Below are 144,179 nucleotides of genomic sequence, written 5' to 3'. Positions count from 1 at the left end.
GGGGATGGGCACCTTGGCACTGGAGGCTCCCAGTCGGAGCCGCTATCACTGTGAAAGAAAACATAAAACAATTATTTGTATTGTATGAGCCTTTTATCATCACATGAAATAAACAGATATGTATTGTATAGAATACTTCACTATGGTGAAGTGCTGTTCCATTCAACTGCGGCCATTGTTTTGGGCCTGCCCTCCTCCCAACAGCACCCAATTGCTATTTCATATGGAAATGGAGAGGAGTAGCAGTGGCCATATGTTTTCTGTTTTATTCCATTCCATATATATATATATATATACATACATATATACATACATACATACACACATACACATATATATACACACCCACCCAAACAAACACACACACATATGGCTTATGTGCCCATGTGTGTCTCTTTTATTCCAGTTGAATAAAAAATGGAAAATATATATATCTGACATGGAATATATATATATATGCATACACTATGTATAGCCAATGTGTACTTCACACATTTCATTGCAAATTGCAAAAAATAACGAAATAATAATATTTATATTTCAAACAACGGCATTAGCACTTACCGGTAGAGAATTGCGTCCTGTCCTTGCAGAAAAAGCTCCTCGATGTTGGAATCAACTGTTCACTCACCGATTCTTCAAATAAAAATTCCGTCTCACTTTCTCTATCAATCTCGTCAAGAATCTGGTGCAAAATGTAGCCTTTCCAGATTTGTTCGCCATGATGCCTACAATGAAATCTTACAAATAACACTTTACAAAAACTACTTTCAAAACTTTCCAAACAATTCCGTGCGTAATGAGCTGTGGTGCAACTAGGATGATGGTTGATGGCGAAAGTACGCGTGTTGCGCATGCCTTCACTAACAAAGGATGGTGGTCCAACCCAAAACATCACATACTGGCATTTATCTTTACTCATTGGCTATCGATCCAGCTAGATTTCAAGAAGATCTGTGGTCATTGGGCAGAAATACAGTCAATCAACGACGCTTCGCCAGTATTACTGGTGCGCAAACATGTCATTGCTTGTTGTCGTCAAATCAGCTCACTTCGGTCAATACTCACCGCAAAAAAAACAGTTATGTCTGACTGGGTTGCAAACATCCAGAGGATTACAATGAAACCAACCATGACTAGATAAACGATTGTTTACTGTATGTAATTGCGTCGAATGCGCCGTAAAAAGTTGATAGAGATGGAAATCGCGAGGCAAACGTTATCCTAAATGTTTCGTTTTAGGCTACAAAAATTGATTTTATCAAAGAAAACGGCACTTTGTTTGATCACTGGGACCCTCGGGAAGAGAAATAAGAGCAAGATATCAGAATGTAAGTTATAATTTTACCTTCAGAAGTGAATTTGTCAAACGTGTCATGGCGGAAAATGTTTGTTGTTGTTGATCGCTCTTCTCAAACAAAAGCATGGCATTTGTTTTCTGTAATAGCTATTTTAAATCGGAAAACGTAGTTTGATTACCAAGATTCTAATCTTTTGAAGCATGTAAGACACTTGCATTTTCAAGAATGTTTCATGTTACGACGTTGTATATAAGTTAGTCATTATGAAATTTCCCCGGATAATGTACCGGCATCGGGCTTGCAGCCCTAAGAAGTTATTAAGGAGAGGCATGCTTAGCCGAGTGATCATAAGGGTCCAGTGAGTAGTGAGGTTGGTTGGGGTCACGGCGATTCAGACAGCATGGGTAGCAAGCTAGCAGAAGATGGAGGTCTGTTTTTAGCCACCCTGTGCGTTTCCGTCGGTAGATTAGTGGGTTCCGTGTGGTAGAGGGGACCAATCCAATTGTCGTTATAGTGGCCCAAGAAGATTGTTCGATAGACCTGTTCAGATAGCAGCCAATATGCTCAAGACAGCTAACGATTAGCGGGCCGCAGTTAGCAGATGGGCGTTCAGGTTACGTCGCGATGGAGGGGCCAGTTGAATAACTCCCTCGGGCAGATACCGTCGGTACTCCAGTCGTGAAGGCCTGGTGGATCCGCATCGGCAGTAAAACGGGTCCGGATAGGTGATTGTAGCCCAGGAGTGGCTGATGGAACTCTTCAGCTGGCTAGCTGCGGAATAATTGGTGTTTGCTCCGTTAGCCAATAGTCACTCGGATAGCAGCTAGTTAGCTGCAATCCGGGGACATGGAGAGAAAATAGGTACGATGTGCTCTGGTCTGAGTCGCGTTCTAGAAAACTGGCGATAGCTTTCCGAGCTAAAGGATAGCTGATGACCACTAGCCATGGTTAGCTGAATACTAACTTTAGTTAGTGAGCTGGTTAAATTCGGGCTAGCTTCTGTTGTAGATTTCGGATACGAGGTGAATAATACTTTTGAAGAAAAAAAACAGATCCGCACCACATTTGGTGAGGCGGATTGCAGGTGTTTTGAAGTCGAGTTTTTAGAAAAAAATATGTGAAGAAAAAGACGAAACGTATACACAGGACAAGACGAGGACGTCTGACTGCTACGCCATCTTGGAAACCTTGAAGAAGTTATATAAATAGAATATAAACGCAATAGAAGCGTTGTTTCTTGTACTATTGTCTCTTGTGTCTTTAGAGGACTGTTTCACTTTGATGTCCTTTTTCTTCTGTCCTTATTTTGTCTTTCTTTTCTTCTGTTAACTAGATATTCTTTGTTAGCTAGCTAGCTTCTTCCAGGAGAGTCCCTAGCAACTGCTTAGCAACTGGTAAACAATTCAGCTCGCTAAGATAACTGTACAACTTTATGAAAAATTGTTACTTTTTCCAAAGCCTATCTTCTTTGTTTGTTGCTTGTTTTGTCTCCAATTCAATCTTGCAGTTCTCTTTTGCTTTTTTCCAATGTACTTCACTCTAAAAACCATGTAAATTTCAATATTTGTAGGAGCTCATTTTTTCAGCAGCTGCTGCTCAATTTGGAATCCGGAAACCCTTTGTGTGTGTGTAACTAGACACTCACTTTGAACTGCAGGCTGAGAAGCCATGAGCTTCTTCATCTTCGCCTGATGTTCACCTGGGACGAGAGAGTGCCTTGACAGGAACGCCGAGATCACAAGACCAAGAGGCCTTTGACAACAAAACATGTGATCATTTCCAACTGTGTGGAACAAGTAGAATTCTATTTTCCTGTAAAATGATACGTAACACTTACCTTGCCGCACTCTTGGGCCGGGTGTTACTGGCGAGGGTGGTGCTGTGCTGGCTGCCGCGGGGCTGGCCACAGCAGCAGCTCCCTCCTGGTCTCTGCGCTGAATGTACTGGTCCAGGACAACGGCTGGTCCAGGACAACGGGGTGTCTGCGTCCTCATGCTCCTGACATAGCTGTGTGACACAGCAGAGGAAAGATTTCAGATTTAAAATGTTGTATAAAACACACTGACATGAACATAGAAGACACGCCGCCCCTTATTAATCCTGTCCGCATCCTTAGTCTCCTATAGGTCCTGCAGCGTGTCCCACTTGCACTTCCCGATGCCAACAAGGGCCTTGCCCTCCTGGCCTGAAATCAGCATGGGAACCAATTAACTCTCAAGAGTCAAAGAGTTACATCGTACATACAATGAGGAGAATTAAACAAACTCACCTGGCTGGGTGGACAGGACTCTAGCTTCCTCGTGCGCCCGGTTTAACCTTTTGCCAATAGGTGGCGCAATTAGCATTTTTTATTTCTGGGTGTCGCCAAATTAAACTGCCTCGTGCTCAATTCTTGATCGTACAATATGCATATTATTAATTCTATTGGATAGAAAACACTTTCTAGTTTCTATAGCCGTTGGAATTTTGTCTGTGGGTGACCCAGAACTCTTTCTACAGCGAAATCCATGACAGGTACTGCGATGGTCTGAGAGCGAAGCTCTGATTTCAGATCAGTTTTGAAAGTCTCTGTATATCCTATGGAACGACATGAACTGCACCCGCCTTCCCCTGGATGTCAGTAACCAATGAGAAGTGGAATGGGCTTGCTGCGTAGCTCTCAGAGGTTATAAATGGCCAAGGAGCGAGAGGAGCCTTCCTTTCCACGCTGAGCATTGCGCAGAGAGGGACCTCAGGATGCCATTTTCAAACGCTCAATTTTAAACGTTAGATGTATCCATCTGTAATTTAATTAGACATAGGTGTTAGAACAGGGGTGTCAAAGTCAAATGGACGGAGGGCCAAATAAAAAATTTAGCTACAAGCCGAGGGCCGGACTGTTCGAATGTTCATTGAAAAAATTTTAAATGACGCATATAGTCTAGTGAACCTAATTGAACCTACTGAAAACCTAACAAATATATTCCAATATGATCAGATAAATAAAGCAATATTTTCTTATGGCTCTGTCAGTAATCTTTAATTTTCAACAGACACAAAAGACAAATTTCCTTTATATAAAAATCCCCATAACATGAACATTAAATGAAAGAAACCGGTATTCAAGGCACCATCAGTAGCCTATATTTTCTATTTTAGCAAAAGTGGGCTAAATTTACTTCAAAGAAAAAAACAATAATAGCAATTTTCTATCATCCACTCAACTGAAATATTTTTAAAATATAATTGGATTGAAATACAATAAAATAAAGTGCAAAAATCTATTAATCAAAAACAACACTTTGTTTAAGGAGAAGTAACATGCAGTGAAAACAAATATTAAACTTTAACTTTTAAACTTGAACTGAGTAAAAACTCTAAATATGTGATTGCACAGTAATGTTCACTTGTTTGAGGTTGAGGGTGATACTTGGTGGTGTCCCATCTTTTCCACAAGTTCATCAATGTTCGGGGTAAGGCTCTGAGCTGAGGAAATCCTCAGAATTGAGTGGAGGTGTTCAGCAGTAAGTCGACTTCTGTGTGATGTTTTGTTCAGGTTCATCAAAGAAAACAGTTGTTCACACAGGTATGTGCTGCCAAACATAGACAACGTTTGAGCAGCCTGGATGCGCAGCTGGGGCATTGTGTCGGGGAGGAAACGGGCGAACTCCGCAGCACCCACTGCCGCATATTTTGCCCTCAGTGCATCATTGCATTGGAGGTCAATCAACTCCATTTGGAGGTTTGGTGGTGAGCTTTCCACGTCAACAGCAAATGGGTTACCGAGCAGTTCCAACCTGCTTTTTTGTGCTTCAAAGTCAGCAAATCGGCGTCGAAAGTCAGCGGCAAGCATACCTATTTTATCAGCCAACTGTGCGCTCGGGAACGCACTGGTAGAGAGCTTCTCTTTCATGGTCTGGCAGCTGGGAAAGTGGCTCAAATTTTCTTTCCGCATCTGCGTCTCCCACAGAGTCAGTTTGGTTTTAAATGCCTTCACTGTACTGTACATATCAGAGATGACATGATCCCGACCCTGCAGCTGCAAGTTCATTGCATTCAGATGACTCGTAATGTCACACAGAAAAGCCATTTCACACAGAAACATTTCGTCTCGGAGTTGTGTTGTGTCTTTCCCTTTGCTGTCCAAGAACAGACAAATCTCCTCACGAAGCTCGAAACATCTTTGAAGCACCTTTCCCTGGCTTAGCCATCGCACCTCTGTGTGATAAGGCAAATCACCATGCTCCGTTTCTAACTCCGTCAGAAATGCCTTGAACTGGCGGTGATTCAAACCTTTGGCTCTGATAAAGTTAACTGTGCGCGTGATGATGCTCATTACATGCTCCATTTTCAAGGCTTTACCGCACAACGCTTCCTGGTGTATGATACAATGATAAGCTGTCAGCTCACCTGTCGCGTTTTCCTCTTGCATCTTTTCCCGTATCTTCGCCACCAGTCCGCTCCTGTGTCCACACATCGCAGGTGCTCCGTCGGTTGTCAAACCCACGAGTTTTTCCCAAGGCAGCTCCATCTCATTTACACATCTTGACACCTCTTCATACAAATCATGCCCCGTAGTTGTGCCATGCATAGGACGTAAAGCCAAAAACTCCTCTGTCACGCTTAGGCTGGAGTCCACTCCGCGGAAGAAAATTGACAACTGGGCAATGTCAGAAATGTCGGTGCTCTCATCCACAGCCAAGGAATATGCAATGAAATCTTTTCCCTTTTTCACAAGCTGCTCTTTTAGATTGATGGACAACTGGTCTACTCTCTCGGCAATGGTGTTTCTGCTCAGACTCACATTTAAAAAGAGTTGCCTTTTTTCTGGGCAAACTTCGTCACAAACTTTAATCATGCAGTTTTTGATGAAATCCCCCTCCGTAAATGGCCGGGCTGATTTAGCGATCTCTTCTGCCAAAATAAAACTGGCCTTGACAGCAGCCTGGCCTTGTGATTTGGCTTTTTGAACAGAGCCTGTCGAGATTTGAGGCCTCGGTTTTAATTCCTCTGCCTTTTGTAGCCTTTGTTCCATGTCCATATTCTTGTTTTTGTCCGCGTGTTTCGTTTCATAATGTCGTCTCAGATTATACTCTTTCAGTACCGCCACACTTTCTCCACACAGAAGACACACAGGTTTTCCAGCTACCTCCGTGAACATATACTCCGACTCCCACCTTGTTTGAAACCCCCGGTTCTCAGTGTCCACCTTCCGTTTTGCCATTTTTGATGGGTATCTGAAAGTTAATTTTACTGTGATGCTGACGACTGCTGTGCCAATAAATATTGAAATGAAGCAGCCTACTGCTCGGTGCGTCACCGTTGCATTGTGGGAAATGTAGTATTGGTGCGTGTAAAAGATCTGCGGGCTGCCGGCTTGCTGCGGTCTGCGGGCCGGTTCTAATAATAAATCAAGATCATCCCAGGGGCCGTAAAAAACCTTCTCGCGGGCCGGATGTGGCCCGCGGGCCTTGACTCTGACATATGTGTGTTAGAAGCATCATAACGAAGCTATTTTAAACCGAGTTATATCAGATTATACGAGTATATTGCTATTTTTCGGAATTTCCTCAGTATTGCGCCTTAAGAATTTGGACACGTTATGGCAAAATAGCTATGGCTAGCTAGTGTTAGCTGCTATATCAGAAGTTGAATGCAACGTTTTACAACCAAGCAACGATTCTTTTGGACAAAGAACCACCATGGCAAGATTCTGATGGAAGCTCGTCGAAAAGTAAGAGCTATTTATGATGTTATTCCGTTTTTATGTGGAAAAATGTAAACTCAATAATGGTGATTAGTGACGCCGTTATTGCGTCACTAGTCTGGCTGTAACGCACACTGTATGTCTAGTAACGTTAATTTTAAAAATCTAACTCTGCGGTTGCATTAATAACTAATACATCTTTCATTTCATGTCCAACCTGTATTTTTTTAGTCAAGTTTATGAATAGTTTTTGATAAAAATATTTGTATTTTCAAAATGGCGCCGGCCAGATTGCTTGAGTAGTTGAACACTATTTCCATTCATCTTTCATTTCATGTCCAACCTGTATTTTTTTTGTCAAGTTTATGAATAGTTTTTGATAAAAATATTTGTATTTTCAAAATGGCGCCGGCCAGATTGCTTGAGTAGTTGAACACTATTTCCATTGTGTAAGCACGATTTGTGCCGCTAAATATGCACATTTTCGATCAAACTCTATATGGATTGTGTAATATGATGTTACAGGAGTGTCATCTGAAGAATTCTGAGAAGGTTAGTGAAAAAATTTATATATTTTGGCGATGTTGAGTTATCGCTCTCTTTGGCTAGAATCAATGCTCTGGTAACGTTTGCATATGTGGTATGCTAATATAACGATTCATTGTGTTTTCGCCGTAAAACACTTAGAAAATCTGAAATGTCTGAATTCACAAGATCTGTGTCTTTCCATTGCTATGTGCTGTGCATTTTTAAGAAATGTTTTATGATGAGTAAATTGGTAATACACGTTGCTGTCTGTAGTAATTCTAGGAGCTTTGGTGAGATTTGTGATGCTGGCTGCAATGGCAAACTATGATTTATACCTGAAATATGCACATTTTTCTAACAAAACCTATCCTATACCATAAATATGTTATCAGACTGTCATCTGATGAGCTTTTTTCTTGGTTAGTGGCTATCAATATCTTAGTTTAGCCGAATTGGTGATAGCTACTGGTGTTGAGAAAAAATGGTGGACAAAGAAAAAGGGTGTCTTTTGCTAACATGGTTAGCTAATAGATTTACATATTTTGTCTTCCCTGTAAAACATTTAAAAAATCTGAAATGGTGACTTGATTCACAAGATCTGTATCTTTCATTAGGTGTCTTGGACTTGTGATTTAATGATATTTAGATGTTACTATTTAAATGTGACGCTATGCTAGCGATGCTAATCAGTGTGGGGGGGGATCCCGGATCCGGGTTTCAGAGGCAGTAAAAGTTAACCTGACCATCTCCGCGAAGGCCGGATAGGCGCACAAGTAGCGAGTCAAGGCGTCCTTGTTGGCCATCAGTGGATGCTGGGAACAGCTGCGCTCTCGCTCCCTCTGATGCACCGTTACCAGGTTCACCATGTAACCCACGTTGTTCTCCATAAACCATTTGAAGATCTGACCCCGGTACTTGCCAAACTGAACCGTGCACCGGCTCAGGACGACCATCTCCGTTGGAGATGACGCGAGCTCGAGCCTCTGCCTCCCAATTCTTAGCCCTCACAGGTGGGCCCTGAGCACCGAGGCAGGGGGTTGGCAGCGGCCACTTTCACTGCCTGAGGATCAACTCATGTTAGGGCGTAAAACGGACCCTAGGCTTTTCCATCTTTGGAGGCAAGTAAAAACTATTAACATGACTGAGGAGTGCAATGACAAGTGACAGCATAACCGTAATATATACATTGAAGGAACTTACATTTGCTTGATAAGTCTGTTAGAAGGACATCAGTGGGGGGACAATGATTATCATCAAAGTCTCAATGTCAACAGTGAAAAGGCAACTCCGGGATGCTGGCCTTCTAGGCAGAGCTGCAAAGAAAAAGCCATATCTCAGACTGGCCAATAAAAATAAAAGATTTAGATGGGCAAAAGAACACATACACTGGACAGAGAAACTGCCTAGAAGGCCAGCATTCCGGAGTCTCCTCTTCACTGTTGATGTTGAGACTGGTGATTTGCGGGTACTATTATTTAATGGAGGTACCAGTTGAGGACTTGTGAGGCATCGGTTTTTCAAACTAGAAACTTTAATACACTTGTCCTCTTGCTCAGTTGTGCACCGGTGACTCCAACTCTTTCTATTCTGGTTAGAGCCAGTTTGCGCTGTTCTGTAAAGGGGTAGTGCACAGCCTTGTACCAGATCTTCAGTTTCTTAGCAATTTCTCACATGGAATAGCCTTCATTTCTCAGAACAAGAGTAGACTGACGAGTTTCAGAAGAAAGTTATTTGTTTCTGGACATTTTGAGCCTGTAACCGAACCCACAAATGCTGATGCTCCAGATACTCAACTAGTCTAAAGAAGGCCAGTTTATTGCTTCTTTAATCAGCACCACATTTTTTATCTGTGCTAACATAATTACAAAAGGGTTTTCTAATGATCAATTAGCCTTTTAAAATTATAAACTTGGATTAGCTAACACAACGTGCCATTGGAACACAGGAGTGATGATTGCTGATAATGGGCCTCTGTACGCCTATGGAGATATATATTTTTTTTAATCTGCCGTTTCCAGCTACAATAGTCATTTACAACATTAACAATGTCTACACTGTATTTCTGATCAATTTGTTATTTTAAATTGACCAAAATGTTTTCTTTTCTTTCAACAACAAGGGCATTTAAGTGACCCCCAAACTTTTGAACGATAGTGTACGTAGTGCCTGTTGAGGGAGAACACCCACACAGTCAATTGCATCTATTTAAATAAAAGTTTTAAAATTAGACAATGTCATTGAAAACATGGAAAATGGAACATGGAAAACCATTTACTAATGGGGAATATATCAAGAAAGCTTTCCTCAGTAGTTTGCAGGCTTTATTTGATGGATTGCCTAACAAAGACACAATCATCTCAAAGATAAAAGACATGCATGTGTCTGACAGAACTGCTGAAAGGCACGTTAGCGAGATGGTTGAAAATGTAAAGGAACAGAAAAGTGTAACTTTAGGTTAAATCAGAATTTTAAATATTGGAACACAGATTCTCTTGGCGAATTATAATGAAATTTAACCACGGAGTGGCCAATCTTCAATCAGCTTTGCAAATCTTTTATGCTTCCCCAGCATAGTCAGTTGTAATAGCGAATACGTTTTTAATAGTCACCTCTTTCCTCAAAATGATCCGTGAAGGCTTTTGCTACATCTTCCTCTTTAGTAGGACTAATGCATGGGTTTTAGACCAAGCAGTTCCTCACAAATCGCCCAAACTTCTCAGTCCAAGGAGGAGGGGAAAAGGGGGTTTTGCTGGGTGACAGAAGGCTGAGCAGCGGTTTGTCAACAATGCATATCAAGTAGCCATGTGCTTTGAGAGGCTTTGTTGTGGTCAGCTGGGCCCTTTTGTTTGGTGAAGGATGCATAAGTGTACCAACTATTGAGAAAAGAGACACATTGTCACAAACGAGAAATTGCTATACAATAATTTTATTTAACAAGCTGAGGGGAACAGGGAACTATTTACAAAAAAAATGTCCAACCAGCCAGTGGCTCAGTGTCCGTCACCTCGCCCCTAAGCGTCCTTAATTTCTGCCACCACTGGGCCACAGTCTTACCAACCCGCAGCAACAGAGCAGAATTGCCACTACGCCGAAGCGGCTCCAAGCCATTATGCTTGGCACCAGAGGAGGTAAAGAGGAGGCCGTGGGTGGTCCTTGGGCTGGCAGGGCTTGGGAGGGGCCGGGAAATGCGGGGTGTCATTGCTGGGCGGTGGGCTGGCAGAATGGGTGCGTGGGTGGGCCGTCCTTGGGGGGGGGGGGGGGGGGGGAGGGGCGTAGGAAAGGGTGCCTGGAACCCCTCCCGCTAGTAGTGGAGGGGCTTGGCTGCAGGGAGGAGCTGGGCGGTGACACTGGGGCAGGAGCGAGCCCCAACCCCTGCTGCAGCGCCTCTCCTTCTGATGCCGGGAGTACCTGAAATAGGGAGAGAAAAACAAACACAAGCTGTCACTCAGATTGGCATTAGGCATTAGTCACATGGCTTTATGTAACAAGTCTTCCATAAGTATGTCTTACCACTGACTGTTGGTCCTTTGATTAACCTCAAAGAGCTATCAACCTCAGGCTGTTCAGCACTGCCTCCCTGGTGGCCACGTGGTCTGCCAGAATGAGCGCCCGCATCTGCTCTTCTTGACGCCGGCAGACTGCATGACGCTGAGATGGATTTGACCGAGCTGAGTTCAAATGGCCTCCACCAATACATTTCATTAATTGTGGTTGTCACCCATTTAGCGAGTTTCCCCCTCACTCCTGGCTCTCTCTTTTCCTGTTGCTCCAAGACATAGCGATTGTTCTCCTCTAATATGTCTCTAACCAGCTCCTCTGTCAAACACAGCTTGAAGCACTCTGCCTCAGATGGAAATGGCAAGGGGTGTTGCACTCCAGACTGGGACTCATCAAAGCAAACAGCAGGGCCAGAAGGGGTGAAATTACTGGTGGCCTTCCAGCTACCACAGAACTCCTGTACTTCATCCACTGTCGGTCTGCCTCCATCACCACCAGCATCTTCAAAGGGATCTGGGACTTCGTCAGTCGACAAGGAGTCCTCAGATTCAGGGTTCTTAATGGCTACAAGGTTGGGGGGCAGCTCCTCACTGTCAGAATCGGATTCCTGACTTTAAAACACATTTTTTAAATAAAAAAAAATCACCAGAATTTACTCATTTGTGAGTTGTCTCCTTTTGAAGACATTGCTAATGCTACAGCTATCTCACTAAACAACAACGATGTTTGTGCTACCTGGGATGCAACTTGGAAGTAGCCCCAAAAAAATCTGCATCCCACGACCAATACATTTTCACCTACGACGTCGTTTTCAAAGTAGCCCATTCACGGGAAAACCGCAGACATTACAACCCTGACTACTAGTTGGCTCCTTGTGGAGCCTTCTCCCCCAGGCAATGATTGCATTTGTATTTATAGTATTTGATGTATTAGCTACTCATTTTGTTAACATCAGCATTTGGTTAAATAAAACATTTGTACCTAACTACTGGTTAGCTAGTAGCTAATGTCTTGTGTCTCTTAGTAATTAATGTTAATTTCCAACCTACAATTTTCCCAAGGACAAATTCACTGAACCACAACATTAGCCAACTTCACTGTCCTCCATATTGAGCAAGTTACACCATTGAATCTTAAGTCGTTTAACGTTACTTTTATACCCAGGCATTATTAAAGATAATGTAATCACTAACATTAGCTAGACAGCTCTAGCTAGCTAGCAGTAACTGTATAAGGCACTCACCACATGGACAGTTGGGTAGCTAGCAAGCAAGCAACCTAACCCAAGCTAATGTTATCAATGTAAGTTCCCATTTAGCTAATGATAGCCAGTCACCAGTTATTGTTATTAAAATGCTGGCTAGCTAATGTATCAACAACAAAAAATGTTGTGTCTTGAGGCTTACTAGCTAGTAAATGAACGTCCTCTCACTGTCAACTGCATTTATTTTCATGTATGAACATAACAAGATTCAACAACTGAGACATAAACTGAACAAGTTCCACAGAAATTGAATAATGTGTCCCTGAACAAATGGGGGGATGAAAATCAAAAGTAACAGTCAGTATCTGGTGTGGTCACCAGCTGCATTATGTACTGTAGTGCATCTCCTCCTCATGGACTGGACTGTACCAGATATGCCAGTTCTTGCTGTGAGATGTTACCCCACTCTTCAACCGTTAGCCCACTCTTCCACCAAGGCACTTTCAGGGGGGAATGGACCTAGCCCTCACCCTCCGAACCAACAGGTCCCAGACGTGCTCAATAGGACAGAGATTCCGCACATATCGAGCAGTATGGCTTGTGGCATTGTCATGCTGGAGAGTCAAATCAGGATGAGTCTGCAGGAAGAGTACCACATGAGGGAGGAGGATGTCCTCCCTGTAACGCACAGCGTTGAGATTGCCTGCAATGACAACAAGCTCAGTCTGATGATGCTGTTACACACCGCCCCAGACCATGACGGACCCTCCACCTCCAAATCGATCCCGCTCCAGAGTACAGGCCTCGAATCCGAACATCACCCCTGGTGAGACAAAACTGCGACTCGTCAGTGAAGAGCACTTTTTGCCAGTCCTGTCTGGTCCAGTGACGGTGGGTTTGTGCCCATAGGCAATGTTGTTGCCGGTGACGTCTGGTGAGGACCTGCCTTACAACAGGCCTACAAGCCCTCTGTCCAGCTTCTCTCCGCCTATTGCGGACAGTCTGAGCACTGATGGAGAAATTGTGCGTTCGGGCAGTTGTTGCCACCCTGTCCCGCAGATGTGATGTTCGCATGTACCGATCCTGTGCAGGTGTTGTTACATGTGGTCTGCCACTGCGAGGATGATCAGCTGTCCTTGCTGTCTCCCTGTAGCTCTGTCTTAGGCATCTCACAGTACGGACATTGCAATTTGTTGCCCTAGCCACATCTGCAGCCCTCATGCCTCCCTGCAGCATGCCTAAGTTACGTTCACACAGATGAGCAGGGACCCTGGGCATCTTTCTTTGGTGTTTTGCCAAAGTCTGTAGAAAGGTCTCTTTAGTGTCCTAAGTTTTCATAACTGTGACCTTAATTGCCTACTGTCTGTAAGCTGTTAGTGTCTTACCGACAGTTCCACAGGTGCATGTTAATTGTTTATGGTTCATTGAACAAGCATGGGAAACAGTGTTTAAATCCTTTACAATGAAGATCTGTGAAGTTATTTGGATTTTTATGAATTATCTTTGAAAGACAGGGTCCTGAAAAAGCAACATTTTTACTTTGCTGAGTGTACTTGGATGAGGGAGCTTCCTACTGCCTGAGCTATGTTGATGTAACTTGAGAAGAGCGTGGGGCCTAGGATTGAGCCTTGAGGTACTCCCTTGGTGACAGGCAGTGGCTGAGACAGCATATTTTCTGATTTATTTGATGTGTATGTTTTTAGCAGTAGCCTTGGTGTTTCTCCCTCCCTCCTATTGAACAGCGTTATAATCTATGAGCAGGCTGTGATTCAACCTTACCCACGCTTTAGGATTTATATATTTTGTCACTGTTGTATTGCACAATCTTTCACACCCCTCAAGTTCTAGTTCTTTATCGTTCCAATTAGTTTTTTTTTTGTGCAGTCAGGGTTCATCAATAATAAAAAATAAACATTTAAAAACAGTGAAAACCGATGTCCACATAACATGAAACAATGAGATCGATAAAAAGGAGAAATCATTGTGCAGAAGTGCAGCAAAAAAATGGACATTTCATGTGCAGATTCAGAAAGTTTATGTCCTGTGGGATAAAATAGTTATTGTATCTGTTGCTATTGAGTTTGGAAAGGCTCTAAAACGACAAACTGAGGGGTGAAGTGCAAAAATCGACAAGGAGAGGGTGATCAGGACAGTCTAGAATACTTATAGCTCTCCTTACCACATGGATGTTCTGAATGTCACTGAGAGCTGTGCCTGTTGCACCCCGATTACCTAGCTGGCCACCTTAACCACCCAACATTAAGTTTGCTAAACCAGGCCACAATCGAGAACATCAATACGGAGTCAATAAAACTCCTGTAAAACTGTGTCATCATTGATCTTTTTGAAATCTTTCTCAGGAAAGAAAATCCTCTGCTGTCCATTTTTCTTACAGATGGCATCTGTTGTTCTCTCCTCAAACGTCAACTTGTTGTCCAGCACTGTTCCCCAGGTACTAACCAGCTCAATGTCATTTCCTATGACCACAGTGCCTGCCTTCTAAAGTTAATGGCCATATCTTTTAGTTTTGGAGACATTCAATCGGAGGAAAGCTGTTCTCACTCCATGACATAAAGTAATCTACCACAGGCCCAATGCTCAAACTCTCCATCCTGTAGTAGACTGACGATGACAGTCATCAGCAAATTTGATGATGTGCCTGTTTTCCTATTCACTACGATAGTCATTAGTGTATAGTATGTACAGGAGAGGAGAGAACATACAGCCCTGTGGGGGATCCGGTGGAAGAGGCAGAGGTGGGGTCTGAATACATTCTGAATGTACTTTACGTATTACACCTTGTGTCCAGTAACTATATCACGTAGACAGGCGCAGGAATACATCTGGGTTTTTATACACCCAAAACAAACACTGGGATGTATCCAAACAAAAGAGCGAGGGTAAACCTTGTAGAATGACACAGGACGAGACCCGTTGTCACGCCCTGGCCTTAGTATTCTTTGTTTCATTAATTATTTTAGTTAGGTCAGGGTGTGACATGGGGAAGGTATGTGTTTTTTGTATTGTCTAGGGTGGTTGTATGGTTTAGGGCACAGGTGTCAAACTCATTCCACGGGGGGCCGAGTGTCTGCGGGTTTTCGCTCCTCCCTTGTACTTGATTGATGAATTAACATCACTAATTAGTTAGGAACTCCCCACACCTGGTTGTCTAGGGCTTTATTGAAAGGAAAAACCAAAAACCTGCAGACACTAGGCCCTCCGTGGAATGAGTTTGACACCCCTGGTTTAGGGGGTTAAGTAGAGTAGATGGGTTAGTGTAGGTATCTAGCTGTGTCTATGGTTGCCTGAATGGTTCTCAATCAGAGACAGATGTCATTAATTGTCTCTGATTGGGAGCCATATTTAAGATAGCCATAGGCACTAGGTTTATGTGGGTAATTGTCTATGTTGTACGTTTGTAGCTTGTGTGTGCACTTACGTCTATAGCTTCACGATCGTTTGTTGTTTTGTTTTGTAAAAGTGTTTGTTTCGTGTTTCTCTCTCTTCTAAATAAAATATGTATTTCTCACACGCTGCGCCTTGGTCCTCTCTCTCACCCTTAGACGGTCGTGACACCCGTATTAAACAATACGCAGAACAGGCTGAGAAACGCATTGGTACTCACACGACCAACGGACATGGGAACAATAATCGACAGCCCAATGGGGGAACAAAGAGCACATTTATACAAACACAAATCAGTGAGCAATTGGAACCAGGTGTGCGTAATAACACAGTTCAGTTAAGCCTAGAAGGCCGATGACGTCGACCTCCGGACCTGGTGAACAGAATGAGCAGCAGTACCGGGGGGATACGTGACAGTACTCCTGCAGCATCGACATTTGGAAAGGCCAGAGTACTCCTGCAGCTGTTTTAAGGGAATATCCTACTTTGCATGTCAAGGAAGGTTTGTATTCGCTTTGTTTACTAAAGTACCCAACCACATTCCTGGTCACTGACACTGCCAACTTGAAGTTGGTTGGTACAAGGACTTTGAAGAGTCTGCATATTTGGATTTAACTCTGTCACATCAAGCAGGAATCTGCCAAGTTCTTGCATCTTCTTCTACAGTACCCTCTTGAATTATTGGCACCCTAGGTATATATGAACAATAAAGTCCGAAAAAATGTCATTGTTGTTTATCAGCTTGATCTTCCTTTCAAAATATATGCATCTAACCTTTAATTTAGTTAATTGTTCCAACAACAACAAAAAAATCGTCATCAATAAATAATTATATTGTGCATGTCACAATTATTGGTACCCTTAGAAATTCTCATGAACAAAATCGAATTGATGCATATTCCGATTTAAGATGTGACTTTTTAAAGTTCATCTGAGTCTTTGGGAACTCTTAAGTGGTCATCCATGACTTCCTGTTTTTACTGGGGTATAAATATGAGGTGACACACAGGCTAAATGCCCTTGGTCATCCATCGACATGGGAAAGGCCAGAGAACACAGAAATTAAATGAGACAAAAGATGGTTGACCTTCACTAATCAGGCAATGACTATAAAAAGATAGCTACACGCCTGAAAATACCCATCTCCACTATTAGGGCAGTAATTAAGAAATGTAAAACAACTGGAGTTGTGATAAACCTGCCTGGAAGAGGACACAAGTGTATTTTTCCCCCCACGCACAGTGAGAAGGATGGTTCAAGTGGCAAAAATATCTCCCAAGTATTACAGTTGGAAAATTGCAGAAGTTGCCGGAAGTCTTGGGGTCTCCAAAACTACAATTGGATGCCAACTCCATGCCAACAAGTTATTTGGAAGGGTTGCCAGGAAAGGCCTCTGCTGTCACCAAACCACAAACGTAAGCACCTGGAGTTGGCTAAATGTCATTGGAACCAGATTCTATGGTCTGATGAGACTAAAATAGAGCTTTTTTGGCAACAAACACCAGAGGTGGGTTTGGTATAAAAAGAGTCATGGTCATGCAGAAAATAACCTATTCCCCACCGTTAAGTGTGTTTGTGATGTTGTGGGCTGTTTTACTTTCAAAGGCCCTGGGAACCTTGGTTGGATACATGGCATCATGGACTCCATCAAGTACTTTTTATTTGCAAAAATTATTTCACCTTTATTTAACTTCTCTGGGATATGTGGGATGGTAGCGTCCCACTTGGCCAAATGCCAGAAAAAAATGTAGCGCGCCAAATTAAAATATATTATTATAAAAATCTATCTTTCATGAAATCACACATGAAAGAAACCAAATTAAAGCTACACATGTTGTGAAGCCAGCCAACATGTGTCACGATCTTCCTTGGGAGAAAGAGAGGACCAAAATGCAGCGTGATGTGAATCCATTCTTCTATTTATTAAACGAAGAACACTTAAACTAACTAAACAAAATAACAAACGACCGTGACGCTAATGAAACCGAGTGAAGACATGCAACATCAACTAACATAGACAATCACCCACAAAACACAACAGAAAACAGGCTACCTAAATATGGTTCCCAATCAGAGACAACGACTAACACCTGCCTCTGATTGAGAACCATATCGTTCCCAACGACTAACACCTGCCTCTGATTGAGAACCATATCAGGCCAAACACAGAAACAGAAAAACTAGACACACAACATAGAATGCCCACTCAGATCACACCCTGACCAAACAAAACATAGAAACATACAAAGCAAACTATGGTCAGGGTGTGACGTCTATGAAAATTCACTCTGTCTCTATACTGTGACCATGAGGAGAAAATCTCCTCCGGGAATTTACAACCTCTCTCTGACCACAGCAGCCTGTGTGTAGGAGACAGAGAGAGGGGGATGGGGCTTGCTGTACCCAAAGAGGGCAACGTCATGACAGGGTGTATCGTTCAGCGTGCGAAGCCCTGGCCTGCCTTCTTCCTTGGCAATTATGTATGAAACACATCTCACTGTTCTAGAAATGCCTCAGACATGATGAAAACAAGCCCAGATTCCTCCAGGGTGAAATTCCCTTTTAACCGGTACCAGACAAGGTGGTTTCTTGCGAGTGAGTTCTGGACAACCCTCGCTGGCTTCAGATCCCGCATCCGAGTCTTCATGGGCCGCTTTGTGGTTTTTCTGTCCTTTCTGGTGCCTGCCTGAAAAACAAAAAAGATAGGGCACATACAGAAGATTAAAAACAAATCTACATCTAATATTATTCTAATTCAGTGGTCACCAAACGGTCAATCGCGATCGACTTATTGATCTCCAAGGCATTCCAATTAGATGGCCAAACTTTAATATAAAAAAAAACCGCACTTACTGCAATGTTGGCAGTAGGTGCGTTTGTTTCTGCTACCTTGACTAGAGAGAGACTGCCAACAAGTACAGCAAAGAGTACAGCACTTGTTTACATTTTTATTGGTTACCATCAACACATTTTATCAGACACTTTTGTAAGCCATGAAATGCACTTCTACCTGCACTCACCCTACAACCATCATTGCAGTTTCAAGGAATGAGTAGAAATGAATGTAAGTTGCTCACACACAGTCAAATTATAAAAACGGTCGGCTGTGAATGCCCTCACACGCTAGTACAATTATGCCGACTGATTTGGTTTCTGACCCTCCACAGGATGTCCAATAACAATGCTGATGCTTCTCTTTTCAGGGTTTTATTTCATTTTCCTCCTCACCAACACACATTAAGACACTTTTGGTCATACCATGAATCTTGACTGGGAGTGAATTGTGGTTGAATAGTACTTAGAATTAATTGTGGTTCTATAAGGCAAAAACATGCATAACAGCATCAGTAAAGTGTCATAATTATGTGTAACAGATGTATATGTACTCTCCATGCGTTGTGTTTTCTCAAAATAAATCACTTCGGCCAGTGGTCCCAGTCGAGCATCATTTATTTCTGTTGTTAAATGGGAAACAGCACGTTAGTTGTGTAGGGCTTAACGGTATTGATGGCTGTCGATGGCAAAATCCCTTGCATCACATTTTCCTACTGGGCGAACAAAATACAAAAATACAATACAAAATATAACATGTGTAAATACCTGTTGTTAAATGGGAAACAGCACGTTAGTTGTGCAGGGCTTAACAGTGTTGATGGCTGTCGATGACAAAATCTGTAGCATGAAGAAAACTGTGTTAGCAGTGGCTTATGTGACCATGACATCGGTGTGTGCTAACTAACACACTTATTTACAGCAATCATATGCCAAAGCACATCCCAGAAAGCCCTTCAATCCCTAACAGGTACCATATACCCACACATGTATAAATCAATAACGTACAGCAAACTTGTACACATTGTAAAATAGAAAATAGTATTCAGAATGTGACCTACCCCTTGCATCACATTTTCATACTGGGAAGACCTGACGTTCGCGATCTCCCCCTATCTGCAAGCGGGGCCAATCACAACACACCTTATTGTCATCAGAGTTGAACTAACCAATAAGAATGCTTGAACATTAAATACACATTTCTTTAGAGGCAAGTGGAAACATAACCAACCCTGTTACATATGCAATATAGAGGAATGAATAAGCATAATTACACTATTATAACACAGCTATAAACAGGGCTATAAACTTAGCAGTATAAATATTAACCTAAAGAATAACCTCTTGTAAGAGAGAGACACATAATATTATTTTGGAACTTTTGTAAGTGTAATGTTTTACTGTTAACTTTTTATTGTTTTTATTTCAATTTTGTTTATTATCTATTTCATATGTTTCCCATGCCAATAAAGCCTTTAAATTGAAAATGAATTTAAACCAATTACTGAGAGACTGTCAAAATAAAGATTTATGGCACCTTCTCTCTCACGCCCTTCGGTGCTGATCTGCCCCAGCGACACAGGTTCATAAATTACACGTCCGGGAGGGTTCTAGGAGCTCGCCCATGGCAGCTCAACCACCACTTTAACAAAGGCCACTATAGAAAACACTGCAGTATCATGCTTATATGAAAACTATGTTTACCAATAAACAATGACACCGATGGCAACGTGTCATTGGGCACTACATACTATACAACAATACTGCCCTCCCAAGCAAAAAGGCTGTAACTACTCATAGAGTGGAACTGAGAAAAATGGCTTCAAAGTTTTTTAATTGTAAAAAGCCAAATGAATTATAGGGAGATCATTGGAGATTTAATGATCTGTTGCCTTACTATGAGTACATTTTTTTATTCATGTTGACCATGACCTCGGACATGACCTTTGACCCTTAAACGGCAGTTACTGCCTTCTTCCTTGGCATGATATGTTATAAATTGCAGGGTAATACCAAAGCAAAGAGCAGTATCTGCCATTTTCATTTGTTAGTTTACTGTACTTCTCAGTTATGCTATTAATACAAGAGCAGTGTAATTACTGACAGTATAACAGAGTTGAAGCTGCATCCTTTGTGTGTCTTCCCCTCTCCAGTGCTGTTACGTAAAATGAAGTAATCTCCTCTGCCTTCCGACCAGCTGTTCCTTCATGCCATACCACTGAGATTGTGTTTTCTTCTTCTTTTGAGACTTCTTTCCAATGGTGGCGAATGTCTCGTGATAGGCAACGATTCATCTTGTGAACAATGCTGTTTTCACACCTGGCATGCGAGGGAACATGATGACTTTTTTTGCATATCAACGCTCCAAACAGGCCGGGCCTCTGGGCAAACTTTCTGTGCATCGGCCTGGTAATGGCTTCTGCTCTGCCCTGCAGACTTCTTATGTTCCTCATATTTTCTACATTGCATGCATTCGGGGTTGGGGATGGTGAATTCAGATGCTGCATTGGCTGTTGTCTTGGCAGGCTTCGGTTTCCAAGGCCTCATTCTCCCTGTGCTCCATCTTCAGATGATGACCCTGCACCAAACAGAGCTCTCACTCCTTCTCTCCAAGCTTCACAACGCTGATGTTCCTTCCCTTTACTGCCTTGCGATAGGTTTCGTAACCGCAGTTGGCATCTTTGTTCTTCTCCTTGTAGTCACTATGCATGAACCGAATATTGACGTCACTGTCACGCCCTGACCATAGTTTGCTTTGTATATTTTGTTTGGTCAGGGTGTGATATGAGTGGGCATTCTATGTTGTATGTCTAGTTTGTCTATTTCTATGTGTTTGGCCTGATATGGTTCTCAATCAGAGACAGGTGTCAGTCGTTGTCTCTGATTGGAGCCATATTTAGGTAGCCTGTTTTGTCATTGTGGGTTGTGGGTGATTGTTCCTGTTTCCTGTGTTGTTGTGTATGTCGCCATACGGGACTGTTTCGTCTTCGTTCGTTTGTCGGTTTATTGTTTTCGTTCTTTGTTTAAGTATTCTTATTAAAATGAATACTCACTACGCTGCATCTTGGTCCTCCTCTCTTTCGCCCGACGAAGAACATTACAGTCCGTAGGGAGGTAGAGGCGATGTGGGGCATGCTCTCGTCTATAGTGGCTGACTCAATGTGTTGCAGGATTGGATTCATGTTCAATTTGCTCACTGAAGCTTTCTTTCCCCTCTTGGTGGAATCAGTTTGGTGGTGATTGACTTGCCCATCATCGTGACAATCAGCCTGTCGTTTTTGGGGTGGTAGCCCAATGTTGTCAGAAAAAACACTTTGCACACCTGTTGTGCAGAACCACTCTGGTTTGGAAGATGGTACAGAAACGACCTGCTGCGACGACTGTCAGCGCCAACAGTGATATTTTTCTTAGATTGCTGTGCCACCATGTGGAAGATCCATGTCCTCTTCTCCTTATACTTCATCTCCCAATACTTTTCCCACATTTCTTTTTGCCTACCCTCTGAAATATTCTGAGTACATTGCATCTGGAACCACATGGCCTACCCATTGGTGGAATCTTGGATTTCTTGTTTGATAAGTTGTCTGGAGTTGTGTCCACGGGCTCAGCTGCCACTTGTGCTGGAACATTCAACTCTGAAGCTGGATGATAATCTTCATCATCATCATCATTTCCGCAATTGATTTCTCATCTGATAGACTGATGTCTAAGGAGTCAGAGACCACCCACTGGTTTTCTATTTCTTCAAATAGTGTTGACACTGTGACTTCAGTTAAAGGGGGTAGATCAGGAATCTTTGTTGGAATGTGGCCCTCAAACTCAACTGAAATTAAATAGAGCAAATAGTCAAGGACATGCATCCTAATGATTCTATTCTGTCATGGATGATAATAATTAATTCTGACATTTTCTGGTGTGCAAACATATGATCATAATCATTTTCAGTTATTCTATAATATAGGATATAATCAATGTTGATTTTATTTTGTGAAAACATGATCTTAAATCATTTTCACTGTCAACTCAGTTCATCTATCTACCTGCTCCCAAAAAGGTTCTTTAAATGTTCATCTTTATTTAAAAATACAAAACAATTGCATGGATGCACATCGACAGGAATAAAACCTAGTATTGACGTGGTTGTGCTGTCCTAATACACCCTCACATGGCAACTTTGATCCGCATAGATACTACTCATCTAGACCACAGGGATTGGTGGAAGTCATGCAAAACTGTCTTTTCTGCATTCATGTAATGATGGCACTGAAGCCGACACATTGAGCACACGTTTGGCATGTCAAAACAAGTGTGCGTGGCTTTTGACAATTCAGTATGGGGTCCAGGTCCAACTGACCGTCAGCTGGCTAGACATCGTGTGTGTGGTGTAACGTTACGGATTCAAATGACCCATGGAATGTCAGAATACAACTATAGGGATTATATTATTTCTAGGTATAATAGATTGAGCCTAGTTTAAACTGCTGATTGTCTCTTATGGGAGTGTGTCTCTTATGGGAGTATGTAGCACAATTCTATTGCTTCATGCTAATGCTAGCTAGGTAGGTCTTGACGTTTTGGTAGGTGCTTGTCGGTTTTAGCTAGGTTGCTGTCACTGGCTAGAAATAGTGTGTATGGTGTACTGATTCAAAGAAACCATCAGATGAAATTTCAGAATATAATTAATTATATGGGATTGAAGAGATTGAAGTTAGTATGACTTGCAGATCTCTTCTTATGAGAGCAGGTGGCATTGTTATAGTCTATGCTCGCTAGCTAATATAGCTAGCTTAGCTTGCTAGCTAGCTAATTTTGATCTCAGATCTACTTAGCTAGCTAGTGTCTGGATGTTGGCGTTTCAGAGCAAGTTCAACCATCATTTTCCCCCGGGAATGCTGTGCCATGATGTTGTATCCCTAGATTAGCAATGTATGTGTGTGTAGCTGTCAGTCAGTGTCATACAGGTTCGATTACATCACTATCAGAATAAAATGATATGAAACCAAGGTAAAACGCAGTAACTGAGGCCAAGGGCAGGTTGAAACCAAGCTAAAACGCAGTAAGTGTCACGTTCCTGACCTATTTCTGTTAGTTTGTTGTATGTCTAAGTTGGTCAGGACGTGAGTTTGGGTGAGCATTCTATGTTGTCTGTTTCTATGTTGGTTTAAGGGTTGCCTGGTATGGCTCTCAATTAGAGGCAGGTGTTTGGCGTTCCTCTAATTGAGAGTCATATTTAGGTAGGTTGTTTCACAGTGTTCGTTGTGGGTGGTTGTCTCCTGTGTCAGTGTTTGTATGTTACGCTACATGGGACTGTTCTCGGTTTGTTTGTACGTTCGGCCTTTTGTGTAGTCATTTTCCTGTTTGTGAGTTCTGCGTTGTATGTGAGTTCGCATGTCCAGGTTTGTCTACTCCGTTTTGTTGTTTTGTTAGGTTATAGTGAAGTTCGTGTTTTCGTCTTTTCTGTAAATAAATATGTCAACTTCAGAAGCTGCGTTTTGGTTCAATCCATGCTCCTCCTCTTCGGATAAAGAGGAGGAGGACTACCATTACAGAACCACCCACCAATCCAGAACCAAGCAGCATAAGTTCGAGCAGTGGAACACGCAACAGGAGAGGCTTAATTATTTGGAGAAATGGACATGGGAGGAAGACCTAGAAGGCAAAGGACCCTGGGCGCAGCCAGGAGAATATCGCCGCCCCAAAGCTGAGCTGGAGGCAGCGAAAGCAGAGAGGCAGCGATATGAGGAGGCAGCAAGGAAGCAAGGCTGGAGACCGGAGAATCAAGCCCAAAACCGGCATTATGATGGGACGCGTCTAGCACGGAAGCCCGAAAAGCCTGTGCGTACTACTCAAAAATTTCTTGGGGAGGGTGGGCTAAGAGGTAGTGGGTCAAGGGCAGGTAGGAGAGCTGCGCCCACTTCCCAGGCTAACCGTGGAGAGCGGGAGTACGGGCAGACACCGTGTTACGCAGTAGAGCGCACGGTGTCTCCTGTACGTGTGCCTAGCCCGGTGCGGGTTATTCCACCTCCCCGCACTGGTAGAGCTAGATTGAGCATTGAGCCAAGTGCCATGAAGCCGGCTCTACATATCTGGCCACCAGTACGTCTCCTTGGGCCGGCATACATGGCACCAGCCTTACGCATGGTGTCCCCGGTTCGCCTACATAGCCCGGTGCGGGTTATTCCACCTCCCCGCACTGGTCGGGCGACGGGGAGCATTCAGCCAGGTAAGGTTGGGCAGGCTCAGTGTTCAAGGCAGCCAATACGCCTGCACGGTCCGGTATTTCCGGCGCTACCTCCCCGCCCCAGCCCAGTACCACCAGTGCCTACACCACGCACCAGGCTTCCAGTGCGTTTTCAGAGCACTGTTCCTCCTCCACGCACTCTTCCTATGGTGCATGTCTCCAGCCCAATGCCTCCAGTTCCGGCACCACGCACTAAGTCACCTGTGGGTCTCCAGAGCCCTGTACGCACTGTTCCTTCTCTCCGCACTCGCCCTGATGTGCGTGCCCTCAGCCCGATACCTCCAGTTCCGGTACCACGCACCAGGCCTATAGTACGCATTGAGAGTCCAGTTTGCCCTGTTGTTGTTCCCCGCACTAGCCTGAAGGTGTGTGTCCTTTGCCCGGTACCTCCAGTTCCGGTACCACGCACCAGGCCTACAGTGCGTCTCATCCGGCCAGAGCCATCCGTCTCACCAGCGCCGTCTGAGCCATCCGTCTCCTCAGCGCCATCTGAGCCATCCGTCTCCCCAGCGCCGTCTGAGCCATCCGTCTCCCCAGCGCCGTCTGAGCCATCCGTCTGCCCAGTGCCGTCTGAGCCATCCGTCTGCCCAGTGCCATTAGAGCCGCCCGTCTGTCCAGAGCCGTTAGTCAGTCAGGAGCCGCTAGAGCCATTCGTCAGTCAGGATCTGCCAGAGCCACCAACCAGTCAGGATCTGCCAGAGCCGCCAACCAGACAGGATCTGCCAGAGCCGCCAACCAGACTGGATCTGCCAGAGCCGCCAACCAGACTGGATCTGCCAGAGCCGCCAGCCAGCCATGAGCGTCCAGAGCCGTCAGCCAGCCATGAGGGTCCAGAGCCGTCAGCCAGCCATGAGCGTCCAGAGCCGTCAGCCAGCCAGGATCTGCCAGAGCCGTCCAGCCAGGACCTGCCAGAGCCGTCCAGCCAGGACCTGCCAGAGCCGTCCAGCCAGGTCCAGCCAGGACCTGCCAGAGTCCCTCAGCCAGGACCTGCCAGAGTCCCTCAGCCAGGACCTGCCAGAGTCCCTCAGCCAGGACCTGCCAGAGTCCCTCAGCCAGGACCTGCCAGAGTCCCTCAGCCAGGACCTGCCAGAATTCCTCAGCCCGGAGCTGCCGTCCCTTATCGCGGTGCTGCCCCTTATCCCGGTGCTGCTCCTTATCCCGATTCTGCCCCTTCATTTAGGTGGGTTTAGTTGGAGGGTGGTCATTGGAAGGGGGATACAGAAGCGCGGAGTGACTATGGTGGTGTGGGGACAGCGTCCGGAGCCTGAGCCACCACCGTGGTCAGATGCCCACCCATACCCTCCCCTAGACTTTGTGCTGGTGCGCCCGGAGTTCGCACCTTAAGGGGGGGGTTATGTCACGTTCCTGACCTATTTCTGTTAGTTTGTTGTATGTGTTAGTTGGTCAGGACGTGAGTTTGGGTGGGCATTCTATGTTGTCTGTTTCTATGTTGGTTTAAGGGTTGCCTGGTATGGCTCTCAATTAGAGGCAGGTGTTTGGCGTTCCTCTAATTGAGAGTCATATTTAGGTAGGTTGTTTCACAGTGTTCGTTGTGGGTGGTTGTCTCCTGTGTCAGTGTTTGTATGTTACGCCACATGGGACTGTTCTCGGTTTGTTTGTACGTTCGGTCTTTTGTGTAGTCATTTTCCTGTTTGTGAGTTCTGCGTTGTATGTGAGTTCGCATGTCCAGGTTTGTCTACTCCGTTTTGTTGTTTTGTTAGGTTATAGTGAAGTTCGTGTTTTCGTCTTTTCTGTAAATAAATATGTCAACTTCAGAAGCTGCGTTTTGGTTCAATCCATGCTCCTCCTCTTCGGATAAAGAGGAGGAGGACTACCATTACAGAACCACCCACCAATCCAGAACCAAGCAGCATAAGTTCGAGCAGTAGAACACGCAACAGGAGAGGCTTAATTATTTGGAGAAATGGACATGGGAGGAAGACCTAGAAGGCAAAGGACCCTGGGCGCAGCCAGGAGAATATCGCCGCCCCAAAGCTGAGCTGGAGGCAGCGAAAGCAGAGAGGCAGCGATATGAGGAGGCAGCAAGGAAGCAAGGCTGGAGACCGGAGAATCAAGCCCAAAACCGGCATTATGATGGGACGCGTCTAGCACGGAAGCCCGAAAAGCCTGTGCGTACTACTCAAAAATTTCTTGGGGAGGGTGGGCTAAGAGGTAGTGGGTCAAGGGCAGGTAGGAGAGCTGCGCCCACTTCCCAGGCTAACCGTGGAGAGCGGGAGTACGGGCAGACACCGTGTTACGCAGTAGAGCGCACGGTGTCTCCTGTACGTGTGCATAGCCCGGTGCGGGTTATTCCACCTCCCCGCACTGGTAGAGCTAGATTGAGCATTGAGCCAAGTGCCATGAAGCCGGCTCTACATATCTGGCCACCAGTACGTCTCCTTGGGCCGGCATACATGGCACCAGCCTTACGCATGGTGTCCCCGGTTCGCCTACATAGCCCGGTGCGGGTTATTCCACCTCCCCGCACTGGTCGGGCGACGGGGAGCATTCAGCCAGGTAAGGTTGGGCAGGCTCAGTGTTCAAGGCAGCCAATACGCCTGCACGGTCCGGTATTTCCGGCGCTACCTCCCCGCCCCAGCCCAGTACCACCAGTGCCTACACCACGCACCAGGCTTCCAGTGCGTTTTCAGAGCACTGTTCCTCCTCCACGCACTCTTCCTATGGTGCATGTCTCCAGCCCAATGCCTCCAGTTCCGGCACCACGCACTAAGTCACCTGTGGGTCTCCAGAGCCCTGTACGCACTGTTCCTTCTCTCCGCACTCGCCCTGATGTGCGTGCCCTCAGCCCGATACCTCCAGTTCCGGTACCACGCACCAGGCCTATAGTACGCATTGAGAGTCCAGTGTGCCCTGTTGTTGTTCCCCGCACTAGCCTGAAGGTGTGTGTCCTTTGCCCGGTACCTCCAGTTCCGGTACCACGCACCAGGCCTACAGTGCGTCTCATCCGGCCAGAGCCATCCGTCTCACCAGCGCCGTCTGAGCCATCCGTCTCCTCAGCGCCATCTGAGCCATCCGTCTCCCCAGCGCCGTCTGAGCCATCCGTCTCCCCAGCGCCGTCTGAGCCATCCGTCTGCCCAGTGCCGTCTGAGCCATCCGTCTGCCCAGTGCCATTAGAGCCGCCCGTCTGTCCCGAGCCGTCAGAGCCGTTAGTCAGTCAGGAGCCGCTAGAGCCATTCGTCAGTCAGGATCTGCCAGAGCCACCAACCAGTCAGGATCTGCCAGAGCCGCCAACCAGACAGGATCTGCCAGAGCCGCCAACCAGACTGGATCTGCCAGAGCCGCCAACCAGACTGGATCTGCCAGAGCCGCCAGCCAGCCATGAGCGTCCAGAGCCGTCAGCCAGCCATGAGGGTCCAGAGCCGTCAGCCAGCCATGAGCGTCCAGAGCCGTCAGCCAGCCAGGATCTGCCAGAGCCGTCCAGCCAGGACCTGCCAGAGCCGTCCAGCCAGGACCTGCCAGAGCCGTCCAGCCAGGTCCAGCCAGGACCTGCCAGAGTCCCTCAGCCAGGACCTGCCAGAGTCCCTCAGCCAGGACCTGCCAGAGTCCCTCAGCCAGGACCTGCCAGAGTCCCTCAGCCAGGACCTGCCAGAGTCCCTCAGCCAGGACCTGCCAGAATTCCTCAGCCCGGAGCTGCCGTCCCTTATCGCGGTGCTGCCCCTTATCCCGGTGCTGCTCCTTATCCCAATTCTGCCCCTTCATTTAGGTGGGTTTAGTTGGAGGGTGGTCATTGGAAGGGGGATACAGAAGCGCGGAGTGACTATGGTGGTGTGGGGACAGCGTCCGGAGCCTGAGCCACCACCGTGGTCAGATGCCCACCCATACCCTCCCCTAGACTTTGTGCTGGTGCGCCCGGAGTTCGCACCTTAAGGGGGGGGTTATGTCACGTTCCTGACCTATTTCTGTTAGTTTGTTGTATGTGTTAGTTGGTCAGGACGTGAGTTTGGGTGGGCATTCTATGTTGTCTGTTTCTATGTTGGTTTAAGGGTTGCCTGGTATGGCTCTCAATTAGAGGCAGGTGTTTGGCGTTCCTCTAATTGAGAGTCATATTTAGGTAGGTTGTTTCACAGTGTTCGTTGTGGGTGGTTGTCTCCTGTGTCAGTATGTTACGCCACATGGGACTGTTCTCGGTTTGTTTGTACGTTCGGTCTTTTGTGTAGTCATTTTCCTGTTTGTGAGTTCTGCGTTGTATGTGAGTTCGCATGTCCAGGTTTGTCTACTCCGTTTTGTTGTTTTGTTAGGTTATAGTGAAGTTCGTGTTTTCGTCTTTTCTGTAAATAAATATGTCAACTTCAGAAGCTGCGTTTTGGTTCAATCCATGCTCCTCCTCTTCGGATGAAGAGGAGGAGGACTACCGTTACAGTAAGTTCAGTTACTGCCATTTACCACGGTTTCACAGTAACTTTATGCAGTTACTGCTAACATGACCCACATTTTCTCCACAATACAATAGAGGCAGGATACTTGTCCACATGATTTGACATGTATTTATTGTAACAAAAATGACATTAACTCATTTTCGACCAAATGAGCAGTTACTGCCTTTTTGCTTGGGAGGGCAGAATATGCCAAGCAGTATTGGCAACTCCAACATTAAAGAATAGTAATAGCTGTACAATACAACATATGGCTGCAAACGTATCAAAGTTACTAAGTAATCTGTGGTAATTATCCATTATTACACAACATGTAAAAAGAAATCCAATAAACCGCCCCCCCCCTGCAACTTACATTTCGATGGACGCACCCCTTTCAGTTATTCTTGTTACTGTCCACAATTATTTCATTTGACCTTTTATTTAACTAGGCAAGTCAGTTAAGAACAAATTCTTATTTTCAATGACGGCCTAGGAACAGTGGATTATCTGCCTTGTTCAGGGGCAGAACGTGGGAGATGCGGGACCAAAACAGCAGAAACGTTTATCCTTGCACTTCAACAATCTTAGTTGTGGCGGAAATGTACCCAATATTTTTACTTTGTGCATGCAACGTTTTGTCGCCAAGTAGAACTTTTAACAGCTAATTTCCCTACTCCAGAACTCAACTATAAATATTTGCAGATCTGAAGGGTGTGAATAAGTTTAAGCTTTGCAGTGGCTTAGTTTTCACTACATTGCTTTGACCTTTACACATCAAATAGTTAGGGTCAAAGAGGAGGGTTGTGGAGACAATTGTAACCCCCGTCAGTGTCAGGTAAGCAGCTCAAAGTGTACCGTCACCAATTTACCGGATTGAGTGAGTTCTGAAAAACCCTCACTGGCCTCTGATCTTTCGTCCAAGTCTTCTTGGGCCTCTTTCTGATGCCTCTGCCTTGAGTCTTTAAGTGCATTTTTCCTCCAGTCCTTTCCCCAGGCTTGCCTGAAAAACACAAAAGATGGCACATACAGAAGAGCACAACAAATCCATATACCCTATTTAATGTCCACATTCATAGCAAGCAATGACTACATCAAGCTTGTGACTCTAGACATTTGTTGGATGCATTTGCTGTTAGTTTTGCTTGCGTTTCAGATTATTTTGTGCCCAATACAAATGAATAGTAAATAATATATTGTCATTTTGGAGTCACTTTTATTAAAAATAAGGATAAAATATGTTTCTAAACACTTCGACATTAATGTGGATGCTACCCTGATTACGGATAATCCTGAATGAATCATGAATAATGATGAGTGAGAAAGTTACAGATGCACAAATATCATACCCCCAAGACGTGCTAACCTCTCACCATTACAGTAACTCGAGCTTAGCATTTTTTGGGGGAGGGGGGGGGGGTATGATATTTGTGTGTCTAACTTTCTCACTTATTCAGCTGGTCTGAACATGCTCTGAACATGCAGTTTAGGATGCCACAGCTTCGCCAGAGTTAACATGCTTAAATGACTTCATCACGGAGTATGAGAACACACTCCTTGTAAGCGTGAGGGTGCCCGCATTGGCGCCAGAACATTCCTCAGTCCACGTGCTCAAAACAATGTTGATGCATAGATTCCGATTTAGAAATGGATAAACCTTCTCTCTCTGCCAGCGATGACTCTGAGGATTGTGCTGCTGGGACATATATGGTCTGGGAAAAGAAGGAAACACCATCCTGGGTAGACAATAGTTTGAGTTAGGAAGAACTACTATGACTACAAATCAAATTTATTTATATAGCCCTTCTTACATCAGCTGATATCTCAAAGTGCTGTACAGAAATCCAGCCTAAAACCCCAAACAGCAAGCAATGCAGGTGTAGAAGCACGGTGGCTAGGAAAAACGAACAGAACATGGCCAAGATGTTCAAAATGTTCATAAATGACCAGCATGGTCAAATAATAATAATAATCACAGTAGTTGTTGAGAGTGCAACAGGTCAACATCTCAGGAGTAAATGTGAGTTGGCTTTTCATAGCCTATCATTCAGAGTATCTCTACCGCTCCTGCTGTCTCTAGAGAGTTGAAAACAGCAGGTCTGGGACAGGTAGCACGTCCGGTGAACAGGTCAGGGTTCCATAGCCGCAGGCAGAACAGTTGAAACTGGAGCAGCAGCACGGCCAGGTGGACTGGGGACAGCAAGGAGTCATCATGCTAGGTAGTCCTGAGGCATGGTCCTAGGGCTCAGGTCCTCCGAGAGAGAGAAAGAGAGAATTAGAGAGAGCATACTTAAATTCACACAGGACACCGGATAAGACAGGAGAAGTACTCCAGATATAACAGACTGACCCTAGCCCTCCGACACATAAACTACTGCAGCATAAATACTGGAGGCTGAGACAAGGAAGCCATGACAACATGGAACTCTATTCCACATCAGGTAACTGATGCAAGCAGTAGAATCAGATTTTTTTAAATTACTGGTAAAAATACACTTTATGGAACAACAGGGACTGTGAAGAGACACACACAAAGGTACAGACACATGCATTCATTGTGATATTGTTGTATGGTGGTATTGAACATGTTGTGTTGTAGATATGTAGTGGTGTAATAATGTTAAATGATGTACTGTTATATTTTTGTTTTATATGTAATGTAAGTGCTTTAATATGTTTGGACTAATGGGGATCCCTAATACAAATACTACTAAGTAAGAAAGAAACGAAACAAGGAGTTCACTGATCGACACTTCAGGGTGCCGGGTGAATAACACTGTAGAGGAGGACATTGCTGAGCTGGTTAAACAGGAGATTGTGTGCAGTGTTCCTCTGTCCTCCAGGACCCCACACTCTCCTCCTGGTCATACGGCTGGATGCTTCCTACAGTGAGGAGTTAGGAAGAGCAGTAGTGCAACACAGGCGAGTCACGCTATAGTGCTGTTCACCTATGGGGACTTGTCCGGGGGACACAACCATTGAGCAACACGTCGAGAAAGAATGGAAGGGCCCCTCCAGCGGCTTAGTTTAGAAATGTTGGAAACAGGTGTCATGTCGATGAGAACTTCATCGATGAGAACAGGGGGTTGATGGTTATCAGGTCACAGAGCTGCTGGAGAATATAGAGGATATAGTGTCAGGAAACAGGAAGTGTTTAAAACTCAAGAGGAGGAGTTTCCTGATGGAACTACGAGGGCCAATAAGTTATAATAATAATAATAATATCCAATGAGCACGGAGCATTGTATTGTATTGATTCCTTGTGTTTGTTCTGCTCTGCCTGGTTGCTAGTTACTAGTTCAGTTAATAGTACAACAACTAACTGATTCTGTTGATGCTTCCATGGCTATCACACCAATAACACTGTTTTCTCAAAGCGCGCCTCACATTAAAAGGGACTCGCGTTATACATTTCTAGTTTAGCAAAAAAATGTTTGTATTAATTCACGCCTACTTTTGAAAAAACTTGTTATGCTCATAACTTTTTACATTAGTCTTCCATCAGTTCCTCCAGGATTGTGAGAGTCTGCGATTGCAGTCAAATGATCACAATATTACCGCATATAACTGTACGATCATAGCACTACAAAAAGAGGGCTTGTCATATATGTGAAAACGTGCCTTTTGAATTTTGTCTAACATTAGTAGCTTGTAGTCTAGTCAAGGAAGCATTATCCACCTAGTGGAACGAAAGTAAACCTTGAATTCGGAGGTTTAAAATATCCCTCTGGTGGTCAAATGGACCTATTAAAAAGAAAATCGCCATTGGTTGGTGGATATAAAGTCTTAAGATTTTTGATAGGTTGATGCGGAATTTGTTACAGGAAATATTCACTGTCAGCTAACGTGCCAGGTTATCTGATGAGACAAGCTACAATGTAGCATTCTGTCACGTGCAACTTTGTCGACGATTGTAATTGGCTGATGCACATTTGGAGACAGGAGATCCCCAAAAAATGTAACTAAAACTTTTTCTAGTGTTTGCAAGTATGGCTCCTCCCACTTCAGAGTCTGGAAAGGCTATTTTGATGTTGTTAGGCACAATGCATCCCAGTCTGTTGACGGATCCTATGATACCATCCTATGTTATTCAGTTCATGTAACTTATTTTCACCAATCTGCTGTCGACATCAGTTTGAGAGCACTAGTTATCTGTAACGGCTGTCGTCTTCTTCCTCGTCTGAGGAGGAGAAGTTTGAAGGATCAGAGGACCAATGCGCAGCGGGGTAATTGTTCATCTTATTTAATGGAAGTGAACAACTCAAAATACAAAAACAACAAAGTGAAAACCGAAACAGTTCTATCTGGTGCAGACACACAAAGACTGAAAACAACCACCCACAAAACCCAACAGAAAACAGTCTACTGTTAGCTATAATATTGTTATAATGCCTTCATTATTAAAGCAGACGTGGTTGTAACACTTTGCTGCACCCCACAGATGAACCAGTTCTGCCTGTGCCAGATACTAACCTTACTCCCACACACACACACAGAGAGAGATGGCTGACACAAACCATTTATGAGCACTGATAAGGCAGGTGGGCGCTCTGACCTCAGGGGGGCGCTCTGACCTCAGGCGCCAGTTGCTGGTGTCTGCTTCAACATCTTGTCAATACAAGAGACAACCCAGACCGGCATGGCACTCAACGAGCATGCGCATGCATACACACACACACACACACACACACACAAACCCCTGTTTCAGGCGGGAGTTCCAAGGACAAAGAACACTACTGAGAACCAATGGAACATTGATATTAGCCTGAAGGGGACCGCCCTCCACTCACAGCGACCAGTCAGGAGAGCAGAACTACTAGAATCTACCTACGTCATTTCACTGTATAAAATGTATTGCACAATATGAGTCGGGGCTCCTCCTGCTAGCTCCCTCTGAGCTAAATGGACGAGCCCGTGCACGTGTTGTCAGATATCTTTGCAACTTATTAAACTGCCTTAAATATCATACCTTATCCACCTGGTCTAGCGTCTCAACTTGGTCTCTCTCTTCTAGTAAATATCATCAATCTTTAACACTACCTAAATATGGTTCCCAATCAGGGACAACGACTGACAGCTGCCTCTGATTGAAAACCATATCAGGCCAAACACAGAAAACCAACACAGAAATAGAAAACATAGATTACCCACCCAACTCACGCCCTGACCACACTAAAACAAAGAAAATACAAAAGAACTATGGTCAGAATGTGACATTATCTCCAAAAGTGGTTATATCTTTAACTGCATGCTGGTAGTGAATTGAGAGCCATTCAGTGGCTAGCTACACTACAAACGTAATTTTGCCAGGTTCCTGTGACGCAATTGTAATGACAGTCCACCACAACATACCCCAATGACTCACAACGAAACAGGACTGCCAAGACCCCTGAATGTGAATTAAATCAGCCTTGGCCTCTTAAATGTCCCTTAATTTTAAAAGGCAAAAGGGGACCCATTAAACATACCTTAATTTAAAATATTGGTCAGTGCCCTTTTATTTTTCAATTTAAGGGCATATCAAGGATATCAGAAAACGTATCCTTAATAATAATAATACCTTAATAGGTCCCTTGCCTTTGGGGTTTAAGGAGAGGTTAGAGATATATGGAGCATTACATTTAAATTTAAGTCATTTAGCAGACGCTCTTATCCAGAGCGACTTACAAATTGGAAAGTTCATACATATTCATCCTGGTCCCCCCGTGGGAATTGAACCCTGGTCCCCCCGTGGGAATTTAACCCACAGCCCTGGCGTTGCAAGCGCCATTCTCTACCAACTGAGCCACAGCATGCCTTTATACATTAGTTTTGTTTCTGTTTATGCTAGAAGGCCAGCATCCCGGAGTCGCCTCTTCACTGTTGACATTGAGACTGGTGTTTTGCGGGTACTATTTAATGAAGCTGCCAGTTGAGGACTTGTGAGGTGTCTGTTTCTCAAACTAGACACTTTATTACACTTGTCCTCTTGCTCAGTTGTGCACCGGTGCCTCCCACTCTTTCTATTCTGGCTAGAGCCAGTTTGCGCTGTAATGTGAAGGGAGTAGTACACAGCGTTGTACGAGATCTTCAGTTTCTTGGCAATTTCTCGCATGGAATAGCCTTCATTTCTCAGAACAAGAATAGACTGACGAGTTTCAGAAGAAAGTTCTTTGTTTCTTGCCATTTTGAGCCTGTAATCGAACCCACAAATGCTGATGCTCCAGATACTCAACTAGTCTAAATTAGGCCAGTTTATTGCTTCTTTAATCAGAACAATAGTTTTCAGCTGTGCTAACATAATTACAAAAGGGTTTTATAATGATCAATTAGCCTTTTAAAATGATCAACAAAGATTAGCTAACACAATGTGCCATTGGAACACAGGAGTGATGGTTGCTGATAATGGGCCTCTGTACACCTATGTAGATATTCCAGCTACAATAGTCATTTACAACATTAACAATGTCTACACTATTTCTGATCAATTTTATGTTAATTTCATGGACAAAACATTTGCTTTTCTTTCAAAAACAAGGACATTTATAACTGACTCCAAACTTTTGAACGGTAGTGTAAGTAAATGTAAATGTGGAAAAAGTCAAGGGGTCTGAATACTTTTCGAATGCACTGTAAATATCAAAACCAATACAACACTGACACCACATGCACATGTCAGTCCATGGTTTTAAGAATGGAGAAATTGTCATCACAGGGTTCCGATAGCAGGGTTGCCAGGTCTAACAAGTAAATTATAGTCCAATGACCACTCAACCTGCACAAAAAGCCTGAAAACCAGCTCACATTTTTGTTCCCCCCACAGCAAGAGAGGAGTTGCCACATTTATACAATAAACCCTTTTTCCATTACGCTATCGAGCTAATTAAGAAGGAATATCGACGTAACTCGTAAGGACGTTAGAAGTAAAATTAGGTTTTCATAAAAAATTATAATAATTGCGAACTATGACATGACGTAACAAATGTTCAATATGTCGCAAGAGAAAAGGTAATTTGCCCTTATCAAACTCGCCAGATAATTTTCCATCAATGGATGTCGATTTAACTTGTTTTGACTGCTATGATTAAGCAATAAGGCACAAGGGGGGCATGGTATATGGCCAATATACATACCACAGCTAAGGGCTGTTCTTAAGCATGGCGTAATGCGGACTGCCTGGATACAGCTGTGGTTAATTGGCCATATTAGGCAAACCTCCTGGGGTGACTTATTCCTATTATAAACTGGTTACCAACGTAATTAGAACACTAAAAATAAATGTTTTGTCATAACCCTGGGATACAATCTGACAGTCCACGGCTTTCAGCCAATTCAGGGCTCAAACCCGGTTTAGAATTATAAATAAATCCCTTTTGTGCGTGAGCATAACCTATAAATAAAACCGACAGGAGAGTTTAAGTGATGAACGTGGGACAGAGGATCTCGAAATCTCTGAGCAAGAAACACTTTGTCCAACTTTTAAAAAAAGAATGTTGGGTTATTTCTAGCAATTGTGCCCTTATAATGTGCCAGACCCGCACAGACAGCTGTGTGTTATGTGTTATGCTGTTCGTTGGTTTTGTTGTACTTACCAGTACCCAGTGTTCGCGGGATCTGACATGCCAGTCAACCTGCTATCTGCCAACAACGGGAATGCCTGGAATGTTCTGGTGGTTGGTGGAGCAGGGGAGGGGGGTCGCCATCGCAAGTTTAAGGGCATGTTTAGCCATTGTTCTCTCTCTTACGTCTGGTCTTCACAAGAGAGGATCACGGTTGTTTTGTACGGGCATCCTAAATGTATTTGGCGTGGACCACGCCCAAACAGTAGCCTGCGTGGAGTTGGGTTAATAAACCGTGAATTCGTAAACTCAATCCTCTGTCTGTACAATTGTTCCTTTATGATCTAGCCAGGTCATTACACTATAAACAGTTATAAATGGCCCATTTACGAGATTGACTTGGCATTTCAATAGGCATAAGCTACAGACTAAAATCTGGGTTTATGATTGTAATTCAATTTTGACAGGGTTAGCTTAGAAAGATACAGTTGAAGTCGGAAGTTTACATACACTTAGGTTGGAGTCATTAAAACTTGTTTTTCAACCACTCCACTAACATTTCTTGTTAACAAACTATAGTTTTGGCAAGTCGGGTAGGACAATTACATTGTGCATGACACAAGTAATTTTTCCAACAATTGTTTACAGACAGACTATTTCACTTATAATTCACAATTCCAGTGGGTCAGAACTTTAGATACACTAAGTTGACTGTTATGGAAAATTCCATAAAATTATGTCATGGCTTTAGAAGCTTCTGATAGGCTAATTGACATAATTTGAGTAAATTGGAGGTGTATCTGTGGATGTATTTCAAGGCCTACCTTCAAACTCAGTGCCTCTTTGCTTGACATCATGGGAACATCAAAAGACATCAGCCAAGACCTCAGAAAAAAATTTGTAGACCTCCACAAGTCTGGTTCATCCTTGGGAGCAATTTCCAAACACCTGAACGTACCACGTTCATCTGTACAAACAATAGTAGGCAAATTTAAACACCATGGTACCACGCAGCCGTCATACCGCTCAGGAAGGAGACACGTTCTGTCTCCTAGAGATGAACGTACTTTGGTGCAAAAAGTGCAAATCAATCCCAGAACAACAGCAAAGGACCTTGTGAAGATGCTGGAGGTAACAAAAGTATCTATATCCACAGTAAAATGAGTCCTATATCGACATAACCTGAAAGGCCGCTCAGCAAGGAAGAAGCCACTGTTCCAAAACCAGAATAAATGTCACGACTTCTACCGAAGGTGGCTCCTCTCCCTGTTCGGGCGGCGGTCGGCGTCACCGGTCTACCGATCCCTTTTTCCTTTTCTGTTTGTTTTGTCTTTGGTTATTTTCACACCTGGTTTTCATTTGCGTTTATTTCTGTGTGTATATATATATGTACCCTGTTGCCTGCCTAGGTTTGTGCGGGATTAGTCTTTTGTTGTGATGTGCTCGGATGGATTTACCGTTATTTGTTTTCACGGTTACGTAAGTGTATGAGTGTCGGAACTGTGTTTGTTCCTCCGTGCGTTTGCACGGGTTCTCTGTTACGAGGGCGTCGTCCTTTTCGATTGTGCCATTCCTGTGTTGGTGGACTGTCTTATTAAAACACGCTTCTCAGACATCCCTGCTCTCCTGCGCCTGACTCCTACACCTATCACCTAGACGCACTTTATCACAATAAAAAAGCCAGACTACGGTTTGCAACTGCACATGGGGACAAAGATCGTACTTTTTGGCCATAATGACCATGTCACGTCCTGACCATAGTTCTTATGTGTTTTACTTGTTTTAGTGTTGGTCAGGACGTGAGCTGGGTGGGCATTCTATGTTGTGTGTCTAGTTTGTCTGTTTCTGTGTTCGGCCTAATATGGTTCTCAATCAGAGGCAGCTGTCAATCGTTGTCCCTGATTGAGAATCATATATAGGTGGCTTGTTTTGTGTTGGGGATTTGTGGGTGGTTGTTTCCTGTCTTTGTGTTTTGTCTGCACCAGAATGGACTGTATCGGTTTTGCCACATTTGTTATTTTGTAGTTTTGTAAGTGTTTTCGTTCGTATTAAACATGTTGAGCACTGGCTACGCTGCGTGTTGGTCCGATCCCTGCTACTCTCTCTTCTCGTGAAGAGAGGGAAGGCTGCCGTTACAGACCATCGTTATGTTTGGAGGAAAAAGGGGGAGGCTTGCAAGCCGAAGAACACCATCCCATTCGTGAAGCACGGGGGTGGCAGCATCATGTTTTGGGGGTGCTTTGCTGCATGAGGGACTGGTGCACTTCACAAAATAGATAACACATGAGGGAGGAAAATGATGTGGATATATTGAAGCAACATCTCAAGACATCAGTCAGGAAGTTAAAGCTTGGTCGCAAATGGATCTTCCAAATGGACAATGACCCCAAGCATACTTCCAAAGTTGTGGCAAAATGGCTTAAGGACAACAAAGTCAAGGTATTGGAGTGGCCATCACAAAGCCCTGACCTCAATCCTGTAGAAAATGTGTGGGCAGAACTGAAAAAGCATGTGCGAGTAAGGAGGCCTACAAAACCTGAATCAGTTACACCAGCTCTGTCAGGAGGAATGTGCCAAAATTCACCTAACTTATTGTGGGAAGCTTGTGGAAGGCTACCTGAAACGTTTGACCCAAGTTAAACAATGTAAAGGCAATGCTACCAAATACTAATTGAGTGTATGTAAACTTCTGGCCCACTGGGAATGTAATGAAATAAATAAAAGCTGAAATAAATAATTCTCTCTACTATTATTCTGACATTTTCACATTCTTAAAATAAAGTGGTATAACTGACCTAAGACAGGGAATTTTTACTCTGATTAAATGTCAGGAATTGTGGAAAAACTGAGTTTAAATGTATTTGGCTAAGGTGTATGTAAACTTCCGACTTCAACTGTAGATGCAGGTAGCCTATAGCCCTTGATAGGCCTACATCTCATTTCAGATAGTCTACAGTAGCCTAGGCAACATGTGTACCGAACAATTTAGCAGCTTGCTTAGTTCAAATTAACACACCAGACACAGAATTAAATGTTTACAATATGTACTGTCTATATACTTGTCAACAACAGCCAGTGTTTATTGTTTATATAATGTATTTTACCTGTAGCCTAATCTGACTACTGTTACTGTCAACCTAATACGTTCTAACAACTGATCGATAATTGCAATAGAGCCTTGATCATTTCCAATTTAATTAACTAAACATGGCCCTTAATAATTGCATATTATAACCTGGGTGGTTCAAGCCCTGAATTCTAATTGGCTGACAGCCATGGTATATCAGACCATCATTATTACTGCTCTAATTAAGTTGGTAACCAGTTTATAATAGCAATAAGGCACCTTGGGGGTTTGTGGTATATATACTACGGCTAAGGGCTGTGTCCAGGCACTCTGTGTTGTGTCGCGCTTAAGAACAGCTCTTAACCATGGTATATTGGCCATATACCACACCTCCTCGGACCTCATTGCTTAAATAACACACGGCTCCAGCAATACATTGAAGTTCTAGGCTATTTATTAAATCAGTTTGCCAGCTCCAGGTAGGCTACACAAGTGATTTGCAATGGCTCCAGTGAAATAGTCGTGTCAACCTATTTATTGTATCAAATAGTAGCCTACAGTAACCTACAATGGTATGGAAATGAATAGGCTACTTACTGGCCAGCAGATGCAAATGTTTCATTCTCTACATTTAATGTCAGTTTCATCGTGTCCTTTTCCCCATAACAGAAACACGCTAGGGAGTTCCATAACTTCCATATCAAAATTCCACTCGTGCAGCCCAAGACCCAAGAACTGAACATGCGTATAAAAAAACACTTACAGTAGCTTGATACCGTTTTCCATAAGCAAAGTCGACATTAGATTAGAATCGATTTTAAACACCTCCGAGTTAATGTTATCTAATGCGCTCTATCTACTATGCGCTCTTTTTTTCCAGTGTTTTGCTGCAGTTATTTATTTATGCGCATCAGTTCTTAGCGTGTTCATGTTTTATAGAAAAGGGGTTTGGGGGAAAATTTGTCGCCATTATGACAATCTAAATAGCTTACCTTCAACTGGTAAAAACAAAGATCTTTATAACTGGGTATAAATGTGTCATAGTGGGCAGAACAAGCAAGAACGTGGGCAGAGCCAAGCATTAGCGTATTCTAGCATCATCTGCATATTTCCGTTAGGGAACGACTACTCTGAAGTGTGCGTGTGCAATAACTAAATTCGCCTTTGCGCATCTTATATGCCACGCAATTACAAAAAATAAGAAGAAGAACATTTTGGAAAGGGTCAAGTCTACAAAACTTAGTCCACTTCTGTTCATAACAGATTCTAGTTTTGGGAACAGAAAACTGTATTGAGATCAAGTGTTTCATCGATGAGAACATATGTTGAATGTCGGCCAAAATCCTTCATCTCCCATATTTGGCAGTGAGGGAAAACGCCAAGCGGATGCTTCACATTTATACATCAGGTGAAACGTCTCATAGTTATATCTGTGGTAAAAAAAAAATATGTCACTACATGTGTTGGTTCTGCTCTGTCCTCTCACTCACGTGACTCAGCTGCATGCTGCAGTGCTTTCTCAACACACACCCCTCTGCCCCACCTATTTTTTTTTTAAAGAGAAATGCCATGGCAGCCACGGTGTAACATACTGTACAGTACCAGTCAAAAGTTTGGACACATCGACTCATTCCAGGGTTTTTCTTTATTTGTACTATTTTATATATTGTTTAATAACAGTGAAGACATCAAAACTATGAAATAACACATATGGATCATGTAGTAACCAAAAAAGTGTTAAACAAATCTAAATATATTTTAGATTTTTCAAAGTAGCTACCCTTTGTCTTGAAGACAGCTTTGCACACTCTTGGCATTCTCTCAACCAGCTTCATGAGGTAGTCACCTGGAATGCATTTCAATTAACAGGTGTGCGTTGTTAAAAGTTAATTTGTGGAATTTCTTAATGTGTTTTAGCCAATCAGTTGTGTTGTGACAAGGTAGAGGTGGTATACAGAGGATTTAAAAAATGTATCACTGCCCCAATACTTTTGGAGCTCCCTGTAGGTATTCCTCTTGTCGAGGTGGGATAGGGTAGTGTACAGTGCTACGGAGACTGTGTTGTTTGTGGATCTGTTGAGGCGGTATGTAAATTGTAGTGGATGTCGGGTAAGGTGGAGGTTATATGGCCCTTGACTAGACTCAAAACACTTCATGATGACAGAGCGGAGTGCTACGGAGCATTAGGCATTTAGTTCAGTTACAGGAACAATGGTGGACATCTCTAAGCAGGTGGGGACAACAGAGAGGGAGAGGTTGAATATGTCAGTAAACACTCCAGCCAGCTGGTCTGCACATACTCTGAAGACACAGCTTTGGATGCCGTCCAGGCCAGTAGCCTTGTGAGGGTTAACACACGTTGAAAGTCTTACTGTCCTCGGCTGAAGAGATCGGGAGCCCGCAGGCCTCGTGAGCAGAAGGGTTCACGGCGGCGGCTCTGTGTCGATTTCTTAGAAGCGGGTGTAGAAGGTGTTTAGCTTGTCTGGGAGTACCTCGTGTCTATGCCATTGAATTGCGACTCCACTTTGTCCCTGTCTTTTTGCCTCTTTTGATTAACTTACAGAGGTCATAGCTGGTCTGTTTGTACTCGTCCACGTTCCCAGTCACCTTACCGTGGTTAAATTCAGTGGTTCACGCTTTCAGTTTTGCGAGAATGCTGCCATCTTATCAAAAAAATGTTGGGGTTTGGGTATGTTCTAGTCATCACTGTAGAAACAACATCCTCTATTTACTTCCTGATGAGCCCAGTGACAAAGTCAGTGTAGTCATAAATGTTATTCCCAGAGGTGATCTGAAACATCCCCCATTTTCAGAAGATCATGTCTGTTATAGGAAATTATACCATGAATGTTTTGAGCAAATAAAGTAAGAATTAACACCCATCCCCCCAAAAAATGTGTGTTTCTATTTTTCATTCAGTTTATAAATATAGTGTCTGACACGAACGGAATGAATCTGCTCGCTGAATGACAACGGTGATCCTCCGCTCTCTAGTCTGCCTAAAAGGGGAGATTGACGTCCATCTGATCTGTTTGAGTGTATACTATGGGTTTCCTTTGATTACGTTACTGATTAAGCTTTTTTCTCCATTTCCAGTACTCATTTGTCATACTTAAGTAAAAGTGAAGATACAATTGTTTTTTTTTCTGCTCTTTTGCACACCAGTATTTAAACCAGTATTTATACTTGCACATCCTCATCTGCACATCTATCACTCCAGTGTTAATTGCTAAATTGTAATTACTTTGCCACTATGGCCTATTTATTGCCTTACCTCCTTACTTAATTTGCACACACTGTATACAGATTTTCTATTGTGTTATTGACTGAACGTTTGTTTATCCCATGTGTAACTCTGTGTTGTTGTTTTTGTCGCACTGCTTTGCTTTATCTTGGCCAGGACGCAGTTGTAAATGAGAACTTGTTCTCAACTGGCCTACCTGGTTAAATAAAGGTGAAACAAAAAATAATAAAAAATACCTTAATAGAAAATGACTCAAGTAAAAGTCACCCAGTAAAATACTAATTGAGTATCTGGTTTTAAATATACTTAAGTTACAGGGGTGGAAAAAAAGGACCCAGTTGTCATACTTGAGTAAAAGTTTCAAAATAAATGCTATACATCAAATTCCTTATATTAAGCAAACCAGACGGCACTCCAACACTTAGACATAATTTACAAACACAGTTTTCAGTGGCAGTAGTGATGACAATTGATAATTGCATGAATTGAGCCATAATTCCGTCCTGCCCAAGCAAATGAAATGTAACGAGTACTTTTTGGTGTCAGGGAAAATGTATACGAGTAAAAAGTACACACACTATATATATAAAGGTATTTGGACACCACTTCAAATGAGTGTATTCGGCTATTTCAGCCACATCCGTTGCTGACAGGTGCATAGAATCGAGCACACAGCCATGCAATCTACATAGACAAATATTGGCATTAGAATGGCCTTACTGAAGAGCTCAGTGACTTTCAACGTTGCACCATCATAGGATGCCCTATTTTCCAACAAGTCAGTTTGTCAAATTTCTGCCCCAATATGATTAGCATGAGGTAACAAAGTAAGTTAAAAAAAATAATAATAATAAATACCAGGACATAGACATCTGATTTGGGCAGAAAGCTTAAATTATTGTTAATCTAACTGCACTGTCCAATTTACAGTAGCTATTATAGTGAAAGAATACCATGCTTTTGTTTGAGGAGAATGCACAATTATGAACTTTATAATGTGTTCATAAACCAACCCGTTGCTGACAGGTGCATAGAATCGAGCACACAGCCATGCAATCTACATAGACAAATATTGGCATTAGAATGGCCTTACTGAAGAGCTCAGTGACTTTCAACTTTGCACCATCATAGGATGCCCTATTTTCCAACAAGTCAGTTTGTCAAATTTCTGCCCCAATATGATTAGCATTAGGTAACAAAGTAAGTAAAAAAAATTGATATGGGCAGAAAGCTTAAATTATTGTTAATCTTACTGCACTGTCCAATTTACAGTAGCTATTATAGTGAAAGAATACCATGCTTTTGTTTGAGGAGAATCCACAATTATGAACTTTTAATGTGTTCCTAAACCAACTAGGCACATTTGGGCAGTCTTGATACAACATTTTGATAAAACACATTTCTATTACATTTCAAAGATGATACAAAAAAAAAAAAACGCCTGTTTTTTTCTTTGTATTATGTTTTACCAGATCTAATGTGTTATATTCTCCTACAATAATTTCACATTTCCACAAACATCAAAGTGTTTCCTTTCAAATGGTATCAAGAATATGCATATCCTTGCTTCAGGTCCTGAGCTACAGGCAGTTAGATTTGGGTATGTCATTTTAGGCAAAAATTGAAAAAAGGGTCCAATTCTTTGAACCATCTGGCAGTCCGATGGACAAATCTGGGTTTGGCGAATGCCAGGAGAATGCTACCTGCCTGAATGCATATTGCCAACAGTAAAGTTTGGTGGAGGAGGATTAATGGTCTTGGACTGTTTTCCATGGTTCGTGCTAGGCCCCTTAGTTCAAGTGAAGGGAAATCTTAATACTACAGCATACAATGACATTCTAGACTATTCTGCGCTTCCAACTTTGTGGCAACAGTTTGGGGAAGGCCCTTTCCTGTTTCAGCATGACAAGGCCCCCGTGCACAAAACTTGTCCCATAACAGAAATGGTTTGACGAGATAATTGGTGTGGAAGAACTTGACTGGCCTGCACAGAGCCCTGACCTCAACTCCATTGAACACCTTTGGGATGAATTGGAACACCGACTGCAAGCCAGGCTTAATCGCCCAACATCAGTGCCTGACTTTACTAATGCTCTTATGGCTGAATAGAAGCAAGTCCCTGCACCAATGTTCCAACATCTAGTGAGAAGCCTTCCCATAAGAGTGGAGGCTGTTATAGCAGCAAAGGGGGGACCAACTCCATATTAACGCCCATCATTTTGGAATGAGATGTTCGACACGCCGGTGTCCACATACCTTTGGTCATGTAGTATATTTTCTTTAGGAATGTAGTGGAGTAAAACTTGTCAAAAATATAAATAGTAAAGTACAGATATCCTACTTTAAAGTATTTTTACCACTTTCCTTTTTCAGACATGGTCTGCCGAGACGACACCGCCAAAGCAATGACTACCTGGTCGTAACCCCGTGATGCCACCGCAGAGACGACGAACGGTCCATTACTACAACCATGGGCTGTAGCGTACATTTGGTTTGAGCGGGCCTGTCAATGTCTCTGTGTTGGATCATTCTTGAATTACAGTGGGATTTGGGCATGGCATTTTGGGAAAAAATGTACTTAAAAAAACAACAACTTTATTTTCCTATATTTGTTTTTATCTTAATGTATTTGGGTACATCTTCCCATTCTAAATAAACTAATATGGTAGCCCTGCCATGCTATGGTGTTGTCTTAGGTCTCTCTTTATGTGGTGTCTCTCTTGTCGTGATGTGTGTTTTGTTCTATGTATTTCTTCTTCTTTTGCATCCCTTTCCCGCAGGGGAGGCCTTTTGGTAGGCCATCATTGTAAAAAAAAAAATTGTTCTTAACTGACTTGCCTGGATAAATAAAGGTTAAATAAAGGTTAAATAACTATACATAATTTTTACCATTATGCTAACATTAGTTATTATCACCCCCAGTAGGAGTAGCAGGGCTTGAAACTAACTTCTTTGTCCACCACCCACTGTGGCCACAGTAAGATATTTTACCAGCCAATATGTTTTTGCCAGAAAAAAAATGACTTGAGTCTTTTAACCAAAATATCACAGATTAGAGAAAATATGGGTCATGGCTAGAAGCTTTTGTCGTTGCATCTCCTTGTTCGGGCGGTGCTCGGCGGTCGACGTCACCGGTCTTCTAACCATCATTGATCCATTTTCCATTGGTTTTGTCTTGTCTTCCCACACACCTGGTTTCAATCCCATTCATTACCTGTTGTGTATTTAACCCTCTGTTTCCCCTCATGTCTTTGTCAGAGATTGTTTTATGTTAGTGTTGTTTCTGGTTGTGTAGGTGTGCGACGGGTCCTCGTACCCATGTTTATTTTATGTATGTACATATTAGTGTTTGGAGCATGTTAAGTGGACATATATTAAAAGACTCCATTTACACTCTGTTTGACTCTCCTGCGCCTGACTTCCCTGCCACCTATACACACGACTCTGACAGTAGCAGGGTTAGGAAAATGTATTTTATTTTTATCAGGGAGTAATACTGAGACGAAGGTCTCTTTTACAGATGATTCCTGAATGACAGAAATTACAGTAAATACACACATCAAAATATACATACAAGCAGAAAGAAAAACGTGGTCATAGAAAACAAACACATTCATCAGTAATAAGGTCCACAATCATGTTTCATAATTTCCCTAGAGGCACCAAAACATAAAAATGTAAGAACATTTTGAAGACTGTTCCACAAATAAGCTGTAAGAAAAGCTGATTTACCTAACTCAGTACAGGCCAAAGGAATTTCCAGAGTTAACCATCCCTGAGACTGGGGGTGGTAACTCCTACATTTTCTGTGCACAAAGCTGTATAGACTTGACACTTTGCGAAAGTAAAAAATTGCATTATTTAGAAGGAGTGCAAGGTCGAATTGAGTTTTGCACACGTGTACTTCACAGAGGAAGCGTTCCCTAACGGAAATATGCAAATACATGCAACAACGTGCTAATAGGATCTTGCTAGCTTGTTCTTGGTTTTGCCCACTATGCTTAATTTCCTCCCACTGTAAACAACACAGATGAATTATCTTGGATTAGTTTTACTATATGCATAGTCACTTTAACACATGTACATGCTACCTCAATCAGCCTGACTACCGGTGTCTGTCTGTATGTAGCCTCGCTACTGTATATAGCCTGTCTTTTTACTGTTGTTTTATTTCTTTACCTACCTATTGTTCACCTAATACCTTTTTTGCACTATTGGTTAGAGCCTGTAAGTAAGTATTTCACTGTAAGGTCTACTACACCTGTTGTATTCGGCGCACGTGACCAATAAACTTTGATTATGATTTATAAATATATTTTAATATTTCTGACTAGAAGCCTCAAACATTGAAAAACAACCTAGCTTGTGAACACAACAAAGGAAATAGTCAAGAAACACAAGGACAAAGTCTCACTTTAGTAGACTTTCAGAAAATTATACCAACTTGTATGTAGCCTTTGTTTTTATTGATTAATACAATAGATTAAATATTTTTTGTTCACTTTCTAGCATTCAAACAAATTAGATATGTCTAAATACCAAAAACAGGACACTTCAACTCTACACATCACTAAGTAAGCCAATTTGCTTACCCTAAGTGCTTTAAACATAGTTTTCCAGTATAAATTACTTGCATTATGTTTTATCATTGATAAACAGTTCAATAACTATTTCTTTTTAACATGTTTTTCGTGGTTACAATAGCAAGGGACGGAAATGTCACGCAATTCCAGAACAACCCTGTTTTTTGGGGGATTTGTTGTTGTTATTTACCTGTAACCAGTTCAAGAGAAAATAAAAATAAGATTAAAGCGGTTCATCTGTGACTGTCTGCCCCCGGCCTGTGTTTATGGTTTTGGGATCCTAAAGAACCAGGGGGATTGACAAAATACGCATTCGGCCAGGGAGAAGGTCTCTGCGCTGAAGCCAAAGAACCTGGTTAGAGACAGGAGGGTCTTCACCTCGTACTTCCTGAGCCGGGCGGTCATCCTAGGCCTTTGTCATGGGCTGTCTCAATGAACTAGGCAAGTTCTTATTACCTGACTTGCCTAGTTAAATAAAGGTTAAATATTTAATTTTTTGCAACACATTATGGAATGTAATCTCTCCTGTACAACCCAAAGGAAATTGCTAATCAGTACAATAGCCTATTAAACATAAGTAGGCTATGAAATACAATGTAAAATCAAAAAGAGGGAACTGCATGAGAGGTAGATATGCTAGGTAGGAGGTGGGTAAAAAAAAAAGACGTCCTCCCACAATCGGCGTGCGTTTTCGTTTCAGTTTTTACGGTAGTATTTACATTAGAAAAAACTCAGGAAGTGGCCAAAGATCACAGAAACTAGTCCGACGGAAAGGAAATAATGGTACCATTTCAATTGTACACTACTCGCGTCCTCTCTCCTCGTATCCTTCTCAAAATCCATTGGAGGAGAAAGTCAGAGCGGCGGGACCTCTGACTTTGTCATCCAATGGGTTTTGAGAAGGATACGAGGGGAGAGGACACGAGAAGGAACGAATGAGATCTTCCCATTTATCTTCTTCTTTCTTTTTTTTTTTTTTACAAAAAGCCGCAGAGGCCACTATGGAATGACTGTATAGTGTGGCATACCACCCGCTCTTACTTCAAGCACAGACCAGCGGTGGCTGTGCGCGTTGCCGCACCTCCTGGAAGATCCCCTATTGGCTCTTTCTTGGGGAATGCGCTTGTTTTGACAACTCATTTGATTGTTGGATATGGTTTGAAAGGACGACACGGACTGCAGGTTAAACCGTTGAATTCGTAGCAGTTTCTACATTTTGCAACCTATGCAAATCGGATTATTCTTGGTAGGCTAAACATAGGAATTGAGTTTATAAACGCGCGTTCCTTGAAAAAAAGGGGGGGGGGGGGATTGACTGGATTGAAATGACCATGTCCGAGGAGAATATTTCGGGGTGTCGGGGGAAAGAGGAAGAGAGCGAGGATGAGAGTGAAATCTTGGAAGAAAGCCCTTGCGGTCGCTGGCAGAAGAGAAAGGAGCAGGTACTGTATTTCTCAGATAGTTGTTCAATTCGTGGATGACACATGCGCAATGTACAGCTTGTTTTTAGTTCGCCAATGAATGCCGAACTCTTCCGTTGCGCAATAAGGGTCACGTTCAGGTGGCTACAATGTTGCAGATGAAATTATTATGTCAGCTCTATACATTGTTCTGTACCACTGGCCTTACATGACAACGAAACATGTCCGTTCTGCTAAATATGTGTATGTTGTAATGCCTGAAATGTTGTAGCTAGTTTAAAACAAAAAAAAATCTTAACATTCTAACAAATATGATTTTTCTTTTGGCTGTTTTCAAGAAACGTATAGCCATTGACAAATACAAAATATGACATTTTATTATGAATATATGTCTATAACGCCTTACAAACAGTCCAACTAATTTTAGTAAGATCTCCCTTCTTAAGACATTGTTTGGGATGCACAGAATATAGGATTATTATATCAAATTGATAGGTAAAATGCTTCTTCAGGCCTTTTGAAGATCTGTTGATCTATGGAGAACATGTGTACCTCAAACACACAATGTCTTTAAAGGGGAAATCTGTACCCCGCCTCTGTTTTGGTAAATAGCTAAAAGATGGGGCTGAAGAAATGTAACATCTCAAATTAATTGACAAAGCTATGGATGCAAAGACTGACCATCCATGAGATAGTTTTAACCTTGTTTTGAGGCTATACAGTGTTTAATTTGATTTTATATATATTTAATTTGTTTTACAAAGATGGAGCAAAACATGCTTTGTTTGGGCTCTGATGGGGTACGACGCTTTTACTAAACTCATGAGGCATTTATTACATTGACTATTGAAGAATGCAATCTTAAGTTGCCCCTTATCCACTGGAATTTGTTGTGATGCATCGAAACATCCAAGTAGGATTTGTTACGCCCTGACCTTAGAGAGCCTTTTCATTTATCTTATTTGGTTAGGTCAGGGTTGATTTGGGTGGTCCTTCTAGTTTGTCTATTTCTTTGTTGGCCGGGTATGGTTCCCAATCAGAGGCAGCTGTCTATTGTTGTCTCTGATTGGGGATCATACTTAGGCAGCCTTTTTTCCCACCTTAGTTTGTGGGATCTTGAGTTTGTTTAGTTACTGTGTAGCCTGCAGAACATTGCTTTTGTATATATATATATATTTTTTTTTGGTGTTCATCTAATAAAGAAAGATGTACGCTTACAACGCTGCACCTTGGTCTCATTCCAACAACGGACGTAACAGGATTCCATGGGAAAATAGCAGAACACACAACATGTCTACAAAGTATATACATTGGCAAGATATGGACAACAACAATTGTGTGGGGGAAAAAAATGTCCACGTCAAAATTGGAGACATCCTCCTTTGAGAGTAGCACGTTCTCGACCGGCTCGATAGTTTTAAATTAGGCTATTGGGTGTTGAAGTGACACTCGAACAGCAGTAAATATTACAGATTGCACTTCTATTTTTATTTTTTTGCTTCAGAGATGTTAGCATCATGAGCTTCTCTTCTTGTACAAGCTTCTCTTCTTGTAGCAGTGCTGTTCTGCAGTGACTGGGAATCATTTTGGCCTGGCTGTGTAGATGGGGGTGGCAGATAGCCTAGCGGTTAAGCGCGTTGGGCCAGTAAGGTCGCTGGTTTGAACCCCTGAGCTGGCAAGGTGGAAAAATCTGCTGTTCTGCCCTTAGGTAGGGCAGTTAACCCCCCCCCCCCCCCCCAACAACACCTGCTCCCCGGTCGTCGATGACATGGACGTCGAGTTTTAAGGCAGCACCCATCCCCGCACCTCTCTGATTCAGAGGCGGCAGACCCATTTTCGGTTGAATGCGTTCAGTTGTGCAACTGACTAGATTACTTTCCCCCTGACAGACAATGACAGCATAGGGGTTAGGTGTGAGACTAGGGTTTGGCAAATGAGGTGCCTGTGACTGGGTGATGAAGTGTGTTATGTACGTAGACAGACACTTCGTTGTGAAATCCAATAACTATGATTGAAGTACTATGAGGGGCCTAGCATACCACATATAGGCGTCGCGTAGTCATCGACATTGGGCAACGGGGGCGTAGCCATAGTATAGGCCTCCGTTGCAAATAAATGGTCCAACTTTAGAGAGAGCTGATGAGCTGCAGGTTTTCGTTCCTCCCTTCAATGTTTTCTCACATCTTTTTTTTTTTAACATTCAGCAGTGGTCCTGTAGGCTTACTCGGTGCTCTGACAATTGAACAAAGTCATGGTCATACCAATATGGGCCAATGAGTGTCCAGTCAATCAAATCACCAAGTGGTGGGTAACTTTTTACACAATGCAATCTACACAAGGCTTCTGAGTTTGTGTTCGCCCATTGCATTCTCTAGATACATGTTTTTTTTTTAAGTGTACAAACTTATCATGTTTAAACATGTGTCTGATAATGGGGGTTGTCTGACCCAGTCACCCCCTAACTCGGCACCTATGATACCATACTAGTCCATTCTCCTGCCATAAAGTCTGTGTGAAGACGTACTGATGACACTGTTTCCCCTGTGTACTTGTATATGTGTGTCAAGGAGCTTTAAGGCAGGGTGTGTCGTGTTAGAACAAGCCATTCGTACAAAGAGACTGAAAGCCAGGTTTGTTTGCAGAGTTTTTCCACTCAATATGTTTAGTGCCGTCGCTCTGAGGAATGCCTGTTAGATTTTTTATGAGGAGGCTTGTGGTTTCTAGGAGACGGCGAGTATGAGGAAACTGCAATGAATGTGTCCTGGTGGAAACAACAGATTACCAACATTAGCCTCTTCTCTTTTGCTTTCATGGGCAGTGTGTTTCCATCTTTCGTCCAGGCATCAAACCCCAGTTTGTATTTCGTAAAATGTCAGTTCTCTATGTTGGTATACCTTTTACAGTGCTGGTTGGAGTACTGTTCTCCTGCTAGGACCCAGTATGATTAAGACTTTACATAGAAAAGGCCTAATAATCAATGTCTATTTCTATTGTAAACTTCACAAACAATTTTTTTTTAAGTATACTTACCAAACCCTTGGCAGTACACCACCCTAACCCTATGCCTTGGCAGTACACCACCCTAGCCCTTGGCAGTACACCACCCTAACCCTATGCCTTGGCAGTACACCACCCTAACCCTATGCCTTGGCAGTACACCACCCTAACCCTATGCCTTGGCAGTACACCACCCTAGCCCTTGGCAGTACACCTACCTAGCCCTTGGCAGTACACCTACCTAGCCCTTGGCAGTATACCTACCTAGCCCTTGGCAGTATACCTACCTAGCCCTTGGCAGTATACCTACCTAGCCCTTGGCAGTATACCTACCTAGCCCTTGGCAGTATACCTACCTAGCCCTTGGCAGTATACCTACCTAGCCCTTGGCAGTATACCTACCTAGCCCTTGGCAGTATACCTACCTAGCCCTTGGCAGTATACCTACCTAGCCCTTGGCAGTATACCTACCTAGCCCTTGGCAGTATACCTACCTATGCCTTGGCAGTATACCTACCTAGCCCTTGGCAGTATACCTACCTATGCCTTGGCAGTATACCTACCTATGCCTTGGCAGTATACCTACCTATGCCTTGGCAGTATACCTACCTATGCCTTGGCAGTATACCTACCTATGCCTTGGCAGTATACCTACCTATGCCTTGGCAGTATACCTACCTATGCCTTGGCAGTATACCTACCTAGCCCTTGGGGGGCATCAGCCGTCCTTTAGTCAACTTTGACAAGGGTTCAGCATTGGTCAGATTTGAAAGACAAACACAATAAAAGACTGCAATTATGTTATTTATTATAATAAATCACTGCAATTATGTTTGCCTAGTCTCTTTTCCACATATTTTGACATACTGTTTCCAGAGACTTTGCGCTATAGCGGGGTTGGCAAATTACCATGGCAATTACTTATTTTTTTTATTTTTTTTATAGCTATCTACAAAGCTTACAGTTTAGACAACCGGTCAATGTCCTATAGGGTACCCTGCAATTAAATGAATGATTGAGTGTTGTATACTGTGACTCTGGAAGGTACTGACTGACACGACATAACAGGAAACCCCACATTCCTCTGCCAATGTATAGCTGTAACTGTCTCTAAGACAGTCTCATACAGAACAGGCAGCCTATATACACATTTCTAGTTTTTTTTTAGAACTGTCATCCAGAGTTTGTACATTGGATGATATATGGATTTATATAATTACATTTGGCACGCAGCTGATGCAAAGAAAATGTAACTGTTGCTAATGTTTTCAAATGCATTCAATAATTCAGGCAGATGCTGTCATCACTAGCATGTGAGTCAACAGAAAGCACCACATTGGCACAATAGAAATCCTTGTTGGTAGAATGACGGCAAAACGCGCAGCGTCACAAGACTACCATTTAGCTGGTGGATCTGATCTCGGAACGGATGGAGGGATGTCTGGCTGGGCCGGGGTGAATTAAATGAGTAGATAACTTTTCGCAAATCCCGCTGTGATCCTTTTCCAGGACATTGGCTTGATGAGGCCATCTCTCTGTTCACATTTGACGCGGATGTTCAGAGTAAATTCATAACTTTTCAAATGGTTAGTGTACACAAGTTTTTGCAACGGAGACTTTTTTTTTTTTTTGCTTAATCCTCTCAAATGTGGACTCTATTGAAATGTAAGTGACATAGAGACTGAGCCAGACTCTTAAACTGGCACACACTCGCTCCCTTAGTCTAATCTTCCCTTTTGGCGGTCGATCGGCAGAGCGAGCCCCATTTGCCGAGTCATAGCTGTGACAAAAGCATGAGTTATGTCTGGAGATAACCTTCAACTTTCCATCAGGAAAGCCATCGTGCTATAATCATTGTAGTGGACTCTAGGCTTATTGATTTTGAGGAAGACTGGAATAAATGCAGTACTGTAAGCAACATCCTATCTGTAGGTTCTACCGTATAGGGGATACACATTTATGGGGAGCATTTTCATTTGTTTGGGGAAAACTTAAGTTAAGCTTTTTTTTGCGAACAGAGCATCACTATTTGGGAAATACAATGGGACCTTTTTTAAGAGAGATGAACATGTCAGGAATTAAGTCATTTGGATCACCTGAAATGTTAGGTAAATTCACTTCAAAACCGCATCAAACATTTTATTGAAACTTTTAAGAATTGTGTATTTAACAACACGCTGTCTTAATGCAGAATTAGACATTTCAAAGTGTTTTTGTTGCTACTGCTGCTCCTGTGTTGTTCAATTTCTCCAAACGTCTAATTTCAAAGTTAAGGGTTAAGTTTAGGCACTCATTCCAAACGGTTAAGGTTTGGGATAGAGATAAAATGTGTACACGACTGGGATTAAACACACAACCTTCTGATCCAGAGTCATGGGATTACACCTGTCCAACCCCGACCGCAACACCCAAGTCTACTTGATGGTTATGGCACTCGCTGTTTCCCCTAGCGGCTTGTTTTGAAGGCATTTCCAGACGTCCTCTTGAATGTCCTAGCTGGTATTTACATGGCTATTCCAACCATTTAGCCCATTTACTGTATCTGATGTGATTTTGCAAACATGTGAGAAACGTTTATGGTTTGTCTGTAGCCTCTAGAAGTAATTTTTTCTCAATTTTTGAATGTACCTGTTCAATATTACCTGTTGGGTTGATCCGGCATTCTGTAACTCTTGAGGTTAGACTCGTTGAGGTTCTACTCCACTGCAATGGCATTGGCTTTAAGAAGAGGTAATGACTCAAGGAGCCACTTGTTGACATTCTCCTCCCGGTAACGGATTTGATTGGGGACCTTTTTGATGAATGACCAGTCAAACTGCTGTTATAGTCTGGCTACGCAACAATATCTTGAAGTCCGACGCTTTGCAGCCTCCTTGAATTGGGCCTTTTTCCCTTTTGTTTTTTACTGTACTACAGTCAACATCCCAAAATTGGGCAGTATTGCCAAAAATATCTATAGCAGCCTAATGAGGTTTGTGTATGGCTTTATACAGTGTATACAGCCATACATTAACCAGCCTGTATAACAATACCAATACCAAATCCACTTAATCTTTGTCTTCAGGCTTCTTTTAACTTCATAGGCAAGGACAGGACTCTACATTGATCTTTCTCTTCTCTCTCCAAATGTAATTTTAGTAAAATAATTTTTCAGTAACTAAAGAGTGTCATAAAGCTACCAACTTTTTTTTTCTTCCTGGCCTGCTTGTTTGCCAGTGTTAAAACAAGCATGAATTATACCCGTAGTAGTTAGTAAGTTTGGCAATTGAAACTAAGAACCTAAATCTGTGTTTAGAAAATGTGATGATATGACATTTTCTAGTTTTATAGATATAACTGGATGAGTATACTCATATATATCTCTACAAATGTCATATCACTCAAATTGTCCCTAACAGATACATGTATGGTTCTTTGTTGCAAGGGTTCAATTGATGGCTTAAACGTCACAGCAACAACAACAAAAAACATGGTATTCAACCCATAGCCCAAGATTATGATAAATCTGTGTCATCACAAAGTAACATCAGGTAATTTTATTAGATGTTTGACACCGGAGTTAGTAAATTTTTTTTTTTTTTTTAGCCGTACCTTGAGTTGTCCTATGTAGGCCAGTCGATGCAGCATCCCACGATAATCCTAATATCAGGGAAATGTTAACTAATCGGAATTCAGGACACGACGCTAGCTAATCTAATCAAATAATAACACCATTTAAATGTTGTGTACGCAGTTTTACAGCAGGTATAAAAGGTGCAGTGAAATGCTTGTGTGCTAGTTCCCTCAACATTGCAGTACAATAGTCAAAAACAATAAGTCAAATAACAAAACCAGTAATAGAAGAGGTCTGATATGTACACAATAGTATAGCTTTTTTTTTTTCTCCCACCTATCTGTGCCCTTGACAATGGCACTTATTTCTAATTTCTCCTGTAAATCGCTCAGCATAAATAAGAGCATCTGCTAAATGACTAAAAATGTAAGTATGACTGTATTTACAATATAACATGAGTGTGTCAATTTTAATAACGGATTATCGTAGATTATGTCACAACTGACCTAATATAGACAACTCAACGTAACATTAATTTCCCCCAAACACATATATATATAGATTGGTTGAACCCTCCATTAAGTGGTACAGCAGGATAGGAAGAACTTTAATGTCCCGAGGCGAAAACTGTCTTAGACACACAATACTGCTGTATATAAACTAGACACTGTACATTACACACTCAACGTAAAATAAATATTTTTTAAATCCATTGCACGTTACCCATGTCATAGATATTGTACACATCGTACAACCACATGCATATTACACAACTGCTCAGTAACACAGCTCGGGTATTTTGTTTTGCTTTTTAGGTATTTGATAGACATGGCAGTGCAGGATGCTTATACCTGTTCAGCTTACACGTAGCGACCCTATAGGGTCTGCCCGAGGGGACGAGCTGATAGGGTCTGCCCGAAGGGACGAGCTGATACTCAGAGAGAATTACATGGGAGAGGTCTGAAATAATCTCTGATAATGGTCTGTTCAACAGTAAAGAAGGCTACTGCCTCACACCCATGATCTTCATGGCAGTTTGCGGGCAATTTGAGAGGCCTAATATGGGAGAGCTCTTCACCCGGACAATTAGGCACATTTCCATGATTTTGCTTCGCCTCTGCACGATATGACTCTAGTCACGAGCATATCCTGAGGAGTTCCTGAGATGTTGTGTGTGTGTAGATTATCAGATCGTATCAGGAACCACATCAACAAGATAACATTCCTATTAGGTTTTTCTGGAACCCGCAATCTTTTGAGGACAACCAGCTTATTTTTACCTGAATAGCTCCCTTTAGGAAAGAAAAGCAAGCCCGGCGTGGGTTTCTGTCCTTTGTAACCCTCTCGGCTCACTGCCAGCGAAAAGCACATCCAGAAAGACATCTGTATTGCAACATGGATGGCCTTGTTCCTGTTGTGTTTTTCTTCTCCCCAGGTTTCTAGGAAAGGCAACGGACGTGGGCGTTTTTACTTGTGTTTCTAAACTCTGGTCTTTGTCGGCGGAATACGCTCTAGCCACTACTTGTAAACGTATACCATGAGTGTGTGGTGTTACTTTGCACCCATGGGAATTTACACTGAAAACCTGTCAGTCACTCATGTTCATGGCTTGGTGTGTAAAGTACCAGTCAAAAGTTTGGACACACCTACTCATTCCAGGGTTTTTATTTTATTTTTACAAATGTTCTACATTGTAGAATAATAGTGAAGACATCAAAACTATGAAATAACACCTATGGAATCATGTAGTAACCAAAAAAGTGTCAAACACATCAGTTTGTGGCTGGTTTATAGTGAACTATAAGTGTAGTACTGTACAGTTGCTTTCCAGATAACTGCCGTGACACCAAGGTCGGGCGGGTCAATCAATAATGTGGCCCATCTTTGAGGTTGAACGTAAATATTATCTTTTCTACCACACCGGAACCACACGGCGAATACATTCTTTACAGTCAATAGTGATGGGTCCTGTGAGATATGTCACTGTGTCTACAAAACAGTGCACCGTGACTTGCCAAGAATTACCGTAATATTTTGAGTTAGACGGAATGGCACTTAATAATCACTGCCTTCTCAAGGACATCGTCAAAAGAGACATTTTGAAGAGTCCTGCTGCAAGAGCTGCTATTCCAATGAGGTAGAATATAGAAATCCTTTTTTAAGGTGGACAATATTACTATATTACACCACTTGGAATAATACATGATATTATATGGTTGCTATCGGAAATGCCTTTGCATAGAACAGTGTTTTTTTTTATATATATTTTTGTAAACCTCAATGTTTTTTGGTAGCCTGTACACAATTATTAAATGTTTTATATGATCCTTTCTTTGAAAATATTGGGTACAAGAGAGATCTGTAAATCACAAACACTAGGTTGGGTTTTTGTACAAGCCAACAGTAACTCAGCACTCTACATATGAGCTGAGCGCTTCAGGATCAAGAGAAGCGTATGAGCTGGAGTCAGATGTTGAGGCAGGGAGTATCTCCTCTTTTTTTTTATCTCAAGGCTTATTGAAGGGAAATGAGATTTTTACAATGTTGCAGGAACTAGGCCACTGTCTTCATACCGTCCCAATGTGTTAAATGTGTCTGAGGTTTGAGTTACTCTACAGCCTCCGCAGATGCTGCCTCAAGACATGACCCCAAAGACACAAAATTATAATAAATGAATCTAATCAACGCCAACAATGAGAGTAAATGCCTATCAGGGGACGGAAGAGTGTGGAGGACAATGTTTGAAAATGTATCCATATCGAGGCAAACAGCCCTCAAGATGACCAAGGGATTCCTGTATTAATTTGAATGACATTGTGGCTTCCACTGTAACGTTCACGTGACTTGTCATTATACCGAACAAAAATATAAACGCAACATGTCAAGTGTTGGTCCCATGTTTCATGAGTTTAAATAAAAGATCCCAGAAATGTTCCATATGCACAAATGGCTTTATTTCCCTAAAATGTTGTGCACATTTGTTTACATCTTTGTTAGTGAGCATTTCTCTTTTGCCAAGATTTATCCCCCGTCTCCGCAGAAGGCCTTTTTGTAGGCCGTTATTGTAAATAAGAATTTGTTCTTAATGAACTTGTACATTGTGCTGGGGACAATAAAAGGCCACTCTAAAATGTGCAGTTTTGTCACAACACAATGCCACAGATGTCTCAAGTTGTGAGGGAGCATGTAGTTGGCATGCTGACTGCATTAATGTCCACCAAATCAAACTTTATTTGTCACGTGCCGAATACAACTTACAAGCCCTTAACCAACAATGCAGTTTTAAGAAAATATCCACCAAATAATTAGAGCAGCAGTAAATAACAAGGTGTTGAGGTAATTATGTACATGCAGGTAGGGTTATTAAAGTGGCTATGCATAGGTAATAACAGAGTAGTAGCAGCGTGGGGGGGTGCAAATAGTCTGGGTAGCCATTTGATTAGATGTTCAGGAGTCTTCAGGCTTGGGGGTAGAAGCTGTTTTAGGTCTCTTTGACCTAGACTTGGCGCGCTGGTACCGCTTGCTGTGCAGTAGCAGAGAGAACAGTCTATGACTTGGGTGGCTGGAGTCTTTGACAATTTTTAGGGCCTTCCTCTGACACCGCCTGGTATAGAGGACCTGGATGGCAGGAAGCTTGACCCCGGTGATGTACTGGGCTGTACACACGACCCTCTGTAGTGCCTTGCGGTCGGAGGCTGAGCAGTTGCCATACTAGGCAGTGATGCAACCCGTCAGGATGGTCTCGATGGTGCAGCTGTAAAACCTTTTGAGGATCTAAGGACCCATGCCAATTATTTTCATTCTCCTGATGGGGGAATAGGTTTTGTCGTGCCCTTTTCACAACTTGTGCTTGGACCATGTTAGTTTGTTGGTGACGTGCAACTTGAAGCTCTCAACCTTCTCCACTACAGCCCTGTCGATGAGAATGGGGGCGTTCTCGGTCCTCCTTTTCCTGTAGTCCACAATCATCTCCTTTGTCTTGATCACGTTGAGGGAGAGGTTGTTGTCCTTGCGCCACACGGTCAGGTCACCAGCGCTGTTGCTATAGTTAATTTCTCTACCATAAGCAGCCTCCAGTAATGTTTCAAAGAATTGTGTGAGGCCGTCCAACCGGCCTCCAATAATTACCACTTATTTCTATTGACAGATTTTCCTTATATGAACTGTAACTCTGTAAAATCCTTCTTTGTTGCATGTTTTGTTTTTGTTCAGTGTAGTCTTATTTTTACACCGCAGTAAGCCTTTATGCTTGCAGACAGTCTGATAACGTGTCAAAAGGAGGGGGGCTGGCCGGTGGACCGCTTTAACTCTCAGGTAGAGTGACCGCGTTATGACGTGTTCCCTGGTTAACAAATGTTTCATTAACAAATTACTGTAACAGACTTGAAATGGAATTGACCCAAATCCTGTTAAAGTGAGCTGAACAGTTTTAATTTACTGCTTGAGTTCTCTGGCACAATGCATTCCTTGGCAAAGGGAACCACTAGGAATTGTGGTGACTGTGATAGCCTGCCTGAGATAATTAGCCAGTGACTTACTGTGGCAAATTGCTATTTGTTGACATGCGGGTCACATCATGTTGTACAGGAACTTGCATGCTTTGTGAGCTTGATGTTACTGCCTGATTCAACCAGTATGAAGGTTATGGCCAAAAAGTGGGCAAGAAATAACCACTTTTTGAAGGGCACTTTAACATTCTATAAGCTTTTCAGCCAAAGTGGATCAATGTAACACTGCAACAAAGGAATTACATTTTGTAAATGGGTCGTGTAAAATAATGCAATATTGGGGGTTTCTCAGAATCAAAATTAGTAAGAGAGAATAATGGATTAACTTTTCCAACGCTAGTTAAAGATTGGCTTTTATTCTGGTGCTGCTCTGCACATATACACTTGTTAGCTAGCTAGCTCTAGTCCAACGTTTGTCAAGCCAACTCTCTGAAGTTCAAAGACATTCAAAGTTCCTCCATAGAAGCCGCTCCTCCGTAGGGATAATACTGTGGACCTTATTCAGATAATGCATGTCATAAGATGCCCAGCACTTCAAGCCAAGCCTCCTCCTCCACCCTCTCTTGCTCTCTCCCCACCCTCAAATTTCAGTCGTATCTCGTGCCCTACATTTGTCTGTCCAGTGCATGTAAACAACTATAGATGACCTGCTCCAGCAAGCTGATCTAGTCACACTGATTGATTGGTGAAGTAATTTAATGTTGCACTAAATGTAAAAAGTGTGTATATATTTCGAAGGTTTAAAAAAAGAACTAAACTCAGCAAAAAAGAAACGTCCCTTTTTCAGGACCCTGTCTTTCAAAGATAATTTGTAAAAATCCAAATAACTTCCCAGATCTTCATTTGTAAAGGGTTTAAACACTGTTTCCCATGCTTATTCAATGAACCATAAACAATTAATGAACATGCACCTGTGGAACGGTCGTCAAGACACTAACAGCTTAGACGGTAGGCAATTAAGGTCACAGTTATGACAACTTAGGACACTAAAGAGGCCTTTCTACTGACTCTGAAAAACACCAAAAGAAAGATGCCCAGGGTCCCTGCTCATCTGCGTGAACGTGCCTTAGGCATGCTGCAAGGAGGCATGAGGACTGCAGAAGTGGCCAGGGCAATAAATTGCAATGTCTGTACTGTGAGACGCCGAAGACAGTGCTACAGAGAGACAGGATGGACAGCTGATCATCCTCGGAGTGGCAGACCACGTGTAACAACACCTGCACAGGATCGGTATATCCGAACATCACACCTGCGGGACAGGTACAGGATGGCAGCAACAACTGCCCGAGTTACACCAGGAATGCACAATCCCTCCATCAGTGCTTAGGCTGAGAGAGGCTGGACTGAGGGCTTGTAGACCTGTTGTAAGTGTATTGAGGGAACCAAGGCGCAGCGTAGTGAAAAGACATATTTTATTAACGAAACACGAACTTGATTAAACTAACAAAAACAACAAACGGTGTAGACAGACCTAGACGACGTACTTACATAAAACAAGAAAAACGCACGAATAGGAACATAGGCTACACAAACCGAACAAACCGTAAACAGTCCTGCGTGGTGTACAGACACAGACACGGAAGACAATCACCCACAACGAACACTGTGACAACGCCTACCTAAATATGACTCTTAATTAGAGGAACGCCAAACACCTGCCTCTAATTAAGAGCCATACCAGGCAACCCAATAAACCAACACAGAAACAGAAAACATAGAATGCCCACCCAAACTCACGTCCTGACCAACTAACACATATAACAAACTAACAGAAAATAGGTCAGGAACGTGACAGTAAGGCAGGTCCTCACTAGACATCACCGGCAACAACGTCGCCTATGGGCACACACCCACCGTCGCTGGTCCAGACAGGACTGGCAAAAAATGCTCTTCACTGACGAGTCGCGGTTTGGGGCGGTGTGTCACAGCATCATTGGACTGAGCTTGTTGTCATTGCAGGCAATCTCAACGCTGTGCGTTACAGGGAAGACATCCTCCTCCCTCATGTGGTACCCTTCCTGCAGGCTCATCCGTACATGACCCTCCAGCATGACAATGCCACCAGCCATACTGCTCGTTCTGTGCGTCATTTCTTGCAAGACAGGAATGTCTGTTCTGCCATGGCCAGCGACGAGACCGGATCTCAATCCCATTGAGCACGTCTGGGATTTTTTGCCGAGTTTATATAAACACTTGTGTTTGAACCGGTTCAGAACTTTACTTTGCTTATCAGAACAGTGGAACTGGGGGAAAATAATGGTTCTGTTCAGAACAAAACGATTGGAAAATAATTTTGGTTTCAACTCCTGCTTTGTTGTGCCTACCAACCTCTGTGTGGTAAAGAGAGAAACCGCATGAATCTTATTAGAATTGCATGCAATAACCAGTGGCCCCCTAATGTATACTTCTGCCTCAAATATGTAGCTATAATATTGTCTATTTTAGTTGGTGTACTTTTGATAACCAACAGCTTTTTTGTTTTGTTGATACAACAGAGTTACATGATTGGTTATGTGTCGAACTGCTTTGCTTTATCTTGGCCAGGTCACAGTTGTAAATGAGAACTTGTTCTCAACTGGCCTACCTGGTTAAATAAAGGTGAAATAAAAAAACTTTAGGGCTTATTCCAAACTTGAGTTCTGTGCTCTCGGCTTTACCTCAGAGGGCTAATACCGTCTGGAGGCCTGCAGACAACACTGGTTCGATTTCCAGTCGATCACAGTGGGGTATGTGAAGGGCTGGAAAACCAATATTTCACCATTTGGCCTACTGAGACGCCAAGGAGTCTGAGGCAGATTTTGCACAATGCACGTCACAAATAAGACCCTCGTACAGCTCCAGTCTAAACCACAGCCTATAACATTTTGATAAAGTGGATGACTCAGGCCTTGAATAAGTAACTTTTTTAACGGGCTCGCTGGTGAAAAACCTCGCAGTAAAGTTTTTTTTTTTTTTTTATAGAGGTTTCTTCTCAACAACAGCCCTCCCACTGAGTGATAATGTATAAATCCCAAATGGCACCCTATTCCCTTTATAGTGCACTACTTTTGATCAGGGCCCATAGGGCTCTAGTGGAAAGTAGTGCACTATATAGGGAATAGGGTGCCATTTTTGGGTTGTGTGTGTGAGTGAGAGATTATACATCCTGCAACCTTTTAGGGGAAGCATGGTAATCAGAACCTGCTGTTATGCATACTGAAGACTGCAGTGGTCCAACAAACTGTTTACATCGCATTTGCAAGACATGACTACAAGCCACTGTACTAATTCATGAATGAGAGAACATCTAACTATTGTGCTGGATTGGCTACAATTCTGGATACTATTGTTTTATTTGACAGTGACCACTTAAAAGGAGTACATGTACACCAGCGTTTAAAAAAAAAAAAAAAAAAACATTTCTAGACTATCCCGTCTTAACTGCAGATAGTTTCCGAGTCCCATATTTTTGAGCTGTGACATGAACTGCAACTTGTACGAGGGAATCCACATGCCGTTCTGCATGCGAATGACAGTCCAACTGTGTTATCAAGTGCTATTTGCTTGTGAAATTGTCATGCAATGCATTCTCCCCATTGTTGACGTTTTTTTTGTTTGTTGGTGGCCCACTCCTTTTTGATGGTATGAACCCAACTTTTTTTTAAAGGTTTCTGTTTTGATGCTGTAATTTCCCCATGTTTTTATTTATTGTACGACGTTAATGAAGAGGACCTGTATTTACAGTCTGAAGACTGCTTATGTGTCCTCAATATGGGATGGGGGTTTATCTGTGAAGCGGAGGTGCCACTGTCCTTTATCTGTGATTGGCTCATCCATTTTTGTACTGATTCTAGCCATGATTATTAATGACTACAGTATCCTTTCACATTGTAAATATGGTACTGGAACTGACTGACCCTGTATATAACACGCTTAGTTGTCTTCTTTTATATAACTTGTGTGTTTTTGTTCTATCTTTTTGTTGTTGTTATTTTTAGTATTACATTGTTATTGATTACTGCATTTTGGGGTTTTCGAGTTTGCAAGAAAGGCATTTCACTGTAAGACACGTAAAGAAAATGTGAAACTTTAACCTTCAGAGAGCATTTTATGTCTATTTGGTTTGGTCAGGGTGTGATTTAGGGTGGGCATTCTATGTTTTATTTTCTATGTTTCTTTATTTCTATGTTTTGGCCAGGTATGGTTCTCAATCAGGGACAGCTGTCTATCGTTGTCTCTGATTGGGAACCATACTTAGGTAGCCCTTTTTCCCTCCTTTCAGGGTGGGTAGTTAACTTTGTTTGTGGCACTAATGCCCTGTAAGCTTCACGGTTGTTTTTCGTGTTTTGTTGGTGACCATTTTGAAATAAAAAGGAAAATGTACGCTTACCACGCTGCACCTTGGTCTTCGTCCAGCAACGAACGTGACAATAAATGCCTTAATTAGTTAATTAGTTAAAACTGTGGTATCAGAACTCAAAATAATAAGCATGTCATGGAACTCTGTCTATGAATTTGAGCGGTTAGTCCAACCCCATCCCTCAACTCTTTCCCAAAGCAGTGGTGGGGTGGCTACTTTTTAAGTGATTTTTAAAGGTGACCTTGTATGGCCTGAAATGTAATTAGGCTATTCAAAACAATGTGCCTTTCTCACATTTTACCATCTCCCATAAATAGGATACTGTTGCTTTCTACTTCACATCCAATCACAGGATTTTGCGACGTGCATACAGTGAATGGTTAATAATGCCAGTAATAAAGGTAGTTCTAGTGTGTAAAGTGCCTAGTGAAAATCTACACACCCCTTACACATTATTCACATGTTGCGGTCTTCGAATGTAATCTAGAAAAAGGATCAAATTTGTTTTTGTTTTTCTACAGAACTACACAACCCCTTCCATTTAATAAAAATGATTTCTTGACTAAGTCTTCACACCCCTTAGGGCAAAATATGGCCATCGTTTTTCTCAATTGCTCAAGATCAGTACACTTGGTTGGGAATCATTGATGAACATCATTTTATTCAAACCGTGTCTCGGATATTCAAGCAAATGTTAAGTCAGGATTCAGACTTGACCACTCAGCAACACTCAACGCCTCTTGGAAAGCCGTTCTGGTGTCTTAATCATGAAAATGTGTGTAATTGTCTCGCTGAAAAATAAAGCTATTCCAGAGTTAGGTTTTGAAAAGACAGATTTGTTTTCTTTAACTTTTTTACCAGGGCTTTGCTCTTTTTCATATTTATTTTAATCACAACAAACTCCCCAGTCCCTGCTGATGACGAGCATACCCATAACATGATGCCTCACAATGGGCGTCAGGCTCTCATCACGGTATCTCTGTGCATTCAAATTGCCATTGATTTTTAAAATGCAATCGTGTTTGTTGTCTGTAGCTTATGCCTGCCCATACCAGAATGCCACAGCCACCATGGGGAACTCTGTTCACAACGTTGACATCTGCAAACTGCTCGCCCACACGACGCCATACACGTGGTCGTCACTTGAAGCTGGTTGGACGTACTGCCAAATTCTCCAAAACTAAACACATTATAGATATATTTTTATAGACATAGATATATTTGCTGACCTGTAGTAGTGTAAAAAGAAATTGGGAAGGCCCAGCCCGGCTGCAGGCTTAGGTCTCTCTAGATATACCTTTCTCATTTGTGGATTTGACTTATTCCAAATGAAGTTGTAAATATAGCTGTCCAGTTGTTTGAACATCGAACATTTGTAGTTGTTTAAACAGAGCCTTAAATGAGCGTGTGACCTTTATCCCCAAATAAGTAAAGACCTGATGCTCCACCTTAAATGGGAAATTGGCATACCCAATTTCTTCTGCTAACTGATTAATGGGGAGGAGCACACTTTTTGTTAGGTTTAACTTATAACCAGAGAATGTCCCAAAACCTTTTGGCATGTCCAAGAGATAGGGGTATAGACTCCATAGGGTTAGAGATGTATAAAAGAAGATTGTGTGCATATAATTATGTTATGTTGCCCCTTAATATTCCCTTAATCCTCTTCTCCGCCCACAGGAGAAGAGGCCATATCAAATAGGAAAGGGGATAGACAGCAACCCTGCCTGGCCCCCCCTGTGGAGAATGAAGTAGCTGGAGGTAACATTGTTGGCGTGAACAGAAGCCACTGGGGACGAGTACAAAATCTTAATCCAGGAAAGGAATGACGGGCCAAACCCAAATCATCTCTCTAGTACTGTAAATAGATATTCCCACTCAACCCGGTCGAAAGCCTTTTCGGCATCAAGAGAGATGACGTCCTCTGGCTGTAGAGTTGAGTGGGCAGAATAAAGAACATTAAATAGACGGCGCATATTATAGAAAGATTACCGACCTGAGAAATCTGATTTGGTCAGAGTTAATTATATTAGGCATCACTGTCTCTAAACGGCACGTGAGGACCTTAGTGAGAATTTTATAATCGCAGCACAAAAGGCTTATAGGTTGGTATGAGTCACAGTCTAGGGGATTCTTGTCCTTTTTTAAGCAAAACCAAAATAGTCGCCTGGGTAAGGGTCTGTGGCAGTTTCTGACTAGAAAGGATTTCATTGGACATTGAGCTGAGTATAAGGGATAATTTAGAGGAGAATGCTTTATAAAATGCAATAGGGAAGCCATCAGACCCAGGAGCTTTACCACTGCATGGACTGGATTTCCACAGTAGCTTCATCTTCACTCATTGAGGCATCCATGTTGGTTTGTTCATATGAATTGGGACCGGGGATGTCTAGAAATGCATGCATACGAGATGTGTCAGGAAGAGCCTCTGACGAGTAAAGAACAGAGTAGAATTGCTTAAATTGATTGATTTCTTTGGGATTAGTAGAAGTTGAAGTCAGCTGCAACACAGATTTCAGGTATGGTGCTGCTCAGCAGCGGATTGTCGAAGCTGGTGAGATGTTCATAGAATTTCTACCTCGACTTAAACAGAAGCTGCTCCGTTTGTTTGGAAAGATTGTCAAATTCCAGATTGGTGTAGTAGTATGTCTTTGTCGAGTTCAGGAGTCTGATAACAGGCATATCTGTTGTACACATCTAGAATGAGTTGCGATAGCTCCGATAAGTGTTTGGTGCGCTGTTTGTCATGTATGAAATAATTTGTCCCCTTAGATAGGCTTTTAACGACTCCCACACAGTAGAGTGAGACACGTCAGGGGTGCAGTTGATCTGTAAAAAGACATCAATGTGAATTGATATGTATTTTTTTAAAGGCGCTACAGGATAGTAGTAGTGGGTCAAGTCACCACGCGCATTGTGACACAATGATTTTAGAAATTATATTGTTGGGCTTCGGTCTGGATCTGTCTAGACTTGGATGCAATACACAGTTTGAAATCTCCACCCAATGTCAAATGATGAGCGTTAAGGTCGGAAAGTGTTGTGATGAGGTCAGAGAAATTGAGCGTCATCCCAATTAGGACCATAGAGGTTAGCCTTGAATAACCTGTGTGCTAAACCATTTACCCATCACTATAATATATCTTCCATTGGTGTCTGAAATAACTTTGGAGGAGACAAATGGGGTGCCTTTTCTGATAAGGATGGCTGCCCCTTCTAGCCTTAGCATCAAAGTTGGAGTAAAGTATTTGGTCTAACCATCCTCTCTTTAGTTTGTCATGGTCGCTAGACTGGAGATGGGTCTCTTGGAGAAAAACAATGAACGGACTTAAGGACTTAATATGAGCATACACTCTGCTACGCTTGACCACCTGGTTAATCCCTTTTACGTTCCAGCTGCTAAAGCATGTGGAGCCTAGAGTATGTGAATTAGGCATAGTCATAGTAATCAGAAATGAATGTTAGCACGATCTCATGGCCAGTGTGCTGAAAGGTCAGAGTAATAAAATATAAAGAAAATAAAAAAAACAGCTAAAAACAACAAAATAGCCAGAAAACCTTGGACCCCTGTGCTGTTCTTCCCCCTGTTGGAAGGTTGCATCTACCTCTCCTAGACTAGAGCAAAATGCTACCATGTTAAACTGAACCTCTTCTTCATGACTACCGCCGTGTAGTCCGGGTAAATGCGAATATTCTGGCCATTGTGGGTGATGTTGCCTTAGGGACGACATCCTCCTCCTGGCAGTAGTGGACTTTAACTACTATGGGTCTGGGCGGCTCCCCATTCTTCGGTACGGACTGTATGCTTCTGTACTCCCTGTCAAGGGTGCGGGGCGTAATCGAGGCCTAGAATTTCCTGTAGCAGTTTAGCTATGGACAGGGTAGGCCGCATTCCGCCTACGGTCTCGAGTCCCTCTCTCACGCCGAAAATGCGACAGTTCCCCCGGCTCTGTCTGTTCTCGAGGTCCTCAACCTTGGAAGTGAGTTTGATGACATCTGATGATAGCCGGGTGAGTTGCTCTTCCAGTGTAACCATTTTGTAAATATTTGCACCATATTCCAGGCTATTCAGACGGGTGTCACGTCTCGTCAAGTCTTCGTTAACGGAGTCAATCTTTATGTATACTTCGGTGGCGAGAATAGCTATTTGGGCAGATAGGTCAGTGGATAGTGACTCCACCTTAGCCAGCACAGTCTGTTCAGATTTAATGATAGCCGTCATTACCACTTCTTGGCCGTTGTTGTCTCGACATTTTACGATTAAAAGACAAAAAAAAGGCCTCCCGGGTGGCGCAGTGGTCTAGGGCACTGCATCGCAGCGCTATCTGTGCCACCAGAGACTCTGGGTTCGCGCCCAGGCTCTGTCGCAGCCGGCCGCGACCGGGAGGTCCGTGGGGCGACGCACAATTGGCCTAGCGTCGTCCGGGTTAAGGATGGTTTGACCGGTAGGGATATCCTTGTCTCATCACGCACCAGCGACTCCTGTGGCGGGCCGGGCGCAGTGCGCGCTAACCAAGGTAGCCAGGTGCACGGTGTTTCCTCCGACACATTGGTGCGGCTGGCTTCCGGGTTGGAGGCGCGCTGTGTTAAGAAGCTGTGCGGCTTGGTTGGGTTGTGTTTCGGAGGACGCATGGCTTTCGACCTTCGTCTCTCCCGAGCCCGTACGGGAGTTGTAGCGATGAGACAAGATAGTAATTACTAACAACTGGATACCACAAAAATTGGTCAGAAAAGGGGGTACATTTTTTTAATGAAAAAGACAAAAAAAGGGAAAAAGCCAGATTAGTCAAAAAAAACTATGCTATACCATAAATATGTTATCAGACTGTCATCTTATGAAGTTGTTTCTTGGTTAGTGGCTATATATATTTTTATTTAGTCGAATTAGTGATAGCTACTGACGCAGGAAAAAACTGTTGGAGTAAAAAAATTGTGTCTTTTGCTAACGTGTTTAGCTAATAGATTTACATATTGTGTCTTCCCTGTAAAACATTATAAAAATCTGAAACGGTGGCTTTATTCACAGGATCTGTATCTTTCATTAGGTGTCTTGGACTTGTGATTTAATGATATTTAGATGCTACTATTTAATTGTGACGCTATGCTAGCGATGCTAATCAGTGTGGGGGGGGTGCTCCCGGACCCGGGGTAGGTGCTTGGTAGAGGTTAAATGTTACAAAAGTAACACGGTGGGGGAGGTGTTGGTCAAGTATTAATAGTAAATTGTTTGCGTCTTCACATGTTGCTGCTCCCCAGTATTTCGTTTTTTTTCTGTGTTATTTCTTACATTATTAGCCCAGAATTATTTTGGGTGTTATTACATATTACATACAGCTGGAAAGAACTCTTGGATATCAGAGCGGCGGTAACTCACCAGCAGTACGACCAGGATTGCGACTTTTCTGAATTGGATCCTTTGTTCGTACCCCCCAGGGCAATTGATTCCAGAGGCTGATCCAAAACACAGCCGGCTGGGAAGAGGTATTTGGAGTGGACTTCTAGTCCGACTCAGGAGGCGCGCACATCACCCACCGCTTCCGAGTATGTTACTCGCTAATGTTCAGTCTTTGGATAATAAAGTTGACGAGCTCAGGGTGAGGATCTCCTTCCAGAGAGACATCAGGGATTGTAATGTACTCTGTTTCACGGAAACATGGCTCTCGAGATATACTGTCTGAGACAGTACAACCCGTTGGGTTCTCAGTTCATCACGCAGATGGGAATAAAGATCTCTACGGGTAGAAGGGCTGTGGTGTATGTCATGATTAACTACTCATGGTGTGATTGTGATAACATACAGAAACTCAAGTTATTTTGTTCACCTGACCTAAAATACCTCACAATCAAATGCCGACCGTATTACCTTCGGTTATAGTCACAGCCGTGTATATTCACCATCAAGCCGATACCACTTCGGCCCTCAAAGAGTACACTGAACTGGAAACCACATATCCTGAGGCCACATTTATTGTAGAAGGGGATTTTAACAAAGCTAAAATGATAGTACTTCAGTAGCGGTTTCCTCAACACATTGACTGTAGTACTCGCTCTGAGAACATTGGACAACAGCTACTCAACTTTTTGAAATGCCTACAAGGCCCTCCCTTCGGTAAGTCTTATCACAACTCCATTTTGCTCCTCCCTTCCTATAGGCAGAAACTCATACAGGAAGTACCTGTGCTACGGACTATTCAAACGCTGGTCTGACCAATCAGAATCCATGCTTCAAGATTGTTTTGATCATGCGGACTGCGATATGTTCCGGGTAAGCCTCTGAGAATAACATTGATGAGTACACAGATGCGGTGACTGAGTTTATCAGGAAATGTATAGAAGATGTTGTACCCACTGACTTTAAAACCTACCCAAACCAGAAACCGTGGATAGATGGCAGCATTTGCGCAAAACTAAAAGCATAAACCACCGCATTTCACCATGGCAAGGTGACTGGAAATATGGCCGAATACAAACAGTGTAGTTATTCCCTCCGTAAGCAATCAAACAGGCAAAACGTCAGTACAGAGACAAAGTGGAGTCGCAATCCAACGACTCAGCCACGTATGTGGCAGGGTCTACAGACAATCACGGACTACAAAGGGAAAACCAGCCACGTCGCGGATAGCGACGTCTTGTATCCGGAGAAGCTAAACACCTTTTTCGCCCGCTTTGAGTATAACAGTGCCACTGACGCGGCCAGCTACCAAGGACTGTGGGCTCTCCTCCGTGGCCGATGTAAGACGTTTAATTGCGTTAACCCTCGCTGGGGAAGCCGCGTCCTCAGAGAATGCGCAGACCAGCTGGCTGGAGTGTTTACGGACACATTCAATCTCTCCCTATCCCAGTCTGCTGTCCCCACATGCTTCAAGATGTCCACCACTGTTCCTGTACCCAAGAAAGCAAAGGTAGCTGAACTAAATGACTATCGCCCCGTAGCACTCACTTCTGTCATCACGAAGTGCTTTGAGAGACTAGTCAAGGATCATATCACCTCTACCTTACCTGACACCCTAGACCCACTTCAACTTGCTTACCACTCCAATAGATCTACAGACAATGCAATCGCACTGCCCTATCACATCTGGGCAAGAGGAAAACCTATAAGAATGCTGTTCATTGACTATAGCTCAGGATTCAACACCATAGTACCCTCCAAGCTCATCGTTAAGCTCGGAACCCTGGGTCTGAACCCCGCCCCGTGCAACTGGGTCCTGGAGTTCCTGAAGGGCCACCCCAAGGTGGGGAAGGTAGGAAACATCACCTCCACTCCGCTGATCCTCAACACAGGGGACCCACAAGGGTGCATGCTCAGCCTCCTCCTGTACTCCCTGTTTACCCATGACTGCGTGGCCACGCACGCCTCCAACTAAAGCATCAAGTTTGCAGACGACACACAGTAGGCCTGATTACCAACAATGACGAGACTACAGGGAGGAGATGAGGGCCCTGGGAGTGTGGTGCCAGGAAAATAACCTCACTCAACATCAACAAAACAAAGGAGCTGATCGTGGACTTCAGGAAACAGCAGAGGGAGCACCCCCCCCCCCCCCCCCCCTATCCACATCGACGGGACCGCAGTGGACAAGGTGGAAAGCTTCAAGTTCCTCGGTACACATCACTGACAAACTGAAATGGTCCACCCACACAGACCATGTGGTGTAGGCGCAACAGCACCTCTTCAACCTTTGGAGGCTGAAGAAATTTGTCTTGGCACCTAAACCCTGACAAACTTTTACAGATGCACAATTGAGAGCATCCTGTCGGGATGTATCACCGGCTGGTACGCCAACTACACCGCTCTCCAAGGGAGAGACATATTTTACATTACTCATCTCATGTGTATATACTGTATTCTATTCATTGCTCATCCAAATATTTATATATTCTTAATTCCTTTACTTTAGATTTGTGTGTATTGTTAGATATTACTGAACTGTTGGAGCTAGAAACGCAAGCATTTCGCTACACCCGCAATAACATCTGCTAAACATGTGTATGTGACCAATAAAAATTGATTTCTAATGATGATCAGCTTCTTGATATGCAACACCTGTCAGGTGGATGGATTATCTTGGTAAAGGAGAAATGCTCACTTTTGTACACAGCATTTTCGAGAAATAAGCCATTTGTGCATATGGGACATTTCTGGGATCTTTTATTTCAGCTCATGAAACACGGGACCAGCACTTTTTTTTTGTTTTTTGTTAAATGATTGTAATTTGGAAAATGTTATCTTATCTTTCACTTTGTAAATGTGGAGTAGGTTGTTGTAGATCATTAGAACATGCAAATTTATTCCCTTGTTTAGACTACATTTTAAGACAGAAAATGTTAAGACAGTGCAAGGGGTGTGTAGACTTTCCCTAGCGACCATCTTCCTTGTGTGACCCGTTTTGCTCTCCAGACAGGATAGCGTGCAGTCTGTTTGGAACGAGATCATTTCCTTTTGATCCCTTACAGTGTGAGTCAGAAGAGCATTGACTTATTCAATTTAGACTCATTTATGCAAATAGAACTAATGTCAATTTGTTTTTTTTCCCCTAACTTATGTTCTTATACTGTCCTCCCTGTCAGGTAGATGGTTGTTGCTCAACTACCAGAAATATTTTGGGGATACTTGAGTCATACACTGTGTACAAAACGTTAGGAACACCTGCTCATTCCATGACAGAGCTTTCATTACAGCTGGTCAGTCAATGATTACTTATGGTCGGTGGAAGCTTTGCTTCTGTACCTGTAAAATGAAACACTATAACATGCAGCGCGAAACCAGGGTTCATTTTGAATACTTTGAACAAATCCTCATTTTCTTTGAAGTAATCACTGATCTGACATGTCTGGATTGGTGAAAACTAAGAGGTGGTAGCCTTGCTTTCACCTATTCAATTGTTTTGTTTCAGTGATTGCCTCAAGAAGGGGAAGAAGGAGGGAAGCATTATAAATTTATATTTTTGACTTTTGTTGAACAGATGGAGGATGACAATGGGGAAAGATGGAGATGTGTCATATGACAGTAGGCCAGATTCTAACCTATGCCGACACTGTAGACTTGTACTGGAGACTGGCTTTACCCCTAGAGCAGCCAGGCCACAGAGGGAAGCATTTTAACAGTTTCGAAGAGGGCTGACTAATGCTTTGGACCTACGCTTTCCTCTGTTTTTGTAGGTGAGTCAGGGGAATGTTCCGGGCATCGAGACTGCCTCACTGGCCATGGACACAGAGGAGGGGGTGGAGGTGGTGTGGAACGAAGTGCAGTTCTCCGATAAGAAGGTCTTCAAATCTCACGAGGTATCTTTTTGATAATCCTGTCCTGATAATCCTGATAATCCTAATAATAATTGGACCCGGCAGGACTAGAACGGTATATATTTTTGTCGTGTGTGTGTCTGTCAAAGAGTTATATGGATAACCGGCTTTGAGAGGTCATGGGGCGGGCGGGCGGGCAGGTAGCCTAGTGGTTAGAGCGTTGGGCCAGTAACCGAAAGGTTGTGAGATCAAATCCCCGAGCTGACAAGGTAAAAGTCTGTTGTTCTGAACAAGGCAGTTAACCCAATGTTCCAAGGCCGTCATTGTAAATAAGAATTTGTTATTTAACTGACTCGCCTAGTTTAAAGATAATACAACATTTCAGAAGTGTGGGTCTTCATGGTTGTTTGTTTTGCAGGATCGAATGAGGGAGATGTTTGAGAGCCTGATGCATGTAGATCACCCCAACATTGTCAAGTTCCATAAATACTGGCTGGACACCAGGGAGAGTCGGGCGAGGGTGAGGGACATGAGCACGCATGACCTTGGTCTCTCTCTCTCTCTCTCTCTCTCTCTCTCTCACACTCACACTCTCACTCTCACTCTCACTCACACTCACCAGTACATACTGTACACAGGAACAAACCGTCAGCGTCCTGGAGAAGTAATTCCCCTCCTTTAAAAAAAAAAAAAGTCAATTCAAAACAGCGTGTGAATTTCAATGACTATAGTATATGGATATATAATTCTACACTTTTTGGATAAACAGGTTTTCCAAGAACACTGATGCCCCCCCCCCTCCACTCATTATATCTCCATGTTTATCTCCGAACTCAGGTGATCTTCATCACAGAGTACATGTCATCGGGCAGTCTCAAGCAGTTCTTAAAGAAAACAAAGAAAAACCACAAGACCATGAATGTCAAGGTGAGTCCATTCCATAGAGAATGATACAGGCCTCTAATGACCAAAAGGCTGAGGGCTTCCACCATTTTAAAGTAGTCAAGTGGGTGGGTAATTCCTATGGGTAGCCTGAATGGCGTTACCCATAATTCCTATGGGTAGCCTGAATGGCGTTACCCATGTTGTCAGATCTATCATCTCTATGGTCCATTCCCACTCGTCTTCCTCCTCCATCATCAAACCTCAACTGGGAATAGCGCCATCTAGTGTTTGGCTTTAAAACTACCACAACAAATAGGATTTAGAACGTTTCTCGTAGTCACTTATCCTGTATTTGTCTCTGGACGCATTCCAGACCACCCGCAAAGCAGTCGAGCTGCACATCCTAACCGATTCAAATGCTCTGCAGCAGGGCATCAGATTGCACCAGTAGGTTAAACACTTATCCAGACGGTGTGAGATTTTGTTGCATGACTGCAACGTAGACGGCCTGGAACGAGGCCATTGTTTTTGTATCTATTTAAGTCATTCAGTAAAACTGTGTTTCTCTGCTTGCTAGGCATGGAAGCGATGGTGCACTCAGATTCTGTCAGCTCTGAGGTAAGAAACTCCCATTCAACCTGTCACTCAACTCACCCAAATTATGTCCCCCCCCCCCCACCACCACCACCACCACTGGGCAAATGTGAAACACAAAATCGGTCCCTTTTTTGGTTGATTTTCAACAAATGTGAACTTTACTTGAAATAAACCAACTCTTGAAATCTTGTAGTCAAATTGTGGTTCAAATATAGTTAAAATTATGTTGACCTCGTTCTTTTTTTTTTTTGAGTTTTCAACCAAAAGTTCAACTACAATTCTGATGACGGTGATAGAACATTGGTTTTGTGTGAACTCTATTTATATATTTTGTGTATATTTTGTGTGAACTCTATTTATTCAGTGATCTATCTAAAGGACAGTGGTGGAAAAAGTACCCATTTGTCATACTTGAGTAAAAGTAAAGACACCTTAATAGAAAATGACTCAAAAGTGTTTGGTTTTAAGTATACCTAAGTATCAAAAGTAAAAGTGTAAATAATTTAAAATTCCTTATTAAGCAAACCAGATGGCACGATTTTCTTGTTTTACTTCTTTTTTTTTTTTTACTGTTAGCCAGGGGCACACTCCAACACTCGTACATAATTTTCAAACAAAATATTTGTTTAGTGAGTCCACCAGATCAGATGAAGTAGGGATGACCAGGGATTTTCTCTTTAAGTGTGTGAATTAGACCATTTTCCTGTCCAGCTAAGCATTCAAAGGGAAATTGTATGGAGTAAAAAGTACATTATTTTCCTCAGTAATGTAGTAAATTAAAAGTAGTCAAAAATATAAAAAAAGTAAAGTGCAGATACCTGAAACTTCTTAAGTACTTTAAAGTATTTTTACTTTGGTACTTTACACCACATGGTCACAAGAGGAAAAAAGAAGATGGCGGCTCCACAAAGCAGTATCCCAGCAGGTTTAGGGGAGAATCTGGCTGCCATGTTTACATGTGTCTCTTAAATTGTATTATATTTAACTACTATAAATGAGCAACTTCAACATCTAGCTGAACGATGTGAAATTGCTTCTCCTGTAGAAGATTTACGAAGTAGATTATACACAGCACATGACAAGACATAATATATTACTGACATTTGATTTTAACACAGGACAGAAATCACACTCACGCAAAAAGTTTGATTTAAAAAAAAATATGAATGTGAATTTATATCCGCAGTTATCTGCATTCCTGCCACCCGCCCATAGTCCATGGCAACTTGACGTGTGACACCATCTTTATCCAGCACAACGGACTCATCAAGATCGGCTCGGGTATGTGGTCTACAGGGCAAGGAGGGGGGGGAGAGTCCCAGTACTCCACCGTTTTCCCTGACGCTAGTTGGATTTAAAAGCACAGGAAATGCTATACTTTTAAAAGCATCAGAGGTAGTGTACAAGTGAACACGTGCAGGGAAAAGATTACAACGTAGGTGTTTATCTAATCACCAAAAAAAAACAACGAACAATAAGAGACGGCTGTTCCTAATGTACCCCTCTAACAGACCTACAGTGATATCACATTCTATTAAGTTGAATGGGGATTACAGTACCAGTCAAAAGTTTGAATACCAACTCATTCAAGGGTTTTTCTTTTTCTTTTTACTATTTTCTACATTGTAGAATAATAGTGAAGACATCAAAACTATGAAATAACACATATGAAATCATGTAGTATCCAAAAAAAAAAGTGTTCAACAAATCAAAATATATTTTCGATTCTTCAAAGTAGCCACCCTTTGGCTCATCAGACCAAAGGACAGATTTCCACCAGTCTGTCCATTGCTCATGTTTCTTGGCCCAAACAAGTCTCTTCTTCTTGGTGTCCTTTTGGTAGTGGTTTCTTTGCAGCAATTTGATCAGTCTCCTCTAAACAGTTGATGTTGTAATGTGTCTGTTACTTGAACTCTGAAGCATTTATTTGGGCTGCAATTTCTGAAGCTGGCAACTTTAATGATCTTATCCTCTGCAGCAGAGGTAACTCTGGGTCTTACTTTCCTGTGGTCAGTCCTCATGAGATGCCAGTTTCATCAGGGTGCTTGTTGATTTTTGCGACTGCACTTGAAGAAACGTTCAAAGTTCAGGCTAGGGGGCAGTATTTTGATGTTTGGATGAAAAACGTGCCCAAAGTAAACTGCCTATTTCTCAGGCCCAGAAGCTAGAATATGCATATAATTGGCAGATTAGGATAGAAAACACTCTAAAGTTTCTAAAACGGTCAAAATATTGTCTGTGAGTATAACAGAACTGATATGGCAGGCGAAAACCTGAGGAAAATCCATCCAGGAAGTGCTGTTTTTCTGAAACTACTCTTTTCCATTGCAAGCCTATCCTCCATTTAAAGGGATATCAACCAGATTCCTTTCCCCGTGGCTTCCACAAGGTGTGAACAGTCTTTAGACATAGTTTCAGGCTTTTATTCTGAAAAATGAGTGAGAATGATCACATCTCGTCAGTGGATAGCCAGATGTCCTCAGATTTGTGCATGCGCGCACGCCGGGAGCGAGACCTTTTCTTTCTCTCTTCTATTGAAAAGGCTACCGTCCAGTTGAAATATTATCGATTATTTATTGTAAAAACAACCTGAGGATTGATTACAAAAAACGTTTGACATGTTTCTACGAACTTTACGGATACTATTTGGAATTTTCGTCTGCCCGTCGTGACCGCATGAGCCTGTGGATTACTGAACAAAACGCGCCAACCAAATGGAGGTTTTTGAATATAAAGAGAATCTTTATCGAACAAAACGAACATTTATTGTGTAACTGGGAGTCTTGTGAGTGCAAACATATGAAGATCATCAAAGGTAAGTGATTCTTTCTTATTTTATTGCTTTTCTGACTTTCGTGACAAATCTACTTTGCTGAGAGCTGTCCTCACATAATCGCATGGTTTGCTTTCACCGTAAAGCCTTTTTGAAATCTGACACACCGGCTGGATTAACAACAAGTAAAGCTGTGTTTTGGTGTATTGCACTTGTGATTTCATGAAGAATGTAATATTTTTAGTAATTTAAATTGAATTTAGGGCTCTGCAATTCACCGGATGTAGACGAAAATGATCCCGCTAAAGGGATCTGAGCGGCAAGAGGAGTTCTTAAGTAAAGTATTGATGGACTGCCGTTTCTCTGCTTATTTGAGCTGTTCTTGCCATAATATGGACTTGGTTTTTTACCAAATTGGGCTATCTTTTGTATACCACCACTACCATGTCACAACACAACTGATTGGCTCAAATGCATTAAGAAGGAAAGATATTCCACAAACTAACTAATTGAAATGCATTCCAGGTGACTACCTCATGAAGCTGGTTTAGAGAATGCCAAGAGTGTGCAAAGCTGTCATCAAGGGTGGCTGGCTACTTTGAAGAATCTCATAAAAATATAATTTGATTTGTTTAAAACTTTTTTTTATTATTTTTTGGTTACTAGATTATTTAATAGTTTTGATGTCGTTGCTATTATTCTACCTTGTAGAAAATAGTAAAAAATTAAGAAAAACCCTTGAATGAGTAGGTGTGTCCAAACTTTTGACTGGTACTCTATGTAATTGAATAAATACAGAACTTTTCCTCAGTTTTTCTCTTGGGGTATGACCATTTGTTTGAATTCTCTGTCTTTCTGTTTTGTTTACAGTGTGGCATAGGCTGTTTGTCAATGGTAAGAATCCTATTTGTCACTGTTGTTTTTTCCCCCTTCTAGTCTACAATCCACTACTAATTTAGGAACTAAGTTCTGTTGTGGTTTAGGTTCTCAAGACTACCCTTCACTTGGTAAAAAAAAAAACTCTGTCTTTTAGATAACCTATTAAACTGTTGAAGAGCAGTTGTGAATATAATCTGTTTTCGAGAGTGTGAACGAGATGGAGACTTATTTTCTTTTTTACTCTGGTTTGTTTGTCCCATTCCTAGTTTTCCCCGAGGCGATCTACGGAAATGTGCAGCATCATCGGGATGATGAAACGAACCAGCACTATTTTGCTCCTGAATACGGCTGTAAGTGTCTGCATCTCCCATCTTTCTTACTCTCCCTTTAACTCACATCTACTAACTCCATCTACTCCTCATGCATTTGATGTAGCTCTTTGGCTCGTGTGTATGAACAATACTCCACCACCTATTCTGCTTCCTCTTATGATAATTTAGTTAACTTTTTAATAGCAAATTAAGGGCAACCATTGATGCCATAGCTCCAATAAAGTTGAAAAAAAGCCACATCCAAAAGGAGAGCCCCTTGGAGTGAAAACTAATAAATGAAAGAGAAATTGCAGAAAGGCAGAGCGAAAGTGGAGAAAGTTGCAGGTCCATTAATGATATTCTGAGAGAGCAACTTGACATGTACAACAAGGCAATTATGAATGTCAGACGGGCTCATTGTTCTAACATTAATCAGAGTCATTTGAGAGTGCTCTTCTCCACCATTGATGGCCTGATAAATCCTACCCCTGCAAACCTATGTGACCTTTCCTCCACATCTAAATATGATGAGTTTGCAGCGTATTTCAGAGAGAAGATACCCAGCCTAATGTTGGTTATCAGTAAAGCAAGACCTGATGAAAAGGCAACTATGGATTTATTTCCCCTGGTTGACGCAGACATGCTCAGGAAAGTGATATCACAACTTAAGCCTTCTCGATCCTATCCCCCAACACCTTCAAAACCTTTTTTAATAGTATATCTGAAGAAATGCAAGCTATTGTTAACCACTACCTGTTCATAGCAGTTTTTAGTGCAGTGTGGAGAGTGCCTATGTTAAAAACCGTTCTGAAGAAAAGTAATCTGTACTGAACCAAAATATTAGCCCAACATTCAACAATTTCAACGATTTTACTGAGTTACAGTTCATATAAGGAAATCGGTCAATTGAAACAAATTCATTAGGCCCTAATCTATGGATTTCACATGGGGCACAGCCATGGGTGGGCCTGGGAGGGCATAGGCCCTCCCACTTGGGAGCCAGAACCAGCCAATCAGAATGAGTTTTTCCCCCACAAAAGGGCTTTATTACAGACATATATACTCCTCAGTTTCATCAGCTGTCTGGGTGACTGGTCTCAGTCGATCTCACAGGTTAAGAAGCGGGATGTGAAGGTCCCAGGTTAGTGTCGTTACACGTGGTCTGCGATTGTAAGTCCTGCCAAACTGCCAAATTCTCTAAAACAACATTGGGTGCAGCTTATGGTAGAGAAATTAACATCCAATTCTCTGGCCATAACTCTGGTGGACATTCCTGCAGTCAACATGCCAATTGCATGCTCCCTCAACTTGCGACATCTGTGGTGTTGTGAGGTCCTTTTATTTTCCCCAGCACAAGGTTCACCTGTGTAACGATCATGCTGTTTAATCAGCTTCTTGAAATGCCACACCTGTCAGGTGTATGGATTATGTTGGCAAAGGAGAAATGCTCACTAACAGGGATGGAAATTAACATGCACAATTATTTTGAGAAATAAGCTTTTTGAGTATAAGGAACATTTCTGGGGATCTTTTATTTCAGCTCATGAAACATGGGACCAACACTTTTTTTATTTTATTTAACTAGGCAAGTCAGTTAAGAAAAAAATCGTATTTACTTTGACGGCCTACACCGGCCAAACCCGGGACAACACTGGGCCAATTGTGCGCCGCCCTATGGGACTCCCAATCACGGCCGGTTGTGATACAGCCTGGATATAAAACGTACATGTTGCGTTTTTATTTTTGTTCAGTATAGATTCTAACGCTCTTAGCAATTTTCAGCCAATCTCCAACCTTCCAATATTAAGCAAACTTCTGGAGAAATTGGTGTTCAAACGGCAGTGTCAACTTTTTTTTATTTTATTTTTTTATTTTACAATTCCCATCTGGTTTTTATGCCCACCACAGCACAGAGACGGCCTTAATTGACCACTTTAACTATCTTAGAGCCATCAGACACCAAACAGCTCTCTGTCCTTGTACTCTTGGATTTAAGTGCTGCATTCGACACTGTTGATCATGATGTTCTTCTGGACAGACTTTGGAGACGTGGGTTAGCCTCTCCAGTCCAGTTCTAAATTGGTTTAGAACTGGGGGGGGGGGTTTGTCACCCTTGGTGAACATAACTCAGAGAAAATACATTCCGCAAGGTTCTATTTCCGGGTACTGAGTCCGGTGCTGTTCAGTTTATATATGTTAACCCTTGGCAGCGTTATCAGAAAGCACAACATTGATTTTCACTGCTACGTACATGTAACACAACTTTACATTTCTGTGTCACCAGAGGATTTTAGCTCCATGGATAAATTATTAGACTGTGTTGGTGATGTAAATAATTGGGTGGCTCACAACTTCCTCCAGCTAAATTAAGACGAGACCGAGTTACTTATTGTTGGAGCCAAAGCACAGAGGAAGAATCTAGCCGCACATTATAATTCACGGGGAAGAAAGATAGAAATCCAGGTAAAAAAAACCTAGGTGTTATTTTACATTCTGAGCAAAATTTCGAATCACAATTTAGGAATGTGAGCTTTTTACCACCTGAGGAACATTGCCAATGTGCATCTGTTTCCTCTCAGGCTGACAGAGACTCATCCATGCTTTTATTACAAGCAGGCTTGACTACTACTGTAATGCTCTCCTGTCTGGTCTACCCAAGAATGCCATTGGTCAACTGCAAAACATACAGAATGCTGCAGCACGGGTACTGACCAAGACTAGACGGAGAGCACACATTACACCGGTTTTAAGGTCTCTGCACCGACTGCCTGTGAGTTTTAGAATACATTTTAAGATTCTTCTATTGGATTTTAAATCAATCCACCATTGTGCACCCCAGCACATGTCAGACATGCTTTTAAATTATGTTCCCACTAGGTCCCTCCGGTCCTCTGTCACTAGCCTTTTAACTATCCCAAAGCCTAGGACCAAGAGGCATGGAGAGGCAGCCTTTAGTTATTATGCCCCCTGCTCTCTGGAATAGCCTTCCAGAGAACCTGAGGGGGGCTGAAACTGTGGACATATTTAAAAGAGATCTTAAAATACATCTTTTTAGCTTTGCTTTTCCTTAGGGTACTTTTTAGTCGTTCAGTTTTTATTATTTTAGATTTTTATCGTCTATGCTTGTGTAGTAAATATTTACGTTTATATTTCCTGTGAAGGGCATTGCGTTGGATTCCATGTCTGAAATGTGCTATATAAATAAAGCTTGATTTGATTTGTCATATTTTATATGCTTTGTTTTGTAAATTGTTTTTGTGTAGTGTACATTGAGCTGTCTTCAAATTGTGTAATTCAGACAAAGGGTCTCTAAATAAATAACCTTTTCTCTTTCCTTCTCCCCTTGTCTCTGTCTCACACGCTCTGTCTCGTGCTCTCTCTGTGTCTCTGTCTCTCTCCTACACTATTCTGTTTTAGTGGCTGAGGATGTTTGCTCTATTGACATCTTCGCCTTTGGCATATGTACCCTGGAGGTAAGACAAAACAATCCGGGGTGAAGTTTCCCCCTAGGTACAGATTTAGGATCAGCGTCTAGGGTGAACTTCACTCTACGCCGACACAAACACTTTCTCTTGCAGTGTTCCAATAATAAACAACCCAGTACCCTTTAGATACTTTTGGTCATGTAGTGTATGTGGACACCTGCTCGTCGTCGACCATCTCATTCCAAAATCGCGGGCATTAATATGGAGTTGGTCCCCCCCCATCCCCCTTTTGCTGCTATAACAGCTTCCACTCTTCTGGGAAGGCTTTCCACTAGATGTTGGAACATTGCTGCGGGGACTTGCTTCCATTCAGCCACAAGAGAATTGGTGGTGTTGGGCGATTTAGGCCTGGCTCGCAGTCGGAGTTCCAATTCATCCCAAAGGTGTTCAATGGGGTTGAGGTCAGGGCTCTGTGCAGGCCAGTCAAGTTCTTCCACACCGATCACGACAAACTTTCTTTTTTAAATATTTTTTTTCTCCCCAATTTTGTGATTTACGGTCTTGTCTCATCTCTGCAAACTCCCCAACGGCTCGGGAGAGGCGAAGGTCGAGTCATGCGTCCTGAGAAACATGCCGCACTGCGTCCTGAGAAAGATTAACACCTCCGATAGAAATTGTAATGTTATTTGTAGCCATCTATTTACCACCACAAACTGACGCTGGCACTAAGACCGCACTCAAGCAGCTGTATAAGGCCATAAGCAAAGAAGAAAATGCTCATCCAGAAGTGGTGCTCCTAGTGGCATGGAACTTTAATGCAGGCAAACTTAAATCTGTTTTACCTCATTTCTACCAGCATGTCACATGTGCAACCAGAGGAAAAAAAACTCTAGACCACTTTTACTCCAGACACCAACAAAGCTCTCCCTCGCCCTCCATTTGGAAAATCTGACCATAATTCTATCCTCCTGATTCAGGCATACGAGCAAAAACTAAAGCAGGAAGTACCAGTGATTCGCTCAATACGGAAGTGGTCAGATGATGCGGATGGTACGCTACAGGACTGTCTTGCTTGCACAGACTGGAATATGTTCTGAGATTCATCCAATGGCATTGAGGAGTATACCACCTCAGTCACCGGCTTCAATAAGTGTATCGACGATGTCGTCCCCTCAGTGAGCGTGCGTACATATCCCAACCAGAAGCCATGGATTACAGGCAACATCCACACAAAGCTAAAGGCTAGAGCTACCGCTTTCAAGGATTGGGACACTAATCAGGACGCTTATAAGAAGTCCCACTATGTCCTCAGACGAACCATCAAACAGGCAAAGCGTCAATAGAGGGCTAAGATTGGATCCTACTATACCGGCTCTGACGCTCATCGACGGGGCAGGGCTTGCAAATGGTTACGGACTACAAAGGGAAACCCAGCTGCCAGTGATGTGAACCTGCCAGATGGGCTAAAGGCCTTTTTTTAAGCTCGCTTTGAGGCAAGCAACACTGAAACATGCATGAGAGCACCAGCTGTTCCAGACAACTGTGTGATCACGCTCTCCGTAGCCGATGTAAGACCTTTAAACAGGTCAACATTCAGGCGGATTACCAGGACGTGTATTCAGAGCATGGGTGGATCAACTGGCAAGTGTCTTCAGTGACATTTTCAACCTCTCCCTGACTGAGTCTGTAATACCTATGTTTCAAGCAGACCACCGTAGTCCCTGTGTCCAAGAAAGCGAAGGTAACCTGCCTAAATGACTAACGCTCTGTAGCACTCACGTCTGTAGCCATTAAGTGCTTTGAATGGCTCATATTAACACCATCATCCCAGAAACCGTAGACCCACTCCAATTCACATACCGCCCCAACAGATCCACAGATGAAGCAATCTCAATTGCACTTCACACTGCCCTTTTCCACCTGGACAAAAGGAACACCTATGTAAGAATGCTTTTCATTGACTACAGCTCAGCGTTCAACACCATAGTGCCCACAAAGTTAATCATTAAGCTCAGGACACTGGGACTAAACACCTCCCTCTGCAACTGGATCCTGGACTTCCTGACGGGCTGCCCCCAGGTGGTAAAGGTAGGCAACAACACATCTGCAATGCTGATCCTCAACATGGGGGCCACTCAGGGGTGCGTCCTGAGTCCCCTCCTGTACTCCCTGTTCACCCACAACTGTGTGGTCACGCACAACTCCAACGCCATCAAGTTTGCTGGCGACACAACGGTGGTGGGCCTGATCACCGACAATGTTGAGACAGCCTATAGGGAGTAGGTTAGAGACTGCCAGGACAACAACCTCTCCCTCAATGGAAGCAAGACAAAGGAAATGATCACGGACTACAGGAAAAGGAGGACCGAACACGCCCCCATTCACATCAACAGGGCTGTAGTGGAGCGGGTTGAGCGTTTCAAAGTTCCTTGGTGTCCACATCACCAACAAACTATCATGGTCCAAACACAACGAAGTTGTGAAGAGGGCACAACAGCTTTTCCCCCTCAGGAGACTGAAAATAGTTGACATGTTTCCACAGATCCTCAAAGTTATACAGCTGTACCATCGAGAGCATCCTGACCGGTTGCATCACAGCCTGGTATGGCAACTGCTCAGCATCTGCCCGTAAGGCGCTACAGAGGGTAGTGCATACGGCCCAATACATCACTAGGGCCAAGCTTCCTGCAATCCAGGACCTATATAGTAGCTCAAAGGAAAGCCCATAAAATTGTCAGACTCCAGTCACCCAAGTCATAGACTGTTTTCTCTGCTACCGCATGGCAAGCAGTACCGGAACACCAAAACTAGGACCAAAAGGCTCCTCAACAGCTTCTACCCCCAAGCCATAAGACTGAACAATTAATAAAATGGCTGCCCAAACTATTTACTTTGACCCCCACTTTGTTTTTACATTGCTGCTACTCTCTGTTTTATCTATACATAGTCACTTTACCCCTGCCTACATGTAGAAATTACCTCAACTAACCTGTACCCCCGCACATTGACTCAGTACCGGTATTTTTTATTTAGTAAATATTTTCTTAACTGCATTGTTGGTTAAGGGCTTGTAAGTAAGCATTTCACTGTAAGGTCTACACCTGTTGTATTCGGCGCATGTGACAAAACATTTGATTTGATTTGACTTACAGTTGACCGGGGCAGCTCTAGCTGGGCAGAAATTTGACAAACTGACTTGTTGGAAAGGTGACATCCTATGGCGGTGCCACGTTGAAAGTCACTGAGCTCTTCCGTAAGGCCGTTCTACTGCCAATGTTTATCCATGGAGATTGCATGGCTGTGTGCTCGATTTTGTACACCTGTCAGCAACGGTTGTGGCTGAAATAGCTGAATCCACTAATTTGAGGGGTGTCCACATAATTTTGTGTGTGTGTATATATAGTGTATGTCACAGATGTTAATTGAAACCCATATTTATGTTATGCTCAATAGACACGGAACAGGAAAAAACATTCTGGTGTTTTACCTGAACTCGTCTGATAAGCCATTCTCATTTTCCAACTAAAAATGTTTCCTTTTTTTTGCCTACTGATGCATAATATTAAACACAAATGCAAAATAAGGGTCGTGTTCATTAGGTACCAAACGGGAAAAAAAACAGACTGAAAGAGGGAGAGACAATCTAGTCTTGGTCATTATAATAAGACCCGCCCATTTTAGCTTTCTGTTTTACCGTTGTGTTGTCCTAATTAACACGACCCAGCACCTTTTTGTTTTGTCCTCCCCAACTTTAGATGGCAGTATTGGAGATCCAGGCCAACGGGGACACTGTGGTATCCAAAGAGGCTATAACCAACGCCGCCCAGTCTTTAGATGACCCGCTCATAAAGGCAAGTCGCACAAGACTAGTGGGCATATACGCAATGATGGCGTGCCTAAAGTTAGTCGTTTCCCACAGGACAAAACCTGGTTGCTTTCATATTAGTTATTTTATGACTTCATATTTACATTTGAGTCATATTTACACAAGTGCCATGCTCTACCTACTGAGCCACATGGGACCAAATACTGGTTGTATACCAGTGGAGGCTGCTGAGGGGAGGACGGCTCATAATAAAGGCTGAAATGGAGTATAATTGCTGGAATGGAGTGAATATAATGGAATCAAACACATGAAAACAACAATGTGTTTGATTCCATTCCATTCACTCCATTCCGGCCATTATTATGAGCCGCCCTCTCCTCAGAAGCCTCCACTGTTGTATACTGCTTGTATAAGAATTTTTTTGTTAATGGATTTTTCTGGTTGTTAAAAATACATTTAACAACACGTCTAAAAAGGCGCTAACAAAACGTAAACAACCGATGTCATTATACGGTTCATCAATAAGGACGTCTTGTCATGAAAAACGATGTCTTAACCAACTGTTAGAACCAGGTAATGTGTCATCTCAACCAGAAAACGTCATTAAGGTGCCATGTGCCAAATTTGACCTGCTGGGATAGTGCTACCTTAGCTGGTATATTCCCTTCACCTTGCAGCGCTCACTTATTTCAGCAGTTGAACGCCCACAACATAGCGTCTTCATTTTTGGCTTCAGTAAAATGGTTGCTACCGCCAGGATGCCAGCATTATCTCAAAAGTAAATTTAAGAAGACACACTGTCGTAATGCAGTGGTGTGCAATGACTTTAACCTCTGGGTGTTCATTCTACAAAAATTGGGACTAATAACCAATAATTATGGAATATTAGAATCTCCAATTATACAACTCCTAGGGATTCATTGTACTGTAGTGGTAAATGTGTGAAGGAAAGTTGGCAGCTGCTACAATACTATAATACATTTAGTCAAACTGTCGGTGTGTCATCTTCGTCAGTCACTGAAGCCACGGTTCTCTCTAATTCCCATGACACATTTCTTCCTTCCAAGTGTTTGTAGTAACTCGGGGAAAGATGACAGGCCGTTTATATAAAGCACATTGTAGGAAAAATGTCAGCAGCCGTAATGCTATATGTTACGTTACACGCCATCTTTTTTCAATCACCAGAGGCTATGGTTCCTTCTAATTACCCAGTTCCTTCTAATTACCCAGTTCCTCTGTAAAAAACTCACGGACGATTTTATTAAAGCTCAAACAAAGTGTATTCACCCAAAGGGTCAGACAGCTGAACAGACAAAGACATATATTCACACAAGTACTGGTATTTAATACTTTCTCCTATGCCGAGTCTCCTCCTTACACATCTGAACAGCCAATACACCTCTGTTGCTAGACAGAACTTAAGTGATATCTGTTCTTCCTCACTTCATCTGACCTGATTTCTGCCCAAATTCCTTACTACTACCTAACTCACGGCTGTCCTGTTGACTTGTACCAGACTGTGGCCATTTTCCTTCCCATAGGATCCCTGATGTCTAACAGTGACATGAATAAGGATATTTAATATTTTCAAGTTTAGAAGTCAGAACCCATCAACACTAAATGGCGCCATGATCTAGTCTAGTAGTAGTGTTACCGTCCCTGGACCACATATGAAGGCATCGGTTCGATCCGTGTTCCACCACTCACTTTGTTTTCCTGTTCTCTCCCCATCTACATATCTATCCTTAATCAATAAAGCTTGGAAATGCATTAAATATATATATATACAAACAGTATAGTGCATTCAGAAAGCCTTATTCTAAAATGTATTTAAATTGGGGGGTTTTCCCCGTCAATCTACACACAATACCCCATAATGACCAAGCAAAAACAGATTTTTTGACATTTTTTCTAATTTATAAAAAACAAGAAATGGAAATATCACATTTACATAAGTATTCAGACCCTTTACTCAGGACTTTGTTGAAGCACCTTTGGCAGCGATTACAGCCTCGAGTCTTCTTGGGTATGACGCTACAAGCTTGGCCCACATGTATTTGGAGTTTCTCCCATTCTTCTCTGCAAATCCTCCCAAGCTCTGTCAGGTTGGATGGGGAGCGTCGCTGCACAGCTATTTTCAGGTCTCTCCAGAGATGTTAGATTGGATTCAAGTCCGGACTCTGGCTCGGCCACTCAAGGACATTCAGAGACTTGTCCTGAAGCCACTCCTGCGTTGTCTTGGCTGTGCTTAGGGTCGTTGTCCTGTTGGAAGGTGATCCTCCACCCCAGTCTGAGGTCCTGAGCGCTCTGGAGCAGGTTTTCATCAAGGATTTCTCTGTACTTTGCTCCGTTCATCTTTCCCTCGTTCCTGACTAGTCTCCCACTAGCCACCACCATGCTTCACCGTTGGGATGGTGCCAGGTTTCCTCCAGACATGACACTTGGCATTCAGGCCAAAGAGTATATCATGGTTTCATCAGACCAGAGAATCTTGTTTATCATGGTCTGCGAGTATTTAGGTGCCTTTTGGCAAACTCCAAGCTGGCTGTGATGTGCCTTTTACTGGGGAGTGGCTTCCGTCTGGCCACTCTACCATTAAGGCCTGATTTGGTGGAGTGCTGCAGAGATGGTTGTCCTTCTGGAAGATTCTCCCATCTCCACAGAGGAACTCTGCAGCTTTGTCAGAGTGACCATCGGGTTCTTGGTCACCTTCCTGACCAAGGCCTTTCTGCCCTGATTGCTCAGTTTGGCTGGGCGCCCAGCTCTGGGAAGAGTCTTGGTGGTTCTAAACTTCTTCCATTTAAGAATGATGGAGGCCACTGTGTTCTTGGATCTTCAATGCTGCAGAAATGTTTTGGTACGCTTCCCCCAGATCTGTGCCTCGACACAATCCTGTCTCGGAGCTCGACAGACAACTGCTTCGACCTCATGGCTTGGTTTTTGCGCTGACATTCACTGTCAGGTGTGTGCCTTTCCAAATCATGTCCAATCAATTGAGTTTACCACAGGTGGACTCAAATCAAGTTGTAGAAACATCTCAAGGATGATCAATAGAAACAGGATGTACCTGAGCTCAATTTCGAGTCTCCGAGCAAAGGGTTTGAATACTTATGTAAATAAGGTATTTTAGTTTATATAAATTAGGAAAAAAAATGTAACACCTGTTTTTGCTTTGGCATTATGGGGTATTGTGTGTAGATTGATGAGGGGAAAACATTTATTCAATCAATTTTTTGAATAAGGCTGTAACGTAGAAAAAGTGAAGGGGTCTGAATACTTTCAGAATGTACTGTATATTTAAAAATCCACACAATTCCACCCATGGTAGTAGTAACTGTCTATGCACCTCCCTTTCCCTCGTCTGTTACAGGAGTTCACCCAGTCGTGTGTACGCATGGACGCCAAAAAGAGACCCACGGCACATGACCTGCTGTTTCACAGGGTTCTGTTTGAGGTGCACTCTCTTAAGCTGCTGGCTGCCCACTGCTTTATCAACTATCAGTGTGAGTAACTGTCTGCCCACTGCTTTATCGACTATCAGTGTGAGTAACTGTCTGCCCACTGTTTTATCAACTATCAGTGTGAGTAACTGTCTGCCCACTGCTTTATCAACTATCAGTGTGAGTAACTGTCTGCCCACTGCTTTATCGACTATCAGTGTGAGTATCTGTCTGCCCACTGCTTTATCGACTATCAGTGTGAGTAACTGTCTGCCCACTGCTTTATCGACTATCAGTGTGAGTAACTGTCTGCCCACTGTTTTATCGACTATCAGTGTGAGTAACTGTCTCCCCACTGCTATATCGACTATCAGTGTGAGTATCTGTCTGCCCACTGCTTTATCGACTATCAGTGTGAGTAACTGTCTGCCCACTGCTTTATCGACTATCAGTGTGAGTAACTGTCTGCCCACTGCTTTATCGACTATCAGTGTGAGTAACTGTCTGCCCACTGCTTTATCGACTATCAGTGTGAGTAACTGTCTGCCCACTGCTTTATCGACTATCAGTGTGAGTAACTGTCTGCCCAATGCTTTATCCACTATCAGTGTGAGTAACTGTCTGCCCACTGCTTTATCCACTATCAGTGTGAGTAACTGTCTGCCCACTGCTTTATCGACTATCAGTGTGAGTAACTGTCTGCCCACTGCTTTATCCACTATCAGTGTGAGTAACTGTCTGCCCACTGCTTTATCGACTATCAGTGTGAGTAACTGTCTGCCCACTGCTTTATCGACTATCAGTGTGAGTAACTGTCTGCCCACTGCTTTATCGACTATCAGTGTGAGTAACTGTCTGCCCACTGCTTTATCCACTATCAGTGTGAGTAACTGTCTGCCCACTGCTTTATCGACTATCAGTGTGAGTAACTGTCTGCCCACTGCTTTATCGACTATCAGTGTGAGTAACTGTCACATCAGAGGTACATTTAGATTCCTGACACAATTGGTCAGAAAACACCCCCTTTTAGCCGTTTGCCCCCAAACTGAAAGTTTAATGCAAATGTGAACATCTCTTTTAAGTCTTATGTTCCAAAATTTGAATTAGATTTTTTTTTTTTTACGTTGTATAAAAGTACAGACTCAGCGCTTCAAAATGGCATATCATACACTGTAGTTGGAAGAAACATGGGGGAGTAATGCTGCTTTAAAAATTGATAATATTTTCACAAAATGTATTCTAACCAAATTGCCAAAATGGATTCTCTGAACATTATCTCACCAAGTTAGGCAAATCATTAACACTATGACATTTAAAAAAATTTTTTTATGTTTGTTTAATTTTTTATTTTATTGAATATTCGAAACATACAATATACTTGCAGTGAAGCCGCTCAATAACTACATCATACCAGTCATCCAACAGACTCCCATTCAGAGCAACACACAGAAGCATCCAGGGTCAATGCCCTGCTCAAGGGCATGTTGACCGATCTACCACCAGGCCAAAAAACGTGAACACGAACCCTCCAAGATACCCCCCCCCCCCACAGTTTCCCAATAGCTGTCCCTCAACCATTCAAGACCCCTCCCACAGTACCCCCCCAACCCCCCCCCCGGAAGAAAAAATGTTATAAAAAATACAATGAATTCCATTCCCCACCCTCAAGAACCCCCCCCCCAATGCACCAACAACCAAGAGAATGAACTACAGAGAAAAAAGGAAAAGACAGAAGAAAACCGCAAACAATAATGCAAAAAAATAAATACATTTAAAACCAAGGACATCAAGGACAACTAAAATCATAACAGCAATGCCAACTGTATATGTTTGTGTGCATGTCTGGCACTATTACGTGTGTGTGTGTGTTCTTGTATGTGTTTAATTGAATGAGAGTGTGTGTATATGCATGTGTACAAACATCTGCACGGCATCAGCCTCAGGCATTAGTAGTAAAAATTTGTAGTAAAAACACTGCCACTTAGTGTCATTCAAATGTACTTTTTATTATGATTTTATTTTTTTACTTTTATCTTTGACCATCATTCTATCTCTCCACGCCCACTTGTCTCCAATTCCACATCCCAACCCTCAGCTTCGCTCAGCCCATCCCATCTATCTCTGCTGGCCACCCTCTTCAGGTTTCTATGCAACACATATCATTTAACTATACTGTGATGTTAAATGTACAATTTCAATCTATCTAATCGAATAGAATCCACAGATTGCGAGTTGAAGATAAATACTTTTACTAATAGTATTGGTGTATTATTAATTGACTGACCCAGTCTCTCCAGATCTCCTAACTGTACTATTTCGAAGGTCAATTTTAGATCAATGCGATGCATTTTCAGCCATTTCTGAACCTGAGACCAGAAACCGGCTACCTGAGTGCAATACCAAAATAAATGATCTATTGATTCTGTATCCTCACAACTAAATCTGCAGAGCTTCGATGATTTTATGCCCCAAATCATTAACACTATGAAATTGCCTATTGTATAATAAAGAGAACCTTTCACATTGAACAGCTAGAGTGCCACTCTTTATTTACGCCCATTTACATTTTTACATTTACATTTTACTCATTTAGCAGACGCTCTTATCCAGAGCGACTTACAGTAGAGTGCATACATTTTATTACATTTTTACATACTGAGACAAGGATATCCCTACCGGCCAAACCCTCCCTAACCCGGACGACGCTATGCCAATTGTGCGTCGCCCCACGGACCTCCCGGTTGCGGCCGGCTGCGACAGAGCCTGGGCGCGAACCCAGCCCAGCCTGGGCGCGAACCCAGAGACTCTGGTGGCGCAGCTAGCACTGCGATGCAGTGCCCTAGACCACTGCGCCACCCGGGAGGCCGTTCAGCATCGTTCACATCCTTTAAACCCCTTAAGGCGTCCGCATGCTTCCCAGCTGAAACAGTTAGGTAGAGTTTGTGCATTATACAGTTGAAGTCAGAAGTTTACATACACTTAGGTTGGAGTAATTTAAAACTAGTTTTTCAACCACTCCACACATTTCTTGTTAACAAACTATAGTTTTGGCAAGTCGGTTAGGACATCTACTTTGTGCATGACACAACTCATTTTTCCAACAATTGTTTACTGACAGATTATTTCACTTTATAATTCACTGTATCACAATTCCAGTGGGTCAGAAGTTTACATACACTAGGTTGACTGTGCCTTTAAACAGCTTGGAAAATTCCAGAAAATTATGTCATGGCTTTAGAAGCTTCTGATAGGCTAATTGACATAATTTTAGTCAATTGGAGGTGTACCTGTGGATGTATTTCAAGGCCTACCTTAAAAATCAGTGCCAAGACCTCAGAAAAAAAAATGGTAGACCTCCACAAGTCTGGTTCATCCTTGGGAGCAATTTCCGAACGCCTGAAGGTACCACGTTCATCTGTAAAAACAATAGTACGCAAGTATAAACACCATGGGACCACGCAGCCATCATACCACTCATGGAGGAGACGCGTTCTAACTCCTAGAGATGAACGTACTTTGGTGCGAAAAGTGTTAATCAATCCCAGAACAACAGAAAATGACCTTGTGAAGATGCTGGAGGAAACCGGTACAGAAGTATCTATATCCACATTAAAATGAGTCCTATATCGACATAACCTGAAAGGCCGCTCAGCAAGGAAGAAGCCACTGCTCCAAAACCACCATAAAGAAGCCAGACTACAGTTTGCAACTGCACATTGGGACAAAGATCGTACTTTTTGGAGAAATGTCTTCTGGTCTGATGAAACAAAAATAGAACTGTTTGGCCATAATGACCATCGTTATGTTTGGAGGAAAAAGGGGGATGCTTGAAAGCCGAAGTACACCATCACAACCGTGAAGCACGGGGGTGGCAGTAGCATGAGGTGGTGCTGTGCTGCAGGAGGGACTGGTGCACTTCACAAAATGGATGGCATCATGAGGCGGGAAAATGTTGTGGATATATTGAAGCAAAGTCTCAAGACATCAGTCAGGAAGTTAAAACTTGGTCGCAAATGGGTTTTACAAATGGACAATGACCCCAAGCATACTTCCAAAGTTGTGGCAAAATAGCTTAAGGACAACAAAGTCAAGGTATTGGAGTGGCCATCACAAAGCCCTGACCTAAATCCTGGAGAAAATGTGTGGGCAGAACTGAAAAAGCATGTGCGAGCAAGGAGGCCTACAAACCTGACTGAGTTACACCAGCTCTGTCAGGAGGAATGTGCCAAAATTCACCCAACTTATTGTGGAAGGCTACCTGAAACGCTTGACCCAAGTTAAATAATTTAAAGGCAATGCTACCAAATACTAATTGAGTGTATGTAAACTTCTAACCCACTGGGAATGTGATTAATTAAATCAAATCTGAAATAAATCATTCTCTCTACAATTATTCTGACATTTCACATTCTTAAAATAAAGTGGTGATCCTAACTGACCTAAGACAGGGAATTTTTACTAGGATTAAATGTCAGGAATTGTGAAACTGAGTTTAAATGTATTGGCTTAGGTGTATGTTAACTTCTGACTTCAACTGTATTATGACAACATTTTGTGATGTTTTGGACTTTGGTGAGGGTTTTTTCAGCTGTTCAGGCAGAATTTTTTTCCCGCAAACTGAAGTTTTGAGCTGACATCTATGCCACTTCGTCAGTGATTGGTCAACAGTAGGGAGTTTTCAATAAAGTCTTTGGTACAGTATTTTCCTATGAAAAATGACAAACCTCTTAGTTCAATGTAAAAAAAATAATTAAAAAAAATAAAAATAATAATAATTACATTTTATTCATAATTTTTGTTTAAAAACAATTGCCCTTTTTCTCCCCAATTTCGTGGTATCCAACTTCCAATTGGCAGTCTTGTCTCATCGCTGCAACTCCCATACGGCCTCGAGGCGAAGGTCAAGAGCTGTGCACCCTCCGAAACCCAACCAAGGCGCACTGCTTCTTGACACAATGCCCACTTAACCTGGAAGCCAGCCGCACCAATGTGTCGGAGGAAACACTTTGCACCTGGCGACCGTGTTAATTTGTACTATTTTGCTCCCTATAGCTAGCTAGCCAATTTAGCATGTATGTCCCACTCCCTGTCACTTAAAATGCGGTTTGATTAGCAGTCGCACCACAGTGGCTAATTTCAGTAATTAGCTAGTTAAACATGACAAACTGGCAAACATGAAAAAGATGAACAAGTCATGCATGGCTTCGCACATCAGCAATCAATATTAACATCAGCATACAACAGGCCAGCTCAGCTAGCTGGCTATAACGTTGCTTCATCCTGCAACGAGCCATCTGTAAACAATGTCTCTCGTTGAGGGACGACGCAAGCTATAACGGTACCTGTATGCAACTGTCTAGCAAATAAAATTTTATTAGTCACATGCGCCGAATACAACAGGTATTTCACCTTACAGTGAAATGCTTACTTACACGCCACTAACCAACAATGCAGTTTAAAAAATATGAATAAAAAATAAAAGGAACAAATAATTAAAGAGCAATAGTAAAATAACAATAGTGAGAGTATATACAGGGGGTACCGGTACAGAGTCGATGTGCGGTGGCACTGGTTAGTCGAGGTAATTGAGGTAATATGTACATGTAGGTAGAGTTAAAGTGACTATGCATAGATAATAACATAGAGTAGCAGCGGTGTAAAAGAGGGGGTGGGCAATGCAAATAGTCTGGGTAACCATTTGATTAGATGTTCAGGAGTCTTATGGCTTGGGGGTAGAAGCTGTTTAGAAGCCTCTTGGACCTAGACTTGGCACTCTAGTACCGCTTGCCATGCGGTAGCAGAGAGAACAGTCTATGACTAGGGTGGCTGGAGTCATGGCAATTTTTAGGGCCTTCCTCTGACACCGCCTGGTATAGAGGTCCTGGATGGCAGGAAGCTTGGCCCTGTTGACGTACTGGGCCGTACGCACTACTAGTGCCTTGCGGTCGGAGGCCGAGCAAGTAAAACATTTTGAGGATCTGAGGACTCATGCCAAATCTTTCCAGTCTCCTGATGGGGGAATAGGTTTTGTCGTGCCCTCTTCACGACTGTCTTGATAAACCTCCGGTAGTAGTTGGCAAACCCTAAGAATTGCTGCACCTCCTTTACCGAGATGGGAGTCAGCCAATTACACACGGCTGCAATGCGGTCACTCTCCATCTCCACCCCTGATGGCGCCATGATCGCTATATATGTGTAACAATAGCTAGCTATGAAAAATGACTTTGATATAGTTGAGAGAATAACGCATGTTCATGTAGCTATCTTGGAATTTTAACTGTAGACTCTTACCGGTGTATGGATTATGATGATTCACAGCAGACAAACACTTTCAAAATAATCCTTCCCACTCAGCTTCAACCAGTCCAGAGTGATTTAGCCACAGAAGACAAAGCTGTGTCGATACCAGCAGCAGTATTCAGGACAAAACTGGTATTGAAAGCTGTAGCTACACGTTGCATGTTGTCCATGATGAAAATATGATTCAATCCTGTGGATCGTTCAAATATCTGCGTTAGCAGAGAGCAGGAAGTGCCATTTGACAGAGAAGACTTGCGTGACAGAATGGACCCTCTTGTGAATGTCCCAGCCCACTCATTATCTCAACCATTCATGATGGCTAGGCAAGATTTTGTCTGAAACAGCTTTGTGATTTCACATTTTATTTATATTTACAGATTACATATGAGTTTGTTATTACGGCACATAAGTTGACATGCTCAAAAAGGCACTTTGCTAAAAAAAAAAATTATTTTTCTTTTTCTCAAATGCCTCTCCTGTGAAGTAGTGACGTCTATCGTACACCCAGCTTTCTGAAACGGTTCACAAATACATTGTGAATCTGGATATTTTTGTCAAAAACAATATTTTAGGATTTTGTTACTAAGTCCACTGTGAATACAATCCCATATTTTTATTTTTCAGGTTAGGAGTCCAATATCCCTTTGACACTGTCACGTTAAAGTTGAAGTTTTCTCTTCTAGAGGTCAATCCAATAAAAAGAAATAAAATCTCCATATTAATCACATAACGGTAGTCTTAAATGCACTCCCTCTTTTAACAGATCAGCTTCATGATAACTGCCTTGAAGAGAAGACCAGGACTTTCGACCCCAATGGTGTGATGGCTGAGATCAAGCATGGGGACCGGCCCGGGGTGGAGATCAAGTAAGGACGGAGAAAAACCTGTCCCCAGGGAGAGACCCCAAGGTCTGTTTGATTGAGGCGATTTGTTGATGTTATTACTCATGCTGTCCCATTTCTCATCGTTTCCTAAAGGTACTCGAATGTTTCGCCGCTAGAACTGGACAAATTTCTGGAGGATGTAAAGTAAGTGTGGGCGTTGGAGGACAGATTTGGGCAAAGGTCATTGGATTTAATTTATTTTATAATTTAAAAGTAGAAGGCTGCTCCAGCCGGAGATTACATTACATAAAGTACCAGTCAAAAGTTTGGACACCTACTCATTCAAGGGTTTTTCTTTATTTTTACTGCCAAGAGTGTGCAAAGCTGTCATCAAGGCAAATGGTGGCTACTTTGAAGAATCTCAAATATAAATATATTTAGATTTGTTTAACACTTTTTTTGGTTACTACATGATTCCATATGTGTTATTTCATAGTGTTGATGTTTTCACTATTATTCTACAATGTAGAAAATAGTAAAAATGAAGAAAAACCCTGGAATGAGTAGGTGTCCAAACCTTTGACTGGTACTGTATACAGTTGAAGTCGGAAGTTTACATAAACTTAGGTTGGAGTCCTTAAAACTTGTTTTTCACCACTCCACAAATTTCTTGTTAACAAACTATAGTTTTGGCAAGTCGGTTAGGACATCTACTTTGTGCATGACACAAGTCATTTTTCCAACAATTGTTTACAGACAGATTATTTCACTTATACTTCACTGTATCACAATTCCAGTGGGTCAGAAGTTTACATACACTAAGTTGACTGTGCCTTTAAACATCTTGGAAAATTCCAGAAACTGATGTCATGGCTTTATTGACATAATTTGAGTCAATTGGAGGTGTACCTGTGGATGTATTTCAAGGCCTACCTTCAAACTCAGTGCCTCTTTGCTTGACATCATGGAAAAATCTAAAGAAATCAGCCAAGACCTCAGAAAGATCTCCAAGTCTTCATCCTTGGGAGCAATTTCCAAACGCCTGAAGGTACCACGTTCATCTGTACAAACAATAGTACGCAAGTATATACACCATGGGACCACACAGCCGTCATACCGCTCAGGAAGGAGACACGTTCTGTCTCCTAGAGATGAACGTACTTTGGTGCGAAAAGTGTTAATCCCCAGAACAACAGCAAAAGACCCTCTGAACATGCTGAAGGAAACGGGTACAAAAGTATTTATATCCACAGTAAAACGAGTCCTATATCGACATAACCAGAAAGGTTAGGAGGAAGCTACTGCTCCCGAACCACCATAAAAAAGCCAGACTACAGTTTGCAACTGCACATGGGGATAAAGATCGTACTTTTTTGAGAAATGTCCTCTGGTCTGATGAAACAAAAATGTAAGTGTTTGGCCATAATGACCATCGTTATGTTTGGAGGAAAAAGGGGGAGGCTTGCAAGCTGAAGAACACCATCCCAACCGTGAAGCACGGGGGTGGCAGAATCATGTTGTGAGGGTGCTTTGCTGCAGGAGGGACTGGTGCACTTCACAAGATAGATGGCATCACGAGGAGGGAAATTATGTGGATATATTGAAGTAACATCTCAAGACATCAGTCAGGAAGTTAAAGCTTGGTCACAAATGGGTCTTCCAAATGGACAATGACCCCAAGCATACTTCCAAAGTTGTGGCAAAATGGCTTAAGGACAACAAAGTCAAGGTATTGGAGTGGCCATCACAAAGCCCTGACCTCAATCCCATAGAAAATTTGTGGGCAGAAGTTAAAAAGCGTGTGCAAGCAAGGAGGCCTACAAACCTGACTGTTACGCCAGCTCTGTCAGGAGGAATGGGCCAAAATTCACACAACTTATTGTGGGAAGCTTGTGGAAGGCTACCTGAAACGTTTGACCCAAGTTAAACAATTTAAAGGCAATGCTACCAAATACTAATTGAGTGTATGTAAACTTCTAACCCACTGGTAATGTGATGAAAGAAATAAAAGCTGAAATAAATCATTCTCTCTACTATTCTTCTGACATTTCACATTCTTCAAATAAATTGGTGATCCTTACTGACCTAAGACAGGGAATTTTTACTAGGATTAAATGTCAGGAATTGTGAAACTGAGTTTAAATGTATTTGGTTAAGGTGTATGTAAACTTCTGACTTCAACTGTATATACATACATACATACATACATTCTAAATTATCAAATCAAATCAAATGTATTTATATAGCCCTTCGTACATCAGCTGATATCTCAAAGTGCTGTACAGAAACCCAGCCTAAAACCCCAAACAGCAAGCAATGCAGGTGTAGAAGCACAGTGGCTAGGAAAAACTCCCTAGAAAGGCCAAAACCTAGGAAGAAACCTAGAGAGGAACCAGGCTATGAGGGGTGGCCAGTCCTCTTCTGGCTGTGCCGGGTGGAGATTATAACAGAACATGGCCAAGATGTTCAAATGTTCATAAATGACCAGCATGGTCAAATAATAATAATCACAGTAGTTGTCGAGGGTGCAGCAAGTCAGCACCTCAGGAGTAAATGTCAGTTGGCTTTTCATAGCCGATCATTAAGAGTATCTCTACCACTCCTGCGGTCTAAGGATATTAACCTTGATCAGGAAGGAGGGATGCAATTTAAAGGGGGGAAAAACTGTGTACTGAAACCTTGGTTGATTACGGTAAGATAATTTTGTCTAATTCCTGTTGGTCTGCTCATCATCAAATGTTATGGGTATGCATCTGCAGCTCCTATATCTGGTAGAAACAAATCAAATTACCTACGATTGGATCCAGATCGGATCTTGGCAACTTGCGCCCACAACTGGCATTCAATTGTGTCCTCTATCCATCTCTTGTCTGCTTTGTAATTGGATGCTTATACACACATTTTTTTGTGTTTTTATTAGAGTTGGCCACTATATTTTATTTATTGCTGCACTTATTCCACGCCACTTGCCAGCCGTTATTGTAAATAAGAATCTGTTAACTGACTCGCCTGGTTAAATAAAAATATACAAATTAAATATGATCTACATAGTAAACCTCTTTTTTTAATCCTAAATTTGTTTGACTTTCCAGTTGATGTTAGAACCGTCCGGTTTTATGAAGGCCGCCATGATGGCCGACACATCATGTTTATAACTATCACTTGACCTTTTCCCCCTTAGTAGCTCTGACTTTGCCGATCGCTGCTTAGAGGAAAAATGTACTTACTGTGACATGTGGTTGCCTCACCTAGCTGTCTTAAGATGAATGCACTAACTGTAAGTTGCTCTGGATAAGAGTGTCTGATAAATGACTAAAATGTTAATGTAAAACAAAAAAACTCTTATTTACTCAACTCAATTAAGTCTAAGATTTTCCAAGGGACTATTGTCCCTTACCCCTGTGGTATTTAGTCAGTATTTAAAGTAAAGACTGTACATCACATGATTTAACTCACTTAGTCTGTTTTTCAATTGATTGGATTGGCTCTTTCTTTCTGTGTGTACTCACTAGGAATGGGATCTATCCCTTGATGAACTTCCAGCGGGGCCTCACCATGCCCCGGACCTTGTCCATCTTCCAGGAGCGCATGGAGACAGTGAAGACTCCCAGCCCAGAGCCCCAGGAGATGGAGACCAGAAAGGTAACTTTTTTTATACGAGAGGGGGTTGCATGCAGACCAGTAGTCAGAAGGTTGCTGGTTCAAATCCCGGGCCAGTCAAAACAAGTATTTAATAGCATATGTACTGTATATGAACCATACAGGCAACACCCAACCAAAATGTTGGGGTAAACAATGATCAAATATAAGGTCTCTTTAACTGGCAACCGGAAGGCTGCTGGTTTTAGATACCAGACGGTACCATCTTCTGCCGCTGTGCCCTTAAGCAAGACACTTAGGCACTAAAATGAACCTTCTTGTCTGCTTTCAATTTCAAGGTGGTGCCCTATGGTCATGAAACGAGTGTTGGAAATCAGTTTAGCAGATTTTTTTCTCTCTCTGTGTCATGCTTGAAACTGTACAGGTTGTCCAAATGCATTGTAACTTGGAGTTCACTGAGGAAGGCACCAGAAGTCATGTGAGTTTTTTTGTTTATTTTCATCTACAACTTACACTTTTTTTAAATGAACAAAGAATTGTTGCTGAATGTAAAAAGTGTCTGAGCTTTTATAACTATCGACAAATAATTGCACAATAAAACATCTCGCCCATGGTTTGTGTGGTTAGTGCCGCAGCCAATTCCACCTTTGGCCGCCTCTCCTTCCAGTTCTCGGCTGCCAATGACTGGAACGAACTGCAAAAATCACTGAAGCCTCATATCTCCCTCACTAGCTTTAAGCACCAACTGTCAGAGCAGCTCACAGATCACTGCACCTGTACATAGCTCATCTGTAAATAGCCCATCCAGTCTACCTCATCCCCATACTGTATTTATTTATCTTGCTCCTTTGCGCCCTAGAATCTCTACTTGCACATTCATCCTCTGCACATCTATCACTCCAGTGTTTAATTGGTATATTGTAATTACTTCGCCACCATGGCCTATTTATTGCCTTACCTCCCTAATCTTACTTCATTTGCACACACTGTGTATAGACTTCTTCTATTGTGTTATTGACTGTATGCTTGTTTATTCCATGTGTAACTCTGTTGTATGTGTCGAACTGCTTTTACTTTATCTTGGCCAGGTCGCAGTTGTAAATGAGAACTTGTTCTCAACTGGCCTACCTGGTTAAATAAAGGTGAAATAAAAAATAAAAGCCCCCGGCACTTACGTACAGTATGCACGAGAGTTGGGATTGGTTCAAATCTGACCCAGTGCGCACACTTGCACCTCTCCTTTTTTTATAATAGCGAATAAAACCAATTAGATGAACAATATACAAGGAGTGGTAAAATACATTTGAATGTAATTCTCTCTATCTGGCTGCAGCTCTCTCTCCTCCTGAAGATGGACGACAAGCTCCAACGGCAGCTAAACTGTGACGTTCTGCCGAGTGAGTCAATCCGACGTTCAAACAAAGTTATTGTAACGTTACTGTGTGTACCCTTTTTGAACCACATGCCAGAGGGGCTGTTACAAATGCAGATATACAGCACCATCTATTGCAGGGGTGTCAAACTCATTCCACGGAGGGCCTAGTGTCTGCAGGTTTTTGGTTTTTCCTTTCAATAAAGCCCTAGACAACCAGGTGTGGGGAGTTCCTAACTAATTAGTGATGTTAATTCATCAATCAAGTACAAGGGAGGAGCGAAAACCCGCAGACACTCGGCCCTCCGTGGAATGAGTTTGACACCTGTGATCTATTGGGTTATTCAGTAGATCGCATGCAGTTTTTAAAGGGGAAGTTCAAGGATTTTATTTGAGGTTAGATGTTTCCTCAACCTGAAAGTAGTCTATGGACCAGGAGAACCTGGAATCGGTGGTTTGGTTTTTATCTAAACAGCCATTACAAACTTCAATAACTGCTAGCAAATCACCTATGGGGAGTAATAGAGGCCCCTTTAACTGTAGGACTGGTTGAGGATCTTTATATGTTAAGGTTTTTGGTGGTTGTTTTGTGTTTTGTGTGTTCCAATTTAGCTGACAGCTCCAAAGACCTGGCTAGTGAGCTGGTTCACTTCGCCTTCATCAGTGAGGTAAGAGGAGCGGAACACACTGATTAAATCAACTCAACCCAGGCCAGCCTTGAATCTGTAATATTTCTACAGAAGTATTGTTGTTTTTTTGTATTGATATCTTAAGTATTTTTTCCCCCTTCTTTTTTCTGGTACTTACTTTGAAGAATTTGACACAATTGTATAACTGCCTGATACCAAATGGTGCCTAGTGGGACTTATTTGAATGAATCCCAAAGAATCAAACATGTTATAGATAGGTTTTAAATACCTGGTCATTGTACCTTAAAATAAAGTGCAACTAAATATCGTCCCTAATATAACCCCATATTTCTGGTCTCTCGTTTTCTTCAGGAGGACTGTGACAAGCTGGCGGGCTTTCTGGAAGACGCCCTGTGTAAGCATTGGGCCGGGCCGCCATTGGAGGAGTCTTCCCTGGCATAGTGACGATGTACCGACACATGCTGCTGCCCCAAGGGGGATCTGGACCCTGGGAAAACTACAACAAGGGAGGGAAAGAAAGAGAATTTAAAGAAAGGGACAGAGGGAGGGTGGGGGGGGGGGGGATTAGTGGGGGAACTTAAAGAGTGAACATTCCAGGACTAGGAAGTGCCAGATTTATTTAATATTTTTTTGTGAGGCTTGTAAGGGAAGAGAGCCAAGTCAGCGCGGCAAATGTAAGCATCAAGAAACGCTGTCTCAAAACAGAAGTGAGAAGCGATCTCTCTTTCTACTAAACAGAAGTGCCAACCAACTCAAGCCAGATAAGACTATGCTAGGAGAGCTACTATATTTGGCCACTTCAATGCCTCCGTCTCTCCGCACAGATGATGTCAATGGCCTTGTTTAGAATTATAGCAAGAGACAGTGGACAAAGTAAGCAATACGAGGAACATAAAGGTCTTCAACATTTACTGCTGCATTGAGGCCTTTTTGTCCATAATAACCTACTGGGCTCCATTTTACTCACGCAGCGCAGCCTTGGCAATGACCCCACAAAGAAAACTAATATAAAACTCTCACTATCATGCAAGGTGAGGGTACAGACACATTGAGATTTTGTGTCCCAAGATTCCTGGTTTGAGACGATGGTTTTTTAATGGGGAGGTCATCCTCTGCTTGATGAATGATTGTCCAGCGGAAAAAATTAAAACTGCACAATATGTTCGTCCTCTACATATGCAACTCGTCCGAAAAAAAAGGAGGGATGAGTTAAACTTGTGATAGACAAGAACGGACAATGGTGTAGGTCATATACAATTTTATTCGTGTTCATGCGTCTCTGTTAGGGTTGAATATTTTCCTGGTATTTTACAAATAAATCACTTTTCTCTGTGATTAGAGCGAGGAGAGAACACGTGATTCCGGTGCAGCACATGCGTATATGTTATAGGTTAGCGAAATAGATTTTAATTTTGAAGTATAATGGGGCCTATTTGTATGATTTAGTAGACTGACGCATATATACCTCTAAATAATATTTCCCCTAATGTTATTAGCATATTATTGTTTTGCTTCCTTCCTTCCTCTCAACTGTTAAATGAAATACGTTTCGTTGTCCTTTATTCTCATAATTCTAAATGACATCCTTGAACAATATATGACTAGAATTAGATGCAGAAGGCTTTCACTTCTCTAAACAAAGATAGAACGGTCATGGGTCTGAATAAATTACTCTCTATAGTCTACCGACATCGCGCGTTCGCTCTTCTTTCAAATTAGTTCTACTGGCTGCTGTATTTATCATTCAGCAAATAAGAGCTTCAGTACCTCTTCAAATAGTCTATTGGTATAAGAAATGCTTAAAAAAATGTTCAACAAGCTATTCTAATCTAGCTTCTCCTGCATGGGACTCCAACAGCTAAGGACCGTTGTTTAAAGAGGCCAGCGGAGCACAGGTGTGTGCGTATTGCGCAAGAGACAGAGGCTATAAATTAGAACCTAATTATGCATAACCCGTCATTAATTAGCTAAATATAAGGCTAATACTGCTTTGAATGTATTACCTGAAAGAGGTAGGCCAGGACATCTATATATAGGGCTATATATCAATCTAAAACATGATTATCTATTTTTTGGATGCAATTTGAATGGAGTTAGAGCGAGAAGGACTGTGAGGGCTCGCACATGCGCAGATTTTAAAGCAAAGCTATTCGAGTGATAGGTTGTTTCTAAAACTGCAGCTGCAATAAAAAATGTATCTATACAATTAAAAAAATAATAATAATGTGATCCCTAAAGCCAGATGGAGATGGGTAAATTAGACGCACATTCGGTCTTTATATTACTGCAGCATGTAGGCCTACCATCACTCTATATAATGTGTGTTTTTCCCCCATGGTGACATACATTGAACTGCGGTCCATACTGATGGGCTGTCTGTCCCTACCCTGGGCGTTGATTCATCATGCAGAGGCCATAGAGAAGCCATATTTTAGACATTGCGTATAATTTAACAGTTCCATTCACGCCATGCTGTTAATATAAATAATTTCCCTGTTTCCGGGAAAAGGGTGTGGATTTGGGTCGTGAATCTCAGTAACCGGGATCCCGCCATTCAACCCTAGTCTCCGTGTGGCCATCCCCTTATGCGTGTTGTAACTTTTCTTTTGTGATGTCTGTGAGAAAGCACAGATTATTGAAACAGCATTGAAGCACATGACACTAAAAATGTGAAGCGCGTAATTCAATCTCGATGATTATTTCTCAAACGTTACCGAGGCTACGCTGCGTATGTGACCCGGTATGTGTTCCAATGTTATACGGCTACGAACAAGATGCACAAAATTAGCATGCATGTTGTATTGCTTTGTTACTTTCCAATCATGACCACTTCACCGCAAGTGTTAGTCTTTCATAGGTCACACTCTATGACCATCACCGTTTCTGAGGAGACCGTGTCTGTTCCCTGCAGACAGAACATGGAACAAGGGTGTTTTTTTTTGTTAATGTCTTTTTAGCAAACTAAGTCATGTGTTAATCTGGTTGTAACATAGTATATTTTGGTTGTGATTTGGTCAGATGCTGTCTTTCCCATGACGTCTTTACCATGTCATGAAAACATTTTTTCTCGGTTTCTCTTGCTTTACCTGGTTGTAAAAGAGACCCGTTGGTTGTAATCTGGTTATAGGATGTCTTCTCAACCAGAAAACTAGTTAACAACCAGAAAATGTCGTAAAGAGACCATGAGCAAAATGTCCACTGGGTTGATGCCATAAATCAAACACTACTTCTGCCTTTTACGTGTTTGTGTCCGACCTAACACCTTTGCTCAATTGCAGGGAAAGTCTGGGTTAACGACAGATCTTCCATACTAAATGTCAGACATATTGAACCTGTGAAAGTAACTCAAGTTTTAAACTGGAGACAATAGAATAATTTTCCAGCAATCTCTAACACCGTATGCTGTGTTTCTCTTTCTAAGAATGAAAACTCTATCCCCTATCAAGCTGCGAGGAATACTTACCTCACAATTTGAATTCATACATTTTTCTGCCTCATTGATATGATCATCATTCGTCCGATCTTAAGATTTTGCTCTGTCCTTTTAATATCTTTCAGTGGAAAGTCATAGGCCTACAAGAGCTTCTGAATTCAATTCACTGTTGAGAAAATGCAATATGCCTTTCCCATGTTGCTGTGTGTTTTTAGTCTGGATGAACAAATGTTATATGTATCCACATTGGAATATTCATTTTTGGTGATTTTTGCATTTGCTGAAAGGTCAATATTTTTTAACTTGGTTTGTTAGGCTACACTATGGAAGTTTAGTTGCTAATTATTTACCTCAGATTTTAGCTTGTTGTCTGTGTGGTTCATTACACACGCATGACATACTATTAATCAATTTTAGCTGCAATCAAGCCTAAGTGCCTCACTATACACTAGTGCAGTGTTTTCCCAAACTTTGTCCTCGTGACCCCAAGGGGTGCACGTTTTGGTTTTTGCCCCCAACACTACACAGCTGACTCAAATAATCAAAGCTTGATGATTAGTTGAATCAGCTGTGTAATGCTAGGGGCTAAAAAACTAAGCGCACCACCCCATGGTGTCCCGAGGACCGAGTTTGGGGGAAACCCTGAATTAGTGTTACACACAAACCAACTTTTTAATGCAATTTTAGTTGCCATTGAGCTCCTTTACTGGGCTGTATGGAACATGCATGAGCCTCAATTTCCATTTTGTAAGCCAGCATTAATTTAGTACACTTCATGCCATGGATTTGTAAACCATTGTGGGTTCTGTTCCGCTTGAAATATTATCAGATACTGCTTACGTTGTAATATCTACTTGATTATAATTATATAGCCGTCCAGTTTATCAAAACCAATGTGCTGGCATGTTGTATGATGATTGTTAACAAACTAATTTGATCAAAGTAATCTTTGTTACTCCGTTGCCATAATTGGTCGGTACTGTACCTCCGTTGACCTTGTTTGTGGGGGGTCAAGCATGTCCTGTCCACATTGTATACAGGAGTGGATGTCTGAGTTGAATTGTACTTGAGCATGCTGCAATCAAGTCACTCTAACCCTGTTTATACCTGGTGCTAACATGCAGCCTTTTTCCTGCTCTTATCCACATTCTGATTCTGCCCAATTTTTGGGGGGGACAAGTGTAGACGATTTAAAAAAATATGAATAATAATAAATAAATGCATTGTGATCTGATAAGTGTAAACAGACAAGATCAGGACGAAGGACACGTGTTAATAGCAGGTGTAAACGGGGCTTTTTGAAGTCGTTCAAATAAGGTTCTCGACTCATTTCAACACACCGATGGATTTAAAGTCTACATTCCATATTGTAGACAATGATCATTTTCTTGGTAAAATTTGGAGGGGTGAGGCTGTATCGATAATTGAAAAATAACTCAACTGAAGAAGAAAAAAAACATATCCTCCTCCTTTGTCTGTTTAGCTAAATTACAGCTCTCCTTGTATTGAGTTGCTTCTGCCTTGTTCTGTTTGTACAACTCATGTAAAATATTGTACAATAAAAGTATTAATGAGAATAGATGAGGCAATAATGACATGGATTCTTGCGTTTGTTTTTTTCTTTTTCTTGTGTTAAGTTAACTGAAAATCTGGGCCCTAGAGTTGAGCTGTGGCTTCTGTTATTACACACGTGGGCCTGCCATTTCTCACACATCGAACACACCATGAAGCCTAATCCCGTTCAAAAGACCATTCCGCCCAATGCTCGGAAGGTCTGGTGGATCAACGTGTCAAATGTGGCCTTCGTTTTATTCGAAATAGGAAAAAGTCCCGACCCACAGCCAAGGTTCTTTGCCTTAGATTCATTAAAAATCCGTTTATAATTTATATCAACTGTAATATTACTAAATAAATGTATTAAAGTTAAGACTCACTACACTGTATGTACACTTATCTGATAGCAGTCAGATTCACTTTGTAAATGTTTTAAATTAAGCCTTTTTAACTAGGCAAGTCAGTTAATGACATTCTTATTTACAATGACGGCCTACCCCGGCCAATTGGGTGCCAGTGACACGGCCGGATGTGATACAGCCTGGATTCAAACCAGGGACGGTAGTGACGCCTCTTGCACTAAAATGCAGTGCCTTAGACCGCCCCACCACTCGGGAGCCCTGACTCATGCAAGTCATCTCACAGATTAAGCCATTTACTTAAACTAAACTCAGCAAAAAAAGAAACGTCCTCTCACTGTCAACTGAGTTTATTTTCAGCAAACTTAACGTGTAAATATTTGTATGAACATAAGATTCAACAACTGAACAAGTTCCACAGACATGTGACTAACAGAAATGGAATAATGTGTCCCTGAACAAGGGGGGGGGTCAAAATCAAAAGTAAGTCAGTATCTGGTGTGGCCACCAGCTGCAATAAGTACTGTAGTGCTCCTCATGGGGCGGCAGGGTAGCCTAGTGGTTAGAGCGTTGGACTAGTAACCGAAAGGTTGCAAGTTCAAATCCCCGAGCTGACAAGGTACAAATCTGTCGTTCTGCCCCTGAACAGGCAGTTAACCCACTGTTCCTAGGCCGTCACTGAAAATAAGAATTTGTTCTTAACTGACTTGCCTAGTTAAATAAAGGTAAAAAAAAATATAAAAAAAATGGACTGCACCAGATTTGCCAGTTCTTGCTGTGTGATGTTACCCCACTCTTCCACCAAGTTCTCTGACATTTCTGGGGGGAATGGCCATAGCCCTCACCCTCCGATCCAACAGGACCCAGACGTGCTCAATGGGATTGAGATCCGGGCTCTTCGCTGGCCATGGCAGAACACTGACATTCCTGTCTTGCAGGAAATCACACACAGAACGAGCAGTATTGCTGGTGGCATTGTCATGCTGGAGGGTCATGTCAGGATCAGCCTGCAGGAAGGGTACCACATGAGGGAGGAGGATGCCTTCCCTGTAACGCACAGCGTTGAGATTGCCTGCAATGACAACAAGCTCAGGCCGATGATGCTGTGACACACCGCCTCAGACCACAACGGACCCTCCACCTCCAAATCGATCCCGCTCCAGAGTACAGGCCTCGGTGTAACGCTCATACCTTCGACGATAAACGCAAATCCGACCATCACCCCTGGTGAGACAAAACCGCGACTCGTCAGTGAAGAGCACTTTTGCCAGTCCTGTCTGGTCCAGCGACGGTGGGTTTGTGCCTATAGGCAACGTTGTTGCCGGTGATGTCTGGTGAGGACCTGCCTTACAACAGGCCTATAATCCCTCAGTCCAGCCTCTCGTGGATACCCTGAGCACTAGTCAGGAGAGGGAAAGTTTAACGGAGCAATGTACAGAGATCCTTGATGAAAACTTGCTCCAGAGCGCTCAGGACCTCAGACTGGGGCGAAGTTTCACCTTCCAACGGGACAACGACCCAAAGCATACAGCCAAGACAACACAGGAGTGGCTTGGGGACAAGTCTTTGAGTGGCCTAGTCAGAGCCTGGACCTGAAACCCGATCAAACATCTCTGGAGAAACATGAAAATAGCGGTGCACCATCCAACCTGACAGAGCTTCAGAGAATCTGCAGAGAAGATTGTAAGAAACTCCCCAAATACAAGTGTGCCAAGCTTGTAGCATCATACCCAAGAAGACTCAAGACTGTAATCACTGCCAAAGATGCTTCAATAAAGTACTGAGTAAAGGGTCTGAATACTTATGTAAATGTGAAATTTAATACATTTGCAAACATAAAAAAAATAAAAAAAAGTTTTTGCTTTGTCATTATACAGTATTGTGTGTTGATTGAGGGGAAAAACAATTTAATCCATTTTAGAATAAGGCTGTAACGTATCAAAATGGTGAAAAAGTCAAGGGGTCGGGAATTCTTTCCAAATGCACTGTATGTAATATATATATACACCATCTCAAAGACAGTATTTATTATGATACATCTCTGTTCACACAAAGGTTATTGATTATGCCTTTCACTCTTGAAGCTGCCAGTTAAGTCCTATGTCACATTCTAGCCCATAAAACATTTTGTATATACAACATTTACATATCTTACAGTGTCATTTATAGTGATTCAGACAGCAATGGCAAGTCATCAGACTAAGACTAATTCAGGATGGAATTCAAACAAGACACATTGTCATCAATCGCTCTATCGACAATGTGCCTTTGTAACCGGGTGCATTTCCCCCTTCGACGTTCGTGGAGAGATCGCATTCATGACCAACTCTGAAGATGCCAGCACAAACGTAAATATAAAGTCATCATTTAAAAATCAAGTGCAATTACGCCTGTCGACAACACACCTTTTGATTGAATTCTGGCAATGGACTTAATTAAGCCTTCAGGTGTTCCCCTTACATCTTAAGCCAATCTGACAACAGACAGACACCACATTGAAGGAGTGACATTTCCCACAATACAAACAAAACATCATTGGGGTTACACAGATGAAATTGTTAATTGCCCATTGTAAGAAACCGTTCCAATTCATCTGTTGCGATGTTATTGTGTGTTTCTTCTTCTCTTTCTGAGCTAAATGCCCTGTACTCCATAACTTGTACTAACATTGTGCTGAAGGGACTAGAGTGGTCAGACGAGTTCAGAGAGATTGCTTGGGGTTGTGTTAATAAGATTAGTTTAGTTGATCCAACCGGTCAGTCGGTCTTATTCTTGGCTGCTTCTTCTGCCTTCCGTGCTTTCCTCCTGTTGGCCACCTCTTTCAGTCCCTCCTGTATCTGCTCCAGTGCTTCTTCGTCTCCTGCAGACTGGGCTAGAGCCAAGGACTCCTTGTACAGCTTCACAGACTCCTCAAAAAGATCTAGAAGGAGACAAGGATTGTGTTCATTTGGCATGAAACAGAAGAAAAACAGGTGGGACTACCTGGGATTGGCCTTTTCTGATAAGACACACATTGTTGTTTTCTGTTGCAAAAACGCTTTGAAGCGTTTTCTGTTGCACGCCCTAGTGAACACTACAGAGATGATCAACAGTCGTAAAAGTCTTCACTGTACCCCCTTGAACTAAATGTTATTCATTAATGTTTATCTGTACAGTTACTCATGCAGCTGCACCTACTCAAACTGCCGTATTCGTCGACCTGGCTAAGGCTTTCGACTCTGTCAATCACAACATTCTTATTGGCAGACTCAACAGTCTTGGTTTCTCAAATGATTTCCTCGCTTAGTTCACCAACTACTTCTTCGATAGAGTTCAGTATGTCAAATCGGAGGGCCTGTTGTCTGGACCTCTGCCAGTCTCTATGGGGGTGCCACAGGGTTCAATTCTCGGGCCGACTCTTCTCTGTATACATCATTGATGTCGCTCTCGCTGCTGATCCACCTCTACGCAGACAACACCATTCTGCATACCTCTGGCCCTTCCTTCTTTGGACACTTAACTCACCTCCAGATGAGCTTCAATGCCGTACAACACTCCTTCCGTGGCCTCCAACTGCTCTTAAATGCAAGTAAAACTAAATGCATGCTCTTCAACCGATCGCTGCCCGCACCTGCCCGCCCGTCCAGCATTACTCTAGACGGTTCTGACTTAGAATATGTGGACAACTACAAATACCTAGGTGTCTGGTTAGACTGTAAACTCTCCTTCCAGACTCACATTAAACATTTCCCATCCAAAATTAAATCTAGAATCAGCTTCCTATTTGGCAACAAAGCATCCTTCACTCATGCTACCAAACATACCCTCGTAAAACTGACCATCCTACCGATCTTCGACTTCGGCGATGTCATTTACAAAATAGCTTCCAACACGCTACTCGACAAATTGGATGCAGTCTATCACAGTGCCATCCGTTTTGTCAAAGCACCATATACTACCCACCACTGCGACCTGTATGCTCTCGTTGGCTGGCCCTCGCTTCATACTCGTCGCCAAACCCACTGGCTCCAGGTCATCTACAAGTCTCTGCTAGGTAAAGCCCCGCCATATCTCAGCTCACTGGTCACCATAGCAGCACCCACCCGTAGCACCCGCTCCAGCAGGTATATCTCACTGGTCACCCCCAAAGCCAATTCTTCCTTTGGCTGCCTCTCCTTCCAGTTCTCTGCTGCCAATGACTGGAACGAACTGCAAAAATCTCTGAAGCTGGAGACTCTTACTTCCCTCACTAGCTTTAAGCACCAGCTGTCAGAGCAGCTCACAGATCACTGCACCTGTACATAGCTCATCTGTAAATAGCCCATCCAATCTACCTCATCCCCATACTGTATATATTTATCTTGCTCCTTTGCGCCCTAGAATCTCTACTTGCACATTCATCCTCTGCACATCTATCACTCCAGTGTTTAATTGCTATATTGTAATTACTTCGCCACCATGGCCTATTTATTGCCTTACCTCTCTTATCCGACCTCATTTGCACATGCTGTATATAGATTTTTTTCCTACTGTATTATTGGCTGTTTGTTTATTCCATGTGTAACTCTGTGTTGTTGTATGTGTCAAACTGCTTTGCTTTATCTTGGCCAGGTCGCAGTTGTAAATGAGAACTTGTTCTCAACTGGCCTACCTGGTTAAATAAACAAATGTAAAATTAAAATCTGTGCCAGGGGGATATTATGCACATGCATAGAGATGCCATTTAGCAGACACTTTTATCCAGAAACTTAAACACAGGTTTACCCACTTGTTTTTTTCTTTCAGCAGTTTACCCACCTTCTGTGGAAAAACATATTGAAACATATTGCCTATAAGGAACGTTACTTTTTTCACCGTAACGCATCCATTATTGTTTTTTACCACCACATCACTTTATGCATGCAACCATTTTTTTTTTTTTTTTACTTATGGGTGGTTCCGGGAATCAAACCCACTTTCCTGTATTATAGCCATGCTCTTCCAACTGAGTTACATTCATTTAGTAATTTAGCAAATTCACAATAAAAGTTCATGTTGTGACACTGAAAACTGGCTTGTGTTGGAGAAAACCAAGGACCTCCTAGAGGTTGTCCTCATTTTCCTCCCTCCTTACCATTGTGCAGTAGGATGCCTGCCATGTTTCCCAGCAGCACATGTTGGTCAGGGTGGCCGGCTTCTCTGCTCAGGTCCACAGCCTGCTTCACCAGGGGGAGAGCCTCGTCGTGGCGACCCTGCATGTCCAGGATGGTGGCCAGGTCACTCATCAGCACCAAGGACTGTAGTCAGGACAGCAGAAAACAATTTCCAGATAATATATAAGTAAGAACAGATTAACTTCGAGGTTACAAAACATCAGGACGCATAACTGCAAAGCATTTAGACTACATCAGTCTTCTGTGTGCAGGTCTCTCCCTGCTCTTCCTGGTACCTGTGGGCAGGTCTCTCCCTGCTCTTCCTGGTACCTGTGGGCGGGTCTCTCCCTGCTCTTCCTGGTACCTGTGGGCGGGTCTCTCCCTGCTCTTCCTGGTACCTGTGGGCGGGTCTCTCCCTGCTCTTCCTGGCCAACTGGTACCTGTGGGTGAGTCTGTCCCTGCTCTTCCTGACAGATCAGCAAGGCTTGCTTGTAGTCCACCACCGCCTGGCTCAGGCGGTGTATAGCGACCATGTAGCGGGCGTGGGAGTCCAGGGTCAGGCCCAGTAGGAGCCGGGTCTCCTTCCTCAACTCTTCTGAAGAGAGGGAGAAACACGAGGATGGTTGCTGTCAGCGAGCAAGCTCAATATCAAAAGGTCACAAGTTGAATGCACACCATACTAAAAACAAGGTTATACAACTTTTCAGAAGATAACATCGCCCTCTTTATTTAAATGTTCTGATTTTATTGACCAGATCGTGCGAGAGGGTGACCAAGGGGAAAGATGTCCTCTCTCTACATCACAAGGGATTAGGCCGGATTCCAGCCTATACCGTCACGGTACATAATGTGTGCCTGAGACAGCACCACTACACCAGCCAGGCCACACCATCATTTCCAGCAGGGTTGTCACTGCATCGTGCAATGGTAATGGCTGTCATTGGCAGGGACTTGATTTGGAAGGATTAAGAATGAAAAGTTTGGCCTGCCGGGTGGCGCAGTGGTCTAGAGCACTGCATCGCAGTGCTAGCTGCGCCACCAGAGTCTCTGGGTTCGCGCCCAGGCACTGTCGCATGCCGGCCGCGACCGGGAGGTCCGTGGGGCGACGCACAATTGGGCTAGCGTCGTCCGGGTTAGGGAGGGTTTGGCCGGTAGGGATATCCTTGTCTCATCGCGCTCCAGCGACTTCTGTGACGGGCCGAGCGCAGTGCGCGCTAACCAAGGGGGCCAGGTGCACGGTGTTTCCTCCGACACATTGGTGCGGCTGGCTTCCGGGTTGGAGGCGCGCTATGTTAAGAAGTAGTGCGGCTTGGTTGGGTTGTGCTTCGGAGGACGCGTGGCTTTCGACCTTCGTCTCTCCCGAGCCCGTACGGGAGTCGTAGCGATGAGACAAGATAGTAATTACTAGCGATTGGATACCACAAAAATTGGGGAGAAAAGGGGATAAATTAAAAAAGAAAAAAAAAGAATGAAAAGTTTAAAAAAGGGACTCAGAAAGGGAATGGAATGTCCTAGAGGAAAAGCTGCATCAGTCTGCTTGAGACATTCAGTTCACAGGGAGCAGTGTTTGTTGTGCTGTTCTGTCACGCCCCGGATTACAGATGACATTATGAGGGTTTAAATATCGTAATTGGACAACATTTACAAAGAAAGGAGCACAAGGACAGTACACACACTCTGTACTAGAAGAGAAGACACCATAAGGCCCAACACAGCTAGAGAAGAGGAGGCTTGCACTTTACAATGAACTGACAGTCTGTTGTTTACTGAACAGTACAATGGACTGGCTTTTAAAACAAGATGGCGCCGACGATGGTCGCCCTGTTGCTAGCTCCCTGCCAATTTAGCACTCTTGATTATTTTAAGTGTCTTTAAAAAAAAAAACTTCTTTGATCAGAGTTTCTAGTATTATTCCGCATCACCGACAAGCACTTTTGGACATTAGATCTAGATTACTGAAGACAAATAAGTCTTACCGGAGCAGGATACTCCGTCTAGACTACCCAAAGCAGTTCCATTGCTTACGAGAGCCCTTTATCCAAAAAGATGCCGCCAGAGGAGGGGAAGGCGAGCTGGAGTTGTAGTCTAATTAAACCACCCTCCCCTTTCTAGCATATAACCTGATACTGTACAGTCCCTGGACAATAAACTTTGTGAGCTCAGATTTCCTACCAGATATACAAGACACTAACATAATCTGTCTCACAGACTTGGTTATCAGGGGAGGTGCTAGATCAGGCTACACAGCCCACGGGGTTCTCCGTACATCACACGGACAGGGTAAAAGAGCTTTGCGGGAAAAACAGTGGCGGAAGAGTATGTTTCGGCATTAAAAATGTGTGTGAGTTGCTTTGCGGGTTTTGACTAAAATGTAAGCCTAAATTTGTGATAATGATGTGAGCTACAGGCATGTTTGAGTCAAGTGATATACATTTTTAGCAGACAGCATTGTGCCATACACACACACACACACAGGAGCAGTGTTGGACAGGAGAGAGACGAGGACCCTGATTAGGGCTGTGACGATACCAGTATCGTGATATTATTTTCAAAGGCAGAAAATGAATTAGAAAAAAAACAAAGCAGACCAAACTATTTTGCCCTTTTACCTTCTGTATATAAAGTAGTGTGACACAGCTTGGAAAATAAACACATGTGACTCTGGATGACAACAATGATGACATCATCCAGTCACACAAACAATCTTACGCTATTACAGCTAAAACTACTTGAAGGTTTGGTCGTTAGATACCCGATTGCTCCTCAGCAGGAAGTTCCTTGAATTTCTCCAACTTGGCTTCAAGGGATTCAGTGCAAAACTGGAAACCCATCTTTGCCAAGTCATTCCTGAGGAGAAACAAACAGGTTACAGTTGGTAAATGGTGCACCGTGGTATGTAGAACCTGGGGGGTGGTTCATGAAAATGTAGTCCTATAATACAGGACTACAACCAACCGCAGAAGAAAAAAAACATTCTCAACTGAAAACCTTTGAGTAGAGAGGCCTTCTAATGGTGTATAGGCACACTCTTCATCAACTAAGCTGGCTGGCTCCTATCAGAGACTTATTTGTATCTATTAAAAGTATGCATCAAAAATGTGCCTCCTAATTTAAACGATGTCCATTATTTAAGAGGTAAGGACCACTAGAACTAATTTGGTTGCCTTAAACCTTGAAGCTGATTCAATTGCTCCAAGATCCATTTAAACCCACACGAAGACATCCACTTTTGAAGTTCACTTACTTCTCCTGGCCGGCATATATGGTAGCGAGCTTCAAGGACATCTCAATGACACCATTGTCATCCTTTGAACCCGAGGGAGAGAGAAAAAGACTGAAGTAGCAATATAGCATTGAGTGTCTGGACCACAATGCACTGCCAATGGTTTCTGAATTGACAGAGCTGAGCCTAAAACTATTCTAGACAGTCCTTCTTTCCTCAAATGGACAATAGATAGATTGTCCTCTTCATTTCAAAATCAAAAAGCTGCTTCAGTACCCAGCGACTCTACTGTCCAGATGTCACAACAATTCTATTCCTCTGCTATTAATAAAAATATATGCCATGTAGCAGACGTTTTTATCCAAAGTGACTAACAGTAATGCATGCATACATTTTTATATATTTACCACACTTAACCTCTTACTTAGAGACACACGACCAACCCTCACCTGTGGTGTTCCTCCGGACAACATGAAACTCATGGCCACTTTGAACAGTTTCTCTGCCTGGGGGAGAAGAGCACAACAGCTCAAAACACAAGCATTTAAAAAGAAAAGTACAATATCACATTAACCTCTGCTCAATTGTCATTTCAATGAATGATGTACCACGAATTCTTGAAGAAAATACTTAAGAATGCCTCATGAGCTTAGTACAACTGAATGGTTTCAAAGGTAGACTCTGCAATATGACATCATCTTCACCCCCAGCTTACAGACATAAACAAAAACAGGATTTTAAAAATGCCAAGACTTCCCCTATTGGCTCTTCTCAATTTTTGCCCTCCTTTGAAGAACACATACATTAGGAAACGTCAATAGTGGCAGTCCTCCTTGCAGATTTTAACTTTGATAAGCAGGATTCCAAAAGTGGGACAGCAGGTGGGGGTTCACTAAAGAGAGGAGAAAGAGATGGCGACCTCTGCTATTACTCACATTATCCAGCTGACCTTGGACATAGGCAAGGTTCGCCATCTGTAGAGACCGGGGACAATAAAACAACAATAATGATGTGCTGCTGAGTTTCTGTGGCAACTGTGGCATTAATGCCATGGCATTACATTCAAAAATGCTTACAGAAATTCCTGAGAAAAGCACATTACTCCATCAAAGTGTATTGAGTGATACCTCAAAACTATAGTTATCACAACATGAATCAATGTGTGTGCAATATCACTATTGCAAGAGGCTGCGATTCTTAAATTCACTCTGTAATGCACAGCAGAAGCAAAGACTAATCACGTGTCAAATAAGTCTAGTCAACCACGTGTTCCCACAAGTTCACTGTGCAGGCTAATAAACACTGGGTTTGAAGCACATTTGAACAAGTTAAAAACATCCTGTTAAATAGGCAAGGCTTTTACCAAGCTGTAGGTGTAGATGATAGCTTGTGTATTGTTAGTCTGGTGGGCCAGCTTGATGGCCTGGTGGAGGAATCCATTGGCTCCATGCAACTGCCCCCGCATCATACTGAGCTTGAACACAACACACACCAATGTTACTCAGACATAACATGTCAAATTGATGACACTTCATCAAAACATAGATGTCTAGGACAGATATGACAAACATTTGGGTCTGAATTGATACAATTAAAATGCTGTTACGTTGATGACACTTGAGATTCAGAAGATTGCAAATCATCTCTTGGCAAATACAGTTGCATGGTACTGTACTTCTCATTTAGATTAAGATTCTAGGTAGAAACTGGATTGAGGAGTTGCCTGCATCAATGACAATTAGTTACCTTGGCTCTCTTCAAAAGTAAAATAATCTCATCTTCTTTCTTCTGGGCATCAGTTCTGGTGTCCTCCTCAGCTTTGCTGAAGAGAGAGAACGCTATGAACGAGGAGGAGGGAGGAGGGGGTGTATATCACAAAACATTTAGGTCACTCAATGACTCAAATGACCGGTTGTGATAATGTCATGTTGAAGGACTCTCATAATGATGCAAATCATATGCACATCAATGTAAAAGATTAGAATCGATAATCTCTTGTAAGTTTCATGTACTGACAATGACACACACTAGGGAAGAGTATTTTAAAACACATCTAACGTGACAATAACTTACTTACCAATTACACTCCCCATTGCATAAATCCAGTTACTAGTAGCACGACTATTTTCATCGCCATTGCTTTCGCAGCTGCGGTATAGCGGTGACCTTCTGTGCACAGTAGCATGGATAGCATTTGATTGAGAAGTCGTCCTTTTCAGACATTTCAATGATTGTGTCCTCGCATGAACTCGACTACCTAAAGACAGGTTGCGGGAGCCCTCTGACATAAATTGCTTTATTTGATTCCTATTAGAAAAGAATGCACGAGTGACACCGGGTAACGCCATTTTAAAATACATTACAATTCCCGTCGGAAGTTTTGGTGGAAGACCAAAACACGTCACTCCCTGTAATCAAAAAACGTTCAACATAAAAGGGAAGTTGTACATAACAATATTATTAATTATAATATTTTCGCATATGTGTTGAATACATCAATGTTTTTATTTTATATTTTGAAAGGCAATACAAAAACCTTGTGCCGGAAGTGATTATCTGCGCCCGCGGTCAATACGACAATCTTCAGTTGATTTGTTGATGAGCACCTGAATGTACTTTTTCCAAAATGTCTAAAGTACAGCTGTTGAATGTGTTTATTACCGAGCGATTAACAGCAGTAGTTGTTGCGTTATTTGGGACAATGGGAAAGAAGGTTGCAGAGGAGCATCAAAAACGATTAAACAACAGTGGCTGGTGAGATGTTCAGGGCAGTGGAAAAGACGATAGCAGAGTAACGTTACCAGGAAGAGATCTCCAGTTCAAAAATGGAGAACGAACGTCTACGGGTATTTCTTCTGAAGTTTGGAGCAGGTTTGTACCGAACAAAAAATAATGCAATTCGTTCTAAGCTATCTTGTAGCTACTCCCGGAAGCACCAGCTACCCACGAGCCTTTTGCCGCGTTCAAAACAACTGGGAACTGATTTGGATCATCTCCGACTTCAGTGCGTTCAAAACAACTGCGAACTCGAGGGGGGGAACGAGCTACGACTGGGAAAAATCGGTTTGAACGGTCATCCAACTTGTGAACTCGGGACATTTCAGGAGCTCCGATCTGAAGATCACTGACGTCATTATTTGACCTTCTATTTCTTTTTTCTCTTCTTCTGAGTTTCCAGTTGTTTTGAACGCGTCATTTGTCTCGCGCGAGGGACTATCTGGGAATGACAGTGTCCGGTTTTTCGCTGCTGCAGTAATGACTGCTGCTGTACATTACAGGTGCATCAAATGTAAATCTCCGTTAGAAAATAAACGTCTCACACAGTGCAACGGTGTCATAGTACATAGCTCGTGTTCACGTGCGGTTTTCCTCACGCAGCCCATGGCCCGCCGTTCCCCGGATCAGCGACGCTACTGCTGCTAGTCGGTGGCAAGACGCCGTTTCAGCATCAAGCCAGCTGCCTGCCTACTCCCTATCGCAAATTATTTATATATACTTATATATATATATTGCATTGGATGCCATGTTCATTTGGAAAAGTACTGTCAAATATTGTGTGTGCAAAATATCAGATAACGAGGGCAGTCCTGGTCACGTGTATCCACTAATGACTAAAAAGCAAATCCCAGCCAAATCTAATTGTAGTGTAACGACCCTGGGTTTATAAGCGCGGAAATCGACTCTGCCGTTTGAGCATGCTTTTGCGGCACAGTCGATAGCGTCAAGGCCTTGCAGACTTCTCACACAGTGCAATGGTGTCATAGTAATAAAATAAGTACCATTGTAAATAACAATAATAAAAAATATTAAATTAAGTACAAGAAGCATGCAGTTAAAATATATGAATGCAATTAACCCATGCTTCTCTGGGAATGCTACAAAGTCTGGAAATTGTGGGCGAAACTAGAAAGTTGTCTGTCAAGTATTACAATGTAAATGTACTTTTAATCCGGCTGTCTGCATATTTCACGACATGGTATATGAGGGTGTAGTGAGATACCCAATGGGCTGGACGATTCTCTTCCAATCACGAAAAAAAGGTATACTAGAAACTTAGAAGTGAATCAATCCGCCATCATTGACACAATGGAAAAAATCTAATGATTTATTATTGAAATATTGAAATAGCATGGGGTGACTGAGAAAAACAAATTGGTACAATTTAAGGCCAAGTGGCAAACAATAATGCAGGCACTAGGGATGGGCTGTGAGCATGCTGGTCTGGGAAGATGTAGTTGGTGTATGAGTGAGTCTGTAAATTGTTCTTATGTATACTTTTTTTTGGGGGGGGGGGGGGGGGTGTAAAAAATAAAAGTAATAAACTAAAGTTCAACATTCACATTTTGCTACTATTTCTGTCAAGTGTTCGCATGCAATTTGACCACCTAGAACGCCGAACACACTGCCTCTGCAACGCAATACTGAAAGACTAATGCAGTACTCCGTGAAGCCTTAGCGCCCTTCTAACAGACAAACCGCAATGAACTTGGGTATACTACATATAGATGACAACCTGTCGTAGCCATTTATCAACGTATATCTCTGTGAGAAAATTATTTCGGTAGATGGCCAATAATAATACCTTTATTATACACAGATTTAAAATAGCTATTGATAACAAATTTGTGTTTGTGACCCAGAAACTCTTGACCATTTATTTTAGGACTGTTCTTATGTCAGAATATTTTGGATTGAGTTAGAATATTAATTTTTTTTAAAGAAACGATTATTAATGTTAATCTGAGAGATTCTGATATTATATTTTATTGTGATCCAAATGATATGGACCCTGATTTAACTTTCATTGTTAATTTGTTTATTTTTCATGGAAGATTCTTTATCCATAAAATGAAGTGTGACAGAGAACAAACCCCTCGTTGCATTATTTGAGATAGAATTTAAATATTATTTTTAAATTATCATTAAATGTAAAAAAAAAAAAAAAAAAAAAAAAAAACAATACGCACCATAACACTTTTTGACAAATTTAAAATGTATCTCTATGTTATACCCCTTTCTGTTAGGTTTATGTACTCTTGCTTGTATATTTCTGTTTTTGTATTTGTTGTGTTCATTATATATATATATATATATATATATATATATATATATATATATATATATATATATATATATATATACGGAAACACAACTTCAACAAATCACCACCTCACATCGGTTTCTAAATGGCGACAGGGGTTGACTTTCATTTGAATGATAGTTTAACCCTCAAATCTATTAATTCATGTGAGGCCAGAGATTTGTGAGAGGAGCTCCCGATTTATTTTTATTTTTTTCTCGCAAACCTTGGTCTGAAAATTACAGCTGCATTCTGAACGAAGTCCCGCTATGGTTTGGGACGTATGACAAAAACATTGGTACTGAACCAAAGATATTGATCTGTTTCAAGCAATTGATTTTGTGAGACCGTGATGAGAAACTTTACCTCATATTGGTGATGTAAGTATTAATGTTGTGGTGAAAACAGTCTGTGTAATGTAGTAATACGTTCTGTCCACCATAGGGAAATTACACTAAGTGGCCAGTTTATTAGCTGACGTTTCAACACCTCGTTCACGAAAATGGTTAGTTCCTACAGACAGGAACAGTGAGACCCGGGGCTTGCTATATAAAGGAGGCAGACAGGGTTTGAGGCATTCAGTTACTGGTCAATTGAATGTTAGAATGGGTAAAGTGACTGACCTAAGCAACTTTGAGCGTGGTATGATCGTTGGTGCCAGTATCTCAGAAACGGCTAGCCTCTTCACGCACGACAGTGTCTAGGGTTTACAACAGTGGTGTGCAGAAAGGCATCTCGGAACGCACAACTTGTCAAGAATGGGCTATTGCAGCAGACGACCACACCGGGTTCCACTCCTATCAGCTAAAAACAAGAAGAAGCAGCTCCAGTGAGCACACCATCACCGACAACTGAGTGGAAAAACATTGCCTGGTCCGATGCAGTTTTCATGATTTTTGACCCCCCCCCCCCCCCCCCCCCCCAAATCATCTGGCCTCCATTGATTTAGTCACCCTAATTCTGGCAATCCTACCAGGGTAAAAACTCAACTTTTATTTTTACAGATTATAATAGCGACATGAGGTTTGGACAATTTGGTCTTATTAGAGGATTATCTACACAATTTTACCCATTGGTCAAAAGATGCGTTTTTATTGAACACCCTACATCGTATCAAACCTGGTGTGTGTGGTTAGCCTGCTAGCTAGGAGGAAATACCATGGCATGGCAATGTTCAATAACTTTTTTTCAACTGAACGTGGACCTGGTAACATTACCAGTAGACTATTTGCAAATGTTTGGTGGCACAGAAAAAGGATAGCAAATAATTTATTGACTAAATTCCTCTTGCCACTACACTATGTCTGACTTGGTAAATAACTTTTTTTGAGTTAATGTGGACAGTGATTCAGACTTGACCCAGATAAAGCTAAAAATAGTGTCATAATGGCAATGCAGTTTTGACACTACAATTAATGTTTGACTCACATCGATGCCACAGGCCGTTTTAAAACCAGAGAAGTTGGTTCTAAAGGAGATGGCGTCTCCTGGAGACATAACATGTGCAGTTTGAGGGTTTTTGTCTTGAAGGGATGCAGCTTTTGTCAACATTGACTTTACTATGTTTAGGTGAAGTTACGCATCAGGTTAGGATAATTTAATGTAGCAGGTTAGTAGAATTAGGTTAAGATTAGAAAAGGGGTTAGGGTTAGCTAAAATGCGAAAGAAAAAATCCCAACTAGACCCTGTTTGAGCTACTCCAGGAAATGACGTTGCGGTCTCAGTGCTGCCGTTAGCAACTCAATTATTCTTATAACTTCTTCTGTGCGATGTTAATATAATTGGTTCAAGGACATACATCTGGTGTATTAGAAGCAATTATTGGTACCATAATTGTCTTCAAAACATTTTATTTACACAAATATTTTTCCATTCACTATAATAGGGATCCTGTTTTCTGCTGACAATGCCTGCAGTACCGAGGTCGGCCTTGAACTTCCATGGCTTCAATGACTGGGCAGTCGTTCTCCCCTGACCCATACCGACTACTTCAAAACACATTCATGTAGTAGGCTGTGTGAAGTGTCTTAGGCTACGTTTTGACAGGCAGCCCAATTGTGATAATTTTTTTCACTAATTGGTCTTTTGACCAATCAGATCAGCTTTGAAAAAGAGGACCAATTAGTGGAAAACATCAGGTATTGAGCTGTCTGCGTAAATGCAGCACTGTTAACCTAGTATTAGTAGTAGACAGTCTGGGTTCAGACATTAAAGGCCCAGTGCAGTCAAAAAACAGTTTTTTTCCCCCCCTGCGTTTTATATACAGTGCCTTTGGAAAGTATTCAGACCCTTGAATTTTTCCACATTTTGTAACGTTACAACCTTGTTCCATTCTGGATTAAATCAAATGTTTAAGAAATCCTATAATCTATACACAATACCCAATAATGACAAAGTGAAAACAGGATTTTCAAAATGTATTAAAACATTTTTTTTTTAAATGGAAAAACCTTACCTACGTAAGTATTCAACCCCTTTGCTATGATACTTCGAAATTGAGCTCAGGTGTATCTTGTTTCCATTGATCATCCTTGAGATGTTTTCTACAACTTGATTGGAGTCCACCTGTGGTAAATTCAATTAATTGGACATTATTTGGAAAGGCACACCCCTGTCTTTATAAGTTTCCACAGTTGACAGTGCATGTCAGAGCAAAAACCAAGCCATGAGGTCGAAGGAATTGTTCGTAGAGCTCCAAGACAGGATTGTGTCAAGGCACAGATCTGGGGAAGGGTACCACTCCATATCTGCAGCATTGAAGGTACCCAAGAACACAGTGGCCTCCATCATTCTTAAATGGAAGAAGTTTGGAACCACCAATACTCTTCCAAGACCTAGCCGAACTGAGCAATCGGGGAGAAGGACCTTGGTGAGGGAGGTGACCAAGAACCTGATGGTCACTCTGACAGAGCTCTAGAGTTCCTCTGTGGAGATGGGAGAACCTTCCAGAAGGACAACCATCTCTGCAGCACTCCACCAAATCAGGCCTTTATGGTAGAGTGGCCGGATGGAAGCCACTCCTCAGTAAATGGCACATGACAGCTGACTTGGAGTTTGCCAAAAGGCATCTAAAAACTCTGACCATGAGAAACAAGATTCTCTGATCTGATGGAACCAAGATGATCTCTGACCTGAATGCCAAGCGTCACGTCTGGGGGAAACCTGGCACCATCCCTACGGTGAAGCATGGTGTCGTCAGCATCATGCTGTGGGGATGTATTTCAGGGACTGGGAGACTAGTCAGGATCGAGGGAAAGATGAACGGAGCAAAGTACAGAGATCCTTGATGAAAACCTGCTCCAAAGTGCTGAAGGCCTCAGATTGGGGTGAAGGTTCACCTTCCAACAGGACAACAACCCTAAGCACACAGCCAAGACAACGCAGGAGTGGCTTCGGGACAATGTCCTTGAGTAGCCCAGCCCGAGCCCGGACATGAACCCGATCTAATATCTGGAGAGACCTGAAGATAGCTGTGAAGCGACACTCCCCATCCAACCTGACATAGCTTGAGAGGATCTGCAGAGAAGAATGTGCGAAACTCCCCAAATAAAGATGTGCCATTTCTAATAAATTAGCAAACATTTCTAAAAACCTGTTTCTGCTTTGTCATTATGTGGTATTGTGTGTAGATTGGTGAGGGGGGGGGAATTATTTATTCAATTTGAGAATGAGGCTGTAACGTAACAAAATGTGGGAAAAGTCAAGGGGTCTGAATACTTTTCAAAGGCACTGTATATTTCCACACTGGAGTTCGAATAATACTGTGAAATTGAGAAAATTATAATAATAATAATATTTACCCTTTTAGTCTAAGCGCTATTAGAAAATAACAAAACTTATATGGTGGGATGGAGTTTTGGTTTGCCTAGTGACATCACCTGCTTATAGACCAATAAAAAAGACTTCCAAACCTCTTTGCCAATAACGTTTAGTTTTCTAGTTAACATAGTACCCGCAAAACACCAGTCTCAACGTCAACAGTGAAGAGGCGACTCCGGGATGCTGGCCTTCTAGGCAGAATTCCAGTGTCTGTTCTTTTGCCCATCTTAATATTTTCTTTGTATTGGCCAGTCTGAGACATGGCTTTTTCTTTGAAACTCTGCCTAAAAGGCCAGCATCCCGGAGTCGCCTCTTCACTGTTGACGTTGAGACTGGTGTTTTGCGGGTACTATTTAATGAAGCTGCCAGTTGAGGACTTGAGGCGTCTGTTTCTCAAGCTAGACACTAATGTACTTGTCCTCTTGCTCAGTTGTGCACCAGGGCCTCCCACTCTTTCTATTCTGGTTAGAGCTAGTTTGCGCTGTTCTGTGAAGGGAGTAGTACACAGCGTTGTACAAGATCTTCAGTTTCTTGGCTAACATAATTGCAAAAGGGTTTTCTAAAATTATAAACTTGGATTAGCTAACAGAACATGCCATGGGAACACAGGGGTGATGGTTGCTGATAATGGGCCTCTGTACGCCTATGTAGATATTTCATTCGAAATCAGCCGTTTCCAGCAACAATAGACATTAACAATGTCTACACTGTATTTCTGATCAATTTGATGTTATTTTAATGGACAAAAAATTAGCTTTTCTTTCATTAACAAGGACATTTCTAAGTGACCCCAAACGTTTGAACGGTAGTGTGTGTGTGTACATATACACACATATACAGGACTGACCAGTGATTCTCCGCTTCTCTCTGCAGTAAATCCAGACTGTTCTGCAGTAAAGAGTGAAATCAGTGTAACTCTTGATGGGGAGGAGTGTGATGGACTATTATTAGGATTAAAGAGACTGGGAAAGAAATGACAAAGTTATTATCTGCACAAAAGCTAAGACAACCAGTGAGCTCAAAGCACCATTGATGACTCACACAGGGAAGAAACTTCACATGTGTCGTGTGTGCAGAATGGGCTTTATTAGAGCAATACATTTAAAAATATATATATATAGAAAAAAACACCAGAAATTTCAGAGAGGAGAAATTATTCAGGTGTTCCATGTGCAGTAAATGTTTTAAACAATCAAGCCTTCTAATAAGACAGAGAATTCACACAAGGGAGAAAGCATATCGTTGCAAATCCCTTTGACTGTAATTACAAACTAGACAGGCATATGAGGAGTCACACAGGGGAGAAATACTTCAGTTGTCCCGTGTGCAATAAATGCTTCTCAGTTCCAAGCTCTGTAGAAAAAAAAATGCATATAAAGAGAGAGAGATCACACTGGGGAGAAACCATTCCAGTGCAAAGAATGTGACAAATCCTTTATTGCTGAGAGACACCTGGCCGTTTGTACAAAGATTAACACAAGGGGGGAAAAACACAAGTGTCCTGTGTGCAGTGAATCCTATTATTAGCATTAGCTGTTTGGATAAGCATCAGAGAATGTACACAGAGAGAAACCATATCAGTGTAAAGAATTGTGGCAAATCCTTCAGATGTATGAGATTGCTGGTCATTCATACGAAGTTTCACACAGAGGAGAAATCACACAAATGTCCTGTGTACAGTAAATGCTATTTCAAGGTCAACGATTTTCAAAAGTCATCTGAGAATTCATACAGGTGGGAAAAAACGTGGCAAATACTTCAGAGTGCGTAACATATTGGTCAATCAAATCAAATTTTATTAGTCACATGCACCGAATACAACAGGTACAGTGAAATGCTTACTTACCAGCCCCTAACCAACAATGCAGTTTCAAAAAAAATACGGAAAAGAATACGAGATAAAAGTAACAGGTAATTAAAGAGCAGCAGTAAAAAAATATATTTACAATATATACAGCGGGTGTGCCGGTACAGAGTCAATGTGCAGGGGCACCAGTTAGTTGAAGAATCACACAGGGGGAAAATGTTCCTGCAATGAATGTGGCAAATTGGTTCAGAGAAAAACCAAGTCTTAACAGGGCATAATATGAGGATTCGCACAGGGGAGAGGCTATATATGTGAGAAATCCTTTTCATGTATTCTATTGTTCTAAAACTCCACCAGTTAACTCACTCTAAAGAGAAGACCTACTGCTGCCATGGATGTGGCAAATGGTTCAAAACCAAGAAGTACCTGGACTGTCCTATGATGACTCACACAGGAAAGAAATCGTATTGCTGCAATGAATGTGGCCAAGTGCTACAAAGTAAAGCAAAGTCTTTAACGGCGCACATGATGACTCACACAAGGTCGAAACCATTTTGCTGCCATGAATGTGGCGACGGATACCTGGATGCGCATATGAGGACTCACAAAGGAAAGAACCCACACTGCATGTAGTGAATATGGCAAACGCTACCATGAAAAGTCAAGTCTAACAAAGCATATGAGGACTCGCACAAGGGGAGTAATATGTGTGGCCTGCGTGTGGGAAAACGTTTTTTATCAGTTTTTTTTTAATCTAAGTCACTGCATTTTTTGCAACATCTGTGGTAAATGCTCACACGTGATCCCTCCAGAAAGAACATGAGAGAAGCACCACACACTGTCCATGTGCTTCCTGGAGGGATCCCATCTGATGTAGAGGCCAAAAAATAAGGTGAATGAACACCTATTGAGTTGATGGGCAGCAAGTAGCATCAACACTTATGTGAACAACGCTTGGTGTAAAAGTAGCATAAACACTTATGTGAACAATGCTTGGTGTAAAAGTTATTCACAAAGTAAAAAAAAGTGTGTATACAGAGCTATGGGGAGCACATACCAATCCACTGCAATTTGTCAGTCAAAAGAGGGAAAAGCTAATTATTACATCTGACAGATTACAGCTCTTAGTTGATTTGGATGTGACAACTAGTTCAGGATTTGGGATCGTGGGAGGAGGTAGGGAAGTATGCTACACAAAAACATGTATTTCCCTTATTTGGTTTGTCTATACATTGCCCTTTAAAAAAAAAAATACTTTTCTCAAAATCCACCTGTTAACATTTCAGTCATTATGTTTTATGTTGGTATCAATAAAAACATGTAAAAACCCATATTGTTGGGGGTTTTTTCAAAGCAAAGCAAGTCCGTGTCCCTATGATGGAATGTCACTCAGGACATCTGAAGCACTGAGTTCTGTCCATCTTTTTGTCAAACCTATTTTCAAAATGAGAAAAGGTCTAGGATCTGGTTTCAATGATGGACTCTTGGTATAGAGGACCTTATCCGCTTGAATAAAATACTGAATAGTAGCTAGCAAGATGGAGATCACAGAGGTTATTTTAAATGAGTGCATTTTGGAAGTGGCTAGTTTACATCAACTACCTTCACTAAAACCACTACATAGGTTTTGCCTGCATACTTTGGTTTCAAATCGTGACGTACTGGCATGTCTGCCTCTTGATTTGTTGGGACAGTTTTTGTCACAATGTTCTGAACCTGACCCTTCCTGTTCAACGATTCCTATTTTGCCCTGTCATTTCTTCTTCTGTGGTTTTTAAATGTAAAGGTACATTACCGCCACCAACTGGACTGGAGTGGTGGACAAGAGCCATGGAAGGTCTCTAGACCAGGGGTATATTCATTAATCAGATTCCTACTAATGAATACCTAGACTCTACCCATTCATCCCAACTCCCTAAGGAAACAAAATACATAATTAAATATTGCATCAACTGAAGGTTTTCTCAACAGTTCAGTTAAACCTGTCTCTTCAATACCATTATTTCATAGCTCTACACTGAACAAAAATGTAAATGCTACATGCAACAATTTCAAAGATTTTACTGAGTTAATTCATATAAGGAAATCAGTAAATTTAAATACATTATTAGGCCCTAGTCTATGGATTTCACATGACTGGGAATACAGATATGAATATGTTGGTCACAGATACCTTAAAAGTAGGGACTTGGATCAGAGAGACAGCCAGCATCTGGTTTGACAAACCATTTGCCTCATGCGGCACGGCACATCTCCTTCGCATAAAGTTGATCAGGCTGTTGAATGATGTCCCACTCCTCTTCAATGGCTATGCAAAGTTGCTTGATATTGGCGGGAACTGGAACACGCTGTCGTACATGTAGATCCAGATCATCCCAAACATGCTCAATGTGTGACATGTCTGGTGAGTATGCAGGCCATGGAAGAACTGGGACATTTTCAGCTTCCAGGAATTGTGTTCAGATCCTTGCGACATGGGGCTGTGCATTATCACGCTGAAACGTGATGGCGGCCGATAAATGGCACGACAATGGGCCTCAGGATCTCGTCACGGTATCTCTGCATTCAAACTGCCATTGATAAAAATGCAATTTTTGTTCGTTGTCCGTAGTTTATGCCTGCCCATGCCATTACCCCACCGAGACCATGGGGCACTCTGTTCACAGTGTTGGCATCAGCAACCTGCTCACACACACACATCTGCCATCTGCCCGGTACAGTTGAAACTGGGATTCATCCGTGAAGAGCACACTTTTCCAGCGTGCCAGTTGCCATCAAAAATGAGCATTTGCCCACTGAAGTTGGCTACGACGCCAAACTGCAGTCAGGTCAAGACCCTGGTGAGGACAACAAGCACTGAAATGAGCATCCCTGAGACCGTTTCTAACCATTTGTACAGAAATTATTTGGTTGTGCAAACCCACAGTTTCATCAGCTGTCAGGGTGGCTGGTCTCAGATGAAGAAGAAGCCGGATGTGGAGGTCCTGGGCTGGCGTGGTAACATGTGGTCTGCGGTTGTGAGGCCGGTTGCACGTACTGCCAAATTCTCTAAAACCCTTACACAGCCTGGAGGTGTGTTAGGTCATTGTCCTGTTGAAAAACAAATTATAGTCCCACTAAGCGCAAACCAGATGGGATGGCGTATCGCTGCAGAATGCTGTGGTAGCCATGTTAAGTGTGCCTTGAATTCTAAATAAATCAGACATTGTCAACAGCAAAGCACTCCCACACCATCACACGTCCTTCATGCTTCACAGTGGAACCACACATGCGGAGATCATCCGTTCACCTACTCTGCGTCTAACAAAGACACAGCGATTGGAACCAAAAATCTCAAATTTGGACTCCTCAGACCAAAGAACAGATTTCCACCGGTCTAATGTCCATTACTTGTGTTTCTTGGCCCAAGCAAGTATCTTCTTCTTATTGGTGTCCTGTAGTAGTGGTTTCTTTGCAGCAATTCGACCATGAAGGCCTGATTTACGCAGTCTCCTTTGAACAGTTGATTTTGAGATGTCTGTTACTTGAACTCTGAAGCATTTATTTGGGCTGCAATCTGAGGTGCAATTTATCCTCTGCAGCAGAGGTAACCCTGGGTCTTCCTTTCCTGTGGCAGTCCTCATGAGAGCCAGTTTCATCATAGCGCTTGATGGTTTTTGCGACTGTACTTGAAGAAACTTTTGAAGTTATTGAAATTTTCCAGATTGACTGACCTTCATGTCTTAAAGTAATGATGGTCTGTTGTTTCTCTTTGCTTATTTGTGCTGTTCTTGCCATGATATGGACTTGGTCTTTTACCAAATAGGGCTATCTTCTGTATACCCCCCCTACCTTGTCACAAAACAACTGATTGGCTCAAACGCATTAAGATGGAAAGAAATTCCACAAATTAACTTTTAACAAGGCACACCTGTTAATTGAAATCCATTCCAGGTGACTACCTCATGAAGCTGGTTGAGAGTGCCAAGCTGTCATGGCAAAATGTGGCTACTTTAAAGAATCTCAATGATAAAATATTTTGATTTGTTTGATACTTTTTTGGTTACTACATGATTCCATATGTGTTATTTCATCGTTTTGATGTCTTCACTATATTCCACAATGTAGAAAGTAGTAAAAATAAAGAAAAAACGTAGAATGAGTAGGAGTGTCTAGACTTTTGACTGGTACTGTATATTGGTCCAGGCTATCTATATATATAGATAAATAAAATGCAAATGAATTACTTAATCATACAATGTGATTTTCTGGATTTTATATATATATATATATATATATGAGTATACAGAACATTAAGAACACTGGCTCTTTCCATGACATAGATGAAAGCTATGATCCCTTAGAGGTCACTTGTTTTTTTTTTACACCTTTATTTAACTTGGCAAGTCAGTTAAGAACACATTCTTATTTACAATGACAGCCTACCGGGGAACAGTGGGTTAACTGCCATGTTCAGGGGCAGAACGACCCGGACGACGCTAGGTCAATTATGCGCCGTCCTATGGGACTCTCAATCTTTGTGTCAAGAACTGCAACGCTGCTAGATTTTTCACTCAATAGTTTCCCGTGTGTACCAGGAATGATCCACATCCAGCCAACTTGACAACTGTGGGAAGCATTGGAGTCAACATGGGCCAGTATCCCTGTGGACCGCTTTCGACACCTTATAGAGTCAATGCCACAATTAATTGAGGATGTTCTGAGGGAAAGGGGGGGGGGGGGGTTACGGTACTTTACTATTTATATTTTAGTAAAGCTTTTTTTCCGGTAAAACGCTGCCCAGGAGGGCCCAATGTTATGAATAAAAAGTACAGTGGGTGGCAGTGCAATGTTGGTTACGATGTTTCAGCCAATGAATGAACAGAGACCAGTGTTTACGACCTTTTTACGACAATGTTCTTTATTTCCCGTGTTTACCTCCAAACCCTGTTCAATGCCAGAGATGCCCAACGCTATATAGTTGCAAAAGCGGCATCGGATGGAAGCTTTGACGAGAAACGGTTAGTAATGTTACTCATAGAAACAAATTCCTTGTCCGAGACCTAGCATACATTTGGTGTATAATTTTGTCTGAAAACGTTATTCATACGCTCCATTGTTTACATTTTGGTTGCACGTTCTTTGAGGGTTGTGTAAAGCAATTTTGAAGTTCAGTTTGCATAATCTCACGAGTCTGATATTTAGAGGCATTTAAGTCACATTTCCACCAACAAGCTGTAGTTATCTGTTCATATAGTAGAAATCCGAGAGAAATACTTGACCTGGAGGCGAAAGAAACGCACGGCTGTTTAGGCGAGGTGCTGGCTAGCGGAATGTAACGCTTGAAAAAGAAGTTGAGCCGCACACTCTCTATGAGCTCAGATGCAATCATTTAATAACCCAATAACCAACGTTTCGACAGTCAAGCTGTCTTCCTCAGGGTATAATGGCAAAAACTGCGGGTCACTAGTTTATATAGTGTCAAAGGACACACAGGTGTCTGTAATCATGGCCGGGTGTGGCTTGATATCATTGGTGGCTTTACAGATATAAATAGAACATATTAAAAAACATAAATGGATATACCATCATAGATACAATTTGGCTACATAAGCCTACAAACATTTACAATGACTAGCAAAATCACAAGAATGGTGCTAAGATGCTCCGAGATTCGTACTTTTAATTTGCGCTTCGTTTTCGTTTTACCCACATCATTTTTACCACAATGACAAGTTATAAGATAAATAACTGCCTTAGTGGAGCACTTGATAACAACTTTGTTTGGGATCTGTTTCCCTGTGTGGGGGTGTTTGAAGGATCTACATTTGTAAGTGCCATTGCATTGAGCGCAGCCATTACACTTGTAGTTTCCATCTGGAAGAGGCGCAAATAGACGTTGTGCAGGGGTATTGTGGGTAAATCAGAGTTTTACCAATTGATCTCTGAGATTTCTGCACCGCGGGAATACGACCAAGGGAGGGTCAGAAAATACATTCCCAATACTGTCATTGGATCTTAGAATTTTTCCTTGGACTACTCATAAGATACCAGTGGTGGGCCGTCAGGGCCTGCAAGGCCTTCTCTGCTGGCCTAAACATCATCAGAATATATATATTTTTTTTAATATATTTTCCCACAAATATGTATTAAATTATTCCCCAGAGTAAGCGTTATACTCTTCATTTCATAGCTTTCCTCTTGGTTGCACTGCTTCCAGCCCCAGGTTGAGATTTTGAGGGCTGGTCTTTATGTTAGATCTTTTATCCAATCATATTCAGCCATCATGTGTTGCCAGGGGTCTAAAATCTGCCCTCAGGCCTTCAGAATCAACAGTGCGGGCGCTTGTAGCTTATAGTGAATGGAAATGAAAATGTAGTGTCAACCAATCAGCTTTAGAGTTGGCTATTGTACGCCTTCTGGCTGGCTCCAGTGTTACACAGGAGCCAGCTAGCAGGCGTAGTGCGTGCACATCTTTTGATTGGATTACCAATATTGAGAGGCAGGTCCTATGGAGATCTAGGAAACTGAATTTGATAAACTAATTAATTTGCGTACTACTAAGCTGTTTTTTCAACCCACAATGGCGGAAGGAGGAGAAGATATCGATTTGGTCGAGGATATAATTATAACGCCATTCTCAAGACGAACTTTTCAAGAAAAGTTGGACATTGTAAGGAGAGGTCGCCCGACGCCACAAAGCCTGTCACAGGCGGGAAAGTGCTTTGTTCGCTCGCCACTTTCAAAGTTTCAACTACGAGCGCTGTCAATGGCTCCTTGGCTCCGATAAGCACTGCAAACTGTACTGCTGGGAATGCCTATTATTTGCAAGTGATCGATTTGGTGTTTGGAGCCACACTGGCTTTGCAAACTTGAGTTGTCTAACCAAGGCAGCAACGAGACACCAAAGTACGGCTGGGCACTAACAAGCAATGGTGCTTTTGAAAACTTTTGGGGACACCGGAGTGGATCTACAGCTCAAAGAACAAACGCGCAGGGCAACGGAGCTGCACAATGAAAAGGTGAAGGGAAATATTGAAAAGACTCATTGATTGTGTCATGTTTTTGGGTAAACACTGTTTACCCAAAAATGTCAATTTGTCAATTTCAATGTGACGCAACGCCTGGTTATACTGCGTTTCTGTCTAAATGTATAGTTTCTAGAGCCATGGCATCATAATGAGGTGGATTAATTCAGGTGGGACTGTGTAGTACCTCACTGAAGGCCCAGGCCCCAGGCCCACGGCACGCCACTGTAAGATACCTACCAAGAAAGGGTTATCAAAGAACAGGCTTATAGGAAGGTCTCTGTTATCCAGTTAACTGCATTTGTGCCTGCAGTAAGTCCCTATATCATCTCTGTTATCCAGCTAACTGCATTTGTGCCTGCAGTAGGTCCCCCTATCATCTCTGTTATCCAGCTAACTGAATTTGTGTCTGCTGTAGGTCTCCCTCTCCCCCTATCATCTCTGCGTCTGTTAGTTCCTCCACTGCGGCTGGTGTCTGCAGCTCTATGGCAAGTTGTTCAGCAGAGAGACGTAATGGACTACGGGTTGGTGGAGGAGTTTGTCACCACTGTGTTGGAGATAGTTCCTGATATGATGAGTTACAGGGAGAGAGTCCAACTCATCATGGGGCTGCGAGCACAGGTGAGAGATGGTGGAGACGAGGGAGCCTCCAGAGTTCCTCAACTCGTGATGTCAGTGCGCTGTTTTTTTGTTTGTTGTTGGCCCACCCACCAGTCTAACTTTTACTTCATCAGCTGGTTCTGGAGTTGTGTCGCTCTGATCACCTAGCCAACCCTGAGACCATCCAGCCACACCTGAACAGGATGAACACCTGTATCATCACTCATAGTGACAAGGAGGTTAGTACTACCCAGTAACAGATCAAGACTTGTAACGCTGCTACTTAGTTGAATTTATTGACTGAGCTATCCATACTTGCTGTAGATTTCTGATCCAGAGGTGGAAGCGTCAGAATCAAACTTCCTGAAGCTGATTCAAACTCTGCTGGAAGACCCAGTTGAGAAAGAACACTTCTTTCAGGTCAGTGTTGTAACTAAGGAGCTGCTGCTGATTTTATTTGATTAGGATCTCAATTAGTCCTCATTCGCTCTAATCTTCCAAGAGTCCTTGATGATGATGACTCCAAGAGTGAATGCTTTTACAAGGTAGTGAAACTTATTATTCGATTTTTAAAGAGTACTGAATATTGGGCCTCCCGAGTGGCGCAGTGGTCTAAGGCCTTGCATCGCAGTGCTAGCTTTGCCACTAGAGTTACTGGGTTCGAGTCCAGGCTCTGTTGCAACCGGACGCGACCCGGGAGATCCATGGAGCAGAGCATAATTTGGCCCAGCGTCGTCAGGTTTAGGGGAGGGTTTGGCCCGGCAGGAATGACCTTGTCCTATCGCACGCTAGTGGCTCCTGTGGCGGGCTGGGCACAGCGCACGTTGACACGTTCGCCAGGCGAACAGTGTTTCCTCCCACACATTGGTGCAGCTGGTTTCCGGGTTAAGTGGGCATTGTGTCAAGAAGCAGTGAGGCTTGGTTGGGTTTTGTTTCGGGGGACGCACGGCTCACGACCTTCGCCTCTCCCGAGTCCGTACGGGAGTTGCAGCGATGAGACAAGACTGTAACGACCAATTGGATACCACAAAATTGGGTAGAAAAAAGGGTAAAATTATTTTATTTTTTTAAAGGGGAAAAAAAGTACTGAATATCCTCTACTTGTTTGTTTCTTAGAGTGTGTTTCCAGAGGAATTTGGCCCAAAGTATGACTCAGCACTGCAGACTCTGGTGTGGGAGTTCCTCTCCAGGCTGGAGAAGCTGCTTCCAGCACCAACCCTTCAACAGGTACCATGCTAACATCTTATTACCTTCATCAGGGACCATGCTAACATCTTATTACCTTCATCAGGGACCATGCTAACATCTTATTACCTTCATCAGGAACCATGCTAACATCTTATTACCTTCATCAGGAACCATGCTAACATCTTATTACCTTCATCAGGGACCATGCTAACATCGTATTACCTTCATCAGGGACCATGCTAACATCGTATTACCTTCATCAGGGACCATGCTAACATCGTGTTACCGTCATCAGGGACCATGCTAACGTCTTATTACCTTCATCAGGGACCATGCTAACATCTTATTACCTTCATCAGGGACCATGCTAACATCGTATTACCTTCATCAGGGACCATGCTAACATCGTATTACCGTCATCAGGGACCATGCTAACGTCTTATTACCTTCATCAGGGACCATGCTAACATCTTATTACCTTCATCAGGGACCATGCTAACATCGTGTTACCGTCATCAGGGACCATGCTAACATCGTATTACCGTCATCAGGGACCATGCTAACATCTTATTACCGTCATCAGGGACCATGCTAACATCTTATTACCTTCATCAGGGACCATGCTAACGTCTTATTACCTTCATCAGCATACTGCCATAAAAGTTGTTTTTAAAATTCACTGTACAAAGATATTTGTCCTTAAATGACAAATGCCCTTTAAGTGAATAACTAGATGCTTATAACAGAGTGAAAATATGCATAAAGAAACATTTCTTAAAAGCTACCATGTGTTTTTATGTTATAATACAAAATGGGATACATTGGTCTTTTTAAAAGCCATTCTCTTCCCATTAGACTGCATCTTGGTTCCTACCTGATCCCTCTGTCTTGGAGGAGTGTGTGGAGTGTGTATCCCACCCTCAGCCTTTGAAGACCCTTCTCCAGCACCACAACAACACATGTGGACATGTAGACACCAATGGTAGGAGAAATAGACTTTGGACAGGAAATAATGTTATGTGATTTTAAACTTTTTCTGGACACCCTCTTCCCGACAGCTGAAGGTCCCGAAGCTTCTGCACACTGTGGGGGATTATTTACTTTACGAACAGTCTCTGCTCTAACTAGTAGAAAACCTCCCTTCACTTTGGACAGGAAATAATGTTATCAGAAAGCCTATAACATTTTAATGTTTGGCTTTAATGTTTTAATATTGACTTTTTTTTCTTCTACTGTGTCTTCTGCTCTACTAGTAGAAAACCTCCCTTCACTTTGGACAGGAAATAATGTTATCAGAAAGCCTATAACATTTTAATGTTTGGCTTTAATGTTTTAATATTGACTTTTTTTTCTTCTACTGTGTCTTCTGCTCTACTAGTAGAAAACCTCCCTTCACATTTCTGACTGTCAGACGTGAATGAAAATTCTTAGTTTTACCAGTGCAACGTCCGTGCAGCATCTCTGCATACCAACCATTTCATCTCAGAGTTCATGGAGATATGCATTTGGATCTTCTTGAGTTGTACAGTGTTGTTTTGAATTAAGTAGCCTACAGTGAGCATTATACTATGCTTATTAACGTTATACTATGCTATTATATTTGGTTGTGTTATGTATAGAGTTTTCATAATTTCATGGCCGATTTAAAAAAATATATATATATATATATATTTTTTTACACCTTTATTTAAATATTGCTGTTACATTGTACAACCTTCATTGTTATGTCAGAATTATGTACAATTCTGGCAAATTAATGACGGTCTTTGTTAGGAATAAATGGACTGCTGAATATGTTAGGAATAAATGGATACCCTGACTGCTTGCACGGAACGCAAGAGAATTTGACACAATTTCCCTAGTTATAAGAAATTCATGTTAGCAGGCAATATTAACTAAATATGCAGGTTTAAAAATATATGATTGTGTATTGATTTTAAAGTAAGGCATTGATGTTTATGGTTAGGTACACATTGGTGCAATGACGGTGCTTTTGTCGCGAATGCGCTTGTTAACTCATCACCCGTTTGGCGAAGTAGGCTGTGATTCAATGAGAAATTAACAGGCACCGCATCGATTATATGCAACGCAGGACATGCTAGATAAACTAGTCATATCATCAACCATGTGTAGTTAACTAGTGATTATGTTAAGGTTGATTTTTTTTTTTTTATAAGATAAGTTTAATGCTAGCTAGCTACTTACCTTGGCTTCTTGCTGCCCTCGCGTAACAGGTAATCAGCCTGCCACGCAGGCTCCTCGTGGAGTGCAATGTAAGGCAGGTGGTTAGAGCGTTGGACTAGTAACCGGAAGGTTGCAAAAACGAATCCCCGAGCTGACAAGGTAAAAATATGTCGTTCTGCCCCTGAACAAGGCAGTTAACCCACCGTTCCTAGGCTGTCATTGAAAATAATGTGTTCTTAACTGATTCGCCTAGTTAGACTTAGGGATGCCACCCGTTAGATAAAATACGGAACGGTTCCGTATTACACTGAAAGAATAAACGTTTTGTTTTCGAAATGATAGTTTCTGGATTCGACCATATTAATGTCGAAAGGCTCGTATTTCTGTGTGTTATTATATTAGAATTAAGTCTATGATTTGATAGAGCAGTCTGACTGAGCGGTGGTAGGCAGCAGCGGGCTCGTAAGCATTCATTCAAACAGCACTTTTGTGCGTTTGCCAGCAGCTCTTCGCTGTGCTTCAAGCATTGAGCTGTTTATGACTTCAAGCCCATCAACTCCCGAGATTAGGCTGGTGTAACCGATGTGAAATGGCTAGCTATTTAGCGGGGTGCGCACTAATAGCGTTGCAATCGGTGACGTCACTCGCTCTGAGACCTTGAAGTAGTTGTTCCCCTTGCTCTGCAAGGGCCGCGGCTTTTGTGGAGCGATGGGTAACGATGCTTCAAGGGTGGCTGTTGTTGATGTGTTCCTGGTTCGAGCCCAGGTAGGAGCGAGGAGATGGACGGAAGCTATACTGTTACACTGGCAATACTAAAGTGCCTATAAGAACATCCAATAGTCAAAGGTATATGAAATACAAATGGTAAAGAGAGAAATAGTCCTATAATTCCTATAATAACTACAACCTAAAACTTTTTACCTGGGAATATTGAAGACTCATGTTAAAAGGAACCACCAGCTTTCATATGTTCTCATGTTCTGAGCAAGGAACTTAAACGTTAGCTTTTTTACATGGCACATACTGCACTTTTACTTTTTTCTCCAACACTTTGTTTTTGCATTATTTAAACCAAATTGAACATGTTTCATTATTTATTTGAGACTAAATTGATGTATTATATTAAGTTAAAATAAGTGTTCATTCAGTATTGTTGTAATTGTCATTATTACAAACAACAACAAAAAAATGGACGATTAATCTGTATCGGCTTTTTTTGGCCCTCCAATAATCGGTATCGGCATTGAAAAATCATAATCGGTCAACCTCTAGTTATGTAGAATACTATCATTATGTGATCTTGCAGACATTTGATTCAGACTTTGATTTAACTTGATTAAACAAGCACCATTCACCAGAGCATCCTGTTCTCTAGGAGTAGAGGAGAGACAGCGTAGACTAGAGAATCTCTCACATGCACAGAATCTTCTGGACCTTTAGCCGTCGGGAAGAGGGGTCTAGAAAAGTCAGATCTGCAACCACTCCATATGAGGATATAACATGTTAGCCTTTAATGTTTCTTTTTTATATATAGACTTTTCTTGTCATCCTGTTCCTCAGGTCTGTTTTCTGGCAACAATCAAATCCCAATCAAAGCTGACCCAGAGGTCCAATCAGAACCTGTGCAGCAATGTATTCGCCATGTCTCATCTGACAATGAGTCAGAGATGACCCCTTTGTTGGAACTGGGGATTGATTCAGACCGAACTGTAAATAAAGAGGTGGGGCCTGTGCACAAAGAGGTGGGGCCTGTGCACAAAGAGGTGGGGCCTGTGCACAAAGAGGTGGGGCCTGTGCACAAAGAGGTGGAGCCTGTGCACAAAGAGGTGGAGTCTGCTTCTTTAGAGGTAGGGCATATATACAATGAAACTACAGAAAAAAACATTAAACACAACACACCAGGTAAAGAGCTAGCAAAAGAGATTAAAAATGATACATATTATCACCACCTTAACACTGACAGTGGGCTGAAAATCCAAGGAAAAGCCCACAGCAGCCAACAGGAAGTGCAGGACATTTCTTGTTTGTCTACTTCCTGTTGGCTCCATCAGCCAACAGTGCTGCTACACAGACTTGACATTACTGATATGAAGAGACCTCTGACACAGGTAGCAGCAACACCGAGGAGAGAGAGGCTTCAGATTGACAAAGCGGGATCCCAAGGACAGAGCAGAGGACAGGTCAAATCACAAAAGAGTGAGAGGAATATCAATGAAGAGCCCTCTGATGGTCAACCTCAGTATTCTCTGGCCCCTGACCCATCCCCTACCTCAGAGCAGCCTAAAAGAAGCAAGCGTGTCAAAATATGCTCCTTGTGTAGAAAGACTTTCAGCGAAGCAAAGGATTTGACGGCACACATGAGATCTCACAATGAGCAGAGCCCTTACAAGTGCACCCATTGTGGACAAGACTTTGAACACCATGAGGACTTACAGAAACATCAGCAGAATGTGTGTGAGGAAGCAGCTCAACCAGAAGAGGACAACATGTCTACGACATCCATGGAGGATCAGACGGAGCTAGCATGCACAGAGCAATCAGAGTCGTCCAAAGCCAGGACATGCCGTGTGTGTCATAAAACTGTCTATAGTAGAAATTATTTGAGAAAGCACCTGAAATCCCAACATGGTCAACTCCTGAAGATACACAAGAAACACAAAACGTTTTTCTGTTGCACTATGTGTAATAAGTCCTTTGATCTTTCTGAGCCAAACAAGTGTGAGGTGAACCAAGAGCAACTCCCCAGGAAGGCACAACCAGAGGCCAACACACTTACAGCTACAGTGATACCGCAGCCCTCAAGCACTACATCCCACAACCCAACAACCTCCAATGCTCTGCCCATTCAGGCACAGTTCTACAATGACTACAGAACATGTCTTTTGTGCAGTGAAACTTTCGATACTGCAGAGACCATGAGAAAGCACCTAAGATTTCAACACAATATACTGTCTTACTTGTGCCACGATTGTGGGGAAAGTTTCCCAAGCAAATTAGATCTTCAGAAACACTCAAAGAATTGTTTGAGTATTCCAGATTCAAGAAAATGTCATGAGTGCAGGAAAATTACTTCTCAAACAACACAGCCGCAGGCCAAAATTTGTCTGGAGATTAACCAAAGACAACAGCAACTACCTGCAGCGGGAAATGCGATGGAGATCCCTCAGTCCTGCAACACAAACGTTAACTACTTATATGACTTGCAGCAATGCCAGCCAAAGGAGTGTGAGGAGATTCACTTTCAGAGAGGACAGCAAGACTGGAATGAGGAGGTTGATCCAAACCAGCATCCAGAGGAGGTTGATCCAAACCAGCATCCAGAGGAGGTTGGTCCAAACCAGCATCCAGAGGAGGTTGATCCAAACCAGCATCCAGAGGAGGTTGATCCAAACCAGCATCCAGAGGAGGTTGATCCAGACCAGCATCCAGAGGAGGTTGATCCAGACCAGCATCCAGAGGAGGTTGGTCCAAACCAGCATCCAGAGGAGGTTGATCCAAACCAGCATCCAGAGGAGGTTGGTCCAGACCAGCATCCAGAGGAGGTTGGTCCAAACCAGCATCCAGAGGAGGTTGATCCAGACCAGTATCCAGAGGAGGTTGGTCCAAACCAGCATCCAGAGGAGGTTGGTCCAAACCAGCATCCAGAGGAGGTTGGTCCAAACCAGCATCCAGAGGAGGTTGATCCAGACCAGCATCCAGAGGAGGTTGATCCAGACCAGCATCCAGAGGAGGTTGATCCAGACCAGCATCCAGAGGAGGTTGATCCAGACCAGCATCCAGAGGAGGTTGATCCAAACCAGCATCCAGAGGAGGTTGATCCAGCGGACAGAAGCAGTTCTCTGGTTCCAAGGGAGAATGGGACAGATATTCCCCAGAGCCATAGCACTTCACCCCAGAACCCAACAACCCCCGATGCTCCCCCCACTCAGACGCAGCCACCTGGCATCTCCCCCCCAGCCTCGCTAAAATCTAGAACATGCCCTTTGTGCTCAAAATGTTTTGCTTATAAGAAGACCATGATGCAGCATCTGAGACGTCATTCACAGGGTCAGGGACCCTTCATGTGCACCATATGTTCAAAGAGCTTTGGTACCGCCAGTGATTTGAAGAGACATCAGGGAATTAAGAGCGGTTGTGGGCCAAATCATCGTAATCTCGTCGTACCTGAGAATGCTCCCACAGAACAAAAAACTGTCTTCTCCTGCCCCCATTGTCAGGGACAGTACACGAGTGAAAAAAAAATGAAAGCACACATGGTATGTCACACAGGAGAGGGGTTCACCTGTAGGTTTTGTGGCAAGATATTTGCTGAAGATAAGAAATTACGCAATCCTGTTCGTTCTCATATTGACAGACGACATCTATGTGACACATGTGGTAAAGATTTTACATCTCTGTCTAACTTGAAAAAACACACACTTGTACACACAGGAGAACAGCCGTACATTTGCACAGACTGTGGCAAAAGTTTTAGTCTGAAGGGTAACCTGAAAGTCCATCAACAGAGTCATACAGGAGAGCGGCCATTTGCATGCACAATGTGTAAAATACGCTGTTTCACTCAGACTCATCTAAAACGACATATGTTGAGGCACACAGGAGAGAAGCCTCATAAGTGTTTGGCTTGTGGGAAGACATTTCAACGGAAAAACACATTGAGGAAACATCAGCAAGATTCGTGTTCTTAGTTCTTGGCTTTTACACACTGCCTTCTGAGATGCAGACTCAGTCATACTTTTTTCGCTCAACATTGACACCATTTAGTTGATGACATTAATGGCTTGCAATTGGTTCTAGGTTCTAGTCAACAGACAAATAGGCATCCATCTTTTGCTACTCTCCCTTTTTGCACATTTGTAATATCTAGCAGTTTTGTGTGTGTATGTATGTATGTATGTATATATATATATATATATATATATATATATAGTGGGGAGAACAAGTATTTGATACACTGCCGATTTTGCAGGTTTTCCTACTTACAAAGCATGTAGAGGTCTCTAATTTTTATCATAGGTACACTTCATCTGTGAGAGACGGAATCTAAAACAAAAATCACATTGTATGATTTTTAAGTAATTCATTTGCATTTTATTGCATGACATAAGTATTTGATCACCTACCAACCAGTAAGAATTCCAGCTCTCACAGACCTGTTAGTTTTTCTTTAAGAAGCCCTCCTGGTCTCCACTCATTACCTGTATTAACTGCACCTGTTTGAACTCGTTACCTGTATAAAAGACACCTGTCCACACACTCAATCAAACAGACTCCAACCTCTCCACAATGGCCAAGACCAGAGAGCTGTGTAAGGACATCAGGGATAAAATTGTAGACCTGCACAAGGCTGGGATGGGCTACAGGACAATAGGCAAGCAGCTTGGTGAGAAGGCAACAACTGTTGGCGCAATTATTAGAAAATGGAAGAAGTTCAAGATGACGGTCAATCACGCTCGGTCTGGGGCTCCATGCAAGATCTTACCTCGTGGGGCATCAATAATCATGAGGAAGGTGAGGGATCAGCCCAGAACTACACGGCAGGACCTGGTCAATGACCTGAAGAGAGCTGGGACCACAGTCCCAAAGAAAACCATTAGTAACACACTACGCCGTCATGGATTAAAATCCTGCAGCGCATGCAAGGTACACTGCCTTGCGGGGGGCTCAAGCCAGCGCAAGGTGTCTTTTATACAGGTGCAGTTATTACAGGTAATGAGTGGAGAACAAGAGGGCTTCTTAAAGAAAAACTAACAGGTCTGTGAGAGCCGGAATTCTTACTGGTTGGTAGGTGATCAAATACTTATGTCATGCAATAAAATGAAAATGAATTACTTAAAAATCATACAATGTGATTTTCTGGATTTTTGTTTTAGATTCCGTCTCTCACAGTTGAAGTGTACCTATGATAAAAAAAATGACAGACCTCTACATGCTTTGTAAGTAGGAAAACCTGCAAAATCGGCAGTGTATCAAATACTTGTTCTCCCCACTGTATATATATATATATATATATATATATTTTTTTTTTCTGTTTTGTGTCAAATGTTGCCTTTTTTTTTCTGTCAGCATTGTACAGCAACCCATTGACAATATCCTTTACAAACTGCAAATGTAAGTCTACAAGAGAGATTGAAATAAGCACAACATGGGTAGACCGTATGCATTTTGAATGGAAACCAGTATACATTGTCACCGCTCGATTTTGTTATTCTGTTTAACAATGCTCATGTGTTGTGACCTTATTTACTATTATGTATTGATTTCCTCTTCAGTCATTATGTGATGTGCACTGCACAGAACCCAGGAAGTATTATCACTGAATTATTGTAATGTTTGTTGTCAGTTTAATCCTGTAAGGGATTGGTTGCCAA

General features: G+C 42.4%; 3 protein-coding genes and 2 long non-coding RNA genes across 12 annotated transcripts; 3 read left to right on the top strand and 2 right to left on the bottom strand.

Moving 5' to 3' along the window:
• Nucleotides 1-10,789: 10,789 nt before the first annotated feature.
• LOC129823670 (uncharacterized) lies at nucleotides 10,790-24,466 on the bottom strand. The gene is made up of 3 exons (XR_008754664.1): nucleotides 19,516-24,466; nucleotides 19,223-19,294; nucleotides 10,790-18,308 (listed from the first exon to the last, which is right to left on the bottom strand). It is a non-coding gene; the product is annotated as an uncharacterized LOC129823670 (long non-coding RNA).
• A 24,006-nt stretch (nucleotides 24,467-48,472) lies between these two features.
• LOC129823666 (nuclear receptor-binding protein 2-like) lies at nucleotides 48,473-102,984 on the top strand. The gene is made up of 18 exons (XM_055882562.1): nucleotides 48,473-48,942; nucleotides 73,481-73,603; nucleotides 73,980-74,081; nucleotides 74,399-74,488; nucleotides 75,024-75,064; nucleotides 76,230-76,324; nucleotides 78,687-78,710; nucleotides 78,962-79,045; nucleotides 82,424-82,479; nucleotides 86,187-86,282; nucleotides 89,628-89,760; nucleotides 96,761-96,863; nucleotides 96,975-97,025; nucleotides 100,334-100,463; nucleotides 100,846-100,899; nucleotides 101,755-101,818; nucleotides 102,406-102,461; nucleotides 102,795-102,984. The coding sequence occupies exons 1-18, from the start codon at nucleotides 48,826-48,828 to the stop codon at nucleotides 102,882-102,884; spliced, it is 1,509 nt and encodes a 502-aa protein (XP_055738537.1). The 5' UTR covers nucleotides 48,473-48,825; the 3' UTR covers nucleotides 102,885-102,984.
• A 6,603-nt stretch (nucleotides 102,985-109,587) lies between these two features.
• LOC129823667 (tetratricopeptide repeat protein 19, mitochondrial-like) lies at nucleotides 109,588-119,509 on the bottom strand. Of its 5 annotated transcripts, XM_055882563.1 has the most exons (11): nucleotides 118,660-119,509; nucleotides 118,201-118,531; nucleotides 117,870-117,961; nucleotides 117,487-117,597; nucleotides 117,059-117,097; nucleotides 116,573-116,629; nucleotides 116,145-116,206; nucleotides 115,653-115,747; nucleotides 113,197-113,495; nucleotides 112,882-113,044; nucleotides 109,588-110,709 (listed from the first exon to the last, which is right to left on the bottom strand). In XM_055882563.1, exons 2-11 carry the CDS (start codon nucleotides 118,481-118,483, stop codon nucleotides 110,546-110,548), a joined length of 1,365 nt encoding a protein of 454 aa, XP_055738538.1. In that variant the 5' UTR covers nucleotides 118,484-118,531; nucleotides 118,660-119,509; the 3' UTR covers nucleotides 109,588-110,545. The 5 variants fall into 5 exon arrangements, with proteins under 5 accessions (XP_055738538.1, XP_055738539.1, XP_055738540.1 ...); XM_055882564.1 differs by having other exon boundaries at nucleotides 113,341-113,495; nucleotides 118,201-119,509; XM_055882565.1 differs by lacking the exon at nucleotides 118,660-119,509 and having other exon boundaries at nucleotides 117,870-117,945; nucleotides 118,201-118,291.
• Nucleotides 118,905-120,421, top strand: LOC129823669 (uncharacterized). Its single transcript, XR_008754663.1, has 2 exons — nucleotides 118,905-118,994; nucleotides 119,502-120,421. It is a non-coding gene; the product is annotated as an uncharacterized LOC129823669 (long non-coding RNA).
• An 11,150-nt stretch (nucleotides 120,422-131,571) lies between these two features.
• On the top strand, nucleotides 131,572-143,752 carry LOC129823665 (uncharacterized). 4 transcript variants are annotated; one of them, XM_055882560.1, is made up of 8 exons: nucleotides 131,572-131,829; nucleotides 133,402-133,830; nucleotides 134,255-134,457; nucleotides 134,571-134,675; nucleotides 134,761-134,856; nucleotides 135,553-135,663; nucleotides 136,480-136,606; nucleotides 139,369-143,752. In XM_055882560.1, exons 3-8 carry the CDS (start codon nucleotides 134,350-134,352, stop codon nucleotides 142,494-142,496), a joined length of 3,675 nt encoding a protein of 1,224 aa, XP_055738535.1. In that variant the 5' UTR covers nucleotides 131,572-131,829; nucleotides 133,402-133,830; nucleotides 134,255-134,349; the 3' UTR covers nucleotides 142,497-143,752. The 4 variants fall into 4 exon arrangements, with proteins under 4 accessions (XP_055738535.1, XP_055738536.1, XP_055738533.1 ...); XM_055882561.1 differs by having other exon boundaries at nucleotides 133,374-133,830; XM_055882558.1 differs by lacking the exon at nucleotides 133,402-133,830.
• The last annotated feature ends 427 nt before the right edge of the window (nucleotides 143,753-144,179 follow it).

The sequence above is a fragment of the Salvelinus fontinalis genome, chromosome 26 (genome assembly GCF_029448725.1).
Source record: "Salvelinus fontinalis isolate EN_2023a chromosome 26, ASM2944872v1, whole genome shotgun sequence".
Classification (NCBI taxonomy): Eukaryota; Metazoa; Chordata; class Actinopteri; order Salmoniformes; family Salmonidae; genus Salvelinus; species Salvelinus fontinalis.
Note: the sequence above shows the minus strand (reverse complement) of the source record. Positions and strands in the feature narration are given on the sequence as shown.

Bases quoted from the DNA above. Each gene is read 5' to 3' on its own strand.
- LOC129823666 (XM_055882562.1), top strand. From the start codon at position 48,826: ATGACCATGTCCGAGGAGAATATTTCGGGGTGTCGGGGGAAAGAGGAA. The intron at 73,604-73,979 runs GTATCTTTTTGA...TTTGTTTTGCAG, and splicing joins AGGTCTTCAAATCTCACGAG to GATCGAATGAGGGAGATGTT. The intron at 100,900-101,754 runs GTGAGTTTTTTT...ATCTGGCTGCAG, and splicing joins AGGAAGGCACCAGAAGTCAT to CTCTCTCTCCTCCTGAAGAT.
- LOC129823667 (XM_055882563.1), bottom strand. From the start codon at position 118,483: ATGTATTTTAAAATGGCGTTACCCGGTGTCACTCGTGCATTCTTTTCT. The intron at 116,630-117,058 runs GTGAGTAATAGC...CTTCTCCCCCAG, and splicing joins TCCAAGGTCAGCTGGATAAT to GCAGAGAAACTGTTCAAAGT. The intron at 116,207-116,572 runs GTGAGGGTTGGT...TCGGGTTCAAAG, and splicing joins TGTCCGGAGGAACACCACAG to GATGACAATGGTGTCATTGA.
- LOC129823665 (XM_055882558.1), top strand. From the start codon at position 131,808: ATGGAAGCTTTGACGAGAAACG. The intron at 131,830-134,254 runs GTTAGTAATGTT...TGTCTGCTGTAG, and splicing joins GGAAGCTTTGACGAGAAACG to GTCTCCCTCTCCCCCTATCA. The intron at 135,664-136,479 runs GTACCATGCTAA...TCTTCCCATTAG, and splicing joins CAGCACCAACCCTTCAACAG to ACTGCATCTTGGTTCCTACC.